Source organism: Arachis hypogaea, chromosome 10 (genome assembly GCF_003086295.3).
Source record: "Arachis hypogaea cultivar Tifrunner chromosome 10, arahy.Tifrunner.gnm2.J5K5, whole genome shotgun sequence".
Lineage (NCBI taxonomy): Eukaryota > Viridiplantae > Streptophyta > Magnoliopsida > Fabales > Fabaceae > Arachis > Arachis hypogaea.
Window position 1 is genome coordinate 72,442,257 of NC_092045.1, and position 144,179 is coordinate 72,586,435.

At 36.6% G+C, this 144,179-nt stretch overlaps 3 protein-coding genes and 1 non-coding gene across 4 annotated transcripts; 3 read left to right on the forward strand and 1 right to left on the reverse strand.

Moving 5' to 3' along the window:
* Positions 1 to 38,764: 38,764 nt before the first annotated feature.
* Positions 38,765 to 38,872, forward strand: LOC112719263 (small nucleolar RNA R71). Its single transcript, XR_003161572.1, has one exon. It is a non-coding gene; the product is annotated as a small nucleolar RNA R71 (small nucleolar RNA).
* Positions 38,873 to 64,604: 25,732 nt separating this feature from the next.
* LOC112717616 (uncharacterized) lies at positions 64,605 to 65,726 on the forward strand. The gene has a single exon (XM_025769598.1). The coding sequence runs from the start codon at positions 64,605 to 64,607 to the stop codon at positions 65,724 to 65,726; it is 1,122 nt and encodes a 373-aa protein (XP_025625383.1).
* Positions 65,727 to 65,991: 265 nt separating this feature from the next.
* On the forward strand, positions 65,992 to 67,244 carry LOC112717617 (uncharacterized). Its single transcript, XM_025769599.1, has 2 exons — positions 65,992 to 66,837; positions 67,161 to 67,244. Exons 1-2 carry the CDS (start codon positions 65,992 to 65,994, stop codon positions 67,242 to 67,244), a joined length of 930 nt encoding a protein of 309 aa, XP_025625384.1.
* Positions 67,245 to 101,393: 34,149 nt separating this feature from the next.
* Positions 101,394 to 101,795, reverse strand: LOC112715668 (auxin-responsive protein SAUR32). Its single transcript, XM_025767455.3, has one exon. It carries the CDS (start codon positions 101,793 to 101,795, stop codon positions 101,394 to 101,396), a length of 402 nt encoding a protein of 133 aa, XP_025623240.1.
* Positions 101,796 to 144,179: the final 42,384 nt, after the last annotated feature.

Sequence of the window (144,179 nt, forward strand, 5' to 3'; positions counted from 1 at the left end):
CCAATTCTAGTAGTCGGGTTACTTTTAGAAAGACATGGTCTCCCTCATTAAACTCTAAGGGTCTACATCTATTATCGGCATAGCTCTTTTGACGGCTTGGTGCTGTCTGGATCTTCTGATGAATACCCTTTATCTTCTCAGTAGTTTTTTTGCACTAAGTCTAGACCTAAGACACTAGCTTCTCCGTCGTCATTCCAACACAATGGTGTCTGACATCTTTTTCCATAGAGATCTTCATATGGTGCCATCTCGATACTTTGTTGGTAACTGTTGTTGTAGACGAACTTGATCAACGGCAAATATGTATCCTAACTGCCTTGGTTATCCATCACACAAAATCTTAGCATGTCTTCTAATGTCTGGATTGTTCGCTCTGATTGTCCGTCTGTCTGAGCATGGTATGCTGTACTCATATGCAGCTCTGTTCCCAACGCTTTCTGAAAAGCTCACCAGAATCTGGAAGTAAACCTCGGATCTCGATCTGAAATAATTGGCGAAGGTATTCTGTGCAACAGTACGATTTCTTGAATATATATCTGTGCTAGCCTTTCTAGAGTATAGTCAACCCGAATCAGAAGAAAGTGCACTGACTTTGTCAATCTGTCTACAATCACCCAAACGGCATCATGTCCTATTGAGGTCCTTGGCAATCCCATGACAAAATCTAGAGTGATCTGCTCCTATTTCCATTGTGGTATTTCCAAGGGTTGCAAGGTTCCTGATGGCTTCTGATGTTCCACCTTCACCTTCTGGCAGGTTGTACATTTTGAAACACAATCAGCTACCTCTTTCTTTAAGTCTGACCACTAGAACATTTGTTTCAAATCTTGATACATCTTTGTCACTCCAGGATGCATAGAAAATCAACTTTGTTGAGCATCTGCAAGAATCCTTTGTCGCAATTCTCCAGAGTTAGGCACACAAATTCTGTTCTTGTACCTCCATGGACCACTACCATCTTGTCTCACAGCTTCTAGTTCTTCGGCCCCCCATATGTCTCAGCATCGTCATCATTTCTGAATCTTGAACACAGTCTTTAGTATATCTAGCTCGCTTACTCGAATTTGGTGATGACTGACGATTGGATTTTCTATCAGTAAAGAAATTCACAAGAATATAATCGCGTTGTAAGTATAGTTTCTAAACCAACAGAGAATCCTTTCGTAAAAAAGTTTGGTTGTCACAAGTAACAAAACCCAATAAAATTTATAACCGAAGTATTCAAACCTCGGGTCGTCTTCTCAAGGAATTGCAAGGAAGTATGATTTATTATTGGTTATGGAAAACAATATTTTTGGATTTTTGAAAGGTTGAATAGGGAAAATAAATTGCAGGAAAAATAAATTAATGACTAGAAAAAACTCTTGGCAATGTATGAAAATTAGAAGTCCTATCCTAGTTATCCTTATCAATTGTGATGAGAATTGCTCGTTCCTCCCACTTAGTCAACCTCTAACTATGAAGGTAAGTCAAGTGGATAAATCAATATGAATCCTCAAGTCCTAGTCAATTCCGAAAGAAAGACTAGAGTTAGTGGAATTCAAGTCAATTAGCAACTTCCAATTATCAATCAACAAAAGAGTTTGATAAATCAAGAGTCTCTAATTACTCAACCAAAGCCAAGAATATAGAAAGCTAAATAAAAATCATATATCTGAAATACCTCAAGTTATATTAAATAGAAAATCAAATTAAACATAGGAATCCATAAATCAAAGTAATAGAATAAATAAAAATAGAAATTAAATTAAAGGAACATTGAACCTGGAATTGGAGAAGAAGTAAACCTAACCTAAGAGAAATCCTAATCCTAAAACCTAAGAGAGAAGAGAGAGCCTCTCTCTCTCTAAAAACTACATCTAATCCTAAAATTGTGAATTTGAATGTTGTATTCTTGTTGAATGAATGGATGGATTCTTCCACTTTATAACCTCTAATCTGTGTTTTCTGGGCCAAAAAATAGGTCAAAAACAGCCCAGAAATTGCCCCCAGCGGTTTATGGTACGTACAGGTCGCTGCAAAGTCATGCGGAAGCGTCGTCCACGCGTTAGCGTGGATTGGGTTTTCGCCAAGTCACGCATCCGCATGATCCACACGTTCCCATCACCTGGATTCAAAGAAGCTATGGCAAATTATATATTATTGTGAAGCCCCAGACGTTAGCTTTTCAACGCAACTAGAACCGTATCATTTTGACCTCTGTAGCTCAAGTTATGGTCGATTTAGTACCAGAAGGTCAGGCTGGACATCTTTAGCAGTTTCTTCAGTTTCTTGTATTCCTTCCACTTTTGCATGCTTCCTTTCCATCCTCTAAGCCATTCCTGCCCTGTAATCCCTGAAATCACTTAACGCACATATCACGACATCTAATAGTAATAAGAGAGGATTAATATTAGCAAATATAAGGCCAAAGAAGCATATTTTCAATCATAGCATAAAATTAGGAAGGAGAATGTAAAGCCATGCATTTTGTATGAACAAGTGTATGAAAGATTGATAAAATCCACTCAATTAAGCACAAGATAAACCGTAAAATAGCGGTTTCTCAATGACTCGATCGCAAGTCAATCTTTGAGAACACAGTTGCACCTTTCAGTTGATCCATCAAATCATCAATTGGAAGTGGATACTTATCCTTGATAGTAACTTTATTTAGCTGTCTATAATCTACGCAAAGCCTCATTCCATCGTCTTTCTTCTTTACCAGTAATACAGAAGCTCCCCAAGGTGATGCACTGGGACGAATAACCTTCTTTCCAAGTAGCTCATCCAACTGCTTCTTCAACTCCGCAAGTTCTAGTGGTGACATCCAGTACGGTGCTATAGAAATCAGTCCGGTTTCAGGTACTAGATCAATGCTGAATTCTATCTCTCGCTGAGGAGGAAACTTAGGTATGTTGTCTGAGAAAACATCAGGAAATTCCTTCACCACTCGGATTCGTTCTAGGCTTAATTCACTATCATTCAAGATAGCCGCTAACAGAATGTACCCTTCACAATCACTCCCGTCTAAGGTAACTCTTACAGAACTTAGATATAAGGTATGAGACAGAAATGGTTTAGTATGTGGACTATCAAATGGAATAACAACAGTTCTTTCAAAGCAATCATGGAAAACATGATATTTAGATAACCAATCTAACCCTAGAACGACTTCTAAACCACATAGAGGCAAACAGATTAAATCATGTATGAAAATCCTGTTCCTAATAGTAAATGGTACTTGCAGGCACACTAAACTGGTCAAAGCATTTTGGGATTCAGGTGTATGGACAATTAAATCAAAATTTAACTCAAAGAAATCTAGTCCCAACTCACGAGCAACAGTTAAAGAGATAAAGGAATGCGATGCACCCTGATAAACCCCTATTTTATGATTCATCTTGTGCTTAAATTGAGTGCTTTAATCAAATCTTCACCCATTTATTCATGTAAATTGCATGGTTTTACTATTCCTTCCTTGTTTTAAGATATATGAGAAAACATGTTTCCTATGCTTTAAAAATATTAAATTTAATTATCCTTTATTACCATTCGATGCCGTGATTTGTATGTTAAGTATTTTCAGGTTTCATAGGGCAGGAATGACTTAGAGAATAGAAAGAAAACACGCAAAAATGGAAAGAAAGCACAAAAATGGATTTTTGAAGAAAAAGCAGCAACGCGAACGCGTGGACGACGTGGACGCGTGCTTAGCGCAAAAAGTAGCGACGCGAACGCATGAATGATGCGAACGCATGCCTTGAGCAGAACGCAATTGACGCGGACGCGTGGAAGATCAAAACTCCAGATGACGTGGATGGGTGATCCACGCGAACTCGTGACGGACCCCACGTGCAGAAAATTACAGAAGTCGGCCCCAGCGACTTCTGGACCCTTTTTTTGGTCCAGATCCAAGCCCAGAGAACATAGATTAAAGGCTATAAATTGGGGAATCCATCCATTCATCAATATACTTCATACAACATTCGTAATTCACTTTTCATAATTTAGATGTAGTTTTTTAGGATTATTTCTTCTTCAATCACAGGTTCAATGTTCCTTTAATTTATGTTTCTCTTCTATTTTTAGATACTTGGTAGCGCGAAATTGTGAACAATACTTTTCACAACTCTCATAATCCCCGGTCATGAACCCCAAAAACTTGGTGTTCAATACCATGGCATTAACACAACTTCGCACAACTAACCAGCAAGTGCACTGGGTCGTCCAAGTAATAAACCTTACGCGAGTAAGGGTCGATCCCACGGAGATTGTTAGTATGAAGCAAGCTATGGTCATCTTGTAAATCTTAGTCAGGCAAACTCAAATGGATATGGTGATGAACGCATAAAAACATAATGATAAAGATAGAGATACTTATGTAATTCATTGGTAGGAACTTCAGATAAGCGCATGAAGATGCCTTCCCTTCCGTCTCTCTGCTTTCCTACTGTCTTCATCCAATCCTTCTTACTCCTTTCCATGGCAAGCTTATGCAAGGGTTTCACCGTTGTCAGTGGCTACCTCCCATCCTCTCAGTGAAAATGTTCCTATGCTCTGTCACAGCATGGCTAATCATCTGTCGGTTCTCGGTCAGGCCGGAATAGAATCCAGTGATTCTTTTGCGTCTATCACTAACGCCCCGCCTGCTAGGAGTTTGAAGCACGTCACAGTCATTCAATCATTGAATCCTACTCAGAATACCACAGACAAGGTTAGACCTTCCGGATTCTCTTGAATGCCGCCATCAGTTCTAGCCTATACCACGAAGACTCTGATCTCACGGAATGGTTGGCTCGGTTGTCAGGCGAGCACTCGGTTGTTAGGCGATCAACCATGCATCCTGCAATCAGGAATCCAAGAGATATTCACCCAATCGAAGGTAGAACGGAGGTGGTTGTCAGTCACACGTTCATAGGTGAGAATTATGATGAGTGTCACGGATCATCACATTCATCAAGTTGAAGAACAAGTGATATCTTAGAACAAGAACAAGCAGAATTGAATGGAAGAACAATAGTAATTGCATTAATACTCGAGGTACAGCAGAGCTCCACACCTTAATCTATGGTGTGTAGAAACTCCACCGTTGAAAATACATAAGAACATGGTCTAGGCATGGCCGTGAGGCCAGCCTCCCAATAATCTAAGATAGCATAACAATGAAGATAGCTACCCTCCGATATCTCAATACAATAGTAAAAGGTCCTACTTATAGAAAACTAGTAGCCTAAGGTTTACAGAAATGAGTAAATGACATAAAAATCTACTTCCGGGCCCACTTGGTGTGTGCTTGGGCTGAGCAATGAAGCATTTTCGTGCAAAGACTTCTCTTGGAGTTAAACGCCAGCTTTTATGCCAGTTTGGGCGTTTAACTCCCATTTTGGTGCCAGTTCCAGCGTTTAACGCTGGGATTTCTGAGAGTGACTTTGAACGCCGGTTTGGGCCATCAAATCTTGGGCAAAGTATGGACTATCATATATTTCTGGAAAGCCCAGGATGTCTACTTTCCAACGCTGTTGAGAGCGCGCCAATTGGGCTTCTGTAGCTCCAGAAAATCCACTTCGAGTGCAGGGAGGTCAGAATCCAACAGCATCTGCAGTCCTTTTTAGTCTCTGAATCAGATTTTTGCTCAGGTCCCTCAATTTCAGCCAGAAAATACCTGAAATCACAGAAAAACACACAAACTCATAGTAAAGTCCAGAAAAGTGAATTTTAACTAAAAACTAATAAAAATATACTAAAAACTAACTAGATCATACTAAAAACATACTAAAAACAATGCCAAAAAGCGTACAAATTATCCGCTCATCACAACACCAAACTTAAATTGTTGCTTGTCCTCAAGCAACTGAAAATCAAATAAGATAAAAAGAAGAGAATATGCAATGAATTCCAAAAACATCTATGAAGATCAGTGTTAATTAGATGAGCGGGGCTTTTAGCTTTTTGCCTCTGAATAGTTTTGGCATCTCACTCTATCCTTTGAAATTCAGAATGATTGGCTTCTTTAGGAACTTAGAATCCAGATAGTGTTATTGATTCTCCTAGTAGAGTATGATGATTCTTGAACAACGCTACTTATTGAGTCTTGGTCGTGACCCAAAGCACTCTGTCTTCCAGTATTACCACCGGATACATACATGCCACAGACACATAATTGGGTGAACCTTTTCAGATTGTGACTCAGCTTTGCTAGAGTCCCCAATTAGAGGTGTCCAGGGTTCTTAAGCACACTCTTATTGCCTTGGATCACAACTTTATTATTATTTTTTTTTCTTTTCTCTCCTTTTTTTTCGAATTTTTTTTTTTGCTTTTTTCTTGCTTCAAGAATCATTTATGATTTTTCAGATCCTCAGTAACATGTCTCCTTTTTCATCATTCTTTCAAGAGCCAACATTCATGAACCACAAATTCAAAAGACATATGCACTGTTTAAGCATACAATCAGAAGACAAAAGTAATGCCACCACATCAAAATAATTAAACTGTTATAAAATTCAAAATTCATGCAATTCTTCTCTTTTTCAATTAAGCACGTTTTTTATTCAAGAAAGGTGATGGATTCATAGGACATTCTTAACTTTAAGGCATAGACACTAAGACACTAATGATCACAAGACACAAGCATAGATAAACATGAGCATAAAATTCGAAAAACAGAAGAATAAAGAACAAGGAAATCAAAGAACGGGTCCACCTTAGTGATGGCGGCTCTTTCTTCCTCTTGAAGATCCTATGGAGTGCTTGAGCTCCTCAATGTCTCTTCCTTGTCTTTGTTGCTCCTCCCTCATGATTCTTTGATCTTCTCTAATTTCATGGAGGATGATGGAGTGTTCTTGATGCTCCATCCTTAGTTGTCCCATGTTGGAACTCAATTCTCCTAGGGAGGTGTTTAGTTGCTCCCAATAGTTTTGTGGAGGAAAGTGCATCCCTTGAGGAATCTCAGGGATCTCATGATGAGTGGGGTCTCTTGTGTGCTCCATCCTCTTCTTAGTGATGGGCTTGTCCTCATTAATGGGGATGTCTCCCTCTATGTCAACTCCAACTGAATAACAGAGGTGACAAATGAGATGAGGAAAGGCTAACCTTGCCAAGGTAGAGGACTTGTCCGCCACCTTATAGAGTTCTTGGGCTATAACCTCATGAACTTCTATTTCTTCTCCAATCATGATGCTATGAATCATGATAGCCCGGTCTATGGTAACTTCGGACCGGTTGCTAGTGGGAATGATTGAGCGTTGTATAAACTCTAACCATCCTCTAGCCACGGGTTTGAGGTCATGCCTTCTCAATTGAACCGGCTTCCCTCTTGAATCTCTCTTCCATTGGGCACCCTCTTCACATATGATTGTGAGGACTTGGTCCAACCTTTGATCAAAGTTGACCCTTCTAGTGTAAGGGTGCTCATCTCCTTGCATCATGGGCAAATTGAATGCCAACCTTACACTTTCCGGACTAAAATCCAAGTATTTCCCCCGAACCATAGTAAGATAATTCTTTGGATCCGGGTTCACACTTTGATCATGGTTCTTGGTGATCCATGCATTGGCATAGAACTCTTGAACCATCAAGATTCCGACTTGTTGAATGGGGTTGGTAAGAACTTCCCAACCTCTTCTTCGGATCTCATGTTGGATCTCCGGATATTCACCCTTTTTGAGTGAAAAAGGGACCTTGGGGATCACCTTCTTCAAGGCCACAACTTCATAGAAGTGGTCTTGATGCACCCTTGAGATGAATCTCTCCATCTCCCATGACTCGGAGGTGGAAGCTTTTGCCTTCCCTTTTCTCTTTCTAGAGGTTTCTCCGGCCTTGGGTGCCATAAATGGTTATGGAAAAACAAAAAGCAATGCTTTTACCACACCAAACTTAAAATGTTTGCTCGTCCTCGAGCAAAAGAAGAAAGAAGAGAGTAGAAGAGGAAGAAATGAGGGGAAAGGGAATGGCTTTTGTTTTCAGCCAAGAAGGGGAGAAGTGGTGTGTATGTTGTGTGAAGATGAAGGAGTGAAGGAGGGTTTATATAGGAGAGGGGGAAGGGAGGGTTCGGTCATGTGAGGGTGGGTTTGGGTGGGAAAGTGGTTTGAATTTGAATGGTGAGGTAGGTGGGGTTTTATGAAGGATGGATGTGAGTGGTGAAGAGAAAGATGGGATTTGATAGGTGAAGGGTTTTTGGGGAAGAGGTGTTGAGGTGATTGGTGAATGGGAGAAGAAGAAGAGAGAGAGTGGTGGGGTAGGTGGGGATCCTGTGGGGTCCACAGATCCTGAGGTGTCAAGAAAAAGTCATTCCTGCACCAAATGGCAAGCAAAATCTCATTTTGTGCCAATTCTAGCGTTAAACGCCAGGCTGGTGTCCATTTCTGGCGTTTAACGCCAGCTTCTTGCCCTTTTCTGGCGTTTAACGCCAATCTGGTGCCCCTTTCTGGCGTTAAACGCCCAGAATGGTGCCAGACTGGGTGTTAAACGCCCAACAGCTAGCCTCACTGGCGTTTAAACGCCAGTAGGTGCGTCCTCCAGGGTGTGCTGTTTTTCTTCCTGTTTTTCATTCTGTTTTTGCTTTTTTCATTGATTTTGTGACTTCTTATGATCATCAACCTACAAAAAAAGATAAAATAACAAAAGAAGATAGATAAAATATAACATTGGGTTGCCTCCCAACAAGCGCTTCTTTAATGTCAGTAGCTTGACAGAGGACTCTCATGGAGCCTCAGAAATACTCAGAGCTATGTTGGGACCTCCCAACACCAAACTTAGAGTTTGAATGTGGGGGTTCAACACCAAACTTAGAGTTTGGTTGTGGCCTCCCAACACCAAACTTAGAGTTTGACTGTGGGGGCTCTGTTTGGCTCTGTTTTGAGAGAAGCTCTTCATGCTTCCTCTCCATGATGACAGAGGGATATCCTTGAGCCTTAAACACCAAGGATTCTTCATTCACTTGAATGATCAACTTTCCTTTATCAACATCAATCACAGCCCTTACTGTGGCTAGGAAGGGTCTGCCAAGGATGATGGATTCATCCATGCACTTCCCAGTCTCTAGGACTATGAAATCAGTAGGGATGTAATGGTCTTCAACTTTAACCAGAACATCCTCTACAAGTCCATGGGCTTGTTTTCTTGAATTGTCTGCCATCTCCAGTGAGATTTTTGCAGCTTGCACCTCAGAGATCCCTAACTTCTCCATTACAGAGAGAGGCATGAGGTTTACACTTGACCCTAAGTCACACAAGGCCTTCTTGAAGGTCATGGTGCCTATGGTGCAAGGTATTGAAAACTTCCTAGGATCCTGTCTCTTTTGAGGCAGTTTCTACCTAGACAAGTCATCCAGTTCCTTGGTGAGCAAAGGAGGTTCATCCTCCCAAGTCTCATTTCCAAATAACTTGTCATTCAGCTTCATGATTGCTCCAAGGTATTTAGCAACTTGCTCTTCAGTGACATACTCGTCCTCTTCAGAGGAAGAATACTCATCAGAGCTCATGAATGGCAGATGTAAGTCCAATGGAATCTCTATGGTCTCATTTTGAGCCTCAGATTCCCATGGTTCCTCATTGGGGAACTCATTGGAGGCTAGTGGACGTCCATTGAGGTCTTCCTCAGTGGCGTTCACTGCCTTTCCTTCCTCCCAAAATTTGGCCATGTTGATGGCCTTGCACTCTCCTTTTGGATTTTCTTCTGTATTGCTTGGAAGAGTACTAGGAGGGAGTTCAGTAATTTTCTTGCTCAGCTGACCCACTTGTCCTTCCTAATTTCTAATGGAGGACCTTGTTTCAGTCATGAAACTTTGAGTGGTTTTGATCATATCAGAGACCATGGTTGCTAAGTCAGCGGTATTCTGCTTAGAACTCTCTGTCTGTTGCTGAGAAGATGATGGAAAAGGCTTGCTATTGCTAAACCTGTTTCTTCCACCATTATTGTTGTTGAAACCTTGTTGAGGTCTCTGTTGATCCTTCCATGAAAAATTTGGATGATTTCTCCATGAAGGATTATAGGTGTTTCCATAGGGTTCTCCCATGTAATTCACCTCTTCCATTGAAGGGTTCTCAGGATCATAGGTTTCTTCCTCAGATGAAGCCTCCTTAGTACTGCTTGGTGCATTTTGCATTCCAGACAGACTTTGAGAAATCATATTGACTTGTTGAGTCAATATTTTATTCTGGGCCAATATGGCATTCAGAGTGTCAATCTCAAGAACTCCTTTCTTCTGACTAGTCCCATTGTTCACAGGATTTCTTTCAGAAGTGTACATGAATTGGTTATTTGCAACCATTTCAATCAGTTCTTGAGCTTCAGTAGGCGTCTTCTTCAGATGAAGAGATCCTCCTGCAGAGCTATCCAAAGACATCTTGGACAGTTCAGAGAGACCATCATAGAAAATACCTATGATGCTCCATTCAGAAAGCATGTCAGAGGGACACTTTCTGATTAATTGTTTGTATCTTTCCCAAGCTTCATAGAGGGATTCTCCTTCCTTCTGTCTGAAGGTTTGGACTTCCACTCTAAGCTTACTCAATTTTTGAGGTGGAAAGAATTTTGCCAAGAAGGCATTGACTAGCTTTTCCCAAGAGTCCAGGCTTTCTTTAGGTTGAGAGTCCAACCATGTTCTAGCTCTGTCTCTTACAGCAAAAGGGAATAGCATAAGCCTGTAGACCTCAGGGTCAACCCTATTAGTCTTGACAGTGTCACAGATTTGCAAGAACTCAGCTAAGAACTGATGAGGATCTTCCAATGGAAGTCCATGGAACTTGCAATTCTGTTGCATTAGAGAAACTAATTGAGGCTTAAGCTCAAAGTTGTTTGCTCCAATGGCAGGGATAGAGATGCTTCTCCCATAGAAATCAGGAGTAGGTGCAATAAAGTCACCCAGCACCTTCCTTGCATTGTTGGCATTGTTGTTTTCGGCTGCCATGTGTTCTTCTTCTTTGAAGAATTCGGTCAGGTCCTCTAAAGAGAGTTGTGCTTTGGCTTCTCTTAGCTTTCTCTTCAAGGTCCTTTCAGGTTCAGGATCAGCCTCAACAAGAATGCCTTTGTCTTTGCTCCTGCTCATATGAAAGAGAAGAGAACAAGAAAATGTGGAATCCTCTATGTCACAGTATAGAGATTCCTTTAGGTGTCAGAGGAAAAGAAAAGTAGAAGACAGAAGTAGAAAATTCGAACTTATCAAAGAAGATGGAGTTCAAATTTTGCATTAAGGGATAGTGTTAGTCCATAAATAGAAGGATGTGAGAAGGAGGGAAGTAATTTTCGAAAATTAAGTAAGAGATTTTGAAAACATTTTTTAAAATACTACTTGATTTTCGAAAATGAAAGTGGAAAAGAAATCAAATGATTTTTTAAAAAGATTTTGAAATTAGAAATCAAAGAGATTTGATTGAAAATTATTTTGAAAAAGATGTGGTTAAGAAGATATGATTAGTTTTAAAAAGATGTGATTGGGAAGTCATGATTTGAAAAACATTTTAAAAAGATTTGATTTTGAAAAATTAAAAACTTGACTAACAAGAAAAGATATGATTCACACATTAAACCTTTCTCAACAGAAAAGGGAACATACTTGAAATGTTGAATCAAATCATTAATTGATAGTAAGTATCTTTGAAAATAGAAAGAAATTGATTATGAAAAAGATTTGATTGAAAAATTGATTTGAAAAAAGATTTGATTTTGAAAAACTTTGAAAACTTGAAAAAAATTTGATTTGAAAACAAAATCTTCCCCCTTTAGCCATCCTGGCGTTAAACGCCCAGAATGGTGCACATTCTGGCGGTTAACGCCCAAAACTATACCCTTTTGGGCGTTAAACGCCCAACCATGTACCCTGGCTGGCGTTTAAACGCCAGTCTGTCCTTCTTCATTGGGCGTTTTGAACGCCCAGCTTTTTCTGTGCAATTTCTCTGCTGAATGTTCTGAATCTTCAATTCTCTGTATTATTGACTTGAGAAGACACAAAAAAAATTTGGATTTTTAATAATAAGGAAAAATCAAAATGCAACAAGAATCAAATAACAATGCATGCAAGACACCAAACTTAGCAGTTTGTATACCACTGACACTAACAAAATGAGAATGCATATGAGACACACAAAACACTCAAGTCAATTGAATCTAAAGATCAGAGCACGAAAATCATCAAGAATTACTTGAAGATCCTTAAGACACATGAATGAATGCATGCAATTAACACCAAACTTAAAATGAGACTAGTGTCTCAACAAGAAACATAGAATAATTTTTTTTGTTTTTATGATTTTGTAAATTTTTTTGTGCTTTTTCAAAAATTAAGTGGAAAAAGATATCAAAATTCTTAATGAGAATTCCAGGAATCAGTGCAATGCTAGTCTAAGACTCCGGTCCAGGAATTAGACATGGCTTCACAGCCAGCCAAGCTTTCAAAGAAAGCTTCGGTCCAAAACACTAGACATGGCCAATGGCCAGCCAAGCCTTAGCAGATCACTGCTCCAAGAGCAAGATTGATAAAAATCAACAAGCTCTTGAGATGATAAGTTGAAACCTCGGTCCAATGAGATTAGACATGGCTTCTCAGCTAGCCAGACTTCAACAAATCATCATGAAACTCTAGAATTCATCTTTAAGAATTTCGAAAAAAAATAAATACCTAATCTAAGCAACAAGATGAACCGTCAGTTGTCCAAACTCAACAATCCCCGGCAACGGCGCCAAAAACTTGGTAGCGCGAAATTGTGAACAATACTTTTCACAACTCTCATAATCCCCGGTCATGAACCCCAAAAACTTGGTGTTCAATACCATGGCATTAACACAACTTCGCACAACTAACCAGCAAGTGCACTGGGTCGTCCAAGTAATAAACCTTACGCGAGTAAGGGTCGATCCCACGGAGATTGTTAGTATGAAGCAAGCTATGGTCATCTTGTAAATCTTAGTCAGGCAAACTCAAATGGATATGGTGATGAACGCATAAAAACATAATGATAAAGATAGAGATACTTATGTAATTCATTGGTAGGAACTTCAGATAAGCGCATGAAGATGCCTTCCCTTCCGTCTCTCTGCTTTCCTACTGTCTTCATCCAATCCTTCTTACTCCTTTCCATGGCAAGCTTATGCAAGGGTTTCACCGTTGTCAGTGGCTACCTCCCATCCTCTCAGTGAAAATGTTCCTATGCTCTGTCACAGCATGGCTAATCATCTGTCGGTTCTCGGTCAGGCCGGAATAGAATCCAGTGATTCTTTTGCGTCTGTCACTAACGCCCCGCCTGCTAGGAGTTTGAAGCACGTCACAGTCATTCAATCATTGAATCCTACTCAGGATACCACAGACAAGGTTAGACCTTCCGGATTCTCTTGAATGCCGCCATCAGTTCTAGCCTATACCACGAAGACTCTGATCTCACGGAATGGTTGGCTCGGTTGTCAGGCGAGCACTCGGTTGTCAGGCGATCAACCATGCATCGTGCAATCAGGAATCCAAGAGATATTCACCCAATCGAAGGTAGAACGGAGGTGGTTGTCAGTCACACGTTTATAGGTGAGAATGATGATGAGTGTCACGGATCATCACATTCATCAAGTTGAAGAACAAGTGATATCTTAGAACAAGAACAAGCGGAATTGAATGGAAGAACAATAGTAATTGCATTAATACTCGAGGTACAGCAGAGCTCCACACCTTAATCTATGGTGTGTAGAAACTCCACCGTTGAAAATACATAAGAACAAGGTCTAGGCATGGCCGTTAGGCCAGCCTCCCAATGATCTAAGATAGCATAACAATGAAGATAGCTACCCTCCGATATCTCAATACAATAGTAAAAGGTCCTACTTATAGAAAACTAGTAGCCTAAGGTTTACAGAAATGAGTAAATGACATAAAAATCCACTTCTGGGCCCACTTGGTGTGTGCTTGGGCTGAGCAATGAAGCATTTTCGTGCAGAGACTTCTCTTTGAGTTAAACGCCAGCTTTTATGCCAGTTTGGGCGTTTAACTCCCATTTTGGTGCCAGTTCCAGCGTTTAACGCTGGGATTTCTGAGAGTGACTTTGAACGCCGGTTTGGGCCATCAAATCTTGGGCAAAGTATGGACTATCATATATTGCTGGAAAGCCCAGGATGTCTACTTTCCAACGCCGTAGAGAGCGCGCCAATTGGGTATCTGTAGCTCCAGAAAATCCACTTCGAGTGCAGGGAGGTCAGAATCCAACAGCATCTGCAGTCCTTTTTAGTCTCTGAATCAGATTTTTGCTCAGGTCCCTCAATTTCAGCCAGAAAATACCTGAAATCACAGAAAAACACACAAACTCATAGTAAAGTCCAGAAAAGTGAATTTTAACTAAAAACTAATAAAAATATACTAAAAACTAACTAGATCATACTAAAAACATACTAAAAATAATGCCAAAAAGCGTACAAATTATCCGCTCATCAATACTCTAATGCTTTTATTTGATTTATGTTGCCAAATTGGCTTATGAACTTTTCATGTTAGGATTTTCTTAACTAATGCAATTTGAGGTATTTTCAGATATATGATTTTTATTTAGCTTTCCACATTCTTGGCTTTGGTTGATTAATTGGTAACGCTTGAGTTGTCAAACTCATTATGATTGATAATTAATATCTTTGCTAATTGATTTAGATTCCTGTAACTCTAGTCATTCCTCAGGAGTTGACTAGGACTTTAGGTGTTAAATTGATTTATCCACTTGACTTACCTTCATAGTTAGAGGTTGACTTAGTGGGAGCAAAATGTAATTCTCATCACCATTGATAAGGATAACTAGGATAAGACTTCCAGTTTTCATACTTTGCCAAGAGTTTTTCTTTGCTATTGATTTAATTCCCTGCAATTTATTTCTCGTGTTCAAAACCTTTCAAAAATCCAAAAATACTGTTTTCCATAACCAATAATAAATCATACTTCCCTGCAATTCCTTGAGAAGACGACCCGAGGTTTGAATACTTCGGTTATGATTTTTATTGGGTTTGCTTTAGTGACAAACAAGTGTTTGTACGAAAGGATTTTCTGTTGGTTTAGAAGCTATACTTATAACGCGATTATATATTTTTATATTTCTTTACCGATAGAAAATCCAATCGTCACACCCGAATCATACAGTACAGTTAGAAATCGATTCTTGACATAACACTGACCTTGGATCAGGGTGTCTGATTGCATAGCATCATCAGCAGTCATGGAAAACACTCGACCTTGTTACTGGGTTCATACTGGATTCCAAACAAACTTTCTTGGGTAGATCCTAGCTATGTGTCCAGATTCCTCACAAGTAAAACAAGCGTTCGTTCCTTATAGCACCCAAATCTAACAAAGTCATAGCCATGGAGATCATAATAGCTATGAGGATAGCTATGCCTCACATCGATTCGTCATTTGGAGCTCGATTAAACTATGCCTATTTTCAGTCATTAAGGTCCTATCCGCACCAAACAATCAACATTAAGGTGATCAGTCTTAATATTTCAAGCAAGGCACGAACATTTTCAAAATGAGCACTCATAGACATTCATGCATAATGTATCTTGAAGATACCCTAAAAGCATGAGACACAAGCAGAGTATGCAATGAAGCATAGTCAGTCTACTCCCCAGGCTCTATTGGGAACGAACTGCTCTGATACCAAATTGTAATGACCCAACTCCCGGTATGACATGGTCATACAAGAAGCTGAGTGTTACTAACTTGTCCTTCCTGAAATATTAACTATTATTTAATATATGAGCTTGTTCCTTATTAGAACGTTGCCAATTTTACGAGTAACTTTTTTTTATATCGTTGCAGTGATAAAGTAATATAAGCAAACATACACTGAGAAAGATAGAAATGAAGCATAAGAAACATAGAAACACAGCTGATAATATACATCATGTACACTATAATAAAACATGTAGCGTTTACACAAGATCAAGTCAGTTTACATCCTTGTCAACCTACGTAGCTAATATATACACGACATTCCCAGGGCCTGGCCCATACAAAAAGCCGCTAAGCTGGCGCCCAGGCTAGCCTAACCACTCTACAACTTCTAGCTCTCGGGTGTACTAACACAAATGAGAGACTACCTACAGATAATGTCAGACTAGAGTGTCATCAAAAGAATGCTGCCACTACTGTCAGACTATATCTACACATGGCCATTCAGAAAACCATCATGAGGCTAGCCCATCTCCTCACCCTACTCTATCTCTATCTCAGGATCCTCCTCCTCCCCGTCGTCTACAGCTACAGGTATACCCTCAGAACCACCAGAAGAACTACTGTCACTATGTACAAAACCATTTGCGAGCATAGGTCCGTTTGCATATATAGGAGCTACCCCATCATCCAGTAGTGCCGGCTCATCAGGCTGTGGAAAGTCAGAAATGGGCTCAGGGGGAAAGTCACACTCTGGTGGAATCACAGATACGTAGTCACCAGCTAACTCGGACTCATTAGGAATGATAGGCTCAGGTGCCGCCTCGTTCAAAGGTTGAGCTGGTATAGGGTGTCTGAGACCATCAGGAAAAGGATGTCTAGGTGCGTTAGGGTGTAGCCAGGATAAGGGAAAGTCGTAGGGAGCGTCAGCATCAAAAAGCAGACTATACAAAGGATGTTGGAAGGGACAATTTTGTAACATGTAACTTCTCATACGATGTTCCGCACTCAAAATGTAGTAACCATAGTACACTAGATCCTCCAAAATGTATAGGTCTTCGACTTCATAGAATATCACGCCCGTCTCCATCTGGAGGGGAAGAGAGAGAAGGGGGTAAGAACTGGGGAGTTCTTAGTAGGGCTAGGGTTATTAGTTACATTCATTTATTCGGTGACAATTAGCAGACGATAACAGGATATAACAAAGTAGTAAGCAGAAAATAAAGATAGATAGAGAAATAGGGAAAATAGAAAAAAAACACGAACAGAAGAATACAAGAAAATAAAACACAAACACAGAAAATAGAATACAAACAAAGAAAGCATACATTCTTACAACATTCATAACAGAGAAAATGCACAACCAAGTATGATGCATGTCTAGCCTTAGTGCAGGTAATGAGCTCATTTGTCGGTTTCTACCCACTCCCGACGTAACCCGAAGCAGCTGAAACAGGTATGGTTTTCCAGTCAGCATAGGTACAGTTCTCACTAACCGACGTATGCGTCATATCCTCTATAAGCAGACTCTGCCTTATAGGTGGCGGCATTCTAGCCGTGTATGAAATCGTATCCTCTGTAAGCAATCCTTGCCTTACAGGTGCGGCATTCTAGACGTGTATGAATTAATATCCTCTGCAATTGATCCCAGGTTATTAGTTGCAGGTACAGCTCTCAATAGTTGTGTAGCACTAGAAAACATTATGTGGTCGTCCCACTATTTATCTGACTGCCTCAATGCAGCAAGTGAACATACAAATAAATCTGGAGTTTCCTTAATACAACCAATGAATAAACAAACATCTCTTGGGTTGCCTCAAGCAATAAATGATCTTTCAACAGGTACTCTGCTTTTTATCATACTTCTTTGTTTCTCTTTATTTTTTTCTAGTTTCTCTTTTTTCTGTATCTCTTTACTCTGCTCTGGTTACTCTGTTCTCTGTGTTTCTCTACTCTGCTCTAATTTCTCTGTTTAACGTATGTATTTAAAGCTTATGTAAATTTCGGTATGAATAGTTAGCCTGCCCCAAGTATAGGTTCATTAAGTCTATACTAAAACAGTTTAACTTTTTATATAATACCTAACCCTAGTCGCAACTCAATAACTAACTATGTTGCCCTAATTCGTTCACTAATCTCTGTCTATTTTTCTGTCATTAAAACTTTACAGACTTTTCTTTGGTTTTTATCTTTTCTTTAACTTTTTATCTTTCATTTATCTTTGCCTCACTAATATGTTATTACCACTCCCTAAGTGTTTTATGAAGGTAATTATGAGATTCTGCGCTTAAAGTTGTCTTTCTAAAACTTTTACAGAAAACTGCCTTTTTCACATTATTTTATTATTTTTATTAAAATATTATTTTTAATTAAATATTATTATTTAATATTTTATTATTACTTATTATTTTATCATTAAATTTTTTAAAATTACCCCATTTTAACTTTTAACCTTTTAAATTCACTTTTTACCACCCGTAACTTTTAATATTTCTACTTTAACCACCCTAACTTTCAAAAATTACCAAATAACCCCTTAAACACCAAAAATTTTACTTCCTTGCCCTTTTAAAGATCTAAAGCCTGTACTTCATTGTTTTTCATCACACTCAAAGTGTTCTTCGTAAATTCTTCAGATTCTTTCTCTATTTTTACCCGTTTTTCAGTCTTTTCAGCAACCAATTTTTACCATAATTCATAATAAATTAGCAGTCACTAAAACCCCATCTTTTCTACATGATTTTAACACAAATTGAACCCCAATTTAGGGCCTAGGGTTTTGTTTTCCAGCAGCTTCGAGAACATGAACTCAAAGCTTGAATTTCATCAAATTTCACCCAAATTTCACCAAATTTTCACCAAGAATCAATCATATATGCAACCAATTTTTAGCACAGACAAATCATACAACATTCACACAACTCAAACACAAATAATCAAGATTAATTTTGTCACACCCTACCTGGTTTTGTGGCTCCTAATTCGGTTATACTTTCAGGTGGTCCTTAAGCACTTTTTCCTCCTAAATCACATCAAGAACAACTTTAAATCCAAAAACCCTCATCATGTTAGGAAGTGATTTCTCACCTTATACTTGCTGGAAATTCACGTTTCTTGGCTCTCAAGTCAAGTTAGGCATGATTCCTAAGGAAGAACATCAAGAAAACACATGTTTAAGCATGTTTCCTTGAAACCGAATCAAAAGGGAGATGGTGCAGTCAACTCACCTTGATTCCAGCCTTTATAAGTCATATGATCATGTTGAGAAAGAAGAGAGGATCATTTTGGTCAGATTGGAATTTTGATTTGAGTTTTAGTTCAACAGAAATCAAGCCTTGAAGATTTGGAACTAAAAACTTTTCTCTCCTTTTCTCTCTTGATAATTTCGGCCATAAAGTGAAAATGAACCAGCCTTGGAAGTTTTGGGGGTGTAGGATGAGTTGTGATTGGTTGGCTTAGAGGTGGATTAAAATAATATTAAAATATCTCAGGTGTATAACTACTAAAACTAGATGTATCGAAACACTTGTAAAAATATCTCTATAAATTATTTTCTAAGATACTAGCATAAATGACACTAGTAACATATTTATTATGAGAATAGAACATGTATGATGAGACCTTAGCATTGCTAAAGTCATCAGAGAGTGCTGGTGCTAAGCTGCACTAGTAAACTGTGAACCCGGTCAAACCGATTTTCTGTTTTTAACTAAAACTGACCAGGTAACCTTATAATATCATTCAAGAAGCTTCTAATACTCATATAATGATGATATTATACTATTATCTCTCTTCTCTCATGAATCAAGTCTGGTTCATCAAACTAAGACTATTTACAGAAAACAGAATCAAAACCCCTAACCGATACGGTTCAAAAACTAGGTTCTTCGTGATTGCATTATCGAGCTTGCCTCAGAAAAGGTTCTAGGTTAAAGATGACATAATGACAATGAGGATTGAGATACTTGATGATATATCAAAGGTGTTCCCTTTACTGATCTTCCGGAGAAATCCGTACTTTCAAAAAAGATCTCCCGTACTCGAAAATCAGGGTTGTTACACTTACACCTATTTTTCCATGACCTGTGTCCTTTTGGGCCCGAGTTTTTGACACTTTTGCTGAATAGGTCTAGAACCTGGGTAGAAAGAGAGCTTATGAGACATCAAGTCGGGATCTATACCAGGCATGTTGGAGGCTTTCCAAGGGAAGAGGCCAGAGTTTCTTCGTAGGACATCAACGAGTTGTGCTTTTAGACCTCCTTCTAAGTTAGCCCCTATATTCGTTGTCTTTTAGCATGATCTCTGATTTTCATTTCTTCTACCTTTCCTCCAGGTTGGGGGCATAGTTCTTCCCGAGTTCAAACACCACTGAATACGATATTGTTGACTTCTTTTTCGCATGGGCTGCCTTTTAGATTAAGGCTTTCATTGTAACACTTTTGTGCCAACTTTTGATCTCCCTTTATGGTGGCAATTCTTTCTATAATGGAAAATTTTATGCACAAATGAGGTGTAGAGACAACTGCTGCTAGTCGGTTTAAAGTAGTCCGACCTATTAGGGCATATATACTGACATGATGTCAACCACAATACAGTTAACGCTTAACGTCCCTGACTTTATGCCCTTTCCAAAGGTGGTGTATATGGAGATAAATCCAAGAGGTTGGATCGGTGTGTCTCTGGTAGCGCGAAATTGTGATCAATACTTTTCAAAACTCTAATAATCCCTAGTAATGGCCCCAAAGACTTGGTTCTCACTACCATGGCATAAACACAACTTCGCACAACTAACCAGCAAGTGTACTGGGTCGTCCAAGTAATAAACCTTACGCGAGTAAGGGTCGATCCCACAGAGATTGTTGGTATGAAGCAAGCTATGGTCACTGGTGCACGAATTTGTGATTCGCACAACTAACCAGCAAGTGCACTGGGTCGTCCAAGTAATACCTCACGTGAGTAAGGGTCGATCCCACGGAGATTATTGGTTTGAAGCAATCAATGTTTATTTTATTAATCTTAGTCAGGAGGCCAATAAAGTTATTTGGATTTGGTTGTAAGAAGTCAAAGTATTTAAAATTGTAAGTTGGAATAATAGAGAACACTAGCGTTACTTGTTGTGCAGTAATGGGGAATATGTTGGAGTTTTGGAGATGCTTTGTCCTTTGACTTTCAACTCTTCCTTGAAATCCTTCAACACACGCAAGGCTCCTTCCATGGCAAGCTCTATGTAGGGTGTCACCATTGTCAGTGGCTACTTCCCATCCTCTCAGTGAAAACGTTCCTATGCTCTGTCACAGCACGGCTAATCATCTGTCGGTTCTCAATCAAGTTGGAATAGAATCCATTGATTCTTTTGCGTCTGTCACTAACGCCCAGCCCTCAGGAGTTTGAAGCACGTCACAGTCATTCAATCCCGGAATCCTACTCGGAATACCACAGACAAGGTTTAGACTTTCCGGATTCTCATGAATGCCGCCATCGATCCGGCTTATACCACGAAGATTCTGATTATGGAATCTAAGAGATATTCATTCAATCTGATATAGAACGGAGGTGGTTGTCAGGCACACGTTCATGGATTGAGGAAGGTGATGAGTGTCACGGATCATCACCTTCTTCACAATTAAGCGCGAATAAACATCTTAGATAAGAACAAGCGTGTTTGAATGGAAAACAAAGGAATTGTATTAAATCATCGAGACGCTGCAGAGCTCCTCACCCCCAACAATGGAGTTTAGAGACTCATGCCGTCACAAAGTATGTAATTCAGATCTGAAAATGTCATAAGGTACAAGATAAGTCTCTAAAAGTTGTTTAAATAGTAAACTAGTAACCTAGGTTTACAGAAAATGAGTAAACAAAGATAATTGGTGCAGAAATCCACTTCTGGGGCCCACTTGGTGTGTGTTGGGACTGAGACTAAAGCTATCCACGAGTAGAGGCCTTTCTTGGCGTTAAACTCCAGGTTATGACGTGTTTTGGGCGTTCAACTCCGGATCATGACGTTTTTCTGGCGTTTAACTCCAGACAGCAGCATGAACTTGGCGTTCAACGCCAAGTTACGTCGTCTATCTTCGCGCAAAGTATGGACTATTATATATTGCTGGAAAGCCCTGGATGTCTACTTTCCAACGCCGTTGAGAGCGCGCCAATTGGACTTCTGTAGCTCCAGAAAATCCATTTCGAGTGCAGGGAGGTCAGGATCCAACAACATCAGCAGTCCTTTTTCAGCCTAACTCAGATTTTTGCTCAGCTCCCTCAATTTCAGCCAGAAAATACCTGAAATCACAGAAAAACACACAAACTCATAGTAAAGTCCAGGAATATGATTTTTGCCTAAAAACTAATATTATTCTACTGAAAACTAACTGAAACATGCTAAAATCTACATGAAATTACTTCCAAAAAGCGTATAAAATATCCGCTCATCACAACACCAAACTTAAACTGTTGCTTGTCCTCAAGAAACTAGATAAATAAAATAGGTTTTAACAGAAATTAAGAAGTAATAATATTTTAGAGTTTTAAATGAAGCTCAGATTCTTATTAGATGACCGGGGCTTGTAGCTTTTTGTCTCTGAACAGTTTTGGCATCTCCCTGTATCTTTTGAATTTCAGAATGATTGGCATCCTTAGGAACTCAGAATTCAGATAGTATTATTGACTATCCTAGTGTAGTATGTTGATTCTTGAATACAGTTATTTTATGAGTCTTGGCTGTGGCCCTAAGCACTTTGTTTTCCAATATTACCACCAGATACATAAATGCCACAGACACATGACTAGGTGAACCTTTTCAGATTGTGACTTAGCTTTGCTAAAGTCCCCAGTCAGAGGTATCCAGAGCTCTTAAGCACACTCTATTTGCCTTGGATCACGACTTTAACCACTCAGTCTCAAGTTTGTAATTTGAACCTGCATGCCACAAGCACATGGTTAGGGACAGCTTGGTTTAGCCGCTTAGGCCTGGATTTTATTTCCTTGGGCCCTCCTATCCATTGATGCTCAAAGCCTTGGATCCTTTTTACCCTTGCCTAGGGCTCATGGCTTTTTTTTTTTTTGACTGCTTTTTCTTGCTTCAAGAATCAATTTCATGATTTTTCAGATCATCAATAATATTTTTCGTGTTCCTCATCCTTTCAGGAGCCAATATTCATCAAATTCAAAGTACATATTATGCACTGTTCAAGCATTCATTCAGAGAACAAAAAGTATTGCCACCACATATAATTAATTATAATTTTTATTATTAAGAACTCGAAAAATATAGATTACTTCTTTATTCTAAAAAAAAAAATCTACTACTTTATTCATGCCTGATGATGATGAGAAAAATAAATTATAGCTTAATTGGAAATAAAATCAAAATAGACATACTAATTACTACTAAAAATCTCCTAAGGTGAATTTCTATAATAATACTATCACTAAGCTAAAGCAGAAAAATTGGAACTCAGCAACCTGTTGTTTTGAGGAGTAGATGTTCCTCTAATCTGTGGGGTGCTGTTCAAGGATTAATTTTTGGCGCTTCAGCTCCCTTAGATCACGCCCTTGCTCCTCTTGTTCCTTGAGCAGTTTGCAAATCATGCTACTTTGATTATTCTGTTCTTCCTTTATTTGATCCATAGCTTCTTGCAATCTGGAAATAGAAGCCTCAAGACGTTCCCAATATTCGAATTGGGGCAGTTCTGGGAGGGCTTCTTGTGCTCTCCTCTTGGTTGAATATCTTGTTGCTGTTGTCTGACCATTGATATTCCAGTAATGGGCTTTTCAATTAGGATATATTCAGTTATTCCCATCTTTACTCCAGCATCTTTGCAAAGCATAGAAATTAAGCTTGGATAAGCCAATCTGGCGTCCTTAGAATTCCTGTTTGGTATTTTATATAGCTCACATGAGATCAGCTGATGGACTTCCACTTCTTTTCCCAACATGATGCAGTGAATCATTACTGCTCTTTTAATAGTGACTTCAGAACGGTTGCTGGTGGGCAATATGGAACGTCCTATGAAATCCAACCAACCTCTGGCTACTGGTTTCAGATCTTCCCTCTTGAGTTGAACTGGGATGCTAGTCGTGCTGGTGGTCCACTTGGCTCCAGGGATGCATATGTCCTCTAGAACCTTGTCCAGCCCTTTATTGACCCTCATCATTCTCCTATTAAAGGAGTCTGGGTCATCTTTCAGTTGGGGAAGCTTAAATATCTCCCTGATCTTGTCAGAATTGGTATGAATGATCTTTCCTCTGACTACAGTCCGATGGTCAAAGAGAGCAGCTCCAATTATTCTTTGCCTTTCTGTCTGCCATAGATTAGCAAAGAATTCCTGAACCATGTTCTTTCCCACTTTCGTTTCAGGATTGGCCAGAATTTCCCAATTCCTGTTTCGAATTCGCTCTTGGATCTCCGGATATTCATCTTCTTTCAGATCAAATCTAACTTCCGGGATCACTGATCTGTGACTCATTATCTTGTAGTAATGGTCTGAATGTTCTTTAGTTAAGAACTTCCCTTGATTCCAAAGTGGCTTTGGAGTGCTTTCTTTCTTGCCTCTTGGGTTGGGTTGTTTTCCTTTAGGAGCCATGATCTTTAGTGGGTATGTTTTTGTGATCACGGGTAAAACACACCAAACTTAGAGCTTTGCTTGTCCTCAAGCAAAAGAGAAGAAAGAAGAGGGATAGAAGGAGAGCAACAGTTGGATGGTGATGATGAGGAGGGCGCCGAATACAATATATAGGGGGGTGGGAAATTTTCGAAAAAGAAGGGGATAGGGTAGAAGATATGATTTATAAAAGATAGATATGATAAGAAAAAGATATAGTTTAAAAAAGATATGAATCATAATTTAAAAGATAAATTTGAAATTTTTAATTTTGAAAAAGATTTTAAAAAGATAATTGAGTTTTGAAAATAAACTTAAAAGAGTTGGATTGGATTGGAAAACCATTTGGCTTTATGGATTAAGATATATTTAATATTTTTAAAACGTGGATTTTTAGAAATCAGGGTTTTTAGAAATTAGGATAAAAACTTTTGGAATTGAAGATGATATTTTGAAACATGTTTATGCAAGAAATCATGAATTGAAACATAAAATTTTGAAAAAATATAAAGAAAAACGAATTTGTACCTCCTCCCACCATCCTGGCGTTAAACGCCCACATGGTGCATGTTTTGGGCGTTTAACGCCCAAATGTTGCTTCTCCTGGGCGTTCAACGCCCATCTGGTGCTTCTTTCTGGCGTTGAACGCCAGGAAGTCCTTTGTTACTGGGCGTTTTTCTGAACGCCCAGGATGCTAGCAGACTGGCGTTAAACGCCCAGAAGGTGCATCTCTCTGGCGTTTAACGCCCAGAAGATGCTCCTTTCTGGCGTTTAACGCCCAGATGGCTACCCTTACTGGCGTTGAACGCCCAGTGGGTGCTTCTTTTGGGCGTTCAACGCCCAAAGTATTTCTTATTGGCTTTTTCGCGCCAGTGAGCTTCCAAATTTCCCTGTAACTCTGTGACTTCAACCAATTGCTATTTCACCTTTGAAGATACTTGGACTCAAACCTGTAAAGAAAAGAAAATTTATTTAATTAGTAATTAAACTTTGTAAATGGCTGGGTTGCCTCCCAGCAAGCGCTTCTTTAATGTCATTAGCTGGACTATCACTGATCTTCAATTAAGTCTCAGTCTTGAGCATTCTTGCTCGAAATTACCTTCAAGATAGTGTTTAACTCTTTGTCCATTAACAATGAACTTTTTGTTAGAGTCACTATCCTGAAGTTCTATGTATCCATATGGTGATACGCTTGTGATTACATATGGACCTCTCCACTGGGATTTTAATTTCCCAGGGAATAATTTGAGCCTTGAATTAAATAGCAGAACTTTCTGTCCTGGCTCAAAGACTCTGGATGACAATTTCTTATCATGCCATCTTTTTGCTTTCTCTTTGTAAATTTTTGCATTCTCGAAAGCATTGAGTCTAAATTCCTCTAGCTCATTCAACTGGAGCAATCGTCTTTCTCCAGCTAACTTGGCATCAAGGTTCAGGAATCTGGTTGCCCAGTAGGCCTTGTGTTCCAGTTTCACTGGCAAGTGACACGCCTTTCCATACACAAGCTGATATGGAGAGGTCCCTATGGGGGTCTTGAATGCTGTTCTGTATGCCCACAGAGCATCATCCAAGCTTCTTGCCCAATCCTTTCTACGGTTAATTACAGTCCGTTCCAGGATTCTTTTAAGTTCTCTATTTGAGACTTCAGCTTGCCCATTAGTTTGTGGGTGATATGGAGTAGCTACCCTGTGGCTGACTCCAAAACGTACCAGAGCAGAGTAAAGCTGTTTATTACAGAAATGAGTGCCCCCATCACTGATTAACACTCTAGGGATACCAAATCTGCTGAAAATATGTTTCTGGAGGAATTTTAACACTGTTTTAGTGTCATTAGTGGGTGTTGCAATAGCCTCCACCCATTTGGATACATAATCCACTGCCACTAGAATATAAGTGTTTGAGTATGATGGTAGGAAAGGTCCCATGAAGTCAATGCCCCATACATCAAACAACTCAATCTCCAAGATTCCTTGTTGAGGCATGGCATAACTGTGAGGTAGGTTGCCTGATCTTTGGCAACTGTCACAATTAAGCACAAACGCTCGGGAATCTTTATAGAGAGTAGGCCAGTAGAAGCCACTTTGGAGGACTCTTGTGGCTGTTCGCTCACTTCCAAAATGTCCTCCATACTGTGATCCATGGCAATGCCAAAGGATCTTCTGTGCTTCCTCTTTAGGCACACATCTACGGATTACTCCGTCTGCACATCTCTTGAAGAGATATGGTTCATCCCAAAGGTAGTACTTTGCATCTGTGATTAATTTCTTTGATTGCACCCTACTGTACTCTTTGGGTATGAATCTCACTGCCTTGTAGTTTGCAATGTCTGCAAACCATGGCACTTCCTGGATGGCAAAGAGTTGCTCATCCGGAAAGGTTTCAGAGATCTCAGTGAGAGGGAGGGACGCCCCTTCTACTGGTTCTATTCGGGACAGGTGATCTGCTACTTGATTCTCTGTCCCTTTTCTGTCTCTTATTTCTATATCAAACTCTTGTAGAAGCAACACCCATCTTATAAGTCTGGGCTTTGAATCCTGCTTTGTGAGTAGATATTTAAGAGCAGCATGATCAGTATACACAATCACTTTTGATCCTACTAAATAGGATCTGAATTTGTCAATGGCGTAAACCACTGCAAGTAGCTCTTTCTCTGTGGTTGTGTAATTCTTCTGTGCGTCATTTAAAACACGGCTGGCATAGTAAATAACGTGCAGAAGCTTGTCATGCCTTTGTCCCAACACTGCACCAATGGCATGGTCACTGGCATCACACATCAATTCAAATGGTAATGTCCAGTCTGGTGCAGAGATGATTGGTACTGTGACCAATTTAGCTTTCAGAGTCTCAAATGCTTGCAGACACTCTTGATCAAATATAAATGGCGTGTCAGCAGCTAGCAGGTTGCTCAGAGGTTTGGCAATTTTTGAAAAATCCTTTATAAACCTCCTATAGAATCCTGCATGCCCCAGAAAGCTTCTGATTGCCTTAACATTGGCAGGTGGTGGTAATTTTTCAATTACTTCTACCTTAGCTTGATCCACCTCTATTCCCTTGTTCGAAATTTTGTGCCCAAGGACAATTCCTTCAGTCACCATAAAGTGACATTTTTCCCAGTTTAAAACCAGGTTAGTCTCTTGGCATCTTTTCAGAACAAGTGCTAAATGGTTAAGGCAGGAGCTGAATGAGTCTCCAAATACTGAGAAGTCATCCATGAAGACTTCCAGGAATTTTTCCACCATATCAGAGAAAATTGAGAGCATGCACCTCTGAAATGTTGCAGGTGCATTGCACAGGCCAAATGGCATCCTTCTGTAAGCAAATACTCCAGATGGACATGTGAATGCCGTTTTCTCTTGATCCTGGGGATCTACTGCAATTTGATTATAACCTGAATATCCATCCAGGAAGCAGTAGTATTCATGACCTGCTAGTCTTTCTAGCATCTGGTCTATGAATGGTAAAGGAAAATGATCCTTTCTGGTGGCTGTATTGAGCCTTCTATAATCAATGCACATACGCCACCCTGTAACTGTCCTTGTAGGAACCAGTTCATTTTTTTCATTATGAACCACTGTCATGCCTCCTTTCTTAGGGACAACTTGGACAGGGCTCACCCAGGGGATGTCAGAAATAGGATAAATAATCCTAGCCTCTAGTAATTTAGTGACCTCTTTCTGCACCACTTCTTTCATAGCTGGATTCAGCCGCCTTTGTGGTTGAACCACTGGCTTGGCGTCATCCTCCAGCAAGATTTTGTGCATGCATCTGGCTGGGCTAATGGCCTTAAGATCACTAATGGACCACCCAAGAGCTGTCTTGTGCGTCCTTAGCACTTGAATTAGTGCTTCCTCTTCCTGTGGCTCTAAGGTAGAGCTTATAATTACAGGAAAGGTATCACCTTCTCCCAGAAATGCATATTTCAGGGATGGTGGTAATGGTTTGAATTCGGGTTTTGGAGGTTTCTCCTCTTCTTGAGGGATTTTCAGAGGTTCTATTATCTTCTCTAATTCCTCCAAATCAGGCTGAACATCTTTAAAGATGTCCCCTAGCTCTGATTCGAGACTCTCAGCCATATTGACCTCTCTTACCAGAGAGTCAATAATATCAACACTCATGCAGTCATTTGGGGTGTCTGGATGTTGCATGGCTTTGACAACATTCAACTTAAACTCCTCCTCATTGACTCTCAAGGTTACTTCCCCTTTTTGGACATCAATGAGGGTTCGGCCAGTGGCTAGGAAAGGTCTTCCTAGAATGAGAGTTGCACTCTTGTGCTCCTCCATTTCCAGCACCACAAAGTCAGTAGGAAAGGCGAATGGCCCGACCTTGACAATCATGTCTTCAATCACTCCTGATGGGTATTTAATGGAGCCATCAGCAAGTTGAAGACATATCCTGGTTGGTTTGATTTCTTCAGTCAAACCAAGCTTTCTGATAATAGATGCAGGTATTAGATTGATACTTGCCCCAAGATCACATAAAGCTTGCTTGGTACAAGTACCTTCTAATGTGCATGGTATCATAAAGCTTCTAGGATCTTTAAGCTTCTCAGGTAAGCTCTTCAGAATGACTGCACTGCATTCTTCAGTGAGGTAAACTTTTTCAGTCTCCCTCCAATCCTTCTTATGACTTAAGATCTCTTTCATGAACTTAACATAAGAGGGTATTTGCTCAAGTGCTTCTGCAAACGGAATCTTTATTTCAAGAGTCCTGAGATAGTCTGCAAAGCGGGCAAATTGCTTATCCTGTTCCGCTTGGTGGAGTTTTTGAGGATAAGGCATTTTGGCTTTGTATTCCTCAACCTTAGTTGCTGCAGGTTTATTACTTACAGAAGTGGGTTGGGAAGCCTTTTTAGAAGGGTTGTTATCAGCACTTGTATGTGACTGATCACCCACTGACATTTGAATGCCAGGGGTGGAAGCTGGAGTGGCGTTAGACGCGACCTCCTTATTGGTTACTGGCGTTTGAACGCCAGAACCATGTTCCCTTTGGGCGTTCAACGCCGGATTCATGCTTGTTTCTGGCGTTGAACGCCAGGAATGAGCATGGTCTGGGCGTTCAGCGCCAGCATCATTCCTCTCTGGGCTCTGATAGTCCTCAGAGGGATTTTGAGTAGACATCTGTTCATTTCTTGGCTTCCTGCTGCTTTGAAGTGAGGTATTTAATGTTTTCCCACTTCTTAATTGAACTGCTTGGCATTCTTCTGCTATTTGTTTTGACAGTTGCTTTTCTGTCTGCTTTAATTGCACTTCCATATTCCTATTAGCCATTCTTGTTTCCTGTAATATTTCCTTGAATTCGGCTAGCTGCTGAGTTAGAAAGTCCAATTGCTGATTAATTTCATTAGCCTGATCCATCGGACTGAGTTCTGCAGTTACTGTTTTAGCTTCTTCTTTCATGGAAGATTCACTGCTTAGGTACAGATGCTGATTTCTAGCAACTGTATCAATAAGCTCTTGAGCTTCTTCAATTGTTTTTCTCATATGTATAGATCCACCAGCTGAGTGGTCTAGAGAAATCTGAGCTTTTTCTGTAAGCCCATAGTAGAAGATGTCTAATTGCACCCACTCTGAAAACATTTCAGAGGGGCATTTTCTTAGCATCTCTCTGTATCTTTCCCAGGCATCATAAAGGGATTCATTATCTCCTTGTTTGAAGCCTTGGATGCTCAGCCTTAGCTGTGTCATCCGTTTTGGAGGGAAATAGTGATTCAGGAATTTTTCTAACAGCTGTTTCCATGTTTTTATGCTGTTCTTAGGCTGGTTATTTAACCACCTCTTAGCTTGATCTTTTACAGCAAATGGAAACAGTAATAATCTGTAGACATCCTGATCCACTTCTTTATCATGTACTGTGTCAGCAAATTGTAAAAATTGTGCCAGAAACTCTGTAGGTTCTTCATGTGGAAGACCAGAATACTGGCAGTTTTGCTGCACCATGATAATGAGCTGAGGATTCAACGCAAAGCTACTAACTCCAATGGAGGGTATACAGATACTACCCCCATATGAAGCAGTAGTGGGGTTAGCATATGACCCCAGAGTCCTCCTGAACTGATCATTCCCATTTAATTCCATAATGGAATAAAAGAGATGATATGTATGTTGCTATTATTTATTTTATAATAGTGGAATAAATAAAAATGGAATATATAAGAAAAATTTGAAAATATTCTATGAAAATTTTTTTCGAAAAAATTTGAAATTGAAATCTGAGATTTATATAAAAAAAATTTCGAAAATGTAGTTTTAAAATTAGTTAGAAAAGATTTTTTTTTTTGAATTTTATGATGAAAGAGAAAAACACACAAAAGGCACAAGACTTAAAATTTTTAGATCTAATGCTCCTTATTTTCGAAAATTTTTGGAGGGAAAATACCAAGGAACACCAAACTTAAAAATTTTAAGATTAAGACACAAGAAAAACTCAAGAACACTTTGAAGCTTCACAAGAACACCAAGAACAAAAGAAAGAACACCAAACTTAAAATTTTTAGAAAACTTTAATAAAATTTTCGAAAATTATAAAAAGATTAACAAGAAAACACCAAACTTAAAGTTTGGTACAAGATTTAATCCAAGAAAAATTATTTTTGAAAAAGGTTCCAAAGGGTATACCCAATTATCAAGAACAACTACTAAAGCTCCAGCAAAATGGGCAGCAACTTCAGAGTTAATTCTAAAAATGGATATAAGTAAAAATTTTGAAAGTTACTGTTTGAAAAAGCACAAGAGAAACAAGAAAAGATACAAAACAAGAAAAACTAAAGATCAATCAAGAAAAATGGACAAGAACAATTTGAAGATCAAGGAAGAACCAAGAACACTAACACGAAAATTTTAAAGAAAATATAAAATATGCAATTAACACCAAACTTAAAATAAGACACTAAACTCACGAAAAATTAACAACTAATTAAAAAATAATACTTTTGAAAAGAAAATTTTTTTTTGAAAAGAGACTATCCTATCAAAATTTAATGACTCTGTAACAACAAAAATAAATTATTCCTGATCTAAGAAATAAAATATGCCTTCAATTGTTCAAACTCAATAATCCCCGGCAACGGCGCCAAAAACTTGGTGCACGAATTTGTGATTCGCACAACTAACCAGCAAGTGCACTGGGTCGTCCAAGTAATACCTCACGTGAGTAAGGGTTGATCCCACGGAGATTATTGGTTTGAAGCAATCAATGTTTATTTTATTAATCTTAGTCAGGAGGCCAATAAAGTTATTTGGATTTGGTTGTAAGAAGTCAAAGTATTTAAAATTGTAAGTTGGAATAATAGAGAACACTAGCGTTACTTGTTGTGCAGTAATGGGGAATATGTTGGAGTTTTGGAGATGCTTTGTCCTTTGACTTTCAACTCTTCCTTGAAATCCTTCAACACACGCAAGGCTCCTTCCATGGCAAGCTCTATGTAGGGTGTCACCATTGTCAGTGGCTACTTCCCATCCTCTCAGTGAAAACGTTCCTATGCTCTGTCACAGCACGGCTAATCATCTGTCGGTTCTCAATCAGGTTGGAATAGAATCCATTGATTCTTTTGCGTCTGTCACTAACGCCCAGCCCTCAGGAGTTTGAAGCACGTCACAGTCATTCAATCCCGGAATCCTACTCGGAATACCACAGACAAGGTTTAGACTTTCCGGATTCTCATGAATGCCGCCATCGATCCGGCTTATACCACGAAGATTCTGATTATGGAATCTAAGAGATATTCATTCAATCTGATATAGAACGGAGGTGGTTGTCAGGCACACGTTCATGGATTGAGGAAGGTGATGAGTGTCACGGATCATCACCTTCTTCACAATTAAGCGCGAATAAACATCTTAGATAAGAACAAGCGTGTTTGAATGGAAAACAAAGGAATTGTATTAAATCATCGAGACGCTGCAGAGCTCCTCACCCCCAACAATGGAGTTTAGAGACTCATGCCGTCACAAAGTATGTAATTCAGATCTGAAAATGTCATAAGGTACAAGATAAGTCTCTAAAAGTTGTTTAAATAGTAAACTAGTAACCTAGGTTTACAAAAAATGAGTAAACAAAGATAATTGGTGCAGAAATCCACTTCTGGGGCCCACTTGGTGTGTGCTGGGACTGAGACTAAAGCTATCCACGAGTAGAGGTCTTTCTTGGCGTTAAACTCCAGGTTATGACGTGTTTTGGGCGTTCAACTCCGGATCATGACGTTTTTCTGGCGTTTAACTCCAGACAGCAGCATGAACTTGGCGTTCAACGCCAAGTTACGTCGTCTATCTTCGCGCAAAGTATGGACTATTATATATTGCTGGAAAGCCCTGGATGTCTACTTTCCAACGCCGTTGAGAGCGCGCCAATTGGATTTCTGTAGCTCCAGAAAATCTATTTCGAGCGCAGGGAGGTCAGGATCCAACAGCATCAGCAGTCCTTTTCCAACAGGATCCTTAGTCAGGCAAACTCAAATGGGTATGGTGATAAACGCATAAAACATAAAGATAAAGATAGAGATACTTATGTAATTCATTGGTAGAAACTTCAGATAAGAGTATGAAGATGCCTTCCCTTCCGTCTCTCTACTTTCCTACTGTCTTCATCCAATCCTTCTTCCTCCTTTCCATGGCAAGCTCAAGCAAGGGTTTCACCGTTGTCAGTGGCTACCTCCCATCCTCTCAGTGGAAATGTTCAACGCACCCTGTCACGGCACGGCTATCCATCTGTCGGTTCTCGATCAGGCCGGAATAGAATCCAGTGATTCTTTTGCGTCTGTCCCTAACGCCCCGCCCTCAGGAGTTTGAAGTACGTCACAGTCATTCAATCATTGAATCCTACTCAGAATACCACAGACAAGGTTAGACCTTCCGGTTTCTCTTGAATGCTGCCATCAGTTCTAGCCTATACCACGAAGACTCTGATCTCACGGAATGGCTGGCTCGTTTGTCAGGCGAGCACTCGGTTGTCAGGCGATCAACCATGCATCGTGTATCAGGAATCCAAGAGATATTCACCCAATCGAAGGTAGAACGGAGGTGGTTGTCAGTCACACGTTCATAGGTGAGAATGATGATGAGTGTCACGGATTATCACATTCATCAAGTTGAAGAACAAGTGATATCTTAGAACAAGAACAAGCGGAATTGAATAGAAGAACAATAGTAATTGCATTAATACTCGAGGTACAGCAGAGCTCCACACCTTAATCTATGGTGTGTAAAAACTCCACCGTTGAAAATACATAAGTACAGGGTCTAGGCATGGCCGAATGGCCAGCCTCCCAATGATCTAAGATAGCCTAAAAATGAAGATAGCTACCCAGATGAAAATACAATAGTATAATGTCTTACTTATAGAAAACTAGTAGCCTAGGGTTTACAGAGATGAGTAAATGACATAAAAGTCCACTTCCGGGCCCACTTGGTGTGTGCTTGGGCTAAGCAATGAAGCAATTTCGTGTAGAGACTCTTCTTGGAGTTAAACGCCAGCTTTTATGCCAGTTTGGGCGTTTAACTCCCATTTTGGTGCTAGTTCCGGCGTTTAACGCTGGGATTTCTGAGGGTGACTTTGTACGCCGGTTTGGGCCATCAAATCTTGGGCAAAGTATGGACTATTATATATTGCTGGAAAGCCCAGGATGTCTACTTTCCAACGCCGTTGAGAGCGCACCAATTGGGCTTCCGTAGCTCCAGAAAATCCGCTTTGAGTGTAGGGAGGTCAGAATCCAACAGCATCTGCAGTCCTTTTTAGTCTCTGAATCAGATTTTTGCTCAGGTCCCTCAATTTCAGCCAGAAAATACCTGAAATCACAGAAAAACACACAAACTCATAGTAAAGTCCAGAAAAGTGAATTTTAACTAAAAACTAATAAAAATATACTAAAAACTAACTAGATCATACTAAAAACATACTAAAAACAATGCCAAAAAGCGTACAAATTATCCGCTCATCACAACACCAAACTTAAATTGTTGCTTGTCCTCAAGCAATTGAAAATCAAATAAGATAAAAAGAAGAGAATATGCAATGAATTCCAAAAACATCTATGAAGATCAGTATCAATTAGATGAGCGGGGCTTTTAGCTTTTTGCCTCTGAATAGTTTTGGCATCTCACTCTATCCTTTGAAATTCAGAATGGTTGGCTTCTTTAGGAACTTAGAATCCAGATAGTGTTATTGATTCTCCTAGTTGAGTATGATGATTCTTGAACATAGCTACTTTATTGAGTCTTGGCCGTGGCCCAAAGCACTCTGTCTTCCAGTATTACCACCGGATACATACATGCCACAGACACATAATTGGGTGAACCTTTTCAGATTGTGACTCAGCTTTGCTAGAGTCCCCAATTAGAGGTGTCCAGGGTTCTTAAGCACACTCTTTTTGCCTTGGATCACAAATTTATTTCTTTCTTTTTCTTTCTTTTTTTTTCGTTTTCTTTTTCTCTCTTTTTTTTCGAAATTTTTCTCTTTTTTTTTTCATTGCTTTTTCTTGCTTCAAGAATCATTTTTATGATTTTTCAGATCCTCAGTAACATGTCTCCTTTTTCATCATTCTTTCAAGTGCCAACATTCATGAACCACAAATTCAAAAGACATATACACTGTTTAAGCAAACATTCAGAAGACAAAAGTAATGCCACCACATCAAAATAATTAAACTTGTTATAAAATTCAAAATTCATGCAATTCTTCTCTTTTTCAATTAAGAACATTTTTCATTTAAGAAAGGTGATGGATTCATAGGACATTCATAACTTTAAGGCATAGATACTAAGACACTAATGATCACAAGACACAAACATAGATAATCATAAGCACTAAATTTTCGAAAAACAGGGAAATAAAGAACAAGGAAGTTAAAGAACGGGTCCACCTTAGTGATGGCGGCTCTTTCTTCCTCTTGAAGATCCTATGGAGTGCTTGAGCTCCTCAATGTCTCTTCCTTGTCTTTGTTGCTCCTCTCTCATGATTCTTTGATCTTCTCTAATTTCATGGAGGATGATGGAGTGTTCTTGATGCTCCACCCTTAGTTGTCCCATATTGGAACTCAATTCTCCTAGGGAGGTGTTTAGTTGCTCCCAATAGTTTTGTGGAGGAAGGTGCATCCCTTGAGGAATCTCAGGGATCTCATGATGAGTGGGGTCTCTTGTGTGCTCTATCCTCTTCTTAGTGATGGGCTTGTCCTCATCAATAGGGATGTCTCCCTCTATGTCAACTCCAACTGAATAACAGAGGTGACAAATGAGATGAGGAAAGGCTAACCTTGCCAAGGTAGAGGACTTGTCCGCCACCTTATAAAGCTCTTGAGCTATAACCTCATGAACTTCTATTTCTTCTCCAATCATGATGCTATGAATCATGATAGCCCGGTCTATGGTAACTTCGGACCGGTTGCTAGTGGGGATGATTGAGTGTTAGATAAACTCCAACCATCCTCTAGCCACGGGTTTGAGGTCATGCCTTCTTAATTGAACCGGCTTCCCTCTTGAATCTCTCTTCCATTGGGCGCCCTCTTCACATATGACTGTGAGGACTTGGTCCAACCTTTGATCAAAGTTGACCCTTCTAGTGTAAGGGTGTTCATCTCCTTGTATCATGGGCAAATTGAATGCCAACCTTACACTTTCCGGACTAAAATCCAAGTATTTCCCCCGAACCATAGTAAGATAGTTCTTCGGATCCGGGTTCACACTTTGATCATGGTTCTTAGTGATCCATGCATTGGCATAGAACTCTTGAACCATCAAGATTCCAACTTGTTGAATGGGGTTGGTAAGAACTTCCCAACCTCTTCTTCGGATCTCATGTCGGATCTCTGGATATTCACTCTTTTTGAGTGAAAAAGGGACCTCGGGGATCACCTTCTTCAAGGCCACAACTTTATAGAAGTGGTCTTGATGCACCCTTGAGATGAATCTCTCCATCTCCCACGACTCGGAGGTGGAAGCTTTTGCCTTCCCTTTCCTCTTTCTAAAGGTTTCTCCGGCCTTGGATGCCATAAATGGTTATGGAGAAACAAAAAGCAATGCTTTTACCACACCAAACTTAAAATGTTTGCTCGTCCTCGAGCAAAAGAAGAAAGAAGAGAGTAGAAGAAGAAGAAATGAGGGGAAAGGGAATGGCTTTTATTTTCGGCCAAGAAGGGGAGAAGTGGTGTGTATGTTGTGTGAAAATGAAGGAGTGAAGGAGGGTATATATAGGAGAGGGGGAAGGGAGGGTTCGGTCATGTATGGGTGGGTTTGGGTGGTGGGAAAGTGGTTTGAATTTGAATGGTGTGGTAGGTGGGGTTTTATGAAGGATGGATGTGAGTGGTGAAGAGAAAGATGGGATTTGATAGGTGAAGGGTTTTTGGGGAAGAGGTGTTGAGGTGATTGGTGAATTGGTGAAGAAGAAGAGAGAGAGTGGTGGGGTAGGTGGGGATCCTGTGGGGTCCACAGATCCTGAGGTGTCAAGGAAAAGTCATCCCTGCACCAAATGGCAAGCAAAATCTCGTTTTGTGCCAATTCTGGCGTTAAACGCCGGGCTGGTGCCCATTTCTGGCGTTTAACGCCAGCTCCTTGCCCTTTTCTGGCGTTTAACGCCAGTCTGGTGCCCCTTTCTGGCGTTAAACGCCCAGAATGGTGCCAGACTGGGCGTTAAACGCCCAACAGCTAGCCTCACTGGCGTTTAAACGTCAGTGGGTTCTTCCTCCAGGGTGTGCTGTTTTTCCTTCTGTTTTTCATTCTGTTTTTGCTTTTTTCATTGATTTTGTGACTTCTTATGATCATCAACCTACAAAAAATATAAAATAACAAAAGAAAATAGTTAATTATAAAACATTGGGTTGCCTCCCAACAAGCGCTTCTTTAATGTCATTAGCTTGACCGAGGACTCTCATGGAGCCTCAGAAATGCTCAGAGCTATGTTGGGACCTCCCAACACCAAACTTAGAGTTTGAATGTGGGGGTTCAATACCAAACTTAGAGTTTGGTTGTGGCCTCCCAACACCAAACTTAGAGTTTGACTGTGGGGGCTCTGTTTGGCTCTGTTTTGAGAGAAGCTCTTCATGCTTCCTCTCCATGATGACAGAGGGATATCCTTGAGCCTTCAACATCAAGGATTCTTCACTCACTTGAATGATCAACTCTCCTCTATCAACATCAATCACAGCCCTTGCTGTGGCTAGGAAGGGTCTGCCAAGGATGATGGATTCATCCATGCACTTCCCAGTCTCTAGGACTATGAAATCAGTAGGGATGTAATGATCTTCAACTTTAACCAGAACATCCTCTACAAGTCCATGGGCTTGTTTTCTTGAATTGTCTGCCATCTCTAGTGAGATTTTTGCAGCTTGCACCTCAGAGATCCCTAACTTCTCCATTACAGAGAGAGGCATGAGGTTTACACTTGACCCTAAGTCACACAAGGCCTTTTTGAAGGTCATGGTGCCTATGGTACAAGGTATTGAAAACTTCCCAGGATCCTGTCTCTTTTGAGGCAGTTTCTGCCTAGACAAGTCATCCAGTTCTTTGGTGAGCAAAGGGGGTTCATCCTCCCAAGTCTCATTTCCAAATAACTTGTCATTTAGCTTCATGATTGCTCCAAGGTATTTGGAAACTTGCTCTTCAGTGACATATTCATCCTCTTCAGAGGAAGAATACTCATCAGAGCTCATGAATGGCAGAAGTAAGTCTAATGGAATCTCTATGGTCTCATTTTGAGCCTCAGATTCCCATGGTTCCTTATTGGGGAACTCATTGGAGGCCAGTGGACGTCCATTGAGGTCTTCCTCAGTGGCGTTCACTGCCTCTTCTTCCTCCCAAAATTCGGCCATGTTGATGGCCTTGCACTCTCCTTTTGGATTTTCTTCTGTATTGCTTGGGAGAGTACTAGGAGGGAGTTCAGTAATTTTCTTGCTCAGCTGACCCACTTGTGCCTCTAAGTTTCTAATGGAGGACCTTGTTTCAGTCATGAAACTTTGAGTGGTTTTGATTAGATCAGAGACCATGGTTGCTAAGTCAGAGTTATTCTGCTTAGAATTCTCTGTCTGTTGCTGAGAAGATGATGGAAAAGGTTTGCTATTGCTAAACCTGTTTCTTCCACCATTATTATTGTTGAAACCTTGTTGGGGTCTATGTTGATCCTTCCATGAAAAATTTGGATGATTTCTCCATGAAAGATTATAGGTGTTTCCATAGGATTCTCCCACGTAGTTCACCTCTTCCATTGAAGGGTTCTCAGGATCATAGGCTTCTTCCTCAGATGAAGCCTCCTTAGTACTGCTTGGTGCATTTTGCATTCCAGACAGACTTTGAGAAATTATATTGACTTGTTGGGTCAATATTTTGTTCTGTGCCAATATGGCATTCAGAGTGTCAATCTCAAGAACTCCTTTCTTCTGAATAGTCCCATTGTTCACAGGATTCCTTTCAGAAGTGTACATGAATTGGTTGTTTGCAACCATTTCAATCAGCTCTTGAGCTTCTGTAGGTGCCTTCTTTAGATGAAGAGAGCCTCCAGCAGAGCTATCCAAAGACATCTTGGATAGTTCAGAGAGACCATCATAGAAAATACCTATGATGCTCCATTCAGAAAGCATATCAGAAGGACACTTTCTGATTAATTGTTTGTATCTTTCCCAAGCTTCATAGAGGGATTCTCCTTCCTTCTGTCTGAAGGTTTGGACTTCCACTCTAAGCTTACTCAATTTTTGAGGTGGAAAGAACTTTACCAAGAAGGCATTGACTAGCTTTTCCCAAGAGTCCAGGCTTTCTTTAGGTTGTGAGTCCAACCATGTCCTAGCTCTGTCTCTTACAGCAAAAGGGAATAGCATAAGTCTGTAGACCTCAGGGTCAACCCCATTAGTCTTGACAGTGTCACAGATTTGCAAGAACTCAGCCAAAAACTGATGAGGATCTTCCAGTGGAAGTCCATGGAACTTGCAATTCTGTTGCATTAGAGAAACTAATTGAGGCTTAAGCTCAAAGTTGTTTGCTCCAATGGCAGGGATAGAGATGCTTCTCCCATAGAAATCGGGAGTAGGTGCAGTGAAGTCACCCAGCACCTTCCTTGCATTGTTGGCATTGTTGTTGTTTTCGGCTGCCATGTGTTCTTCTTCTTTGAAGAATTCGGTTATGTCCTCTACAGAGAGTTGTGCCTTGGCTTCTCTTAGCTTTCACTTCAAGGTCCTTTCGGGTTCAGGATCAGCCTCAACAAGAATGCTTTTGTCCTTGCTCCTGCTCGTAAGAAAGAGAAGGGAACAAGAAAATGTGGAATCCTCTATGTCACAGTATAGAGATTCTTTGAGGTGTCAGAGCAAAAGAAAAATGGAAGGCAGAAGTGGAAAATTCGAACTTATCAAAGAAGATGGAGTTCGAATTTTGCATTAAGGAATAGTGTTAGTCCATAAATAGAAGGATGTGAGAAGAAGGGAAGTGGTTTTCGAAAATTAAGTAAAAGATTTTGAAAACATTTTGAAAGACACTAATTGATTTTCGAAAATAAAAGTGGGAAAGAAATCAAGTGATTTTTGAAAAAGAATTTGAAATTAGAAATCAAAAAGATTTGATTGAAAGTTATTTTGAAAAAGATGTGGTTAAGAAGATATGATTGGTTTTAAAAAGATGTGATTGAAAAGATATGATTTGAAAAACATTTTAAAAAAATTTGATTTTGAAAATTAATGACTTGGCTGTCAAGAAAAGATATGATTCAAACATTAAACCTTTCTCAACAGAAAAGGTAACATACTTGAAATGTTGAATCAAATCATTAATTGATAGCAAGTATCTTTGAAAAAGGAAAGAAATTGATTTTGAAAAAGATTTGATTGAAAAGATATGATTTGAAAAAGATTTGATTTTGAAAAACTTTGAAAACCTGAAAAAAAAAATTGCATTGAAAAACAGAATCTTCCCTCTTGTGCCATCCTGGCGTTAAACGCCCAGAATGGTGCACATTTTGGCATTTAACGCCCAAAACTATACCTTTTTGGGCGTTAAACGCCCAACCAGGTACCCTGGCTGGCGTTTAAACGCCAGTCTGTCCTTCTTCACTGGGCGTTTTGAACGCCCAGCTTTTTCTGTACAATTCCTCTGCAGCATGTTCTGAATCTTCAATTCTCTGTGTTATTGACTTGAGAAGACACAAACAAAAAATAAAAAAAAATATTTTTGGATTTTTAATAATAAGGAAAAATCAAAATGCAACAAGAATCAAATAACAATGTATGCAAGACACCAAACTTAGCAGTTTGTATACTACTGACACTAATGAGAATGCATATGAGACACACAAAACACTCAAGTCAAGAGAATTTAAAGATTAGAGTAAGAAATCATCAAGAACATCTTGAAGATCACTAAGACATATGAATGAATGCATGCAATTAACACCAAACTTAACATGAGACACTAGACTCAAACAAGAAATTTTTGGATTTTATGATTTTGTAATTTTTTTGTGTTTTTCGAAAATTAAGTGGAAAAAAGTATCAAAATTCTTAATGAGAATTCCAGGAATCAGTGCAATGCTAGTCTAAGACTCCGGTCCAGGAATTAGACATGGCTTCACAGCCAGCCAAGCTTTCAAAGAAAGCTTCGGTCCAAAACACTAGACATGGCCAATGGCCAGCCAAGCCTTAGCAGATCACTGCTCCAAAAGCAAGGTTGATAGAGATCAACAAGCTTTTGTGATGATAAGTTGAAACCTCGGTCCAATGAAATTAGACATGGCTTCACAGCCAGCCAGATTTCAACAGATCATCTTGAAACTCTAGAATTCATTCTCAAGAACTCTGAAGAAAAAATACCTAATCTAAGCAACAAGATGAACCGTCAGTTGTCCATACTCGAACAATTCCCGGCAACGGCGCCAAAAACTTGGTAGCGCGAAATTGTGATCAATACTTTTCAAAACTCTAATAATCCCTAGTAATGGCCCCAAAGACTTGGTGCTCACTACCATGGCATAAACACAACTTCGCACAACTAACCAGCAAGTGTACTGGGTCGTCCAAGTAATAAACCTTACGCGAGTAAGGGTCGATCCCACAGAGATTGTTGGTATGAAGCAAGCTATGGTCACCTTGTAAATCTTAGTCAGGCAAACTCAAATGGGTATGGTGATAAACGCATAAAACATAAAGATAAAGATAGAGATACTTATGTAATTCATTGGTAGGAACTTCAGATAAGCGTATGAAGATGCCTTCCCTTCCGTCTCTCTACTTTCCTACTGTCTTCATCCAATCCTTCTTCCTCCTTTCCATGGCAAGCTCAAGCAAGGGTTTCACCGTTGTCAGTGGCTACCTCCCATCCTCTCAGTGGAAATGTTCAACGCACCCTGTCACGGCACGGGTATCCATCTGTCGGTTCTCGATCAGGCCGGAATAGAATCCAGTGATTCTTTTGCGTCTGTCACTAACGCCCCGCCCTCAGGAGTTTGAAGCACGTCACAGTCATTCAATCATTGAATCCTACTCAGAATACCACAGACAAGGTTAGACCTTCCGGATTCTCTTGAATGCCGCCATCAGTTCTAGCCTATACCACGAAGACTCTGATCTCACGGAATGGCTAGCTCGTTTGTCAGGCGAGCACTCGGTTGTCAGGCGATCAACCATGCATCGTGTATCAGGAATCCAAGAGATATTCACCCAATCGAAGATAGAACGGAGGTGGTTGTCAGTCACACGTTCATAGGTGAGAATGATGATGAGTGTCACGGATCATCACATTCATCAAGTTGAAGAACAAGTGATATCTTAGAACAAGAACAAGCGGAATTGAATAGAAGAACAATAGTAATTGCATTAATACTCGAGGTACAGCAGAGCTCCACACCTTAATCTATGGTGTGTAGAAACTCCACCGTTGAAAATACATAAGTACAGGGTCTAGGCATGGCCGAATGGCCAGCCTCCCAATGATCTAAGATAGCCTAAAAATGAAGATAGCTACCCAGATGAAAATACAATAGTATAATGTCTTACTTATAGAAAACTAGTAGCCTAGGGTTTACAGAGATGAGTAAATGACATAAAAATCCACTTTCGGGCCCACTTGGTGTGTGCTTGGGCTGAGCAATGAAGCAATTTCGTGTAGAGACTCTTCTTGGAGTTAAACGCCAGCTTTTATGCCAGTTTGGGCGTTTAACTCCCATTTTGGTGCCAGTTCCGGCGTTTAACGCTGGGATTTCTGAGGGTGACTTTGTACGCCGGTTTGGGCCATCAAATCTTGGGCAAAGTATGGACTATCATATATTGATGGAAAGTCCAGGATGTCTACTTTCCAACGCCGTTGAGAGCGCGCCAATTGGGCTCTGTAGCTCCAGAAAATCCGCTTCGAGTGCAGGGAGGTCAGAATCCAACAGCATCTGCAGTCCTTTTTAGTCTCTGAATCAGATTTTTGCTCAGGTCCCTCAATTTCAGACAGAAAATACCTGAAATCACAGAAAAACACACAAACTCATAGTAAAGTCCAGAAAAGTGAATTTTAACTAAAAACTAATAAAAATATACTAAAAACTAACTAGATCATACTAAAAACATACTAAAAACAATGCCAAAAAGCGTACAAATTATCCGCTCATCAGTCTCCCAGCCCGAAGACGTTGTTTGGGTACACCTTTAGATCCTTTTATTCTAATCCGAGTTTGTCAAAAGTGGGTTTAAACAATATATTCACCAAACTCCCCTTGATCCACTAGAGTTCTATAAAGATTTACATTGGCAAGGATTATTGTTATTACTACTGGGTCGTCGTGGCCAGGCATTACTCCTTGATTATCTTCTTTGGTGAACGACATGGTTGGTAAATCAGGAGTTTGTTATCTTTTCCGACTTGGTATACCTCTTTAAGATGCCTTTTTCGTGAGGATTTTGAGATTCTTCCTCCAGCAAGCCCTCTATTATTCATGTGTATGTATCATTCAAGTTTGTGGGGGTGTTCTTGTCGACCCCGTCTTCATCTCTCTTCCTTTTTCTTTGGTCGTCTGACTTCTCAGCCAAGTATCTGTCTAGCCAACCTTCTTTAGCCAACTTTTCTATGACATTCTTTAAATCACAGCAATCATTGGTAAAATATCAATAAAGCTTGTGGTACTCACAATTTCTATATGACTTCCTACCTTTTATGTTTAATTAGGCAAGGAGGAGAAAGTTTCTCAGTGTAGCATATCTCCCTATAGACATCTACAAGAGAGACTCGAAGTGGGATATAATTATAATACCATCGAGGTTTTTCCAAGTTGTACTCCTCCTTTTTCTTAGCTTCTTTCTCCTTTTCCCGAGTTGGGTAGGACAGGTTGGGCCTTGGGAGAGGCTCTCTAAGTCAAAAATTTTCTTCTATGTTGACATATTTTTTGGCCCACTCGTGTACTTCGTACAAGAAAGTCGAGTGTCGCTTGGATATGGATTGAGAGAACAACCCTTCTTCAAGGCAATTAACTAGTCACATTATCACTACTTCAGTAGGAAAGTTTTGTATTTTCAAGCAAGCTTTGTTGAATCTCTCCATGTAGTCTCAGAGTGTCTCTCCGACTTCCTGTTTAACCCTAGCAAGCCTGGAGCATGCTTCACTTTCTCTTTCTGAATTGAAAATCTAGTAAAGAACTTCCTAGCTAGGTCATCAAAGCAAGTTACTGATTTGGGAGGTAAGTTATCAAACCACTTCATCATTGTTTTGGTCAAAGTTGTCTGAAAGGCTTTGCAACAAGTCGCATTAGAGGAATTAGCTAGCTACATCTGACTCTTGAAATTGCTGGGTGATTTGTGCACGAAAATTACACTCACACTATGTAACTCCGCACAACTAATCAGCAAGTGCACTGGGTCTTCCAGGTAATACCTTACGTGAGTAAGGGTCGAATCCTACGGAGATTGTTGGCTTGAAGCAAGCTATGGTTATCTTATTATTCTTAGTCAGGATACCAACAGGGTTCTTTAGCTTCAATTGTAAAAAGTAAAAGGGCATAAGATAAGTACTTGTTACGCAATAATGGAGAATATGTTGGAATTTTGGAGATGCTTTGTCTTCTGAATCCCTATAACATAATGCTTTCTCACTTTCATAAATGCAAGGTTCCTTCCATGGCAAGCTGTATGTAGGGTGTCACCATTGTCAATGACTACTTCCCATCCTCTCAGTGAAAATGGTTCAAATGCTCTGTGACAGCACGGCTAATCATTTGTCGGTTCTCGATCATGTCGGAATAGGATCCATTGATCCTTTTGCGTCTGTTACTACGCCCAACACTCATGAGTTTGAAACTCATCACAGTCATCCAATCCCTAAATCCTACTCAGAATACCACAGACAAGGTATAGACCTTCCGGATTCTCAAGGATGCTGCCAATGAATTCTAGCTTATACCACGAAGATTCTGATTAAGAAATCTAAGAGATACTCATTCAATCTAATGTAGAATGGAGGTGGTTGTCAGGCAGACGTCCATGGGTTGAGAATGGTGATGAGTGTCACGGATCATCACCTTCCTCATATTGAAGTGCAAATGAACATCTTAGATAGAAACAAGCATGTTTGAAGGGAAAACAGAAATAATTGCATTAATTCATCGAGATGCTACAGAGCTCCTCACCCCCAACAATGGAGTTTAGAGACTCATGCCATCAAAGAGTATAAAGTTCAGATCTAAAATGTCATGAGATCCAAAATAAGTCTCTAAAAGTTGTTTAAATACTAAACTAGTAACCTAGGTTTACAGAAAATGAGTAAACTAAGATGGATAGTGCAGAAATCCACTTCTGGGGCCCACTTGGTGTGTGCTGGGGCTGAGACTTAAGCTTCTCATGTTCCTGGGCTATTTCTGTAGTTAAACACCAGGTTGTAACCTATTTCTGGCGTTTAACTCCAACTTGCAACCTGTTTCTAGCGCTGAATGCCAGAATGCAACATGGAAATACGTCATTTATCTTCATGCAAAGTATGGACTATTATATATTGATGGAAAGCCCTGGATGTCTAATTTCCAACCCAATTGAGAGCGCGCCAATTGGACTCTTCTAGCTCCAAAAAATCCATTCCAAGTGCAGGGAGGTCAGAATCCAACAGCATCAGCAATCCTTTTTCAGCCTGAGTTAGATTTTTGTTCAGCTCCCTCAATTTCAGCCAGAAAATACCTGAAATCACAGGAAAATACACAAACTCATAGTAAAGTCCAGAAATATGATTTTTGCCTAAAAACTAATAAAAATATACTAAAAGCTAACTAAAACATACTAAAAATTACATGAAATTACCCCCAAAAAGCGTATAAAATATCCACTCATCACAACACCAAACTTAAACTGTTGTTTGTCCTCAAGCAACTAGATAAATAAAATAGGATAAAAATAAATCAAGAAGCAATAGTATCTCAGAGTTTTAAGTGAAGCTCAGATTCTAACTAGATGAGCAGGACTAGTAGCTTTTTGCTTCTGAACAGTTTTGGCATCTCACTTTATCCTTTGAAATTCAGAATGATTGGCATCCATAGAAACTCAGAATTCAGATAGTATTATTGATTCTCCTAGTTTAGTATGTTGATTCTTGAACACAGCTACTTGATGAGTCTTGGCCGTGGCCCTAAGAACTTTGTTTTCCAGTATTACCACCGAATACATAAATGCCACAAACACATAACTGGGTGAACCTTTTCAGATTGTGACATAGCTTTGCTCAAGTTCCCAATTAGAGGTGTCCAGAGTTCTTAAGAACACTCTTTTGTTTTGGATCATGACTTTAATCACTCAGTCTTAAGCTTTTCATTTGGACCTGCATGCCACAAGCACATGGTTAGGGACAGCTTGATCTAGCCGCTTAGGCCTGGATTTACTTCCTTGGGCCCTCCTATCCATTGATGCTCAAAGCCTTGGATCCTTTTCACCCTTGCCTTTTGGTTTAAAGGGCTATTGGCTTTTTCTACCTCTTTTGCTTTTCTCTTTTTTTTTTTATTTTTTTCACTGCTTTTTCTTGCTTCAAGAATCAATTTCATGATTTTTCAGATCAGCAATAATATTTCTCTTGTTCATCATTCTATCAGGAGCCAACAATTTTAACATTCATAAAATTCAATATCAAAAATATACACTGTTCAAGCATTCATTCATAAGACAAAAAGTATTGCCACCACATATAAATAATTAGAATTTTCCTTATTAAGAACTCAAAAAAATGTTGCCTCTTTATTCTAAAAATCTACTATTTTATTCATGTTTGATGATGATGAGAAAAATAAATTATAGCTTAATTGGAGATAAAATCAAAATAGAGATACTAATTACTACTACTCATATATAACTTCTAAGGTAAATTCCTAATAAGAACAATTATCACAGAGTTAAGGCTAAGATTAGGACTCAACAACCTTTAGTTTAGGAGATGATGGGTGCTCCTTCAACATGTGGGGTGTCTGGTCCTTCAAGAGACAGCTTCTGGCGCTTCAGCTCCTGTATCTCCGGCTATTCGTCTTCTTTCTGATCGAATTGAACTTTCGGGATCACTGATCTCAGACCCATTATTTTGTGGTAATGGTCTGCATGTTTTTTTTTGTTAAGAACTTCTCTTGATTCCAAAGTGGTTTTGGAATATTCTCTTTCTTGCCTCTTGAAGTGGTTTGTTTTCCCTTAGGTTCCATGATCTTGATGAGTTTTAGCTCAGTGATCACAAAAAAATACACCAAACTTAGAGGTTTGCTTGTCCTCAAGCAAAAGAAAGGAAAGGAGAGGAATAGAAGGAGAGGCAATTTCGAAAGTTCAAAAGATATGATGAGATTTTGAAAAACATTTGAAAAGAGATTGAAGAAGAATGAAGAAATATTTTTAGGATTAAGATTTTTTTGCATTTTTTTTTTTGCATTTTGAAGTTGAAAGATGAGAATTTGTAACATGTTCATGCAAGAAATCATGAATTGAAACATGAAAAATGGAAAAAATGTGAACTGAAAACGAATTTACCTCCTCCCTACAATCCTGGCATTAAACGCCCAAACGCTGCATGTTTTGGGCATTTAACGCCCATCTGTAGCTTCTCTTGTGCGTTTAACGCCCAGCTGTTGCTTCTGGCTGGCATTAAATGCCAGGAATTCCTTTGTCACTGGGCATTTTTCTAAACGCCCAAGACGCTGTAAATCTGGCGTTCAACACCCAGAGAGTGCTTTTTCTGGCGTTTAATGCCTAGATGGCTATCTCTACTGGCGTTGAACGCCCAGTAGATGCTTCTTTTGGGCGTTCAACGCCCAAAATAGCTCTTACTGGCTTTTTTCGCACCAGTGAGCTTCCTTTTTGCTGTTTCATCTCCTTAATCCTTCTGTAACTCTGTGAACTCAAGCAATTGCTATTTTACCTTGAAGATAATGGACATAAACCTGTAAAAATCAATTAATTAACAATTAAGCCTTGTTAATGGCTGGGTTGCCTCCCAGCAAGTGCTTCTTTATTGTCTTTAGCTGGACTATTACTGAGCTTTAATCAAGTCTCAGTTTTGAGCATTCTTGCTCAAAATTGCTTTCAAGATAACGTTTGACTCTCTGTCCATTAACAATGAACTTTTTGTTAGAATCATTATCCTGAAGCTCCACGTATCCAAATGGTGACACACTTGTAATCACATATGGACCTCTCCACCGGGATTTCAATTTTCCGGGGAATAATCTGAGCCTAAAATTAAACAGCAAAACTTTTTGCCCTGGCTCAAAGACTCTGGATGATAGCTTCTTGTCATGCCATCTTTTTGCTTTCTCTTTGTAAATTTTTGCATTTTTGAAAGCATTGAGTCTAAATTCCTCAAGCTCATTTAACTTGAGCAATTGTTTTTCTCCAGCTAACTTGGCATCAAGGTTTAGGAATCTGGTTGCCCAATAGGCCTTATGCTCCAGTTCCACTGGCAAGTGACAGGCTTTTCCATACACAAGCTGGAATGGAGAAGTTCCTATAGGAGTCTTGAATGCTGTTCTATATGCCCACAGAGCATCATCCAAGCTTCTTGCCCAATCCCTTCTACGGTTAATCACAGTCCGTTCCAAGATTCTTTTAAGTTCTCTATTAGAGACTTCAGCTTGCCCATTTGTCTATGGATGATATGGAGTGGCCACCCTATGGCTAACTCCATACCAAACCAAAGCAGAGTAAAGCTGTTTATTGCAGAAATGAGTGCCCCCATCACTGATTAGTACTCTAGGGATACCAAATCTGCTGAAAATGTGTTTCTGGAAGAATTTCAGCACTGTCTTAGTATCATAGTGGGTGTTGCAACAGCTTCAACCCATTTGGATACATAATCCACTGCCACCAGAATATAAGTGTTTGAGTATGATGGTGGGAAAGGCCCCATAAAGTCAATACCCCATACATCAAACAACTCAATCTCCAAGATCCCTTGTTGAGGCATGGCATAACTGTGAGGCAGATTGCCAGATCTTTGGCAACTGTCACAATTAAGTACAAACACTTGGGAGTCTTTATAGAGAGTAGGCCACTAGAAGCCACATTGGAGGACTCTTGTGGCTGTTCGCTCACTTCCAAAATGTCCTCCATATTATGATCCATGGCAGTGCCAGAGGATCTTCTGTGTTTCTTCTTTAGGCCCACATATATGGATTACTCCATCTGCACATCTCTTGAAGAGATATGGTTCATCCCAAAGATAGTACTTTGCATCTGTGATCAATTTCTTTGATTGCTGCCTACTGTACTCTTTGGGTATGAATCTTACTGCCTTGTAGTTTGCAATGTCTGCAAACCATGGCACTTCCTGGATGGCAAAGAGTTGCTCATCCAGAAATTTTTCAGAGATCTCAGTAAGAGGGAGGGATGCCCCTTCTACTGGTTCTATTCGGGACAGGTGATCTATTACTTAGTTTTCTCTCCATTTTCTGTCTCTTATTTCTATATCAAACTCTTGCAGAAGCAACACCCATCTGATGAGTCTGGGTTTTGAATCCTGCTTTGTGAGTAGATATTTAAGAACAACATGGTCAGTGTACACAATCACTTTTGATCCTACTAAATAAGATCTGAACTTGTCAATGGCGTAAACCACTACAAGTAACTCTTTTCTATGGTTGTGTAGTTCTTCTGTGCGTCATTTAAAACACGACTGGCATAGTAAATGACGTGTAGAAGCTTGTCATGCCTTTGTCCCAACACTGCACCAATGGCATGGTCACTGGCATCACACATTAGTTCAAATGGTAATGTCCAATCTGGTGCAGAGATGACTGGTGCTGTGACCAGCTTATCTTTCAGAGTCTCAAACGCCTACAGACACTCCTTATCAAAGATAACTGACGTGTCAGCAGCTAGCAGATTACTCAGAGGTTTGGCAATTTTTGAAAAAATCTTTTATAAACTTCCTATAGAATCCTGCATGCCCCAGAAAGCTTCTGATTGCCGTAACATTGGCAGGTGGTGGTAATTTTTCAATTACCTCTACCTTAGCTTGATCTACCTCTATTCCCTTGTTCAAAATTTTGTGCCCAAGGACAATTCCTTCAGTTACCATAAAGTGACATTTTTCCAGTTTAAAACCTGGTTAGTCTCTTGGCACCTCTTTAGAACAAGTGCAAGATGGTCAAGACAGGAGCTGAATGAGTCTCCAAATACTAAAAAGTCATCCGTGAAGACTTCCAGAAATTTTTCCACCATATCAGAGAAAATAGAGAGCATGCACCTTTGAAAGGTTGCAAGTGCATTGCACAGGCCAAATGGCATCCTTCTGTATGCAAATACGCCGGATGGACATGTGAATGCTGTTTCCTTTTGATCTTGGGGATCTACTGCAATTTGATTATAGCTTGAATATCCATCCAGGAAGCAGTCGTATTCATGACCTGCTAGTCTTTCTAGCATTTGGTCTATGAATGGTAAAGGGAAATGATCCTTTCTGGTAGCTGTATTGAGCCTTCTATAATCAATACACATACGCCACCCTGTAACTGTTTTTGTAGGAACCAGTTCATTTTTTTTATTATGAACCACTGTCATACCACCCTTCTTAGGGACGACTTGGACAGTGCTTACCCAGGGGCTATTAGAAGTGGGATAAATAATCCCAGCCTCTAGTAATTTAGTGACCTCTTTCTGCACCACCTCCTTCATGGCTGGATTCAGCCACCTTTGTGGTTGAACCATTAGCTTAGCGTCACCCTCCAATAGGATCTTGTGCATACATCTGGCTGGGCTAATGCCCTTAAGATCACTGATAGACCACCCAAGAGCTGTCCTGTATGTCCTTAGCACTTGAATTAGTGCTTCCTCTTCCTGTGGTTCTAAGGTAGAACTTATGATGACAGGAAAAGTATCACCTTCTCCTAGAAATGCATATTTCAGGAATGGTGGTAATGGTTTGAGCTCGGGTTTAGGAGGTTTCTCCCCTTCCTGAGGAATTTTTAGAGGTTCTATTATTCTCTCTGGTTCCTCCAGATCAGGCTGAGCATCTTTAAAGATATCCTCTAGCTCTGATTCGAGACTTGAAGAACTGAAGATTGATGGTTTAGAAGTTATAGTAAACTCTCGTTGTAAGTATAATTACTAAACCAAGCAATCAACCTTTCTTACAAATATTTTGGTTGTCACAAGTAACAAACCCCTAAATAAATTGATAACCGAAGTATTTAAACCTCGGGGCGTCTTCTCAAGGAATTTCAGGGAGGTATGACTTATTATTGGCTATGAAAAAGGTAAAATTTTGGGAGTTTTGAGAATGAAGAACAAGTATGATAAATGATAAGCGAAAAAAATAAATAACTATAAAATAAACTCTTGGTAAGATATGAAAATTTAGAAGTCCTATCCTAGTTACTCCTATGAGAATGGAAGTTAATCCCACTTAGTTAACCTTTGCATAAGCAAGGGAAAGTCAAGTGAATCAATTGGTTAGAATTTCCAAGTCCTAGCCAACTCCTAAGGAAAGACCAGAGTTAGTGGAATTCAAATTAATTAGCCGACATAACAATCAATCATGAATAGTTGATAACTCAAGAGCTTCCAGTTAATCAATTAAAGCCAAGAATATAAAAAGATAGATAAAAATCATAGATCTAAAAATATCTCAAATAATATTATTTAAGAAAATCCTAACATGAATGGGCATAAGCCAAATAGGCAACATAAGTAATACAAGCATCAAAGTATCTGAAAGTAAAGGAGACATACAAAGTAAAAGGAATATTGAACTTGATGAAGAGTTGAAATCCTAAATCCTTTAAGAGGAATCCTAACCTAAAATCCTAAGAAAGAGGAGAGAGCCTCTCTCTCTAGAAACTACATCTAAAACTATGGAAAGTGAATTATGAAAGCATGTTTTTGAATGGATGCATTTCCCCACTTTATAGCCTCTAATCTGTGTTCTCTGGGCCGAAAACTGGGTCAGAAACAGCCCAGAAATCGCTGATTGTGAAATCTGGTCTGTACAGGTCGCGGCAAAGTGACGCGGAGGTGTCATCCACGCCTCCGCGCGGATTGGAGTTCGCAAATGCGACGCGTCCGCGTGGAGCGCATGTTCGCGTCGCCTATCTATACGGCCATTATGGTGAATTATATATCAAATCGAAGCCCCGGTTGTTAGCTTTCCAACACAAGTAGAACCGCATCATTTGGACCTCTGTAGCTCAAGTTATGATCGTTTTAGTGCGAGTGGGTCAGGCTGACAGCTTTGCAGTTCCTTCCACTTTTGCATGCTTCCTTTCCATCCTCTGAGCCATTCTTGCCCTGTAATCTCTAAAATCACTTAACACACATATCAAGGCATCTAATGGTAATAAGAGAGGATTAAAATAAAAGGAAATAAAAGCCAAAGAAGCATGTTTTCAATCATAGCACAGAATCAGGAAGGAAAATATAAAACATGCAAATCATATGAATACATGGGTAAAGAGTTGATAAAATCCACTCAATTAAGCACAAGATAAACCATAAAATAGTGGTTTATCAACCTCCCCACACTTAAACATTAGCATGTCCTCATGCTAAGCTCAAGAGAACTAAAAGAGTGAAGAGGAATGGTACAATGTATGAAATGCAACATATCTATATGAATGCAACTACATGCAGAATGTTTCTACCTACTTGGTTAAAAGTAAATAAGCTTTTTCAAGACAAACATGAATCAAATTCCACTAATTCAAATTACACAATAAACGACAGGTAAACTTGTAAGAAGATAGCTCATGAAAGTAGGGAACATAGAATCAATCATTGAACCCTCACAGGACGTGTATATGCACTCTAATCTCTCAAGTGTATAGGGTAATTCACTCTACTCTTATCTAATCATGCTTTCTAAACTTTGTTCTTCATCTAACCAATCAACAAATATTTAATGTACTAATGCAAACATCATGAGGTCTTTTCAAGGTTGTAATGGGGCCAAGGCAAGGGTGAGGGTATATGTATGGCTAAGTGAGCTATAAATTGAATCTTTGAATAACCTGGGCTATCACCTAACATACATACATTCTATATAACTTCTAAAATCATGCCTAGCTACCCATAATTCCCACTTTTGTATCACATACTCATGTATCAATTTTTCTTTTAATTTGTGTCACATATGCATTGATCTTTTATTAACTTAACATTGGGGTAAATTTGTCCCCTTATTTATTTATTTATATTATATTATATTATATATATATATATATATATATATATATATTCTTTTCTCTTTTTTTTCTTTTTTTTTGAGACATAAAAACTAAAATAGCATATCAATGCATATGGAATTTTTAATTTTCTGTTTTACATGAGTAGATACCCAAATTTCCCAATATTTAGAATTAGAAACATGATACATTCCCTTATTAACCCATGTTCCCACAGTTTTCCCACGCTTAGTTGATGCACAACCTCTATCTTAAGCTAACCAAAGATTCAATTGGGATATTTAATTTGTTTTCCTGCTTAAGGCTAGTGATGTGGTTATAAAACAGAAGGGGATTAAAAGCTCAAAGTGGCTAATAGGCTTTATTTGGGATAAGTGAGTTAATAATCAAATATGGCCTCAATCATATGCAAGCGTGTAAATACACTAAATAATGGACATATAGAATGGAACAAAGCAAAGATTTGCAATCATAGAGAAGAAAACACACAAGAATAAAATAATATGGTTAAATAATGTAACCATACAATTAAGCTCAAATCTTACAGGTTGTGTGTTCTAGCTTTTACCTATGTTCCAAATAAAACTTCCAAACAAGTTTTTCAAACAGTTTAATTCAAATTAGTGAAATGTTATAAAAATTTTCTTGAAAAAGAAAATATTACTTCAACCAAGTGGTAAAATATGCACAAAATCAAATAGATATGCAATCAAACATGCAAATGCAACAATAAAAAACAAAAATTGGTGTTGAGAAGGGACTAACTGACCCGTGGAGATTGGTATCGACCTCCCCACACTTAAAGATTACACCGTCCTCGGTGCATGCAAAGATGTGCAGGTGGATGGGGGTTGTGGTTCCTCAACTGGTGCGCTTTTTTTGTTCCTTTCCTTGTCGGTGGTTTGGGAGTAGCTTTCTCTCCACCCTTCTTAGTGGCCATCCTGAAAAAGGGAAGAGAAAGTAAATTAAATCTAAAGAGATAGAGCAAGGAAGAGGATTGAATGAGTGATAATCAGTGCACGGTAAAGATGAATGAAGTGAGCACATGGTCATGACAACATGTGAAAAGTTCATCAAAGGGAATAGAATAAGTGCACGATAGGGTAAGTAGATGCAAGATGTTTATTGGCATGCTGGCAAGGGCATGAGTAGCATAGATCAAGCATCACCTCGTAACAAACGATCACGTTTGTATTGACAATTAAATTCAATTAATACAATAGTAAAGGAAATTTGTGAAAAGCAGGCATTGAATAGTAGAATAGAATAATGTAGAAAAGTGCATGATGCCATATGGACTTTTTCACAAACACATAGCATGCATGGTAAATAATCCAATGAAAATAATAAATTGAACATGCAAGCAACCTTTGAAAAATATAATTGCCAAACAATTTTGCAACAATCCACAATGACCAAATAAATTTCCAACACCGACATAAAAATGCATGAAAATAAAAAAAAGGAAGGAGAAAGAAGGAAGAAGGAGGAAGGGAGAAAATAAGAAAGGAAAAGAAAAAGTAGGATTTGGGGAAGAAAAAGATAAGATATTTTGGCAGAGTAAGATAAGCTGTGCGCCGCTGGTGACGCGGACGCGTGCATGACGCGGTCGCATGGGGCGCGGTGTTCTCAAGTGACGCGGACGCGTGTAGCACGCGGACGCGTGACTCGATTTTTGTGCTAGGGCGCGAGTGCAGCTCCGCGTTCGCACAACTCTCTGTTTAAATGCATTTTTGCCAAAACTTTGGATGACGCAGTCGCGTGGGTGACACGATCGCGTGGATGGCCTATTTTAAAAATGACGCGGACGCGTGGGGCACGCGTTCGCGTGGTAGGGCTTGTGCTTCTAACACGAATCCAGCCCAATTCTAGCTCAACTTTCGGCTATACACCCTTTTTACGTCGAATTTGAGGCACGCGTTCGCGTGGGTGACGCAGACACGTGGGAGGCGTTTTTCCTCACGTGACTCTCTGTTCAATTATCCTTTCTTCAAAACGCACTGGTGACGCGGACGCGTCAGCGACGCGCTCGCATCGCATGCAAATTTTTTCTATGCAGTATGCAGAATGAAAAATGCAATGAATGATATGCAAAAATTCCAGGTTCAATCAAAATTCAAAAATAGACAAAAATTCAAACTGAAGAAGAAACGATCATACCATGGTGGGTTGTCTCCCACCTAGCACTTTTAGTTAAAGTCCTTAAGTTGGATATTTGGTGAGCTCCCTGTTATGGTGGCTTGTGCTTGAATTCATCCAGGAATCTCCACCAATGTTTGCAAATCCAATATCCTCCGGGATCCCAAATCTTGTTTCTACACCCGTCTTCAAGTTGATTATCATGATTCCATCTGGGTGGTTCAACTTTAGAATTCTCACTGAAGCGTCCAAACAACTTCCTAGACCCATTCAGTTGAGCTTTACACCAACCTTTGCGTTTAAATTTTGAGCTTCCAACCATAATGAACCTTGCAGGACAGATCTTACCACTAATCATCTTCTCCTTACTCTTAATGCCACAAAGAGATTTAAGTTGACCATCCGTCTCCAATAGCCCATATTCAAGTGGAATTAGAAAGCTAAGGGATATGAATTTTACCCACTTGAATGTTATGAAGGATGATGGCAACTTCAGGGGAGGTGTTTCTAATGAACGTGCAAGCTCCACTCCCTTGTGCTCCTCTTCGACATCTGCCACCTCTTTGTAATCTTCAATATCAACCTCTTCCTTTTGGTGAATTTCTTCCAATTTAATCTCTTCCTCATTGTTCACCAAGGGCATGGGATGTTATGCTTCTTCTTCTTTAATTTCCAAGTCAAGTCCAATGGGAGAGGATTCAAATGTAGATAAGAATTCATTAATGATTGAATCCATCTCTTGATCGTCTCCTTCAAAGTCTTTAACTATGATATGCTTTGGAGGTTGTACACCCTCCTCAACATCAGCTTCAAACGTCTTTGAAGGATGCTCTATAACTTGACTTTCCCATGGAGGTTCAGCATCTCCTAAGTCTTCAACCATTGCCTCCTCTTCTTCTTAAATAATTCCAGCTTCCTCCACTTGTTCCAGTACAAATTCATGCTCCTTACTGTCCACCGGAGTTTCTAATGTCTCCTTCATGCTACGTTCTTCATTAGATTGTCCACATGAAGCCATGGGGGTTCCTTGAGTATCCGAACATCGGGAAGCTAATTGATTTATCGCTTGCTCCAGTTGATGAAGGGTTGCATGAAATTGATCTACTAATTCCTTGAGGCGAGCCTGTGATTCTTGGGTCGATCCAAAAATTGGCAGTGGTGGTTCTTGGGAGTAATTGGGGTGGAATTGGTGTGGTTCTACATATGGTTCATACGGTTCATAGCGTGGTTGGTATGGTGGATATGGGTTAGGGTCATATGGAGGTGAGTGGCGGAAAGGGGGTTGTGAGTGTGGTGGTTCAAAGTTATGTTGTGAGGATGGTCTCTGAGCATATGGTGGGGTTTGTTTGTAGCTACTAGGCGGTCCACCATATCTATCAGCTTGGTATGCATTGTAGAATGGTCTTTGTTTGTGATATCTAGGAGGGTGTTGTTGCCTAAAGGGTTGATCAGATCCTCTAGGCTCCGTCGATCTTTGATTGCTTTGACCCTGATGCATATTCCTATTATAGCTTCCTCTTCCTGCAACATAGTTCTAACCAGACTCATAGCTAAAGGGGTGAGAGTTCATAGTAGTGAGAGAAAATAAAAACAAAAACTAACAAAAGGAAAATATTTTGGGAAAGATTTGAAATATTTTTTTAAAAAATATTTACAATAACCAATAATAAGGCACATGTTTGAAATTTCCCGGCAACGGCGCCATTTTGAAGAACTGAAGATTGATGGTTTAGAAGTTATAGTAAACTCTCGTTGTAAGTATAGTTACTAAACCAAGCAATCAACCTTTCTTACAAACGTTTTGGTTGTCACAAGTAACAAACCCCTAAATAAATTGATAACCAAAGTATTTAAACCTCGGGTCATCTTCTCAAGGAATTGCAGGGAGGTATGACTTATTATTGGCTATGAAAAAGGTAAAATTTTGGGGGTTTTGAGAATGAGGAACAAGTATGATAAATGATAAGCGAAATAAATAAATAACTATAAAATAAACTCTTGGTAAGATATGAAAATTCGGAAGTCCTATCCTAGTTACTCCTATGAGAATGGAAGTTAATCCCACTTAGTTAACCTTTGCGTAAGCAAGGGAAAGTCAAGTGAATCAATTGGTTAGAATTCCCAAGTCCTAGCCAACTCCTAAGGAAAGACTAGAGTTGGTGGAATTCAAATTAATTAGCCGACATAACAATCAATCATGAATAATTGATAACTCAAGAGCTTCCAGTTAATCAATTAAAAGCCAAGAATATAAAAATCTAGATAAAAAATCATAGATCTAAAAATACCTCAAATAATATTATTTAAGAAAATCCTAACATGAATGGGCATAAGCCAAATAGGCAACATAAGTAATACAAGCATCAAAGTATCTGAAAGTAAAGGAGAAATACAAAGTAAAAGGAATATTGAACCTGATGAAGAGTTGAAATCCTAAATCCTTTAAGAGGAATCCTAACCTAAAATCCTAAGAGAGAGGAGAGAGCCTCTCTCTCTAAAAACTACATCTAAAACTATGGAAAGTGAATTATGAAAGCATGTTTTTGAATGGATGCATTCCCCCACTTTATAGCCTCTAATCTGCGTTCTCTGGGCCAAAAACTGGGTCAAAAACAACCTAGAAATCGCTGATTGTGAAATCTGGTCCGTATAGGTCGCGGCAAAGTGACGCGGAGGCGTCATCCACGCGTCCGCGCGGATTGAAGTTCGCAGATGCGACGCGTCCGCGCGAAGCGCACGTTCGTGTCACCTATCTGTACGGCCATTATGGCGAATTATATATCAAATCGAAGTCCCAGACGTTAGCTTTCCAACGCAAGTAGAACCGCATCATTTGGACCTCTGTAGCTCAAGTTATGATCATTTTAGTGCGAGAGAGTCAGGTTGGCAGCTTTGCAGTTCCTTCAACTTCTTGTATTCCTTCTACTTTTGCATGCTTCCTTTCCATCCTCTGAGCAATTCCTGCCCTGTAATCTCTGAAATCACTTAACGCACATATCAAGGCATCTAATGGTAATAAGAGAGGATTAAAATAAAAGGAAATAAAAGTCAAAGACGCATGTTTTCAATCATAGCACAGAATCAGGAAGGAAAATATAAAACATGCAAATCATATGAATAAGTGGGTAAAGAGTTGATAAAATCCACTCAATTAAGTACAAGATAAACCATAAAATAGTGGTTTATCAAGACTCTCAGTCATATTGACCTCTTTTACCAGAGAGTCAATAATATCAATGCTCATGCAATCGTTTGGGGTGTGTGGATGCTGCATAGCTTTGACAACATTCAACTTAAACTCGTCCTCATTGACTCTCAGGGTCACTTTCCCTTTTTGGATGTCAATGAGGGTTTGTCCAGTTGCTAGGAAAGGTCTTCCTAGAATGAGAGTTGCACTCTTGTGCTCCTCCATTTCCAGCACCACAAAGTCAGTGGGAAAGGTAAATGGCCCAACCTTGACAATCATGTCTTCAATCACGCCTGATGGGTATTTAATGGAGCCATCAGCAAGTTAGAGACATATCCGGGTTGGTTTGACTTCTTCAGTCAAACCAAGCTTTTTGATAGTGGATGCAGGTATTAGGTTGATATTTGCCCCGAGGTCACATAGAGCTTGCTTGGTACTGTGCATGGTATCATAAAGCTTTTGGGATCTTTAAGCTTTTCTGGTAAGCTTTTCAGAATGACTGCACTACATTCTTCAGTGAGGTAAACTTTTTCAGTTTCTCTCCAATCCTTCTTATGACTTAAGATCTCTTTCATGAACTTAGCATAAGAGGGTATTTGCTCAAGTGTCTCTGCAAACGGAATCTTTATTTCAAGAGTCCTGAGATAGTCTTCAAAGCGGGCAAATTGCTTATCCTGTTCCGCTTGGCGGAGTTTCTGAGGATAAGGCATTTTGGCTTTGTATTCCTCAACCTAAGTTGCTGCAGGTTTATTACCTACAGATGTGGGTTGAGAAGCCTTTTTAGAGGGGTTGCTATCAGCACTTGTATGTGTCTGATCTCCCACTGGCGTTTGAATGCCAAGGGTGGAAGCTGGAGTGGCGTTAGACGCCAACTCCTTACCTGTTTCTGGCGTCTGAATGCCAGAACTGTGCTTCCTTTGGGCATTCAACGCCAATTCCTTGCCTGTTTCTGGCGTTGAACGCCAGGACTGAGCATGGGTTGGGCGTTCAACGCCAGCTCTCCACTCCTTTTCTGGCGTTTGAGCGCCAGAATTATTCCTCTCTGGGTTCTGACTATCCTCGGAGGGATTTTGGGTAGCAGTTTGTTCATTTCTTGGCTTCTTGCTGCTTGAAGTGAGGTATTTAATGTTTTTCCACTTCTTAATTGAACTGCTTGGCACTCTTCTGTTATTTTGTTTTGATAACTGCTGTTCTGTTCACTTTAGCTGCACTTCCATATTCATATTAGCCATTCTTATCTCTTGTAGTATCTCCTTGAATTCGGCTAGCTGTTTTGTTAGAAAATCTAATTGCTGATTGAATTCAGTAACTTGTTCTGCAGGACTTAGTTCAGCAGTTACTGTTTTAGCCTCTTCTTTCATGGAAGGTTCACTGCTTAGGTACAGATGCTGATTTTTGGCAACTGTATCAATGAGCTCTTGAGCTTCTTCAATTGTCTTTCTCATGTGTATAGATCCACCAGATGAGTGGTCTAGAGAAATTTGAGCTTTCTCTGTAAGCCCATAATAAAAAATGTCTAACTGCATCCACTCTAAAAACATTTCAGAGGGGCATTTTTTAGCATCTCTCTGTATCTCTCCCAGGCATCATAAAGGGATTCATTGTCTCCTTGTTTGAAGCCTTCGATGCTCAGCCTTAGCTGTGTCATCCGTTTTGGAGGAAAATAGTGATTCAGGAATTTTTTTTGACAGCTGTTTCCATGTCTTTATGCTGTCCTTAGGTTGGTTATTTGAGCACCTCTTAGCTTGGTCTTTTACAGCAAATGGAAACAGTAACAATCTGTAGACATCCTGATCTACTTCCTTATCATGTACTGTGTCAGCAATTTGTAAAAACTGTGTCAAAAACTATGTAGGTTCTTCCTGTGGAAGACCGGAATACTGGCAACTTTGCTGCACCATGATAATGAGCTGAGGGTTCAACTCAAAGCTACTGACTCCGATGAAGGGTATACAGATACTACTCCCGTATGAAGCAGTAGTGGGGTTAGCATATGACCCCGGAGTCCTTCTAGACTGTTCATTTCTATTTAGGTCCATGATGGAAAAAGGGAGATGATGTGGATTTATTTTATTTATTTTATTATATAAAAAAAATTATTTTCGAGATAATAAAGTAGAATAAAATAAAAACAAAAAAAACAAAAAATAAAAAATAAAATAAAATAAAATTTGAAAATATTTAATGAGATTTTCGAAAAAGTGAGGAGAGAGAAAGTGGTTAGGATATTTTTGAAAAAGATATGATTTGAAAAATTTTGACCAAGTCAACCCAAGTAATTCGAAAATTATGAGAAATTAAAGGAAAAGATTTTTTTATTTTTGAATTTTATGATGAAAGAGAAAAACACACAAAAGACACAAGACTTAAAATTTTTAAATCTAATGCTCCTTGTTTTTCGAAAATTTTGAAGGGAAAATACCAAGGGACACCAAACTTAAAAATTTTAAGATCAAAATACAAAGAAGACTCAAGAACACCTTGAAGTCTCACAAGAACAATAAGAACAAAAGAAAGAACACCAAACTTAAAATTTTTGGGAAAACTAAAATAAATTTTTGAAAATTAAAGAAAAATTAACAAGAAAACACCAAACTTAAAGTTTGGTACAAGATTTAATCAAAGAAAAATTATTTTTGAAAAAGTTTTAAAAAGAAGATACCCAATTGCCAAGAACATAAACCAATGCTCTAGCCAATTGAGCTATAAATTTAACGTGTTTTAATATTGTATAAAAATTAATATTTTTGAAAACTGATATTTTGAAAAAGCACAAGGAAAACACGAAAACACACAAAACAGGAAAAACCAAAGATCAAACAAGAAAAATTGAGAAGAACAATTTGAAGATCAAGAAAAAATAAAGAACATGCAATTCGAAAATTGAGAGACAAAGAAAAGCATGCAATTGACACCAAACTTAGAACATGACACTAAACTCATAAAAAAAATGAAAATTCAATTAAGGAAAAATAATATTTTTGAAAAATTTTTAAAAGGAATAATAGAAGATGCAATCCTAGTGACTCTAAACCAAAAAGACAAATTTTTCCTAATCTAAGTAACAAGAATCACCGTCAGTTGTTCAAACTCAAACAATCCCCGGCAACGGCGCCAAAAACTTGGTGCATGAAAATTACACTCACACTATGTAACTCCGCACAACTAACCAGCAAGTGCACTAGGTCGTTCAAGTAATACCTTACGTGAGTAAGGGTCGAATCCCACGGAGATTGTTGGCTTGAAGCAAGCTATGGTTATCTTATTATTCTTACTCAGGATACCAATAGGGTTCTTTAGTTTTAATTGTAAAAAGTAAAAGGGCATAAGATAAGTACTTGTTACGCAATAATGGAGAATATGTTGGAGTTTTGGAGATGCTTTGTCTTATGAATCCCTATAACATAATGCTTTCTCACTTTCATAAATGCAAGGCTCCTTCCATGGCAAGCTGTATATAGGGTGTCACTGTTGTCAATGACTACTTCCCATCCTCTCAGTGAAAATGGTCCAAATGCTCTGTCACAACACGGCTAATCATCTGTCGGTTCTCGATCATGGGGGAATAGGATCCATTGATCCTTTTGCGTCTGTCACTACACCCAACATTCGCGAGTTTGAAGCTCCTCACAGTCATCCAATCCCTGAATCCTACTCAGAATACCACAGACAAGGTTTAGACCTTCCGGATTCTCAAGGATGCTGCCAATGGATTCTAGCTTATACCTCGAAGATTCTGATTAAGGAATCTAAGAGATACTCATTCAATCTAATGTAGAACGGAGGTGGTTGTCAGGCACACGTCCATGATTTGAGAATGGTGATGAGTGTCATGGATCATCACCTTCCTCATATTGAAGTGCGAATGAACATCTTAGATAAAAACAAGCATGTTTGAAAGGAAAACAGAAATAATTGCATTAATTCATCGAGACGCTGCAGAGCTCCTCACCCCCAATAATGGAGTTTAGAGACTCATGCCGTCAAAGAGTACAAAGTTCAGATCTAAAATGTCATGAGATCCAAAATAAGTCTCTAAAAGTTGTTTAACTACTAAACTAGTAACCTAGGTTTACAGAAAATGAGTAAACTAAGATGGATAGTGCAGAAATCAACTTCTGGGGTCCACTTGGTGTGTGCTGGGGTTGAGACTTAAGCTTATCACGTTCTTGGGCTGTTTCTGGAGTTAAACGCCAGGTTGTAACCTGTTTCTGGGGTTTAACTCCAACTTGCAACCTGTTTCTGGCACTGAACGCCAGAATGCAACATGGAAATGGCATTAAACGCCAATTTACATCATTTATCTTTGCGCAAAGTATGGACTATTATATATTTTTGGAAATCCCTGGATGTCTACTTTCCAACCCAATTAAGAACGCACCAATTGGACTCCTGTAGCTCCAAAAAATCCATTTCGAGTGCAGGGACGTCAGAATCCAACAGCATCAGCAGTCCTTTTTCAGCCTGAGTCAGATTTTTGCTCAACTCCCTCAATTTCAGCCAGAAAATACCTAAAATCACAGAAAAATACACAAACTCATAGTAAAGTCCAGAAATATAATTTTTGCCTAAAAACTAATAAAAATACACTAAAAACTAACTAAAACATACTAAAAATTACATGAAATTACCCCCGAAAAGCGTATAAAATATCCGCTCATCAGTGATTCCTCAAGTCAGTTGTTCCATCATAGAAATCCATATCGAGAGTTTTGAAATTTTTAGGAACCCTAGCTTGCATGATCTCTTCAACAAACGAATCTTTTCCTTCCAGAGAACTTTTCTCCCGATCTGTCCGATTGCTCCGTCTCTAGAGGTCGGCCTCCAACCTTAAGAACTTTTTCTTCAGCTTTTTTCTTCATCGTACCTCCCTTCGCAATACCTGTTCTGCTTCTCGTTATCGTTCAGCTTCCAGTTCAAGTTGTTCTAGTCGCCCACGTGCACGTGAACTAACCCATGATTTCTGTTGGATGGGGTGGCTCTTCATCCTCTGATGGATGTTATGAATGGATCTGCCGCGGTTGAGGGTTTCTCGACGTTCCTTCCCCATGGGGTGCTTTCGTTCTTTCTTGGGGTGGAGGTAATGCTAGCGTCAGGTCGTCAGGGTGGTGTTCCGGTTCTGATTCAGACGCCGTATAACCGTCTTCGTATTGATTGTCCACCATTTATCAAGGGTTGAGCTCTAGGTCCCCGACAATGGCGCCAATGTTCCGAGGGTTACCTGAAATTAGGTTGCTTTTTAGGCCTGAACGTGAGGAGGTGGGGATGGTACCTACAAGAGACTCCGATACTTAAGTTAGCAAGGACTTTAAGTAGGTTTTTGGTAGATAGGGACTTGAATATACCTGAGGGGTATCAATGTATTTATAATAGAATAGATAACTACATTTTAGAGTGGTTTCACCTTTGATGGTAGATGACCGTTCTCTTTATCTTGGGAATTTGTTGAGATCTCTCTTTTAGATAAAGTAAAAAATAATAAAAAAATGAAAAAATAATTATTTATTTAGATAAGTAAAATTGGACTTTTTATCGAATAAGTAGAAGCCTTTTTAATAATCTTTATTCTTATTAGACTTGATTTTATTTTAGGACAGAGTCTCAACAAAAACCAAAACACATAAAACAAGATAACAAATTTGTTACCTCTGCAAAAATTTTCGTTAAAAAAATTAAATGCATATGACAAATGGTATTCATGCACCACAGGGGTGCAGGTACATATAAGTAAAGGGGAGCAATGTCCCCCCAAAATTTTAGTTTTTATTTAAAAAAAAATTAGTTTGGTCCCCCCCTTTTTTCTTTATTTCCCAGCCCCCTGCCCCCTCTCTTTTTGTTCTATCTTTTCCAACTCCCCCCTTTTAATTCCTACAAAAAAAAACCCAGCCCAATAGCCCATTCCCTATCCTTTTTTTATTTCCCAATCCCTATCCCTTTTTTATTTTCCAACGTCAGTTTCCCATCCCCTTTTTTATTTTCCAATTTCCAGCATACAACTGGTCTCTCCCTCTCCCCCTTCTCGCTTTGGCTTTCCAAAATTGTAGGTAACAACTTTTTCTATTTTTTTTCTTTATCTCTTTAATCTTCTTATCTTTTACAGTTTTACCTCTTTGACTCTTATTTTTTTTGTTTTTTTGCAGATTAAAAAAAAAGATAATAGTTTAACAAGTGATTTTTCACTCTTCTTTCTCAAAAAAGGTTCTATTTTTATTCTTTTTTATATATTTAGTTATTTACTTAATTAGTTAATTTATTATTATTTGTTAATTAAGTTTATATTATTATGTTAGTTTGTATATTTAGTTTTTTTTATTAGTTAACTATTTAAATTTAATTACAATTTTATATTATTTATAATTATACTAGGATGTTAGTATTATTGTTCTGAATTTTAATATTTTATTTTAAATTGAAATATAATTTTTATATATATAAAGATTTAGACTGTAATTTACACTTTTTGCTAAATATATTTTTAATTATAGGAACTTATTTGGCCATTTGAATTATGAGTAAGTTCAAAACCATTGATACATTTTTTAAAAGAAAAGATCAAGAGAATGAAGATGCTTCTACTATTACTACTCCAATACTTGAGGGGTCATCAAATTTCATTACTTCAAGTTCTTCATTGAATAGCTCAAAGCGTCCACGACTTCTTCCAAATCAACTGGATGTTTTTCGTTTGGAAAGAGATCCTGGAATGCGACCAATGATTTGGAAGTTTCCTCCAAATAAAAGAGATGAAATCCGTCGGGCTTATATTAAAGTTGGGCCAAATCAACCAATTCTTGATAATTATCCATTTTCTGGTGATAAAAGTCATCGTCGCTTTCAAGCTTCATGGTTTAAATTGTTCCCATCTTGGTTAGAATATTCTATAGAAGATGATGCTATATATTGTTTTCCGTACTTTATTTTTGCTAAGGAACCTTCAATCAATACGGGTTCAAATGCTTTTATTGAGAATGGTTTCAGGAATTGGAAGAAAGTAAATAGTGGAAAAGAATGTGCTCTTTTGAATCACATTGGCAAAGGTCCTAACTCATTCCATCATAAAGCGCTGAAATCATGTGATGATTTGATGAAACAATCACAACATATTGACAGACTTCTTCATAAGCAAACATTAGAAGAGATTGAAAAGAATCGAATTCGAGTAGGAGCATCTATAGATTTCATTAGATGGTTGACATTTCAAGGTTGTGCATACAGAGGACATGATGAAAGCCAAAGTTCAAGCAACAGAGGTAACTTTTTGGAAATGTTGAAATTTTTTGGATTTTACAATGAAAGAGTGAAAAAGAATGTTTTGAAAAATGCTCCAAAAAATGCTAAGTATACTTCAAATGATGTCCAAAAAGAAATTCTACATATTCTTGCTACTAAGGTGAGAAATTCAATTAGAGAAGAGATTGGAGATGCCAAATTTTGTATTATTGTTGATGAAACTAGAGATGAATCTAAAAAGGAGCAAATGGCCATTGTTTTGAGATTTGTTACTCTAGATGGTTTTGTTAAAGAGAGATTCTTTGATATTGTGCATGTCACTGATACTTGTGCAACAACTTTAAAGAAAGAATTGATTTTTGTCCTTTCTCATTATACTTGTGCATTGTTTTGCTCATAGGTTACAATTAGCATTGGTAGCAGCTTCAATAGAGGTACTTCAAATTCATGACTTTTTTACTCAATTAAACTCTATTGTCACTATTGTTAGTGATTCTTCAAAAAGATATGATCAATTACAAGAAGTTCAAGCAATTGAAAATGCAAACTTGGTTGCTCAAAATGAATTAGAAACAGGCAAAGGTGCGAATCAAATAAGCACTTTACAAAGAGTTGGGGATACTCGATGGAGCTCTCACTTTAATTTTATTTGCAGTTTGATAAAAATGTTTACTGATACCAATATTGTTCTCAATAATATCATTGAAGACGGGACAACTTATGCACAAAGAGGTGAGGTTTATGTTGTTAGTAAAATATTATTGTCATTTGAATTTGTTTTCACTTTGCACTTGATGAAAGAAATTAGGGGAATCACTAATGTTCTTTGCCAAGCACTGCAACAACAATCTCAAGATATTCTTAATGCAATGCATATTGTTTCTACATCAAAGTTACTTCTTCAACAATTAAGAGATGGTGGATGGTGCAATTTTCTTGCAAATGTTAAAGATTTTTGTGAAAAACATGAAATTGAAGTCCCTAATATGAGTGCACAATATGTTTTTGGAAGAGGTCGATCTCGTCAACCAAGTGTGACAGTTGAGCATCATTATCGAATAGATGTATTCTTGGCAACAATTGACTCTCAAATACAAGAGTTGAATAGTAGATTTAATGAGCAAACAATAGAGCTTTTGACTTTGAGTTGTGCTTTGGATCCTAAGGACAATTTCAAATCATTTAATATTGAAGAAATTAGCAAGTTAGTAGAGAAATTTTATCCCCTTGACTTTCCTTCTAATGACCTAAATATTTTGAAATCTCAGTTGCAACATTATCAGCATGATATACCAAATCATTTGAAAGGCATTGGTACACTTTTTGAATTGTGCAACAAGTTGCAAGAAACGGGAAAATCAAGAACTTATCACATGGTTGATAGATTAATACGTCTTGTTTTGACTCTACCAATGTCTATAGCAACAACAGAAAGAGCTTTTTCAGCAATGAAAATTGTTAAGACAAGACTCCGAAATAAGATGGCTGATGAATTTCTTACAGACAATTTGGTCATCTATATAGAAAAAGAATTAGCAGCTATTTTCGACACAAATTCAATTATAGATGATTTTAAAAATAGAAAAAAACGTCGAATAGCCTTTTCATGATATAAAACTATAAGTAGTAATTTTTATATATTATTGTCTTACTTTAGTTGAGATTATATATATATTTTTTTAATTTTATCAATAGAAATAGTTATATAAAATATAACACCATCCCCTAAATAGTTAGCCTAGCTCCGCGCCTGATGCACCAAGTCCATAGTACAAGATGAATCTGCAACGGCACATATAGTTAGTTTTATACTCTATTAACTCTTGTTTTTTAGTTTTTGTTCATTCTTAATCACCCAGAGTTCATACTCATCCACTTACACCGTTGTGTAACTGACACAACACCTCTCTTAGCTTAAGACTCGACAAAACTTAATTCACGTACACAGCAACGATAAAAATATGAACAAAAGATTTCTCATTTTTATTTCAAAAACAAACTATACAACATAAACACTTGTCTCTGTATCTTTAAATTATTTTATTATTATTTTTTTGCATTTTCATTTTTTATTAATAAATAAATAAAAAAATATATTGTATGTTGGTCAGTTAAGACATACCTTCTATATGATTAATACTAAATATGTCTACTCTCCTTCAACTCAATTTATTCTTTTTCTTTTCTTTTTTTTTTTTCTTGTTGGATACTAATTATCTGAAGGCGTTTTTTTTTTCATTATAAGATCTAACACTGATATTATTTCAGTACTTTTTTTTTAAACCACAGAATTATTTTTCATTGTACTTTAAATAAAAATGTAAATTTTCATGGAACTTGTCCATAATTATACATGTTATAAGAATAAAATAAATCTTACAAAGATAATAACTTATTTATTCCAAATGTACAGAAAAATTTTGTCTATTAAAACCTTTGAAATATAGTGCCAACAATGATGATTTTCCAACTTTTTTTTTATTTTGACAATAATATTTCTCTCAAACAATGTAAAAATAGTGACTTTCGCCCCAGTCCCCTTCTAACTTTCTGATTTTCCCTATTTATTGAGGAAAAAAAGCAAATGCATTCTTGCACACTACCACTATTTAGCTCCCTTGCGGTTTATTATCTTTTTTTTTACAGGATTAAGTGGCATGTATATTATTGCCGACTTGCCGTCGGTAAAAATAAATGTCGATAATAATAAGGTGCGCCATTTGATACACAGTTAGCGTCAACTAGTATCGATGATTATTGACAGTTTGGTCATCTGGTCATCGATAAAAAGAAAATGCGTAATAAAATATAAAGCGTATGCTTTTATTAGCATCGATTTATTTTATTACTGGTTGAATTAATTGATTCGATTTTACGTAAATAAAAATATAAAATAATCAACGACTTAAAACTAAAATTTAAAATATATATATTCACTAGTATTTTAAAAATAATCAAATTATTCTAAAATAATATGAAACAAGAATAATAAATATTTTATTATTTTTACTCTATCATAAGTATTTTTATTTTATTTTTATATTAAAATAATTATTATTTTTAAATTTTAATAATTTATTAATTAGTTTATTCTATTATACTATTATACATTATAAATATTTATTGAAGAATAATATTAATAGATATTATATAATTATAAAAAGAAAAAATAAGTGAATTTATAACTAAGATAATAATAAAATATAGATTTAGAATATCATGTATATTAATTAAAATATCATTTGAAAATGAAATACAAACTTTAAAAAGCATCAAAAATAACCAAAACGAGATTAGCTTAGTGATTGTTAGGTTGGTTCTTATGTTAGAAGACTCAATTTCAACTTCCCTTCATTGCAATATTTTTAAAAAATTTTCAAACCCAACGCATTGACCGTGCATTAACCGTGCAGGTTGACTTATTGGCTAGTTTGGATGAATGTTGATTTTGATCGATTTGTGCTAGTTTATTTTTTTAAATGGTTAGAATATTAAATCGGACTGAATTAATATTCGGTTTACCAATTTTTGGATTAAATTGGTCGGTTTAATCTAATTCTGACAATTATAAATTAAATCATCAGTAAATTCTATTTTATTACAGACTGTCAAAAACGTCGTCAGTAATTAATATAAGATAGTAGTGACTTCATAATGTTAGTAGGTCCAGATAAAAAATTAATTTTTTAATTTAAATAGAATATGAAAGAAGCCTTTGTTTGGTCGTCCTGAGCATTGGATTGGGTTGATGAATAATTTTTTTTTAATAATTAATTCAACATTTCTTTTGAAATTTTATATTTTTTTTTACTAAATATATAAAAATAAAGATATATAATTTGATAAAACACTAAAGCTAAATTGACAAATTTAAGTATCAACAATAATAATGGTCTTAGCATCATCATATAATTTGGATTTGAGAAGTCATTAATTATAAGCATTTTATCTTAACCAATGTCATGTATTTTAACACAAACTCAAACTGAAACAAAATTTGTCATGAGAACTAGTTTGATGCCAACACAATTATAATCAAAAATCAAAAGATAAAAATTAATTCAAACTATTAATTATCAAAATTAGATGAGATAATTTAAAATTAACTAAAATTACATGAAATTGAAAAAACTTTATTCAAATCTAAGTAAATATAAACATTTTTTATTCAATAAATTAGGTTTTATCAAGGGGTGCTAGTAAAGATGTTAAATGGTGTGAGAAGAGAGATGATGGTGGAGGTAGAGGTGAGGGATAAAAGGTGTTGGTAAGGAGAACGAAAAAAGGGTAGAAATCATTGGTGAGGAGGTGAGAGAAGAAGGATATTTTTGTCCGAAAATTAAGAAAGAATGATTTTTTAAAAAAATTCAATGTTAGAAACGTTTTTGAAAATAATAGAAAAATCTTAAGCGTGATTTGATTATCAGTCAAAACAATAGAGATCAAAATCAAACTTAACCCTAAGTTTAAAATAGATGAAGGAGCTATTATTTTATTTTATTTTATTACTAATTTGCACAGTTATGCTTCTATTGGACAGCTGCCAATTATATTAAAAAGGGATTAATGTTAGTTCCCATATATTTGAGATTGAATTTTGATGATTAACAAAATCAAATATAATTTAATAATTTCATTAATATCATATCTAGCATTTGTTCAAAATTAACAATGTACTAAGAAATTTTTCTTAAATAATATAAGCAAATTAGACAACTTCAAAATTTGAGTAAATCCAAGGCTAAATGAAAACAACCTCAGAAGATAAAGTAAGTAATTTGGTCAGAAACTACTTGACTATGTTGTCTCATCTTATGTTAAAAAAAAGAGAGAAGATGTGAAAACTTTCTAACTCAAAATTACTTTTTATGAAATGATGCATTTTGACTCCAACTTTTGAATTCAAACTTGTTCAGCAACAAAATAATTTCTAAGAAGTTTTCTATCCCATTTACTGTAAAGTACATCATAAACCTTCTAAATGTGAATAAAAGCTAACACAAGCAAAAATTACATCACTCTTCACATAACTCAATAAAAATACAAAGATAATGGATAAAAGGAATTTTCAATAACTCGTGTTTGTCTCAAGACTATATAAGCAAACCCTTGGAGTCTCCATATAATAGAGATTTTTTAGAAAAACATAACTAAAAAAATTTTCCATGAGTTTCAGACTTATAAAAAATTAGTAAACACAATGTAATCTAAAATTGTATCATACATTTGCTATAGATTATTCTTGTATGAGTTTGAAAAAGCCTTGTTGTATACAGATAATTTGTTAGGTTATAAATCAAAGTAGGATCGGATTAGTATCTGAAGTTGTTAAGTTGAGATTTTTACAACACTCCTATATTACTGTGAATTCTAATACTCACTAGTGTTTGGAAACATGTGAGATATATTGGTATTCCATAGACATAATTTTACAATACAGTTGTAGAAGTTGAGAACGTCTTTCTGTTAGTTCATCTTGTGAATCTTTGAATTTCATACACTTAATCATTCTATAATTTCTAATTTTGAGAAGGCTTAAGGAGAGAATATCTAAGGTTCTTAGGTCTAGTTGTGGCATAATTTAAGTCTTAACTAAGAAGGTTAAGAGAATATTTAAGACTCTTGGTTGATATTTGTTAGTGTTGCAAGTGTGAGGAGTGTTGAAATTAGTCCTACATCAAAGAAAATAAGGAAGAGTGATGAGTTTATAAGAAGAGAGATCAATGACATTTTAAGGTTTTGAGTTGGATGTGGTGTTTTCTCATCTTATGTTCTCTCACTTGATTCCTCCCGAAATTTCCCTGGTGATCAAGAGCTTATTTCTTAGCCTGAGAAAGTTTGAGAAAATAATATCCAAAGTTTTTAGATCAAAATGTGGTTTAGTCTAAATCTTGCTTGAGAAGATTAGAAGACTATCCAAGATTCTTGAAAAAACTTGAGAAAATAATATATAAGATACATAGATTGTGTTGTAGTATAATCTAAGTCAAAACAGTAATTTAAGAAAGCTCAATGTAAATAATATCATTTGTAAATTTATTTTAATAATAAAATTCTAATATATTCTTAAAAGTTAGATTTAAGATTTTAACCAAATCAATATAAATTATTGTGTATTTCTTCTTAACTCTTATCCCTCTATATTTCATGCCTTAAATTTATTTCAGTTAAGATATATTTGATTATGTTATATCTTATTCCGTTGATACCTTAAATTCTTCTCTAATTGGATATAAATTCCTTTATGGACTTCAGAAATAATTTGACAATCTGAAGTATCCCATATAGCACTTTCAATATAAATATATCTTCATGCTATTTCAAACAACTGCTTGTTAGCTGTTAAACTTAGTAAGTTATTTTAGAACAATGCGTCATAAGATTTCTACACCTAATAAGTTCAAACATTTTTATCTTGTTAGATGAATTGAACAAATTCTAACGCTAGACATTATAACATCACAATTCCGCTTACTACATACTCATACAGATAACACTTAAAGATTCAAATCCATTACTTGGCTTTACCATATTTCGAACTCCAGCATATTAACATGCTCGGTGATTTAGCACCTGAACTAAAACTTTAACTGTAAGTCAAATAATTCGATAGGAATTGATAGTTAACTTGTTTCAGAAAACATTGAGCCAACACAATTCAATTTCCCTCTCCAGCCCCTGCAGCCGTCACTGACTCTTCACATCGTCTCTGTCCGACGCCGGCTCTCCTCTCTGATTTCTGCGTGCTTTGCTACATTGGCTGTGCTGCTACTCCAACTCCATTGCCTTGGCCTCTCCATGTCGCTGCCGCATTCGCCTCACCTCCTCCTGTCTCTGCTTGTGCTTCTACTTGTGCTTCTGTTATGCATTCTCTCTTTTCTGCTCTGCCTCTTTGCCTCTGCTATTTTTTGTGATCAAATTTGTTGTTGTTGTTGTCGCAGTTAATCAGAGAAATTTTGCTATTTTTTAAAGAAACAGTAGTATACTTCTTCCTTCAATGGGGAAGGTTATGTTAATTAGTAATTAACTCTTCTTCAGTTAATAAGCGCAGCCGTGTTTTCTTTTCTCTCTTTAGTGTTCTTTGTGAAGTAAAGCATGACATTTGTGTTCTAAGATTACCGTAGGAAGGTTGTAGCCTTATACGTGATGCTGGCTGTATTCATACGTGTTTGTTTCTGTGTTAGCATCGGTATGATGTGTGGAAAGTGAGATTGGCTAAAAAAACCACAGGCATGAACTGGGTTTTAGGCTATTTCTAATTTGAAAATGAATTTTTTTAATTGTTGGTTTATGAGTCTAAAGTCAATGTTAACTGTTAGGGAACTTGTTGCGTAATGTTAGAATATTTGAGAGTATTGTTTTTGCCTTATTTAAATAAAAGAGAAGCTCTGGTCCCTTCTATAAACTCAGTCGCTATTAGTTCTTCATCAGATTCAAAATTGTGCCCTCCCATTCATATCTCAATGTCGATTTGCGGGGAAAGTCATGAATGTGTATAAGTATATACATCTGTTTAAATAAATGGCAAACAAATTAAGGGTAAACTACCAACCCGGTCTCTGTCTATTTTCTAAAATGACAAGACGATCCTTAACTAAAAACCCCTTTCATTACGGTCCCTAACTCTATACTTTATCTGCCAACCCGATCTTTCTGTCAGTTTTACGGCGAAAACTCGTCGGAAATTGCTGACGTATCAGGTGCAAAAATAGACAAGTACTTAGTTGTCTCTAAATTTAAATTTGTTAGGGGTTTATTTGTCCTTATTATTGTATAAAACAATATTTTTTAATTATTTTTTTATTCATTGTATTAATATTCTTTTTTTAATAAATAAATATAAACTAATTAATAAATTATTCAAATTTTTTTTATAAATAAATACAAATTAATTAATAAATTATTCAAATTTAAAAATATCATGTATTATGAAACCAAATAAATAATTTTTAAATATATAAATAATAAACATTAAAATTCAGTTAATACATTAATAATAATAACCCTATGATATACTATTAGTATTATGATCTAGCTAATTTTCACAATAAAGTGAAAAATAATGAACACAATATTTGATATATAGTAAACTTTTTTTTGACTAATAATAAATTTATTTTTTTATCTCTTTAAACTAAATTAATAATTCTATTATGTTTTATTTCATTTAGTATTAGTAGCCTACTTATAGTGTATTTTAGTGCAAAGATATCAAATAGAATTATTAATTTAGTTTAAAGAGATAAAAAATTAAATTTGTTATTAGTCGAAAAAAGTTTACTATATATCAAATATTGTGTTCATTAGTTTTCACTTAATAGAATTATTAATTTAGTTTAAAGAGATAAAAAATTAAATTTGTTATAAGTCAAAAAAAATTTACTATATATCAAATATTGTGTTTATTAGTTTTTACTTTATTGTGAAAATTAGCTAGATCATAATACTAATAGTATATTATAGGATTATTATTATTAATGTATTAACTGAATTTTAATGTTTATTATTTGTATATTTAAAAATTATTTATTTAGTTTCATAATAAATGATATTTTTAAATTTGAATAATTTATTAATTAGTTTGTATTTATTTATTAAAAAAGAATTTGAATAATTTATTAATTAGTTTATATTTATTTATTAAAAAAAGAATATTAATACAATGAATAAAAAAATTATTAAAAATATTGCTTAAAGAATAATAAGGACAAATAAACCTCTAACCAATTTAAATTTAGAGACAACTAGGTCCCTGTCCATTTTTGCACCTGACACATCAGCAATTTTCGATGAGTTTTCGCCGTGAAACTGACAGAAGGATCGCGTTGGCAGACGGAGTACAGGGTCAGGGACTGTAATGGAAGGGGTTTTTGGTTAAGGATCGTCTTGTCATTTTGGGAAATAGACAGGGACCGAGTTGGTAGTTTACTCCACAGATGATATCCATCGATGGTGATGACGGTGACCTCCCTACACTTAAGATGAAGCATCATCCTCGATGCTACTGCTCGAGCTCAGAATGGGTGTCAATAGTTGTGTCTGGCTACTAGGACTCAGGCTGTGGCTGTGGCTGTGGCTCCTCCGAAGGCTGCTGAGCCTCCTGAGTGGTCTGTGTCTGTGGTGGTGCCTTCGGCTGAGCTGGCTCCTCCTCGTCAGATGCGGAAGAGTCAGGAAAAGGGGGCAGCTCAACGCCTATTTCTGCAAACGCCTGATCTACTCTGTTCAGGCGTTGCATGACGCGGCGCTCAACACGCTCTATGAAGCGGAACAGATGCTGTACTACCAGATATGTTGGCTGTGGTGCTGGTGGTGATACAAGATGTGCTGGGGCAGATGGTGCTGATGGACCTGTTGGAGCTAAGGAAGAAGAAGGTCCAGCTCCTCTACTACTGCTCGTGCTCTAGATGCACGCTGGGATGGGGGCTTTTCGTGCACCCACGTACCCCACGGAATAACATCCTCCTTGTCGTCGTCGTCTGGGGGTGGTGGTGTCACGTCGTCGTCCCTCCAAGGGGCACCAGCTAACTCAACCATCCTAGTGACCAGCGTGGGAAATGGAAGTAGGCCACGGATGTGTGCTTGCCACATGTACCTCCTGATCAACCAAGGAAAATATACCTCATTCCCCTCTGTAACACAGCCGATCAGGACGAGCATGTCCACCGGAATCTCAGAAAAGTGGGTAGTAGGCATGACATAGTGGGCGAATATCTGCTGCCAAGCCCTAGCCTCTCTAGATAGATAAGCAAATAGCATCCCCTTGGGCTTCTTGTTGTTCGAATCCATCACCCAAGGAGCATCCGGTGTGGCAATTACCTCCCTCAAAGCATCATAATCAAAGGTCATACACTACATTGCCACCTCCGCCTGCTTATAAGCATCTGTGGCACCAGTCTTAGGTAGGCAATGTAATGTATCCTCAATAGCAGCCTCAGTAACTAGGATATGGCCGCCTCGTAGATGAATTGAATCAAGAGTCACTCTGAAGAAGTTACAGTAGAATTCATTGACCCATGATGTGTTTATCCTTCCCAAATCACTATCAATAAAGCCCAGGCCTTGTCCCTCAATGCGGGCCATCATAGGGCGCCTCAGGTCATCGAGAAGGGCCAATTTCTTCTCAATGTTCAGGTTTTTCTTCCGATAGGTAGGGAAGCATAGCTCACAGTACAAGTTAGGAAGCTTGTGTGCGTCATTAGGCGGGAGTTGCTGATTCTCCTTATCCACTTCATTAAGTGAATTTTTGGCATAGTGGGCATAAGGAGAAAGAGTAGGCGCTTGAGGTGTCTTCCTCTTTCTAGAGGTAACCTTTGCTTTTCCTTTATCAGCCATCCTGAAAAACAGAAATAACAGGATATAAACACTTAAACACATAGAGGAAAGAAAGCAAGGAATGACACATTCAGAAAACAAGAGGATTGACATATAATCATGAAGTGGGTTAAGAAATCAGAATTCTTGGAACGCGAGAAATATGATTCAGAAATTAAACAAAGCCACAAACCAAGAATCCAAGCCATATTTTCCCAATGCTTGTTCACTAAGCCTAATAAGCATCATACCAAAAGAATGGTAAAAGGGTCAATTTGAAAGTGAAAAGAAAAGTTAATTGGTTAATGAAATTAGAGGTTAGAGAACCGGTTCAAAAATTAGTAGTATGATGGTTATCAGCTCAATTAAGAGAAATGCACAAAATATGTGAAATAATCATGTTCACATTTATGAGGAAGATGCAGTCATTGATGATAAAATATGAAATTGCAACACGAGCAATTAAGTGAAAGCAAGTCATCAATCAATGTCATGGTCACTAGATATGCAATAAGTGGTGTAAGGATGTGAGATATGCACTAGGTGTAACAAAAGTAGCTTGAAACAAAATTGAGGTGAAAGTGTTACACTAGTGGAGGATACAAAGTATTGCAAATAAATGAACCATCTTCAAGAAAATGCAAGTTAAAGTCAAATTGCACCCTATTGTAAGTCAAAAAGGCATTTGATTCAACTTGACAAGTGAGAGCACATGAAGGTTCGAATAGATGAATATTACGAGAAACATGACAAAAGTGGTGATGCCAACCCAAGTAACTTAAGAGTTGAACTTGGTGAACTCAATCGAGTCTCAATTTGAAAAGTACCAAGTTCAATCCTAAGTAACTAGTTGAAGAACAATACAATTCTCAGAAATTTGGGCAGCATTCCCGCAGTAATTTGGACTTTCTCGGATAGCAAAAAGTAGTAGAATACAAGTAGGTGAATCCAAATTTGCACCAAACATGATAAGGGCAAGGATTTCATATGTACACAAGCAGCAACAACTTAATTCCACAAATATAGTGCAGAATCAAGGCACATGAAACAGAAACAGCACATAAGTGAACACACCAACACCACTCATCAAACATGCATGCAACATTCAAACAAATAAACACAAACGGAGCATTTATCAGACCTAGAATCCTCTAACCACATCCTAACTACCTAACCGCATACATTTCTATCTAATCCTAGCAAACAGAATAATTAACTAAACTAAATAGAATTAACAAGCTAAAACCAATTGAAACAAAGAAAAACAGAACAGCATGCAGCATGGAACCTTGGAACAGAGCAGAAGCAGAACTGGGGAAAGAAGAAAATGGGAGGAAGAAGCAGCGAAGTAGTGCTGCCAGTAGTGGCGCTCCGCAGCGGCGCAGGTGGTCGTGGGATGGCAGAGAGTAGTGCGGAACAGGGCAGAGTGGCGTGGGTTCCGGCAAAGCTAAGTGGTGGTGAGCAGCGAGGGGGGAGTATGGTTGAGGAAGAAGAAGAGGTTTGGCGATGGTTGTTGGTTCTCCGGTGGCAAAGGAGGTGGCCGCGGCGACAAACAGAGAGGGAGAGTGAGAGAGGGTTGGCGAAGAGAGAGAGAAGGAGAAGAGACGGCGGCACGGCGGGGGTCGCCGGACGGTGGCGGAGATGGGTGGTTGAGAGTTTGAAGGCGGTGGTTATGAAGGGAGGGGAGCATAGGAGATGTTGTGAAAGAGAAAGAGTTAGGAGACATGGAATGGCCAGGGTTCTCGCGTCCCTGGAGTAAGTGGATTTTTGAATCCACGCGTCTGCGTAGGTAGGCGGAATGACGAGTAGACGCGGAAGCGCCAAGTGCGCCTACGTGCGATGTACACGTCTGTGTGGGTGAGATCTGGGCTAGGGGCACAAAACTGGCCCAGAGTTGGCACAACTCTCGGGTCTGAAGTAAGAATGCTGCAGCAGCGCTCCGACACGTACGCGCGCGTGCATCAAACACTTTTTTTTTAAACACTATAAACAGCCTAAAAACACTCATAACCTTCTCTATGACTCAAAAACAACCAAAATGCAAAATTAAATATATTTTTGAATTTTTGAAGATTTTTCAATAATTTGAGGAAACTTGCAACCCAAGCAAAAACTCAAATTAAAAGAATCATCCTTATTCAATGTATAAAATGTATTAACAATTCAGCAACCAAAACAACTTGCAAGGAAGTAAAGAACTACCTATAATGGCAACTCAATTCATTTATTATATCTACAAGAGAATGGAAAGAGTTTACCATGGTGGGGTGTCTCTCACCAAGCACTTTTAGTTTAAGTCCTTAAGTTGGACATTTGGGAGGCTCCTTGTCATGGTGGCTTATGTTATGCTCATCCTTGAACCTCCAAGAATGCTTACTCCTCGATCGGTTGTCAGAATTTTCAACCACCTCTACCAAGCTTGGGTGAGGTTCTTCCCAAGATATGAGCTCCCAAAATTGGTCTTCATATTGTGATCCGGGATCTCATACCTTATCTTTACACCCATCTTCTAATTGATTAGCATGATTCAACTTGGGTGGTAGGCACATAGAATTCTCCTTAGAGCACTGAATCCTCTTCATAGACCCACACAATTTGGTTCTATGCCAACCATTAGTATTCCACTTTGAGCATACAATCATCATGAACTTAGAGTGATGTTTCCTACCACTACACAACTATCTCTTGCTCTTAACTCCATAAAGAGCTCTAAGTTGACCATCATTTTTAATCAAGCCATATTCAAGTGAAAAGGTAAAGTTTAGGGGTAAGAATTTTACCCACTTGAATGTTGTAATGAGCGATGGTGACTTAGGAAGAGTGACATCCCCATACTTAGCCAATGCGAGATCCGTTCCCTTGTGCTCTTCCTTTACAACCCTCACCTCTTTTTTAGTCTCCACATCAAGCTCCATGGAAGAAGATTCAATTGTAGAGAGGAAGTCATCAATGATTGAATCTCCCTCTTGGTCAATCTTCCCAAAACCTTCAACCATGATTTGCTTCGGATGTTGCATATCCTTCTCAATATTGATATGAAAGGGATTGGTCAAGGTGGACAAAAAATCGCTAACAATGGAATCCACTTCTTGATCAATTTCCTTTAACTCGTTATCCACTTCTTTAATATTGATAACCTCAACTTCCTCCTCTTGATGCAAATCTTGCTTCAACTTCTCTCCTTCACCTTGGAGCTTTGAGTTCACTCCCTCACTAAGCTCTTCGATTACTTCTCCACTTTCAACAATGGGAGTGCCTTGATCGCATAGGCTTAGGCGGAAAGAGACTATGTTGTGAACGGCTTCCACCAAGGTGGCTATCTTGGCTTCTAGCTCCTTGAACTCCTTTTGGTTCCCTTCTTGCCTTTGGATGCAAGAGCGAATATATCCTTGGGGAGAATCATCCATAAAAGGTGGTGGGGGAAAAGAAGGTTCATTATTTGGGATGGAAGTTGGTTCATCTTGATAAGGGTATAGAGGTGGTGTATATTGAGGTGGTTCTTGAGAGTAATTGTGTTGGAATAGTGGTGGTTCCATGTATGGTTCATATGGTTTATAAGGTGGTTGGTATGGTGGATAAGAATTAGGGTCATAATGAGGTGTTTGATGGTAGGGGGCTTGTGAATAAGGTGGTTCAAAATTAGGTTGAGGAGGTGGTTCATAGGCATGTGGTGGTGGTTATTGACAACTACAATAAGGGTCACCACATCTATTGGATTGATATGCATTAGGATTGAAATTATACCCATAAGAAACCGGAGAGTAGTCATGTTGGGGTGGTGCTTGAACAGCTTGGATGGAATAAAATGCCTTTTGGTCCTTGCGCGTCTCCGTGAGGAGAGTAGTCATATCTCCAAGCACTTTTGTCAAACTTGATTCGGAAGGGGGTTGTTGCCAAGAAGGTTGTCCATAAGCTTGGGGCTCCTCCCACCTTCGATCTCCAAATCCTTGATGCAATTCCTTATTAAAGCTTCTATTTCCTACAACATAGTTTGAACTAAACTCATAGCAAAAGGGGTGAGAATTCATAGTGACGAGAGAAAATAAAAACAAAAGCTAACAAGAAACAAAGAGAACAAAAATCCTACAACTAGCAAAAACTAACAAACAAGCCAAAAATCAAACTATTCACAATATATACAATAGCCAACAGCATAGCACCATTGCAATCACAGGCAACGGCACCATTAATTTGACAATGAAAGTTGCGTTGGTTAGGAATTTCTCTTATAGAAAGAAGAATTTCATTGTAAGCATAGCTCCAAACCAACAAACAATTCTCACATCAAATTAAAGTTGGTTTTGTCACAAGTATAAACCCCAATGAAAATTAACCGAAGTAATTAAACTCCGGGTCGTCTCACGAGGAATTGCAATGAAGTGTTCTATTATTGGCTATGAAGATGCAAGGGGGTTTGATTTGGAAATTGACAAGAAAAAATAAATGACAAGAAAAGTAAATGAACAATTAACTAATAAAAGAAAGGGAAAAAATACTCTTGGCTAGACATAGGTAATTGAGATCACCATCCTTGTCTACAAACCATATATTGATAATTATGAGAGGCCAACCTATTAAGTCTACTTTCAAAAGCCTTAAGTACATAATATCTACTCCTAGGCTTGAAGTACTTCAAATAGGCTTGATCACATCAACCCATAAGTCCCAACCTATCTACTAATTAGATTAGTAGTGGGTTGGTGTCAATGAGTATCAAATTGATCACCAAGGGTTCTCAAATCACCAATTCATTGAGACCCAATGACTCAAGGTTACTCAATTCCCTTAGTCTAGGCCAAGAGTAAAGGAAACTACTCTAAAACTAAGGGAAGCATTCTATCAAACAACTAGAGTGCAAGAAAATTAAACATCACTAATTGTAAGAATTGACAAGATTCACAACCATCATGAGCAAGAGATTGACAATATCAATGAAAATAAACATCAAAGAGAGCATAGAAACATAAAATTACATTAGAAGAAAAGGAAATCCAACAAGGGTTCATCAACATAAAAGAGGGCAAAACAAAAAATTAACGAGAGAAACTAGAGAATTAAGACATTAGAATAAGAAATTGTGAAGGAAACAAGATGGAATCAAGAAATTACACTTAGATCTAAGAGAATTTAACCTAATCCTAACCTAATTCTAAAGATAAGAGGGAGCTTCTCTCTCTAGAAAACAAACTAAAGGCTCATCATGACTAACTAAGTGCTTTCCCCTTTGCTCTAGCTTGAATTCTGCATGAAATAGCTTCAGGAATGGGTTCGAATTGGGCCTGGGCAGCTCAGAAATCGCCCCTAGTGTTTTACCTTTAAGTGAGTCACGTGCGAGCATCGACGCGTATGCGTCATGTACACGTCCGCGCCATTTGGCAATTTTCCTATCCACGCGTACGCGTCATGTACGCGTACGCGTCGCCATGCGACGTCACTTCTGTGCGCGCGCGTCCATTGATGCACTCCCAATCCTTGTTTTCTCATGCATTCTCCACTTTGCATGTTTCTCTCTTCAGTTCTTCCATCCAATACTTGCCTTATGGACCTGAAATCACTAACAAACACATCAAGGCATCAAATGGAATTAAGGTGAATCAACATCACTAATTTAAGGGCCTAAAAAGCATGTTTTTACACTTAAACACAAATTGAAGAGAGAATTACAAAATCCTGCTATTTCATTGAATAAATGTGAGAAAATGTGATAAAATCTCCCAAAATAAGTACAAGATAAACAACGAAATTGGAATTTATCAAACACTATGAGAGTGGTCTCCTATGATGAACTCTTGTGGATAGTTCTTCAAGAATCTCCATTCACGTGGTCTTGAGAATTTAGGAACAGATTCAGCTTGAGGTGGTTCATTGGTGCTGGTATTTCCTGGAATTTCTGTTGTTTTAGGAGATAAAATGGATTTGTCTCCTGCAGAATCATCTGCATCATCTGGGTTAAGAACATTGAGCATAGATTCAGATTTATCTTGATTAAGGGCTTCACTCTTGTTATTTTCACTTGGTTGCCTGCATCATTGTCTTTCAACATGCTTGGAACGATGTTCGAATCATAAAATGTGACATGTATGGACTGCTCAATGATCCTAGTATCTTGATGGTAAATACTATATGCTTTGCTTGTTGTAGAGTAACCAACGAAAATACATTCATAGGCCTTTGGATCAAATTTTTTTAAATTTTCTTCTGTATTTAAAACAAAATATTTGCATCTAAAGATATGAAAGTAATTCAAATTTGATGGTTTTCCCTTCCAAATCTCATAAGGAATTTTCTTCAAAAATTTCTTTATGATTGTTCTATTTAAAATATAACAAACCGTGTTCACGGTCTCAGTCCAAAGAAACTTAGGAACATTACTTTCACATAACATGGCCCTAGCCATTTCTTGAATACTTCTATTTCTTCTTTTCATAACACCATTTTATTGTGGTGTTCTTGGATAAGAGAAGTTATGTGAAGTTCCAAGTTCATCACAAAAGGATTCAAATATTTGATTTTCAAACCATTTACCATGATCACTTCTTATTGAAGCAATCTTTAAATAATTTTCATTTTGAATTCTTTTGCAAAATACCTCAAAAGCTGAAAATGCATCATTTTTATATACAAGAAATAAAACCCAACTGAATTTTGTGTAAACCATAATGTTTACCACCCAAATTTTGAGTTTTAGTTGGACCAAAAGAGATCAATATCTAGCAATTCAAGTGGCATTTTAGTAGAAATATCTTTCTTTTGTTTAAAAGAACTCTTTGTTTGCTTTTTCATTTGACAAGCTTGTTTATTTAAAATATACTAGCATGGCCTAATCTTTATGCCATAGCCATTTTTTAGTTTTTTTTTATGAAAACAAGCTACATTTTGATTCTTAAGTTCATCTAAAGTGAGGCCATAAACATTGTTACAACGGTTTGTCACAAAAACACTTTATTAGAATTCTCATTCACAACAAGGCATTCTAATCTTTTGAAAATTACCAAGTAACCCAAATCACATAATTGGCTAATATTCAAAAGGTTGTGCTTCAAACCATCAACTAAGAAAACATCATCAATAAAAGTAGAGAGATCTTTACCTACTTTTTCAATTGCAATGATTTTACCTTTACCGTCATCACCAAAAGTCACAAATCATCCATCATACTTCTTGAGTTTGACGAAAAATGTTGACTTTTTCATCATGTGCCTAGAGCATCCGCTATCCAAGTACCACATATCTTTCTTCTTGGATGCTAGGCAAATCTGCACACACACTCTTATGTAACCTTAGGTATCCAAACTAATTTGGATCCTTTGAAGTTAATCCATCTTAGTTTCCCAAGTACATTGAAATCGCAAACAACCTTGTATATTTTGTTTTTCACTCTTCTTTTGTCAATAAAGCATTAATAAGAAGAATGACCAGATTTATTGCAATTAAAGCAATGATTTTTGTTTGCATGTTACTGAAAATGATTGAAGTTATGGTGTTGATGGTGATTGAAAGTTTGAAATTTTTGGTTTTTGAGAAAGGTGTATTTCTTTTGAAAAAACTATTTCTAGCATTGGCACCACTTTTGCAACATAACTTAAACCATAATTTTTTGACATAGGTTTGGTTTTTGATGATGGTGAATTTTTATCAAAATATGGCTTTTCAAAAGCAGCATATTGTTAGATAAATATCCAAGACCAAATTTATCAAATGAGAGTTTTTGTTCTTAAAGATGATTCCATGAATTTAGCAAATGATTTTTAAAAAACTGCATCATTTTTAGTTACATAACGCAAACCTAATTTTTCAAACAATAGTCTTAGATTAGCAAGTAATTTGTCCAAGTTGCTTGAATTATATGAAAATTTTGTTGAATCATTATTCAAACTTTTGATCGTTTCATTCAGTCTTTCATTTTCAGCAACAAGTTCTTGAGAAGGATCAATAATGTGCTTTTCTTTGAACTTTTTAATTTTTGATTTCAAAAATCTATTTTCTTCAACAAGATCAATAGCACATTCGGTTTTCTTCACTTTTCTTTCAAAAACTCATTTTCATCTTTCAAAACTTTATTTTCAGATTTGTATTTATTGTACTTATTCAGCAATTTTTCAGAATGGTGAGTGATATCATCAGCAATAACATATAAGTCTTCAATAGACAAATCATAGTAATTTAACTCTTCTAATTGATCATCACCGGCCATGAAACAGATTTGTGCTTTATATTTGGAGTCTTCTTCCTCATCCAAATCATTCTTGAGATCCTCCTAAGAAGCCATGAGCACTTTCTTATTTTCTTTCTTCGCCATGTTCTCTTTCTTGAGCTTTAGACAGTTGAACTTGAAGTGCCCTACCTCCTTGCAAATGTGACAGGTTACTTTTCTCAAATCCTTCTTGTACTCCTTTGAACTTGAGCCCTTGTTCCAGCTTTTGTTCCTTATCAGCCTCCTTTGTCTCCTAGCAAAAAAGACAAGTTCATCATCTGAAAAACTGTCACTTGAATCACTCTCCAAAGACTCAACTTTTGATTTTAGGGCCACTCCGTTTTTCTTAGTGTCTTGGTTTGTGTGTATGATTCATATGATAGAAGTTTCCCTCTCAACTCATCATAGGTTAATGAACTCAGGTTTTTAATCTCGACTAGGACAATATCTTTAGTTTTGCACTCTTTTGTAAGGCTTTTAAGGACCTTCCTCACTAGAGTTTGTTCATTGTGGGTCATGCCCATAGCATCTAGGCTATTTATGATGATTGAGAATCTCTCAAACATCTCATTAATGCTTTCTCCATTCTTCATGGTAAATATTTCATACTCTTTTCGTAGCATATCAATCATTGTTTCTTTGACTTGTTTGGTGCCTTTGTGTGTGACTTGGAGTTTCTCCCAAATTTCTTTTACCATGTTGTATCTAGATATCTTTCTGTACTCCTAGAAGTTGATAGCACAGTGCATCAAGTTAATGGCTTTTGCATTCAGCTCCACTTTCTTTATGTAATCATCATTTCATTCAGCTTCTTCCTTTGGAGTCATCACTCCATTAGCACTTGTATTTGTAGAAATTTTAGGACCATTCATAACTATCTTTCATATGTTGTCATCGATTGATTGAATGAAGATTTGCATCCTTTCTTTCCAATAGGCATTATTTTTCCCATTGAAGAAAGGATGCTTGTTGTTTGACTGACCCTCTGTTAGAGTGTAGGTCACAGTGTTTGCTCCTATGTTGTTAGCTATTGGACCTTTACTCCAAGCTGGTAAAACTTGATTCTTGAGGCCTAGCTCTTGATACCAATTGAAGGTTTTTGATAGCCTAGAGAAGGGGGTTGAATCTATGGCCTTCTTTTAACTTGATTAATAAAGTCTCAACATAATCATATTAGGGACACACCTAGCTTCAGCATAAACTAGACTTGGTATCAAGACTTCAATTTCTTTATCTTTGTGGAGTGCTCCCTTTAGTGTAGATGCAATGCTTCTAATACTTCAAACTCTGTTTGTGAGGTTTTCAGTTCGCTCTCTTTTTTAGGTTCTTTCACCTTGTCTTCAAATGAGAATCCTTTTTCTTTTTGTATCATCCTTGAGCCACGGCTAGGGTTTTCTCTCCAAATTCAACTTCTTGGTCCTTGAAAACGTTGTAACCCCTTTTTCCTTTTCTTCATTCAGACCCCAAAATTAGGGATTTAAAATCTAATTTAGGCTTAACCGAGGAGATAGGTGCAGCAGCAACTTTCTTGCTCAGTGAGGTTCCCAAATTCGAACCCTTAAATTTGTACTTTGGCTCCAAGAAATAATTTCAACTATTGATTCACAGTAAAAAAAACTTAGCCACCACTTTCTTTATTTTGCACAAAATGATGGTGTAGAGAGAAAGGTGATCAACAAGGCAATTTGACTTGCATGTTAAAGGAAATAAATTACATTTTTCTTCTCTAACATTGCTTAGCTTTCCTTTGCTTCAATTGATTTGACATTAACTTCCTTGATTAGCTTTTCCTTTCTTCTAACTTTGGTGTTTGAACAGAAAAATAAAACTCCCTTTCTTTTCTAATCTTTACTCAAAGTGAACTAATTAGCTGAAGCTTAGGGTTTCTTTCCATTTGACTTGATTGGCATTGGGCTTAGTTGATGATTCAATTTCCATTCAGCAGCCTTGGAATCTCTTTGTTTTTGTATTCAGGCTACACTAATGATTTTGACTGGGCCTGCACACTAAACAACATCATTAAACCCACTTAGGTTATTTACCCAAATTCAACATGTTTGTCATTCTTCATTTTTGTTTATTTACTAAACTCAAAATAGTCGATTTAAAAATTCATGTGAAAGAGTTCTTTAGCAGAATTTGAATATCAGTTCTGTCGAATCAGTAAACAAATCCAAAACGGGATTAGCACACCTGTCGATGCTACTAATTCTTTAGTGATAAAGAACGAAATACTCAATTATGAAACAGATTAATGCAAAGCTTTAAAAAAATAAAAGTTAAATTAATAAACTATTGAAATATGAACAGAGCTCCTAACCCTTTGATAAAGGTTTTGGTGACTCATGGTGTGTGCAAAATCAATAATAAACTGTTATGAAAAAACTTGGTTGCAGTTGTAAATGTAATTCACTTATTTATACTTAGGTTTTCTCTAATTTAAATCATAAAACCTAATCTTATCTTAATTAGAATAAATAAGATAAGCTTTAATTAATTCAAATCCTATAAATCAAAACAGAATTAAATTAAATTCAAAACTAATTAACTACAAAATCTTCTTCAATCTTCATTTGAAGTTAACTTTTGGACAGGGCATGGCATGCCTTCTTCATAGTGTGGCACGCCCTCTTGAGTTGAACCAGGCTATGGAACGCCCTGTATCTCACGTGGCATGCCAACCCTTCGTTTGGCTAGGGCGTGGCATGTCGCCACGCCCCATTCTAAGCGTGGCACACCTCTGTTAGGCTTGCTCCCAGGGACTTGCTCCTCCTCATGTGTGGCACGCCTTGTATTGCTTGTGGCACGTCTTGCTTCTTTTCCATAGGGCGTGGCATGCCCTTGCCTAGGCATGGCACGCCTATGTCCCAACATTCAGGGTGTGGCATGCCCCTGCTTGGTCTTCTAGGGAATGTCACGCCTCACCCTCTCTTCTCATACATGGCTTTGCATGGCTTGATCTTACGTGCTTGGCTTTTGATTCATCATGAAATATTTTGCCTTTTGATTAACCTTTCCTTACTACTTGGTTTGCCTTCCTTTTAACTATATTTACTTGGAAATACTTAGCAAATACCTTAGTAGTAAAAGGTAACTAAAAGTAGAAATTAGAAACTGAAACTATAATTAAACATAAGAAAATAAGAATTAAAAGCAAGAAAAATAGCACAAGATGCGAACGCATCAACGACTAGGTATCTTTAAATTTATCCTTGTAATAGCCTTTTATTATACTAATTTTAAAAAAATTAAAACAAACACATCCAAATAGATTTAATATTTTTAATTTAAAATTCAAATTCAAAAAAAGTTTAAGTAAAATTGAAATTCTACAATTCAATTTAAACATTTTAAACCCTAGCATATTCCAAAATATCCCCTTAAATATCTCAAAACATAGCTGTCACTCCATTAAACCTTTCACCCACTCGTAAAATCTAGATCCGCAGGACCTCACACTCCTCCTCCGTTGCCGCGTTCTTCTCCAGCGCCGCTGATGGAGGAAAAAACATTGGTAAAGATTTTTCACAAAAATATTGCGTTGCATGTATAGTTTTAAACCGACAATTAAACCTCAATCAATATTTAAATTGTTTGTCACTTAAACAAACCCAATAAAATTAACCGAAGTATTTAAATCTTGAATCGTTTCTCAAGGAATTGTAGAAAAGTGTGTTTATTATTGATTAAGAAAAAGTATTTTTGGGGTTTTTAAATGTTGAACAAGAAATGTAATGACAAGAAAATAAACCAATAACTAAGTAAGCTCTTAGCAAGGAAAGAGGATTAGAAGTCTTATCCTTATTATCATTGCCAATTATGATGGTAAATGTGAATTACCTTCACTTAGTTAACCCCTAACCAATGGAGGAATGTCAAGTGCATACAATTAACTTGAGTTCACAACTCCTAGTCAACTCATAGTGAGAGACTAGATTTAGTGAAGTTCAAGCTAACTGGCAATCTTCAATTACCATTCAACAAAATATTTTTGATAACTCAAGAGTCTCTAATTGATCAATCCAAGTTAAGAACATAAAAATCTAAACTAAAATCTACCCAAGCATTTTATCAAACACTTGGAAGGCACAAAATAAAAGCATAGAAAAGTAATAAGAGAATGTAAAATCTAAGATCAACAATTGCAAGGAATCAATAATAACAAATGAAGAAAGAAGCAATAAACATGAAATACCTCAAATTGCATTAAAAGGAAATTGAATCTAACATGAAGAGTTCATAAATTAAATTGGAAAAATTAAGAAATCAACAAGAGAAGATAAACTAAGATGTTAGAATAGTAGAATGTAGAAGAGAAACTAAATTAAAGCAAGATAAAAATATGAATTCTAGAAAAAAATAAAACTAAAAGAAACCCTAAAACCTAGAGAGAGGAGAGAGCCTCTCTCTCTAGAAACCTACATCTAAAACCTAAAATTGTGTGAATGAATGAATGACCCTTTCCAACTTCACTCTGTAGCCTCTAATCAATATTTTTGAGCCAGAAACTGGGTCAAAAGCAGCCCAAAAATTGCCCCCAGTATTTTCTGTAATTGTAGCACGTGACGCTCTGTCACGCATATGCATCAGCCACGCGTATGCGTCGCTGAACAATTTTCTGGTCACGCGTACGCGTCATCCACGCGTATGCGTCGCTTGCCTAGTGCACTGGTCACGCGTACGTATGGGCTCAAAACTTCAATTTCTTGTGTTCCTTCCACTTTTGCATGCTTCTTTTTCATCCTTTAAGTCATTCCTGCCCTATAAAATCTGAAAACACTTAACACACATATCACGGAATTGAATGGTAATAAGAAAGGATTAAAATTAACAAATTTAAGGCCAAAGAGACATGTTTTCAATCATAGCACAAAATTAGAAAGGAAAATGTAAAATATGAGAATTATACGAATAAGTGTGAGAATAATAGATAAAATCCACTCAAATCAATACAAAATAAACCATAAAATAGTGGTTTACCAGCCGCGCTCCTTCTCTGCACTGCGCTCCTCACCCACCCCACGCTCTTCTCTCGCCACACTCCTCCCTCGAGCTATACTCCTCTGTCGCACCGCACTCTTTCCATGTCCCCCTCCCATCTTAGCCGTGCTCTGATCCTCTGCCGAAATTTAGATGTATGACGTGCTCTTCGTCTTTTCCGCTGCCTCTAGTAAAAGATTCTATCTTTCTAATATATGTTTTTGTTTGTATCTGAGGGAGAAAGCTTCATTCTTGTAAGAATAGCTTTCAAGCTATCATAGCTAACTAAACGTAATAATTGCTATTTTCACATCTATCTTTTTATGATTTTTAATAATTTTAGATGTGTTTACAAAATATTTGATTTGTTATTTGTTATTTTAGATGTTTTACTTAATTTTACCAAAGAAATTCATATTATATGTATTTTTGGATGTGTTTCAAAAATATTTTATTTATTATTTATTATTTATTATTTTAGATGTGTCTTGAATATAATTAAAAAATATACCATAAATCAAATCGTCTTTTTTAAAGACACTACTAAAAAACTATATATAACCTATGAAGCACGAACACTTCGCTGATTGCCATGTCTGCGTGTCGGACGTATTTTGGATATGACACTCACCCTCATTCGACACGCGTCTGCTGTGTCCAACCGTATCTTAATAAAAAATAAAACATTCTTCTCCGAACACGCATGTACACATCTAAATACCATCATGTGTTAGCATGTCTAGTCTTATTCTTAACATATATTCTTAAAATAAATTTAGATGTAGTATATATTATTATTTATCAAAATAAAAAATATTTTAAATACTTGATATAATTAAAATAAGACATTAAAAATAATTAAGAAATTTAATTTATATTTTAATATCAATAAAATATCAAAATATTATTACGATTTATCTAAAAATATTTTATATTTTATATGTATGTGTGTCCCCGTGTCATATAAAATTTTAAAATTCGCGTGTCAACGTGTCCCATGTCGTATCGTATCACGTGTCCATATCAGTGTCGGTGTATCATAGTATATAACGCTTTTCCACCTCTTGTGGTAAAAGATTCTATCTTTTTAAATTTATATTTTTATTTATACCTGGAGAAGAAAGCCTCATTCTTATAAGAATGATTTTGAAGATATCATAGTTAAATAAACATATAGTAATTGTTATCTTTACACTTCGTATTATCCATCTTTTTATGATTTTTGATAATTTTAATCGTGTTTATAAAATATTTAGTTTGTTATTTGTTATTTTAGATGTGTTTACTTAATTTTACCAAAAAAGTTATATTATATATTTTTGGATATGTTTTAAAAATACTTTATTTATTATTTATTATTTTGGTTGTGTATCTAACAATATTAAAGAAAAAAATAAAAAGAGAATTCTATAAAGGCAAGTGCATATAAGAAGATAATGGTCTATGTTTAATTAGTTTGGAGTGTTTTTTTTTTTTAAAATGTGTTTTTCACATTCTAAGATAAAATAACTAATAGAGATTTAATAATGTAAAAAGTTTTAAAATAGAAAAGAATTAAGAGATATAAAACTAAACAAAATCTCATTAGATACAATTTTTTAAAAAATCAAAAAATTAATAATTAAAAAATTATTATAATTAAATAATTAAATTTAAAAATTATTTAAAAGATAATATTTTAAAAGATAAACAGCATCTCTCTTAGATTTGTGGTAAATAATATTTCGATTAATCTAGCTTAATTAATATCACAAGAAAACTCTAGATATTATGAATATTCGTTGTCCAAATTAAGTTGAAATATCAGATATATTTTATTTTGGTAATGAAATGTTTGGTTATTTAGTCAAAACAATTTCTTTTTATTTTGGTAATTTACTAACGAACGAGTAGTTCAAGCACTGAACCTATCTCAATATTATTAGAGATGGCAAAGTCGAATCTGGGACTACTTATCCTACTTCTACTCGTTCGAAATTTTTTAGTGGGGCGGATGTTTGGGAAGGGCGGGACGAGATCGGATTTAGGTAATACTCGTCCTTACCCGTTTCGTTATATATATAAAATAATTAGTAAATAATTAATAATATTGTATCCTATTTAAATTTTTACTTTAATTTATGTTATGTATGTAATAATGGTTATATAAATTTTGAAATTTAATTTTATTTATTAAATTTTAATAATTATAGGGACGGGTAGGGGCGGAACGAGTACCCGCAAAAGCTGGTTAGGGTTTAACATTTTACTACCTATAGATAAAAGCGGAACGAATTCTATATAGATTGTTGTACGGCAGGATGGGTTAGGTAGAGCAAAAACCTGCCCCTACCCGCTCCATTGCCACCTCTAAATATTATAAAAAATTAGGCATATAAGTCAACAAAAATTAAAAAAAAATTGCATTATTTATATTTATTTTTATTTTAAAATAATATTATACATTTAAACTTTTTTATTAACTAAATCTAATAAAATTAGTCTAATATAACGAAAACTACTTATAACTAATATTATTTAAAATTTTATTATTTAATTTATTTAAATTTAATTTATAAAAAAATTTAGATACATAACATTACTTTTTATTTTATATTTAAAATTGACATGCCCTAAAGAAAGAACGTATATATCACCAACTCATAAACAAAATAAAATTAACAAATAAAATATTATTAAGGATATAAGGAAAATAATTTCTTTTGATAAAAAGCATAATCGAATGATTTTTATTAGGATTTACTTATTTTATATTTTTAAGGTATATATTAAAATTATAAAATTAAAATTTTTATTAAAAATATAAAAAATTAAATTTTTAATATATTTATTAAATAAATATATTTAAATTTTTTTACTAATAATAAATTGATTTTATGTTTTTAGAGTATATATTATTTAAATTCTTATTAAATATCTAAACAAAAACAATCTTCACTGTTTATTGAAAATCCTAGCATTCTTCTATAAGAAAACGGTTCCTTCTCCATACCAATGGGTGTGAACGGTTGGCGATCTAATTTAATTAAATAAGACAAGTTACATCATCAATATTCAAGTCAATACATACACATACATGGGAATAATTTAAAAAAGGAAACAGTCGGCAGAACATGGCAGCAGGTAATGACTTGTGATGATGGGAGACGATTCATATTGAAATTTGTCTGTTGAGGATTTTTAATTTGCTGAGTCCGAAAGCTTCTAACTTCAGTAGTAATAATAAAATAAAGGAAATTCACACAATCCAAGATTTTTCATTTAGATTCAAATTATTTGGATGAATTGGCCAACAAAGATTGACGCGCACCGCTTTCATTCCATAAATGTATATGTTCACCAACTAATATTAATATGCACTCCCCAGTCATAAATGCTGCTATACCAACACCTTTTCAATCTAAATATGTATTTATTTTAGGATTTAATTTTAATATATTGTTAATATAAAATAATTTTATATGTATATTTTATTATGTAATATTATATTAATAAAAATAATTATTTTTTATATTAATTATGTAAATAATTATTCAAAAAAATATAATTACATAATTTTATAAAATATTGTTAGTATATCGAAATTAAACTGTTTATTTTATCATAAAAAAATTATATATTTATTTTATCATAACAAAAATTATGTACCTTATATATTTGCAAGTGGGAACGCGATATAAGGGGAAAAATTTTCTTAGGAAACGCCATGAAGCATGTGTCATGATTACAAAGTAATATGAAGGTGATAAAAATGTTGAGAGACGGGTATAGTTTATGAAAATAAAGTAGTCATTTCTTTTAATATTTATAACAACATCCCTATACTAGTAGTACAAACATGATAACATTCTAAATCTCTTCAATTAGGAGAGAAAAACTTAATTAAAATATTCATCGTGAAGTTTTCTTTTTAATTTGTGAGTGCCCACAAACACTAACACTTAGTAGGGATCGCAAAATTTTTCAAAATGCGAAATTTTTGCGGGGGACCATTTTAAATAAGATCCGAAAATAATTTTTTTTTTAAAATGTTGGTTAAAAATAATAATAATAATTTGATGATAAATAAATCAAAGGCATTTGTTTGGACTATGTTGAGAAAGTGTTTAAAGATAGTCAAAATAAATCATTAATAAGCAAGCTAAATTGATCAAAAGTGCAAATTGAAAATAAAGGCCTATGATCGAAGTAATAGAGAGGCTAGTTTAAAACAGTTAAAGACGGTTATTATACTTGTTATAGTAGGAACAGTTATGTTTAATTTCCTTATATAAAAAGTACGTGAGGAAATCTGATTGGTTGAAGATGGCTATAAATAGACGTAGTTTAGAAGTAACTGAGGTTGAAATTCGGTTTCAGAAAACACTCTCGCACACTCACATCCCTAACGATTTTTTGAGACTGTAAAGAAATTTCTTTTTTGCATGTAGGATTCCTTTCGTATCTTTTAAATTTCTTGTAATCTTTTCCTTTCTGCAAATTTACTTTCTTGCAAAGTCTTTTTTTTTTCATCTTTAACATTTTGGCATTGTCTTTTGAATTCAAAGTCCTTTGACTTTTGTTGAAAGCATTTTATTACTTTGATTTAATTTCAAGTCATTTATTTTGTTCTATAATTTCAATGTCAAGTCATTTGAATTTCATTTACATTTCGAATTTTTTCTTCTCTTCTTTATTCTTCCAATATTGGGATCTTTTGATGCACAACTCGAAACTGGTACTCATAAGAGGAGTATGTTTCGCTCCCAAATCACTAGATATCAAACTAACAAACTTCAGTAGAATTAACATCACATATGAAAGGTAGTATATTGGGGGAAAATGCGATGGCTAGTAATCCCACTGCTGGAATAGTGGGTGTAATCCACGCCCACGAATACAACCGCCAGTAACTGCAGGTTGCCCTTCTTTCAGCCTCCCTCCAAGTTATACTCCACCAATGGATAGTTACGGGACTCCAATTCGATTTGGAAGTACATCAGGAGCAGTTAATAATCAACTACCTTTACAACATCTTGAGTTTGCTCATGATTATCAAGTAGGTTCAATATTGAATAGCATGGGTTTGATGGCGGCGTTTCGACAGCATGTCAATGAAAGTCATCCTGATTTTGTTAATTTATTGACTCAACAGATGACTACTATCTTGAATCCCATGATGGCTAATCACAAGACAAAGTTTGAACGTCTTGTTAGACAAGTCGGGCGGATTTCTCGAATTGTTGACTATGACAAAGGTGATCGACAAAATGTTGAAGTAAACCCAGAGAATTTAGAGAACATGCTTAGAAATATTTGGGTGAAGAGATCCCTCGAGTAGTTCGACGCGATCAGAATGCAAATGAATTATTGGCTCAAATGCGAGTTAATTAACAAGGTGAATGTTATCAAGTTACGAGAATTATCGAAGATGTCCTAAATAGGGCCGGATTCAATGTGAGTTTTATGAATCAACCATACTTTGTTTCTACATTTTCTGCTATGGTACAAATGACAGAAGTACCTACGGGTGTAAAAACCCTAAGATAATAACAAAGTTTGCAGGAGAGGTTGGTGAATTGACTACTGAGCATATCGTTTGATATATGGTCGAATTAGGCAATTAAGCAAATCATGAAAATTTAAAAATGAACTTTTTTTTCTTCTTCTTTAACGAAGAATGCTTTTACTTAGTTTTCAAATCTCTGGCCTAATTCGATTGCAACTTGAGCACAGTTGGAGAGTGCTTTTCATTCTCAACTTTATAAAGAGAAATTGAATGTAACAATCACTGATTTAGTGACTTTGAAACGCGATGATGGAGAGTCAATTGATGACTTCATGATTCGTTCTAAGAATGTTCGAAGTCGATGTTACATGTCACTTCCCAAAAGTGAAGTAGTGAAAAGAGCAAATATGGATTAGGTTTTTATATGCATCGAAAGTTGCTTGATGTGCATATACCTAATTTGGCTCATTTGGCTAAAAGGGTTCAACAGGTAAAAGTTCTTCAAAAAGAAAAAGAAAAGATTAAAAGTGAGAAAAAGTTGAAAAGTAAAACCTTTGCTTGAAAGAAAAGGTCTCATATGTTGAAATAGAGTCCTCGAGTGAAGAGTATGATGTTGAATTTCTTGAAGTCAATTTGGCTGAGTTGAAAAAAGATCCACCTTATATTTGTTCTTTACTCAAGAAAATTACAAGTGTTGATAAAACTAATGATATGAAGTATAAGAGTGAAAAAAATTATAGTTTTGGTCTTTCGAAATTAGATCAAATATTTGATGTGTTACTTAGGGATAAACAATTGGTTTTACCGGAAGGCAAGACATTGCTTTCAATAAAAGATTTAAAAGAAAAATCTTATTATAAAGTTCATTAAGCAACTAGATATTCGACTATAATTGTATCCATTTCAGGGACCTGATTCAAGAAGCAATTATGAAAGGGAGATTGAAGTTCGATGATGACAAAAGGGATATGAAAGTTGAGATTGATCCTTTCGATGATGGAGCAAATTTTACTGAGCCTATTTTCTTAGAGATCAACATGGTTAGATTCACCTATGAATTTGACACTACTTTGGGAGATTTTGAAACCAATGTTTGATCAATATACTCTGGAGTTGGTGAGACACTGTTGGAATTTCTGATGCAACAGAAACTAAAGGATCGTGACGTGTCTTTGTGACCTCAATGTAGTGTTGTGTTTGATGCTGAGGTTGCAGTAATCTTTGAAAAGGAAATAATGAAAAAGGAGCTAGCTCATAAGGAGGAACAGATTCATCTGACACATCTCCCTCAACGACAAGATGGACAAAGTTCCCAAAGCTCTTAGGAAAATTTTGTTCCTCCACTTGATCGTTCACAAGCTTTAGGAGTCTAATGAATAAAGAACTGTCAAGAGTTTCACAATCGAGATGCACAATATAGGCGTAATCCTCAAAGGGGCCATCGAGGTTATAATCAAGGACGTTACCCATATCCTCGAGGAAAAATTAGAGAAAATCGAGGTGAAAGGTTTGTGCGTCAAACAAAGCCAAAAAGGCTATCGATTTCAGTAGATGAGGAGGCAAATCCTTCTGCTCATACTCGAATAGTTTTTCTGTTTGATGGAAAAAGCTTATTCAAAAGGAATTTCTTCCCTAACAAAAGGGGAGAAGGGCAATGCTATTGCAGTAATCCTTGTCGATGATAAAGAAAAAGATGATGATTTGGATGAGGAATACTTCGATGAAGGAAATGAGAAAATGGTAGGCACTATTTCTATTATACCATTGAGTACTTAGGAGAATATGAAGAAAACTTGAGTGAAGACTATGATATCAAAGATGAAGAGATATTTACTTTTGTAAGTGAAGATGAAGAGTTGGAATGCTTCAAAAAGCCAATTGAGAAGTAAAAATCACACCTTTAACCTCTACACATCACTGCTTGTATGAGTGGTATTTGCATCAATAAAATGTTGGTCGATGGAGGAACGACAATTAGCTTGTTGCAGGAAAGGATGCTAATCAAGGTGAGAAAACATTTCGATGACTTGATACCCACAAACATTTCAGTTACCGATTATAGTGGAGTATCAACACCTGCAAAAGGCTTGATAACTCTCCAAGTGCATGTAGGGTGGCAAGTTATAATCCCTTACTCGATTGAGATTGGATTCATGGTGTTGAGGTTGTGCCTTCGACTGTGCATCAAAGTATCCTTCTTTGAACTGATGAAGGAAAGTCTGAAGTAATAAAGGCGGATTCAAGCCTTTGTGTTGGCAAATTCATGTCGATTTCAAGGTGTACAATGATAAACTGAAACCTCTTGATGTTGACAGGATGCTCAATTATTATAATTGTGAAGGCTGCTTTTTAACTTTAGAAGGACTTAGCGTGAAGCTTTGACACCCAATACTTGATTATACTCCTACTGGCTAGGAGTGATCTAGCACAGTGTGAGAGTTTGATTTCATATTGTCATGGCTAATGAACGAAATGTGTCGACTATTTAGGTTCTTTAAATAATTATCTAAGTATTTTTGATTCTGTTAAAAATGTTTCATAATGTTCTAGAAATTATTCTTCTAATGAAGTTGAGTCGAATAAGGATTTCAATTCAGTATTTTCAATTCCTAGTGTAGCTTCGATTCCTAAAATTGAGTATAATTGTGTGTTAGATACTTCATGTATTTTTATTCCTAGGATTAATATTATTGATCAGTCCAACATTGAAATGTCTAAAGATCTTAGTGCTATAAATGGTTTGACTGCTGATTCAGTCAATAATAAAGTTTGATTTGCTTCAGATAATTCAGTTGATTTTACTTTCGATTGCATTTATGATTTGAAGCCTTTAGGTTTCGAAAAAGCTTCAGTTGATGATGCTCATATTGAAAAAGGGTTCGAATTCCAAGATCTACCTGAAAAAATTAATTTAGGATCAATTGGTAATTATAGACCTACTTATATTTGTAATGATCTTAATGAGCAATTTTGAATGAAGTTGATTAATTTATTGATCGAATACAAATATTATTTTGCTTGGAATTATGATGAAATACTTGGTCTTGATCGTTTGTTGGTAGAACATAGATTGGCATTGAAGCTATTTTCTCGACTAGTGAAACAGGCACCTAGACGAATTGCCTTTGAAATCAATCTCAAAATCAAAGAAGAAATCGAAAGAATAATCAAAGAAAAGTAGTTTATTCGAACTGCTCGTTATGTCAATTGAATATCGAATATTATACCAGTAATGAAAAAGAAGGGGAAGCTTTGTGTTTGTATTGATTTCTATAATTTGAATAATGCTACTTTTAAAGATGAGTATTTTATGCCTGTGGCAGACATGCTAATTGATTCAATGGCAGGTAATAAAATTTTAAGTTTTATGAATTGTTATTCTAGTTATAATCAAATCTTCATAAATGAAGATGTCTCGAAACCAACTTTTCGATGTCTTGGAGCATTGGGAACTTATTAATGGATAATGATACCCTTTGGATTAAAGAATGCTGGGACAACATATCAACGTGCTATGAATACTATTTTTCACGATTACATAGGAAAATTTATGAAAGTATATATCGATGATGTAATGGTGAAATCAAATTTGATGGATCAACATCTCAATTATTTAAGCCAAGCATTTCAAACTATGAGAAAAAAAGGTTTAAAAATGAATCCTTTGAAATGTGCGTATAGAGTTTCGGTAAGAAATTTTTTAGGATTTATGGTACAAAAGAAAGGGATTGCTATTGATCAAAACTAAGCGAAAGCAATTCTAGAATTGCTACCTCCTAAATCGAAAAAAAAGAGCTTCAATTGATTTTAGGAAAAGTTAATTTTTTTGTTGATTTATTTCTAATTTATCTGGTCGAATGCGCATCTTTTCGACTTTGGTAAAGCTTAAAAATGATTCCCAATATTGGTTGACAGAAGAACATCAATAGGAATTTGATTCAATTAAGAATTATTTATCGAAAATACCTATAATGACAATAGTCTGACCTTTTGATGAACCATTAAAATTGTATGTTGCGGCTTCAACAAATACAATTGGTTGTATGCTAGCTTAAAACAATGAGGAAGGGCATGAAAGGGTAATTTATTACCTAAGAAAAATTGTGCCTTTTCCTTTACTATGCTTGTACAAAATTAAAAAGTTATATGATTACAAAAACTATTCGAGTTATTGCACAAACAATTTTTACTAAGTATATGTTGTCTTTCTGAAAAATTGGTGTCAGTTGGGATCCTAAACGTTTTTGGGATAAACTTTGTTTTCTGTTTTAAATAACAAAGGGAAGGTTTTATTGAATCGACACATTCTTTGTGAAAGGAATCATAGGAGGCAATTTGTTGGCTAAAAATAATAATTTGATGACAAACAAATCGAAGACATTTGCTTAGACTTTGTCGAGAAAGAAATGGTCGAAAGAAATCATCGATGAGCGAGCTAAATTGATCGATAGTGCAAATCGAAAGTGAAGGCCCGTGATCGAAGCAACGGAAAGGCCAGTGATTGAAACAGTTGAAGACAGTTATCATACTTGTTATAGCGAAAACAGTTATGTTTGATTTCCTTGTATAAGGAGCACGTGAAGGAAATCTGATTGGTTGAAGATGGCTATAAATAGACGTAGTTTAGAAGTAATAGAGGTTGAAATTCGATTTCAGAAACCACTCTCATACACTCACATCTCCAACGATTTTCTGAGTCTGTAAAGAGCTTTTTTTTAAGATTCTTTCATGTCTTTTAAATCTCTTGTAATTTTTTCTTTTCTGCAAATTTACTTTTTTGCAAAGTCTTTGTTTTTTCTCTTTAACAGTTCTGCATTATCTTTTGAATTCAAAGTCCTTTAACTTTTGTTGAAGGCATTTTATTGCTTTGATTTAGTTCCAAGTCCTTTTTTTATTCTATAATTTCGATTTCAAGTCATTTAAATTCTATTTACATTTTAAATTTTTTTTCTTCTCTTCTTTATTCAACCAAGTATTCCTAAGAAAAGTAGGTTTTGCTCTCAAATCATTAGATATCGAACCAACTCAAATTTGCTAAAAATATGCATAAGAACAAAAATGGAAATGAGATAAAATTCCCTTAAAACAGACGCAGAAATTTGAGCAGGAATCTCCGTCCCATCCCCAGTACTAATTCCAAATTATTAAATTTATTTAAATATTTTTAATAATTTATTTTTAATATAGACATTATATATTGAAAAACTTAATCTTAATTTAAAAATTTCTTTCTTTCTTTTTATATCACTAATATTATGTCGTTCTACATTTTTAATTTCTTCTCTCTATATGACTATAATGTGTTATTTTATATTTTTAGACTTGTAATTTTGAACAATATTCTATTTATATATTGTAAAAATATTTTGTAATTCTTTTAAATTTTTAATTTTTTATTAAAATTTTTATATAAATTATCAATATAAAAAAATGCAAAATGGGTGTCCACAGAAAATGAAACTCTACAAAAAAAATTAAAAAAATAATATTTTTCTATGATAAAAATCGAAATAGAAATAAAAAACAAATTTAAAGACAAAAACGGCGAATAGGAAGGCATTCCCCGCCCCATTCTCATCCCTAACACCTAACTATATTTTTGAATTGGTAGCTACTAGCTATAGGCCTAGGACATTTTTCGAGCACGAGGGAAATATGTTAAGAAATCCTATGTATTCAAAGTCAATATTCTCACACCACATTCGGCGAAATTTTGATCTTTAATTGGTTCGTTGGCCTCAATCTCCTGCTGAATTATTATTGTTTGTGATATGTTTATGACATTTTAACAAGATGATACAATCTGCGTGAAACCGCACGAATGAACTTATACTTAAATTAATTTGAATTGATTTGATAATTAGTTTACTAGTTTATTTGAATAAATATCAGAGATTGAGATTTCATCTTATATATATAAATTTTTAAATGAAATTCGTTTATAATAAATTAATTTTTAATTTATCAAATTGAAAGATACAGGTGAAAAAAAAATCGATTTCATTAATAAAGTGCATGGTATTAGTAAGACTTATTAAGAGAGTTTTCCCTAATCATATTTGTTATCTTTATTTGATTCAATATTCTTGGAGCATATATAAAGGAAGGAAGACACAAAATGTGTTGAACCAATGGGAAGCGGACACGCCAAGTCTCTTTGGTCCACAACCACCATTATCTCATCAAACTTCCTATGAATTTCCTAATCATAAGTTCATAACCATAACCCACGAAAAAAAAGACGAAAAGAAAAAAAAAGGAAACGAGGCAAACGGCTAAAAAAGCAAATGCCAAAGAACATTTTCACTGGGACCCCCTCCCATCAATGTTATCTTTATTTAGCCACAAGAATATGAAGAGCTTATCAAATCTCAGATTTTCTAAGCCCATCTTGGCTTTCTCCTGTGTAAATGAAGCCAAAAACGAATTAAAGAAAGAGAAAGAGAACACTGGGATTCTCAATTCTGCAAATAAAATGACTTAGTTTATAGTCTTAATTTCGAATTTGGAATATTGAGAACTAAAACTTTTGCTACAGACTTACATATGAACTCCATAAGTTGTTGAGGTGAATCAAAGTTGTTAGACCTAACGACTCCTATCTAGTAATAGTGAGTTTGGGAAAATTAGCTTGTAAAAGGAGAATTAAAAAACATAAATAAGTAAAGTGTACTCTTTCCCTTGTTCCAAATTCGATTGAGTCGTGTCTTTAACGTTTGTATCATTTATCTGCTTTTTCTTTCTTTCTTTTAAGAATTATAAAATTCGTACACATTATTCATAAGGATCAAGAGAGCCAAGAAAGGGTAAACCAAGAAGGCAAGAATAAACTCATTCGATAACATCACGGCACGGTTCTCATTTCTTTAACTTTTTTTTTCCCTGTCAATTATGACAATTGTACCGAAACAAAACATACAAATCAATCAACAATATATATTTTTTTCATCATTATCGTAGTCATCATCATCATCAACCACCCATTTCCGGGTACTGAGAAAAAAGAAAAGAAACATAAAATGGTACATGTGTAAATATAATATAATATGATGTTTGAGTTGTTGTCATAATTAGAAGCAGTAATAATAAGGGAATCAAACTTTGAAGCACCAGGCATGATGATGATTATGGTGGTGGTGGTGATGGAAGTGGTGAGATTTGTCCCTATGAATGATATCCTGGACGGTGCGAAAGTGTTGGACGTGGCAGGGTATGGTGATAGGTCCTTTCTGATCGAAACCGTACTCGTCTTCAGCTTCTTTGAGGAGCTGCAAGAAGAGTGGGTGGTTGAAGTATATAACAGGAATAACAAACCTCTGTTGCTCTTCTCCTTGGCCCACCATGATCGCCAAGCACCCCTTCGGTATGTCCTTCAGATCCTCCTTCTTCTCGTGGTGGTTGAAATGGAGATGCGGTATGTGAAGGTGAAAACTCATCATATTGTTGTCCTGATGCTGATGCTTCTGCTGGTTATCGCCTCCAATCACAAACCCCATAAAATCAATAAGCTAAAATAAGAATACTTGCTAGCTAGCTGTGTAGATCTGTGAATATTATAAGAAGACGGAAGAGAAAGGCCAGGGATCAGAGGCTGATATGGCGAGGTTAAAGAGAGTTAGAGAAGAATCGGTGAGAGATCTTGGGATGTTGCTCATGTTATATGAAGAACAACCAAACAGCACCTACATAACACGATAAAGAAACAACGAACAATGAACAAGAATGAATGAGGATTTGCAAAGCCTGAGGTTGGGATCTTTATATAGTAGTGTGAATGTGAATGATATTGTTGTTTTCTTTTTGGTGAGTCGTCACGATGCTTCTAGGGTTTCCTTAATTTGTACACAATACACAGAATTATTATATTTAATTAACCCAAAAAAATCAGGAGAGAGATAGAGCCTAAAGTTTTGGAGGAGTCATAGCTTCATTTTCATTGGATGGTCGTCTAGGGTGGGATATATTCTGTGCGTAAATAAAAGTAAATTTAAAGCGCTTTTTATTTTTTTTTTTATGTGGACAGTTGGGAATTTGGGTTTCGCATGAGGAAGGCAGGCCACATGAAATGTAAATGTAATTTGCAGGGTAAATGCGTAGAAGAATCGTTAAAATTGAATTAATAAATAAATTACGTCCAATTGTCCAAATATCATAGCCAGAATGTTCCAATATTATATATATATATATATATATATATATTGACTTTGTTTTTAAGGGTAAGACTTTTGAATAAATAAAGAGGGATATTGTGGGTTACGCCACGCTCAATATACACGTCACAATTATTCTCATTCTCCTTTCATTGCTGTTCTGTAATTGTGACGCAGTCTCTCGTAGGGACAAAGAAAAAGATATCCACCTTCCTTTTTTTTTCTTTTTAATTTAAAACATTTTACTATATTGAAATACTAATACCCAAAATAGTTCTTGTAAAATCACTTATAAATTAACGAATTGATTTTTTAAGGATATAAACGTGAATGATATAACTTTCGGCTAACATAAATTTTGTCAATACTAATCGCATTTTTCAGTGTTATTGTTATGAGGCTTGCTACACGTATAAATTTTTTTGGTTTACAAGTCTTACAAATCCAATAAAATACACACATTACACTTAATTAACGTATTACACATTTTTACATTCAAGAGTAAATAAAACGCACGTTATTTAACAATTTCCTATTTCCAAAGCGCGCTACTCACCATGCATTATGAACGATTCTTCTTCTTCTTCCTCCATGAAAACAATTTTCTTGCCAAATTTGAAGATAATGGAACTTCAGAAATACATCCAAACGATTACAAAAATACACTCAAAGGATTACAGAAATTCACCCAAACGATTATAGAAATACACCCAAAGAATTATAGAAATACACCCAAAGGATTACAAAAATACACCCAAATGGTAATTTATTCACTAAAATTTTTTTCTCTTTTCTCTCTTCTTTTTCTTTATCTCTTTCATTTCTTCACTCATTCTATCTTTCTTATATATCATTATCAATGAGTAATTACAAATTTGACAATCGAAATATATAATATAGCATTCTCTATTGCATTCAAATTAAATTAAAATAATAAAATTAAAATATAATTATATTATATATATTTATATATTACTAACTAATTTAATAACTAAAATGAGTCACATAACACTCATTAAAATTTAGAGAAAATATTTTTCTCCAAAATTAGTAAACCTCCTTTTTACATTCTCTTATCTACCTTTCTCTTTTTTTCTATTTCTTTCTATCCTTCACACTCTATATATAATTTATAATTATATTTTATATTAGTAATTTGACAAATCAAAATATATCACCAGATATTTTTTATTATAATTAAAATAAAATTTTTCTTTAACTTTCAAAATTAACAAACTCTCTCTCTTATTATTCTTTATTATTTTTCTCTCTGTTTTCTCTCATTCTCTATTTTTCTCTATTTTTTCTACAAAAAATAAAATTAACAACATAATATAATTTTAAAAAATTTATTATATGCATATTTTTTATTTAATTTAAAATTTTTACTGTTATCTCTTTAATCTATATTTTCACTTCTTTTTTTTCAAATATTTATTACATATAATTTAGAGAAAATACTAATATTGTGATTAAAAATTAGAATCAAGATTCAAATATAATTTGAGTTAATTTCATAACTATCAATATAATTTTTTATGCTAATATTTAATTATATTTTTATATATATAGAAAAAAATATTTTTTTTAAATAATAAGCATAAAAATTAATTATTTTTATTTATGTAATAAACTTAACATCTAATTAAATATAAAAATATACACCTTAAATTCTTTTAAATTTTAGATAACGAATATTAAAATTAATTATTAGTAAAAAATTAAATTTTTTTATATAAATATATTAACTAAAAATTTTATTATTTAATTTTTTATCTATAAAAATTCTGATCTTCTTAGTCGATGAAGATTTTTATTTTTTATAATTTTTTTATAAAAATAGTTTAATATTATAAATTTTTGTGCCATAATCTAGAATAACAAAATTGATATAATTTTAAAAAAATTTATATTTTTATAATATCATTACGAGTAAAATACCAGTTAATTTCTTATGAATCACCCAGTCCAACTTATCCATGTTAGCATCAATCTAATGTCAAGTTACTTTCATAATATTTTAATTAATTAATTTTGTTACTATAATTCAATTAGCTTAACTTTCGGTGGAATGGTGATTGCATCGGTAATAAAAGAGAATAAAATGATTCATGTTTTAAAAAAATAACATCATACTATTTTTGTATATATTTTTTATGGTGTAAAAAATAAAATTATTACAAAAAAAAGTAGTATTTATAATAAAAAAATATTACAAAAAATTTAAATTTTGAAATAAAAAAATGTATAACAAAAAAAAGAATATTGTAATATGTCTTGTTACAAAAAATTTTGTAACAAAAAATGAATCTGTTACAATATAAAATAATATTTTATCACCAAATTTTTTAATATAAAAATTAAAATTTATTATAAAAATAGTAACAATTTTAATGTTTTTTTTAATAATATATTTTTTCTATCATAAAATTTTGTTACAAAATATAATTTTTTTTTAGTTACAAAAGCACTATATTTATTTTGTAACAAATTTTTTTAATACAAATTACATACATAATTTATTAAATTATTTTTTTAATTAACCGATATATTAACTACTTTATTAAACAAGTCAATATTTATACAATATGTAATAACATAGATAATTCAAACACACTTTATTTAATTAAAATTGTTTTAAAAAAAATAACATTAGTGTTTACATTGATTAGTTTTACAAGCAGTAATTAACCATTTTTGACCATCAAAGATTGAGACGCTGACAATCCTGACCATGACTAATTTAAATTAACTTTATAACCACGAAATATTTTCTTTGTTTGACATTTATAACCAAACATCAATTTTTTAAATTTGCCGTTAGTAAAGCTTCCTACCTGGCTGTTTATTATCCAATGTGTCTTTATTTTATTTTAATTTAATAATAAAATAATATGTTACTAAACTAATCACCGAATCAGTCATCAGAGTCTCTTGGAGTCATGGTACCAAATAGAAACACCAGGAGTTTCGCACGTAGATGTCCCAGTTCTTCATCAATGGTGATATCGACTCTCTTCTAACCCAGCGGATGTCGTCGCTTTTCACCGGCTTTCATCGTCTGTGAGCGTTGCAAGTGTACTCGCCATCGTGGAGGTCCTCTGTGTTGTGCATTCAGAGCTTGTACGTTCTCATCTCAGTATTCGTTATCGCATTAAAGTGCCCTCAAAGTAATCGCCGTCGCATTCCCGTCATCACCCTCGTTGCCTATGTTCCGGTTGGTGTCTGCTTCTACTCTTTCTTTTTTTATTATTGTTTTCGATTTAGATTAGGGCAAATGTTGCTATTGCAGAATTTCCAATTTACTAATGATTTTCTTTGAAAATGTTACAAAGATTTTACTAATTAGGTTATTGATTGTTGGTGATTGCTAATTAAGTAGTTAATTTCAATACTTTATTCATTGTTAATTTAGTAATTTTTATTTGTTGTTAATTCCTAATTTGAATGTTCTTGATTGATTGTTATTAGTTTAAGAAGAAGCACTGCACTTTGTATTTCTCTATACGTAATAGTGGCCAGTAAAATCTGAAGGTAGGGCAATTTTAGTTGCTTGGCATAGCTACGAATACAATGGGACCAAATTATTTTGAAATGTTTGGTTTCTAGTGATCTTTATTAGAAGGGTAGAATATTTAGTATTTGTAGTGTGATACAGTCAGGAGCATGTGTATAATTTAGTTTTAGGCATCTTCACAAGACTCTAGGAAAAACATGAAAGGAAGGAAAGGGGACCTAAACATGTGCACGATAAAGAGAGAGTTATTGTTTAAAGAGAAAAATATAGCAGACTATAGCACTATTACAGGAATGTGTTCAAAATGGGGAATATGATATATTTTGGGGTGATTCTATAATACAATGTGCTTCCTTCATCTTTCTTGTCAAAAGTATGAACTGATCCAGTGATTCTATAATACAATGTGCTTCCTTCATCTATCTGCCTATTAGTTTTCTTTTAAGTTTAATATTCTGTTAATATATTGAATTAATTTGACTTCCTGAACTATTTATTACTTCATTTATAAGCTATCATATCATTTGAGGATTAAAATCCATTAAGGGATTGGTGGATTTTCAACTAGTCCCCTGCCGCAGCTTAGAGCCTGCACAATTAAATTATTAATCACATTTTCAAATATGCATGTCAGTATGTAAGTTTGGAACTTATGTTCACTTGACATAAATCATTAGCAACATGATCAAAATAAAAGGTGAAATATCATAATTTAACAGTTAACTTACATTGTTAACTTGAATATATTGATAATATAGCAGATTGTAATATATTTTGCATGTTAATTATTTTATTTTAATTAAATATTTGGTTTAAAATTTTTAGCAATTAATCATGTTAATTCTAGTATGAGTTTTAATATTGTGTCAAATTTAGTTAGATGGCAACAACAACTCATATAACTCTATTCATACATCACGGCGGAAAGTTTGTAAGATACAATGATGGAAATGTGGAATATGTTGGAGGTGATGTTAACGAAGTTAGAAGTGTTAACGTTGACACACTAAACAACTTCTTCATCAAGGGTCTCGTAAGGGATATTAGATATACTTTTGTGAATGAGTGCTATTGGCTGAAACCCGATAAGGAGCTTAAAATGGGTTGAAGTTACCGAGGACCGACACTGATATAGTTGAGATGTATGAAGCTACCATAAAGCATAATAGGTGGATGGATGTATTTACTGAGCATCCAATTAGTCTTTCTGTGCTAGCCGAAGATGATGAAGAGCATTTAAGTGAAGATGATGTTGTTGTGGAGGTTAGGAATGTCACTGCAGAGGAGATGAATAGCAAAGTGGAAGAAAAAACTAAGCCCATTAAATCTCACTCCCAGCCCACTAAATCTCACTCCCAGCCCACTAAATCTTACTCCTAGCCTACTGAAAATTACTCCCAGCCCATTAGATCCTTCTCTCACCCTAATCCAAACTCTGAAGAATCTACTACAACACACACCCAAGTAAAATCTCCACTAGATGGCAAAACTCCCTCGCTTCATATACCTCCTAGTAGTGAACCAAGCTCAAGCAAAACTCCTGACCCAAAAACTCAGCAAGAGACAAATACATCCAGTGGGACGAATGAGCTACTCACGCAGTATGTGCCTGAACCAATAGTTGAACAGTAAAACCAAGAAGGATCCGCATCAGGTTCAGCCTCAGTTCCTCAACCTCAACCCCAGACTAAAACAGAAAGAACTCCAACTGAAGAAGTAGGTAAGAGCAAGAGAAAGGTTAGAAATGTTAGAAGGCATGTGCCTACAGGCCAAACATTCATTCAAAATCCAGATCCAACAAAAGCTTCACGCATTTTCTTGCCTGTTGATGAAGAAGAATATTTATCAGATGATCCTGGATATCATTACTATGAATCTGAATGTTGCGACAGCATATGTAGTGATGAAGAAGATGCACACCCAGCATCATACCCACAAGAAAATGCAGAAGCTCCGGTTCAACAAGTGCGTTTTGATGTCAGAATGGAGTTTGAAAGCATGGCATTATTCAAGAAAGCAGCAAGAAAGTACAACATCGCCATTGGACGGAGGATTTTATTCCCCAGAGTTGATCCGATGCGATCAAAAGCCATATGTTATGACGAAAATTATCCATGGCAGATTTATTGTGCACGAAGAACTCATCCCCTAAGCTATCAAGTGAAGACCTTTGTTGATCAACACACGTGTGCAAGAGATAACAAGTGAAAATCAGCTGATGGAAAGTGGGTAGTGGATGAATTAGAGGAGAAGATGAGAACTCATCTAGCATTGACGGTGAAAGAGGCTGCACAATTCTTCAGAGAAGAGTGTGATGTAAATGTAAATGAAATAATGATCTACCGGTGTATAGTCAAAGCTAGAGAGAGAATTGAGGGGTCGGAGAAGGCACAATATTCATTGCTTCGGGACTACGGAGATGAGATTTTAAGGTATAATCCTGGTTCAACTGTCATTATTGAGACAACGCCGATGCCTGATTCAGATAACCTTTTTAAGAGAATATATATTTGTCTTGATGCTTGCAAGAAGGGTTTCTTGGGTGGATATCGACCATTTATCTGCTTGGATGGGATGTTTCTTAAAGGGTATTATGGGGGGCAGTTGTTGGCAGCAATCGGACAAGATGTTAACAACCACATCTACCCAATAGCATATGCAATTGTTACTGCAGAAACAAAAGACAGCTGGAAATGGTTTCTTCAGCTGTTATGAGAGGATCTTGGTAATGGTACGTCACATGGATTTAGTTTTATGAGTGTTCAACAAAAGGTAACATGTGCATTTATTAGCTGTTGAGAGTGGTTATCCAATTTCACTAAACTTAAAATGAATTAATGATTTTCTAGCTTCTAAAGGTGTTGCGTTTTGTAACTATGATTAGCCTCTTTGGCATTAACATGATTATAATGAAGTGCTTTCTATTTATTAGAAAACATGTATCCATAAGATATTTATATGCTTTATAAGATTGTATAATTTTTTGGTGTTGTGTAGCTGCAATATTTATATGATTGTATTGTATGTTGGTATTATAATGTATGGCTGTAAGATATTTGAGTTGTGTTGGGTATTGTAGGGTCGTATTCCTACTCTGCAGGAAGTTATGCCAGAATCACATCATAGATTTTGTTCTAGGCATATATGGCAGAATTTTGCTGAAAAATGGAATGGTTTTGACTTCAAAGGAGCATTGTTCAGCTGTGCAAAAAGTCATGACACCCCAGGAATTTGATGCTGCCATGGACAGAGTTAAGAGGATGAAACCCTCACGCATGTGAATATCTTAGGCGAATTGAATCTTGTCAATAGAGTCGATCACATTTTAGCAAGTGGCCAAAGAGCGATAACATCACAAACAACAATGCCGAGGTATTCAACAGTTGCATAAAAAAGATGAGGAAAAAGCCAATTATCACCATGCTAGAAGAGATTAGATGTTACATTATGTGCATCTTGGCCAGGAACAAGAAGGCACTGGTAGGGTATATGGGCAGGATTACTCCAGTTCAACAGAGTCGATTGGAAGTCGAAAAGAGGTATAGTAATCATTGGAGGCCTTTCCCAACGGGTGATTTAGCTGGTAACATATTTGAGATTCAATGCTTGCCGATTAAGGTCAGCGTAGACTTGGGCAAGAAAACTTGTAGTTGCAGATTTTGGCAATTAAATGGTCTCCCCTGTCGACATGCTTGTGCTGCTCTAGCATATCAGAATAGAAGACCCGAGGAATATGCAAACAATTGGCTCACTGTTGGAGCATACAACAAAACATATGAGTTCCTAGTTCAACCTGTTCCTAGCAAGGAATTTTGGGAAAAGCATGGGTATGCAAACATTTTTCCTCCATTATACAAGAGGCCGAGCGGAAGACCAACAGTGAAGAGAAACAAAAGGAATGATGCACCAGAGCCACAACCAGATCCTCATAGAGTCAAGCAAAAATATGGACAAATAGTTTGCCAATATTGTCTTATTGTATGATTTTTTACAATTAGTGTCATTTTGATACCATGTTATATTTGTATCCTCACTTGTTTAATTTTTTGCTTCTTTAGGCCGGACATAATAGTAGAACATGTCAAAAAAAGAAGGACGACATGGCTGCACCCGAAGAAGCAGGACCAGCAGCAATCCCAGATGCAGGACCAGCAACAATCCCAGATGCGGCACCGACAACAGTTCTAGATGCAGCACCGGCAGCACCAGCTGCACCTGTAACATCGTCATCTATGGTGATTTCGACAATAAAATAGTTATATTTGTTAATGTAATTATTTTCTCATAGTTTTTAATTGTTAATGCAATTATTTCCTCTCTAAGCAGGTGATACCAAACCCTGATACACTTATTCCACCTCAAGCCAACCAACCTCCAATTCAACTGGCACCTATAAGACCACCACCAATCAGACCTTCAATGCAGAATATTCCCTTCGATAGCAAGAGGCCAGCCAAAAGGAAGAATACCAAGAGGCCTCCTCCAACTCTGTTCAACAACATGAGACCTCCTTCAATAAGCAACCCCTCAAGTAGGCCTATTGTTAGCCAAGAAATCATGCATGGTGCTAGTGCTAGAACATCTACCAGATTCATGCAATTTATGCCGACTCCAAGACTTAGAGCACCAACAGCTGAACTCTCTAGTGGCAGTAGTAATTTCACACCTAGTTAGGGCCTAAGATTGATTGGATTAAGGAACTTTTTTTTGTAGTGTTTAGATATGCCTGTTACATAGATGATGAGCGGATAATTTATACGCTTTTTGGCATTGTTTTCATATAATTTTTAGTAAGTTTAAGCTACTTTTAGGGATGTTTTCATTAGTTTTTATGTTAAATTCACATTTCTGGACTTTACTATGAGTTTGTGTGTTTTTCTGTGATTTCAGGTAAATTCTGACTGAAATTGAGGGATTTGAGCAAAACTCTGAAGAAGGCTGACAAAAGGACTGCTGATGCTGTTGGATTCTGACATCCCTGCACTCGAAATAGATTTTCTGGAGCTACAGAACTCCAATTGGCGCGCTCTCAATGGCGTTGGAAAGTAGACATCCAGGGCTTTCCAGCAATATATAATAGTCCATACTTTATTCGAAGAATGACGACGTAACTTGGCGTTAAACGCCAAGTTCATGCTGCTGTCTGGAGTTAAACGCCAGAAAAACGTCATGATCCGGAGTTAAACGCCCAAAACACGTCATAACTCAAAGTTTAACGCCAAGAAATGCCTCTACTCGTGGATTGATCGAGCTCAGCCCAAGCATACACCAAGTGGGCCCCGGAAGTGGATTTATGCATCAATTACTTACTCATGTAAACCCTAGTAGCTAGTCTAGTATATATAGGACATTTATCTATTGTATTAGACATCTTTGATCTCAGTTTTGTTTTATTCTTCATCTGAGGGGATCATTGATCACGTTAGGAGAGGGCTGGCCATTCGGCCATGCCTGAACCCTTTGCTTATGTATTTTCAACGGTGGAGTTTCTGCACACCATAGATTAAGGGTGTGGAGCTCTGCTGTACCTCAAGTATTAATGAAGTTCTATTATCTTTTATTCAAATCTCTCTTATTCTTATTCCAAGATATTCATTCGTACCCAAGAACATGATGAATGTTATGAGTCAAAATTACCCTCATTATCATTCTCACTTATGAACGCGCGTGATTGACAACCACTTCCGTTCTACATGCAACAGAGCTTGAATGCGTATCTCTTAGATTCCCCAACAGAATCTTCGTGGTATAAGCTAGATAGATGGCGGCATTTATGAGGGTCCGGAAAGTCTCACCTTGTCTGTGGTATTCCGAGTAGGATCCTGGGAATCCGGAAAGTCCAACCTTGTCTGTGGTGTTCCGAGTAGGATTCCGGTAATGAATGACCGTGACGTGCTTCAAACTTTAACCTGCTGGGCGTTAGTGACAGATGAAAAAGAGGGATTCTATTCCAGTAGGAGCGGGAACCAACCGGTGATTAGCCGTACTGTGACAGAGTGCGTTAGCATAGTTTTCACTGCGAGGATGGGATGTAGCCATCAGCCATGGGTGATGCCTCCAGACTGGTTAGCTGTGCGAGTGACAGCCGCACAGGATATTTCCCCGTGAGGAATGAAAGTAGCCACAGTTGATGGTAAACCCCTATACAAAGCTTGCCATGGAAGGGAGTAAGAAGGACTGAGTAGAAGCAGTAGAAGAGCAGGCGTCCAAGAGCTCTACAGCATCTCCATCCGCTTATCTGAAATTCCCACCAATGAATCTGCATAAGTGTTCTATCCCTTTATTTTACATATAATCTATTTTCTTATTTTTATTTTCTAAATTCATAAACCATTTTAATCTGCCTAACTGAGATTTGCAAGGTGACCATAGCTTGCTTCACACCAACAATCTCTGTGGATTCGACCCTTACTCACGTAAGGTTTATTACTTGGACGACCCAGTACACTTGCTGGTTAGTTGAACGGAGTTGTGAAAATAAACAATGTCATCAGGGTATACAAAAAGAATAGTGATCACAATTTCGTCCACCAAGTTTTTGGCGCCGTTGCCGGGGATTGTTCGAGTATGGACAACTGACGGTTCATCTTGTTGCTCAGATTAGGTAACTTTCTTTTCAAAAACTTTTTCAAAAATTTTTCTTTTATTTTTCGTTTTTCCAAAAATGTTTTTCGAAAAAAAAAATAATAAAAATACAAAAAAATTAGAAAATCATAAAAATCAAAAATATTTTGTGTTTCTTGTTTGAGTCTTGTGTCAATTTTTAAGTTTGGTGTCAATTGCATGCGTTTAAAATTTTTCTTGCATTTTTTCGAAATTCTCATGCATTCATAGTGTTCTTCATGATCTTCAAGTTGTTCTTGACAAGTCTTCTTGTTTGATCTTGATGATTTCTTGTTTTGTGTCTTTTCTTGTTTTTCTTGTGCACTTTTGCATTCATATTTTCCATGCATTAAAAATTTCTAAGTTTGGTGTCTTGCATGTTCTCTTTGCATCAAAAATTTTTCAAAATTATGTTCTTGATGTTCATCATGATCTTCATAGTGTTCTTGGTGTTCATCTTGACATTCATAGCATTCTTGCATGCATCTTGTGTCTTGATCCAAAATTTTCATGTTTTGGGTCATTTTTGTGTTTTTCTTTAAAATTTTAAAAATCAAAAATATCTTTTCCTTATTTTCCTCCAAATTTTCGAAATTTTGGGTTGACTTGGTCAAAAATTTTTAAAATTAGTTGTTTCTTACAAGTCAAGTCAAAATTTCAATTTTAAAAATCTTATCTTTTCAAAATCTTTTTCTTAAATCATATCTTTTTCATTTTTTTTTATAATTTTCGAAAATTTCAAAATTATTTTTCAAAATATTTTCAAAAATCTTTTTCTTATCTTTATATCAAATTTTCGAAAATTAACTAACAAGTAATGTGATTGGTTCAAAAATTTGAAGTTTGTTACTTTCTTGTTAAGAAAGGTTCAATCTCTAAGTTCTAGAATCTTATCTTGTAGTTTCTTGTTAGTTAAGTAATTTTAAAATTAAATCTTTTTCAAAATATTTTTTTTCAAATATATCTTTTTATCTTTTATCTTATCTTTTTCAAAATTTTATCTTTTTCAAATTTGATTTCAAAACATCTTATCTAACCCCTTATCTTCTCATCTTTTTCAAAATTTGATTTCAAATCTTTTTCAATCAACTAACTAACTTTTTGTTTGTTTCTTATCTTTTTCAAAACCACCTAACTACTTTTCCCTCTCTAATTTTCGAAAATTCTCCCTCTCTTTTTCAAAAATTCTTTTTGTTTTAAATTTTAATTTTAATTATATTTTATCTCTAATTTTCGAAAATACTAACCCCTTTTTCAAAAATTATTTTCGAATTTTTTCTCCCTCTCTTCTCTTCTTCTATTTAATTAATTAATTATTAACACTTCTCTTCACCCCCTATCCTTACTCTTTATACAGACTATTCATTCTTTTTCATTCTTCTCCCCTTTCTCTTTCTACTAACATAAAGGAATCTCTATACTGTGACATAGAGGATTCCTTTTTCTTTTCTTGTTTTCTTCTCTTTCATATGAGCAGGAACAGGGAAAAAGGCACTCTTGTTGAAGTTGATCCAGAACCTGAAAGGACTCTGAAGAGAAAAGTAAGAGAAGCTAAATTACAACAATCCAGAAATAACCTTTCAGAAATTTTCGAACAGGAGAAAGACATGGCAGCTGCAAATAATAATGATAATAATGCAAGGAGAATGCTTGGTGACTTCACAAAGCCAACATCCAAGTTTGATGGAAGAAGCATCTCCATTCCTGCCATTGGAGCCAATAACTTTGAGCTTAAGCCTCAACTAGTTGCATTAATGCAACAAAACTGCAAGTTTTATGGGCTTCCATCTGAAGATCCCTATCAGTTTTTAACTGAGTTCTTGCAAGTCTGTGATACTGTAAAGACAAATGGAGTTAATCCTGAAGTCTACAGACTCATGCTTTTCCCTTTTGCTGTAAGAGACAGAGCTAGAATATGGTTGGATTCACAACCTAAGGATAGCCTGGACGCCTGGGATAAGCTGGTCACTACCTTCTTAGATAAATTCTTTCCTCCTCAAAAGCTGAGCAAGCTGAGAGTGGATGTTCAAACCTTCAAACAAAAAGATGGTGAATCCCTCTATGAAGCTTGGGAAAGATACAAGCAGCTGACCAAGAGATGTCCATCTGACATGTTCTCAGAATGGACCCTATTAGATATATTCTATTATGGTCTCTCTGAATTTTCGAAAATGTCACTGGACCATTCTGCAGGTGGATCTATTCACCTGAAGAAAACGCCTGAAGAGGCTCAAGAACTCATTGACATGGTTGCAAACAACCAGTTCATGTATACCTCTGAGAGGAATTCCGTGAATAATGGGGTCCCTCAGAAGAAAGGAGTTCTTGAAATTGATGCTCTGAATGCCATACTGGCTCAGAACAAAGTGTTGACTCAACAGGTCAACATGATCTCTCAAAATCTGAATGGATTGCAACATGCATCCAACAGTACTAGAGAGGTAGCTTCTGAAGAAGCTTATGATCCTGAGAACCCTGCCATGGCAGAGGTTAATTACTTAGGTGAACCTTATGGAAAAACCTATAACTCATCATGGAGAAATCATCCAAATTTCTCATGGAAGGATCAACAAAAACCTCAACAAGGTTTTAACAATGGTGGACGCAATAGACTGAATAATAGTAAGCCATATCCATCATCTTCTCAGCAACAGACAGAGAACTCTGAACAAAATAATTCTAATTTAGCCAATATAGTCTCTGATCTGCCAAAGGCCACTTTCAGTTTCATGAATGAAACAAGATCCTCCATTAGGAATTTGGAGGCACAAGTAGGCCAGCTGAGTAAGAAAGTTATTGAAACTCCTCCCAGTATTCTCCCAAGTAATACAGAAGAGAATCCAAAAGGAGAGTGCAAGGCCATTGATTTAATCAAAGTGGCCGAATGCATAGGGGAGGAGGAGGACGAAAATCCTAGTGAGGAAGACCTCCTGGGACGTCTTTCAAGCAAGAAGGAGTTTCCTATTAAGGATCCTGAGGAATCTGAGGCTCATACAAAGACCATAGAGATTCCATTAAACCTCCTTCTGCCATTCATGAGCTCTGAAGACTATTCATCCTCTGAAGAGGATGAAGATGTGACTGGAGAGCAAGTTACCCAATACTTAGGAGCTATCATGGAGCTGAATGCCAAGCTGTTTGGTAATGAGGCTTGGGAAAGTGAACCTCCCTTGCTCATTAGTGAACTAGATACTTGGATTCAGAAAACTCTACCTCAAAAGAAACAAGATCCTGGCAAGTTCTTAATACCTTGCACCATTGGCACCATGAGCTTTGAAAAAGCTCTATGTGATCTGGGGTCAGGGATAAATCTGATGCCACTCTCTATAATGGAGAAGCTAGGGATCATTGAGGTACAACCTGCCTTGTTCTCATTACAATTGGCAGACAAGTCAGTGAGACAAGCTTATGGAATAGTAGAGGACGTGCTAGTAAAGGTTGAAGGCCTTTACATCCCTGCTGATTTCATAATCCTAGACACTAGGAAGGAAGATAATGAATGCATCATCCTAGGAAGACCTTTCCTAGCCACAGCAGAAGCTGTGATAGATGTTAACAGAGGTGAGTTAGTCCTTCAATTGAATGGGGACTACCTTGTGTTTAAGGCACATGACCATCCCTCTGTGACAAAAGAGAGTAAGCATGAAGAGCTTCTCTCAGTTCAGAGTCAAGAAGAGCCCACACAGTCAAACTCTAAGTTTGGTATTGTGAGGCCACAACCAAACTCTAAGTTTGGTGTTCAAACCCCATATCCAAACTCTAAGTTTGGTGTTGGCAACTATACAACATTGACCTGATCACCTTGTGGCTCCATGAGAGCCACTGTCAAGCTATTGACATTAAAGAAGCGCTTGTTGGGAGGCAACCCAATTTTATTTATCTAATCTTATTTTATTTTGTTTTAGTGTTATTTTTGTGTTTAATTAGGTACATGATCATGAGGAGTCACGAAAAAATCAAAAAAATTAAAAACAGAGTCAAAAACAGAAGAAAAAAATTTTTCACCCTGGAGGACGCACGGGCTGGCGTTCAACGCCCAGAAGATGCATCTGGCGGGCGTTCAACGCCAGAACAGAGCATCTTCCTGGCGCTGAACGCCCAAAACAAGCTACATCCTGGCGTTTAACGCCAGGATGCGCACGCAGAGGACAATCTGGCGCTGAACGCCAGAAACAAGCTTGAAACTGGCGTTCAACGCCAGAAACAAGCATCACATGGGCGTTTAACGCCCAGAACATGCACCAATGGGCGTTTGAACGCCAGAATGATGCATGAAGGCAATTTACACGCCTATAGGGTGAAGGAATGGTATTTCTTTTCACCTCAGGATCTGTGGACCCCACAGGATCCCCACCTCAGGATCTGTGGACCCCACAGGATCCCCACCTACCTTTTCTTTTAATCCTAATCACACTCTCCTAATCCAAATCTCATTTTCAATGTCACCACTCCCAATATTCTTCACCAATCACATCAATTCCTCTTCCCAATTACCCCATTCACCATTCACATCAACCTCCTCTTCCCCATAAACCCCACCTACCTCCATTACATTCAAATTCAATTTCCCACCCTTTCCCACCCAAAATGGCCGAAACCCAACCCCCCTCTCCCTATAAATACTCTCCTTTCTTCTTCATTTTCACACAACACAAACCCCTTCTTCTCTCCTATAGCCGAACCCCTCTTCTCCCTCTCTACTCAAATTCTCTTCTTCTTCTTCTACTCTTCTTTTCTTTTTTGCTCGAGGACGAGCAAATTTTAAGTTTGGTGTGGTAAAAAGCCTAAGCTTTTTATTTTTCATTCACCATCAATGGCACCCAAGACCGGAGTTTCTTCAAGAAAAGGAAAAGGGAAGGCAAAAGCTTCCACTTCCGAGTCATGGGAGAAGGAGAGATTCATCTCCAAGAGCCACCAAGACCACTTCTATGATGTTGTGGCAAGGAAGAAGGTGATCCCCGAGGTCCCTTTCAAGCTCAAAATGAATGAGTATCCGGAAATCCGACATGAAATTCAAAGAAGAGGGTGGGAAGTCATAACCAACCCCATGCAACAAGTCGGAATATTGATGGTTCAAGAGTTCTATGCTAATGCATGGATCACTAGGAACCATGATCAAAGTATGAACCCGAATCCAAAGAACTATATCACAATGGTTCGGGGGAAATACTTAGATTTCAGTCCGGAAAATGTGAGGTTGGCGTTTCATCTACCCATGATGCAAGGTGATGAACGCCCCTATACAAGAAGGGTCAACTTCAATCAAAGGTTGGACCAAGTCCTAATGGACATTTGTGTGGAAGGCGCCCAATGGAGAGTAGACTCCAAAGGCAAACCGGTCCAACTAAGAAGACTGGACCTCAAGCCTGTAGCTAGAGGATGGTTGGAGTTCATCCAAAGATCCATAATCCCTACAAGCAACCGATCTGAAGTTACTGTGGATCGGGCCATCATGATTCATAGCATCATGATTGGAGAGGAAGTGGAAGTTCATGAAGTCATATCCAATGAACTCTACAAAATAGCCGACAAGCCTTCATACATGGCACGGCTAGCCTTCCCCCACCTCATATGCCATCTATGTTATTCAGCCGGAGTCATCATAGATGGAGATGTCTCCATTGAAGAAGACAAGCCCATCACCAAGAAAAGGATGGAGCAAACAAGAGAAGTTCCTCACGGCCCTCAAGAAGAACATGAGGAAGTTCATCATCAACAAATGCCTCAAGGAATGCACTTTCCTCCCAACAACTATTGGGAGCAACTTAGTACCTCCTTAGAAGACTTGAGCCATAATGTGGAACAACTAAGGGTGGAACACCATGAACACGCCCTCACTCTCCAAGAAATAAGAGAAGATCAAAGAGCTATGAGGGAGGAGCAACAAAGGCAAGGAAGGGACATAGAAGAGTTGAAGAACATCATTGGTCCTTCAAGAAGAAGACGCCACTAGAGGTGGATTCATTCCTTGTTCTTTATTTTCTTTCTGTTTTCGGTTTTTAAGTGTTATGTTTATCTATGTTTTTGTGTCTCTACTTCATGATCATTAGTGTGTAACCATGCCTTAAAGCTATGAATAAAATCCATTAGTCTTTCACCTCTCTTAAAAGAAAAATGTTTTAATTCAAAAGAACAAGAAGTACATAATTTTCGAAATTATTAGTGAATTTAATTTAATTATATTGATGTGGTGGCAACAATTTTTGTTTTCTGAATGAATGAATGAACAGTGCATATTTTTGATCTTGTTGTCTATGAGTGTTAAAATTGTTGGCTCTTGAAAGAATGATGAACAAAGAGAAATGTTATTGATGATCTGAAAAACATCATGAATTTGATTCTTGAAGCAAGAAAAAGCAGTCAAAAAAAAATGGCGAAAATTTTAGCAAGGATCCAAGGCTTTGAGCATTAATGGATAGGAGGGCCCAAGGAAATTAAAAAATCCAGGCCTAAGCGGCTAAATCAAGCTGTCCCTAACCATATGCTTGTGTCATGAAGGTCCAAGTGAAAAGCTTGAGACTGAATGGTTAAAGTCGTGATCCAAAGCTAAAGAGTGTGCTTAAGAGCTCTGGACACCACTAACTGGGGACTTTAGCAAAGCTAAGTCACAATCTGAAAAGGTTCACCCAGTTATGTGTCTGTGGCATTTGTGTATCCGGTGGTAATACTGGAAGACAAAGTGCTTAGGGCCACAGCCAAGACTCATAAAGTAGCTGTGTTCAAGAATCAACATGCCTAACTAGGAATGTCAATAACACTATCTGAAATTCTAAGTTCCTAGAGAAGCCAATCACTCTAAACTTCAAAGGAAAAAGTGAGATGCCAAAACTGTTCAGAAGCAAAAAGCTACAAGTCCCGCTCATGTAATTAAATTAATATTCATTGATATTTTGGAATTTATAGTATATTCTCTTCTTTTTATCCTATTTGATTTTCAGTTGCTTGGGGACAAGCAACAATTTAAGTTTGGTGTTGTGATGAGCGGATAATTTATACGCTTTTTGGCATTGTTTTCATATAGTTTTTAGTAAGTTTAAGCTACTTTTAGGGATGTTTTCATTAGTTTTTATGTTAAATTCACATTTCTGGACTTTACTATGATTTTGTGTGTTTTTCTGTGATTTCAGGTAAATTCTGACTGAAATTGAGGGATTTGAGCAAAACTCTGAAGAAGGCTGACAAAAGGACTGCTGATGCTGTTGGATTCTGACCTCCCTGCACTCGAAATAGATTTTCTGGAGCTACAGAACTCCAATTGGCGCGCTCTCAATGGCGTTGGAAAGTAGACATCCAGGGCTTTCCAGCAATATATAATAGTCCATACTTTATTCGAATAATGACGACGTAACTTGGCGTTAAACGCCAAGTTCATGCTGCTGTCTGGAGTTAAACGCCAGAAAAACGTCATGATCCGGAGTTAAACGCCCAAAACACGTCATAACTCAAAGTTTAACGCCACGAAATGCCTCTACTCGTGGATTGATCGAGCTCAGCCCAAGCATACACCAAGTGGGCCCCGGAAGTGGATTTATGCATCAATTACTTACTCATGTAAACCCTAGTAGCTAGTCTAGTATATATAGGACATTTATCTATTGTATTAGACATCTTTGATCTCAGTTTTGTTTTATTCTTCATCTGAGGGGATCATTGATCACGTTAGGAGAGGGCTGGCCATTCGGCCATGCCTGAACCCTTTGCTTATGTATTTTCAACGGTGGAGTTTCTGCACACCATAGATTAAGGGTGTGGAGCTCTGCTGTACCTCAAGTATTAATGAAGTTCTATTATCTTTTATTCAAATCTCTCTAATTCTTATTCCAAGATATTCATTCGTACCCAAGAACATGATGAATGTTATGAGTCAAAATTACCCTCATTATCATTCTCACTTATGAACGCGCGTGATTGACAACCACTTCCGTTCTACATGCAACAGAGCTTGAATGCGTATCTCTTAGATTCCCCAACAGAATCTTCGTGGTATAAGCTAGATAGATGGCGGCATTTATGAGGGTCCAGAAAGTCTCACCTTGTCTGTGGTATTCCGAGTAGGATCCTGGGAATCCGGAAAGTCCAACCTTGTCTGTGGTGTTCCGAGTAGGATTCCGGTAATGAATGACCGTGACGTGCTTCAAACTTTAACCTGCTGGGCGTTAGTGACAGACGCAAAAGAGGGATTCTATTCCAGTAGGAGCGGGAACCAACCGGTGATTAGCCGTACTGTGACAGAGTGCGTTAGCATAGTTTTCACTGCGAGGATGGGATGTAGCCATCAGCCATGGGTGATGCCTCCAGACTGGTTAGCTGTGCGAGTGACAGCCGCACAGGATATTTCCCCGTGAGGAATGAAAGTAGCCACAGTTGATGGTGAACCCCTATACAAAGCTTGCCATGGAAGGGAGTAAGAAGGACTGAGTAGAAGCAGTAGAAGAGCAGGCGTCCAAGAGCTCTACAGCATCTCCATCCGCTTATCTGAAATTCCCACCAATGAATCTGCATAAGTGTTCTATCCCTTTATTTTACATATAATCTATTTTCTTATTTTTATTTTCTAAATTCATAAACCATTTTAATCTGCCTAACTGAGATTTGCAAGGTGACCATAGCTTGCTTCATACCAACAATCTCTGTGGATTCGACCCTTACTCACGTAAGGTTTATTACTTGGACGACCCAGTACACTTGCTGGTTAGTTGAACGGAGTTGTGAAAATAAACAATGTCATCAGGGTATACAAAAAGAATAGTGATCACAATTTCGTCCACCAATAGACTATGTTCACTTCAATCTTTTTAGGAACTTAGTTATAGTATTTTGGTTTAGAGTTACATTGACCATGGTTTGTTTTGTTACTTAATTCTCATCAAACAACTATGATGAATTAGCATGAACTTATTTGTCTACTATGTTAATGGGAGATGATTACATATTTGGCATTGTCCCACATTGATTTGGTACAAGAATTTTCATTTAGTAATTGTCACCATTCATATATATTACTATGTGAAGGTTAAATTAGAGTTTCTAATTTGAAATATAAGAAGCTATGTCAAATTTCAAATATCTAAAGGTTATTTTTGTCAAATTTTCATTCATTCAGTTCACAAATTTTTATTAACTGTTAATTGTCACAACTTATAACTGTTATATCAAAGTTAAATCAGTGTTTGTGATATGAAATATAACTAATTATGTTAAATTTTGAACTTTTTTAGTGGTTATTTTTGTCAAATTCTTAAATTTTTCGTGGTTAAATATGTCAACAAATATATAATTATCAGGTTACTTTTGTCAAAAAAAATTTTAACAAACCAAAAACCGATTCAACGCCACATTCCCCTTCCAATTCCAATTCATATCAACCCAGGAAAAGAATATAATCAAGTCAAACCTCAATTCTACATTTTAAACATGAGAAACATAATTGAAAGGAAACACAACACAAGTCCTGTAACAATTGACAAAATTAATATCCTAATTTCTATAATATCTCCCTTAATCTTTCCTATTTTCATAACTACTTTCATAATAAACATAAAAGAAGAAGCATGATAAACACAGTCTTGTCATAATCGCAGAAGAAGCATGATAAACGCAGAAGAAGAAGCATGATTGCTATCATAATAAATCCATATTATACTTTCATAACTACATTCTCAACCTTTCATAATTAGGGTTATTATGGTAAAATTAGGCAGTAATGCCACGTTGGAAAGCCAAGTTGGAAGAATACTTGCCACGTAGGAAGCCTTACTAATGGCAAATTTAAAAAATTGATGTTTGGTTAGAAATGTTAATCAGAGAAAATCTTTCATGGTTATAAAGTTAATTTAAATTAGTTATGGTCAGTATTGTCAGCGCTTCAATCTTTCATGGTTAGAAACGGTTAATTACTCTTCCACAAGTTATATTTTTTTCACAAGTTTAACCAAAAGTGAAAAGTCTAATATAGGCTAATGTCTCTATAAATTAAATTTTTTTGAGTCCTTTAGATAGTATGTTGTTGATAAACCCCTATTTCATGGTTTATTTTGTGCTTAATTGAGTGGTTTTTATCAAGTCCTTGCCCACTTATTCATATGATTTGCATGGTTTTACATTCTCCTTCCTGATTTTGTGCTATGATTGAAAACATGCTTCTTTGGCTTTTATTTTCTTTTATTTAAATCCTCTCTTATTATCATTCGATGCCTTGATATGTGCGTTAAGTGATTTCAGGGATTACAGGGCAAGAATGGCTTAGAGGATGGAAAGGAAGCATGCAAAAGTGGAAGGAATACAAGAAGTTGAAGAAATTGCTAAGCTGTCCAGCCTGACCTCTTTGCACTCAAACGGTCATAACTTGAGCTACAAAGGTCCAAATGACGCAGTTCAGTTGCGTTGGAAAGATAACGTCTGAGGCTTCGATTTGATATATAATTTGTCATAGTGGCCATACAACTAGACAACGCGAACACGTGCTTCACGCGGACGTGTCGCAATGACGAAAAACCAGCGTGGCAGATTTCACAATCAGCGATTTCTGGGCTGTTTCTGACCCAGTTTTTGGCCCAGAAGACACAGATTAGAGGCTATAAAGTGGGGGAGTCCATCCATACAACTTTTCATACACATAATTTTAGTTTTTAGATATAGTTTTAGAGAGAGAGAGAGGCTCTCTCCTCTCTCTTAGGTTTTAGGATTTAGGATTTCATTTAGGAATATTTCTTCTTCTCAATTACAGGTTCAATGTTCCTTTTCTCAACTTGGTTTATGAACTCTTTATGTTTAGATTGATTTTCTATTTAATACAATTTGAGGTATTTCATATTTATGATTTTAATTTAGCTTTTTACACTCTTAGCTTTGGTTCAGTAATTGGTAACGCTTGAGTTGTCGAAATAAAGTAGTGATTGAAGTTGGAAGTTGCTAATTAATTTGGATACCTCTAAAGCTAGTCTCTCCACAGGAGTTGACTAGGACTTGAGATTCATATTGATTTATCCACTTGACTTACCTTCATAGTTAGAGGTTGACTAAGTGGGAGCAATAAACAATTCTCATCGCGCCTAATAAGGATAACTAGGAAAGGATTTCCAGTTCTCATACATTGCCAAGAGATTTTATTATTATTAATTTATTTTTCTTGTCATTCAAACTACTTGCTCCTTATTTCAAAAACCCAAAAATATTATTTTCCATAACCAATAATAAATCATACTCTCCTGCAATTCCTTGAGAAGACGACCTGAGGTTTGAATACTTCGGTTAATTATTTTTATTGGATTTGTTACTTGTGACAACCAAATGTTTTGTACGAAAGGATTTTCTGTTGGTTTAGAAGCTATACTTACAACGCGATTATATTTGTGAATTTCTTTATCGGCAGGAAATCCGATCGTCAAATGACGCCGTTGCCGGAGAATTGCAAACGTGTGCCTTATTATTGGTTATTGTAAATATTTTTCAAAAATATCTTTTCTTTTTATTTTAATTGATTTTTTTCGAAAGTTACAAAAAAAATTAAGATTTTTATTTTAAAATTTTTTATCTTATCTTCGTTTTAAATTTCAAAAATCAAATTTTTTTTTCAAAAATCATATCTTTTTCAAAATCTTATCTTATCTTTTTCAAAATCTTATCCTTTTTAAAAAAAAATCATATCTTTTTCAAAATCTTATCTTATCTTTTTTTCAAAAATCATATCTTTTTCAAAATATTTTTTTTGTTAGTTTTTATTTTTATTTTTTTCCTATTACTATGAACTCTCACCCCTTTGGCTGTGAGTCTGGTTACAATTATGTTGCAGGAAGAGGAGATTACAATGAGAACATGCATCAAGGTTGGGACAATCAAAGATGGGAGGAGCCACAAGGATTTGATCAACCCTCATGGCAACAGCCACCTCCAATGGACTATCAACAACCGTTCTATGATGCATATCAAGGCAATGGCTATGGTGAGTGCTCTTTTGATTATCAACAACCACCACCATATGCCTATGAACTCCCTCCTCAACATGATTTTGGACCACCATACTCACAAGCCCCTTACCACCAAACACCCTCATATGATCCTAACCCTTATCCACCACACCAACCACCTTATGAGCCATATAAACCATATATAGAACCACCCCAATTTCAACCCAATTACTCTCAGGAACCACCACCTCCATATACACCATGTCCATATCCATCTACCCAAGAGCCATATGATCCTAATCATGCAATCCAAGTGGAACAATAATCAAGGGATCATTTCAAGGAATCAGTGGATCAATTTCATGCAACTCTATATCAACTAAATCAAGCGATAAGTTGATTAGCTTCCCAACGCTCAGACACTCAAAGTGCTCCCATGGCTACATGTGGAGAATCAATAAAAGAGCGTAGCATAAAGGAGACACTAGAAACTCCAATGGACAATGAGGAACATACCTTTGTATTGGAACAAGTGGAGGAAACCGTAATAGCTGAAGAAGAGGAAGTGGTTGAAGATTTAGGAGATGTGGAACCTCCATGGGAAAGTCAGGTTATAGAGCCTCCTTCCAAGGCGATTGAAATTGATGCTGAGGAGGGTGTACAACCTCCAAGGCATATCATAGTTGAAGACTTGGAAGAGGTTGATCAAGAGATGGAGATTCAAGAAGAAGAAGCACAACCTCCCATGCCCTTGGTGCACAATGAAGAAGAGATTGAATTGGAAGAAAGCTACCAAGAGGAAGAGGTTGAAAGTGAAGAAGCTTGCAAAGAAGTGGAAGTTGTCAGAGAAGAGCACAAGGGAGTGGAGCTTGCAAATTCATTAGAAATACCTCTCCCAAGGCCATTACCATCCAACACAACGTTCAAGTTGGTAAAATTCTTATCCTTGAGCTTTACCTTCCCACTTGAATACGGGCTACTAGAGATGGATTGTCAACTTATAAATCTTTGTGGCATTAAGAGTAAGAGGAAGATGGTTAGTGGTGGGCAACACAATCCTAGGTTCATTATGGTTGAAAGCTCAAAGTTTAAATGAAAAAGTTGGTGTCGAACTCAATTGAATGGGTCTAGGAAGATGTTTGGATGCTTACGTGAGAATTCTAAAGCTGAACCACCTGGATGGAATCATGATAATCAACTTGAAGAAGGGTGTAGAAACAAGATTTGGGATCCAAGAATATATGAGGATCAACTTTGGGAGCTCAAAGCTTGTGGAGAACTTTATCAACGCTTGGTGAATTTATTTGGAGATGTTGAAGCTTATTGGAAGTCCAAGCGTTGGTGGTCGTTTCAAGATGAGTTCAAGCACAAGCCGCCATGACAAGGAGCTCACCAAATGTCCAACTTAAGGATTTTAACTAAAAGTGCTAGGTGGGAGACAACCCACCATGGTATGATCGTTCCTTTTTCAATTATAATTTTATTTAGTTTTGTTTGTTTTTGATTTTTATTTTATTTTATTGAACCTGGAATTATTCATAACATTTGCATCAGCATCTGCATACTGCATTCTGCATTTTGCATAAAAAAAACGCACGCGACGCATAAGCGTCGTTGATGCGTCCGCGTCATCTGTGCCTTAGGAAGAAAAGAAATTTTACAGAAAGTCACGCGAAAGCGTGGATGGAGGCGTGCCTTTGGCACAAATCAACCAACGCGACCGCGTGACCCACGCGTTCGCGTCATTAGCGAAATAGCCTCCCCACGCGTCCGCGTCACCCACGCGAACGCGTGGCTTTGTAAAATCAAAGTCAAAAGGTGTATGGCAGAGAGTTGTGATGGAGTGGGGCTCGACTCGTGCTAGAAGCACAAGCCCTACCACGCGAACGCGTGCCTCACGCATCCGCGCCGTTTTTCAAAACAAGGCCAACCACACGATCGCGTCCCCCACGCGACCGCGTCACCCTAAAATTTGGCAATATGAGTTTCAAACAGAGAGTTGTGTGACCGCGAGGCTGCCCTCGCGCTAATAGTACAAATCGATCCACGCGACCGTGTGGATGACGCGACCGTGTCATTTCATAGAAACACTATCCGCTCGAACGCGTCACTCACGTTGCATTGGTGTTAAAATTCTTATCTTCAACTATTGCATTTTTTTTGCATTATTCTGGTGCTTCATGACTTGTTTTATTCTGATTGGGTATTATTATTCATAAGTCAATGCTAATTTTTATAATACTGATATTCCTTTTGCATTGATATGCACTTATACTATCTTGCATTACCCACACTCTCTTCCCTATTATTGCAACTTTTGCACTATTGATATGCCATTTGCTTCCACTATTTTCTCACTTGCATGTTGTAGCTGCCATGTAATTGAGACCCTTATTATTTGGCATTAACACCCATATTTTATTTATGTTCTTATCTTTATTTCTGGGTTACTTCTCTTATTTTTTCTCTTCTTTCAGGATGGCCACCGAGAGGGGAAAGGAAGAACTTCTATATGGAGAGATAAACAAGTCAATCTGCACAATCTATAGAGAAAGGCATCAGTTGGAGTAGCTCGTCCACTTATACATCTTAGCATGCACCGAGGACGGTGCAATCTTTAAGTGTGGGGAGGTTGATACCGATCTCCATGGGTTAGTTATTCTCTTCTCAACACCAATGTCTTATTTTCTTTATTAGTTCATTGTTGCATTGCATAATAGATTGCATGTGTAGTTTATTGTTTGCATTTAAGTACTACTTGGTTGAAAAATAATAAGTTTCTTTCTAGGATCCTATTTTTGAAAAATTTTACTAATTTAAATTAAAAATTAAAATTTTCTATGTGTTAAATTTGTTTGAAGTTGTATTTGGAACATGATTTTTGAGCCAAAGAACACACGACCTGTGAGATTTTAAGCTTATTTCCATGGTTACATTATTTAACCATAAATTTTTATTCTTGTGTGTTTCCTTCTCTATGATTGTAATCTATATTTTATTCCATTCTATATGTCCATTATTTAGTGTATTTACATGCTTGCATATGATTGAGGCCATTACTTGTTTTTGCTCACTTATCCCAAATAAGCCCACCCTTTTATGTCACCCTTGTTAGCACTTTGAGCTTTTTAATCCCCTTCTGTTTTATAACCACATTACTAGCCTTAAACAGAAAAACAAATTAAAAATTCCAAGTTGAATCCTTGGTTAGCTTAAGATAGATATTGTGTATAATTTAAGTATGGAGACTTTTATGGGAACATGGGATGATAGGAAAAAAGGGAATTAAATTGAATAAGTTATTTCAAAATTTGGGAAGCATGCTCATGTGAAATCAAAATAATTAAATTACCATGTGCATTGAGATAAAAAAAATTTAAATAAGGGGATACAAAAATTACCCCAATGCAAAATAAAAAGAACCAATGCACATGGGACAAAATTCAAAAATAAATTTGGTGCATGAGCATGTAATACAAAAGTGGGAAAATTTGGGTAGCTAGGTAAAGAACTTTGAAATTATATAAAGTGTGTATGTTAGGTGAGATCTTAGACTAATCAAGGATTCACTTTGTTAGCTCACTTAGCCTTATATATACATCCTTACCTTTACCTCAGCCCCATTACAACCCTGAAAAGACCTCATGATGTTTGCATTGATATGCTAAATATTTGTTGATTGGTTAGATGAAGAACAAAGTTTACAAAGTATGATTAGAGAAGAGTAGAGTGAATTACCCTATACACTTGAGAGACTAGAGTGATATACACTACCAGTGAGGGTTCAATACTTGATTCTATGTTCCTTGCTTTCATGAGCTATCTTCTTACAAGTTTACTTGTTTTCACTATATGATTTGAATTAGTGAAATTTGATTCATATTTGTCTTGGAGAACTTATTTACTTTTAACCAAGTAGGTAGAAACATTTTGCATGTAGTTGCATTCACATAGATAAGTTGCATTTCATACTCTCTATCATTCCTCTTCACTCCTTTATAGCTTCTCTTGAGCTTAGCATGAAGACATGCTAATGTTTAAGTGTGGGGAGGTTGATAAACCCCTATTTCATGGTTTATCTTGTGCTCAATTGAGTGGTTTTTATCAAGTCCTTGCCCACTTATTCATATGATTTGCATGGTTTTACATTCTCCTTCCTAATTTTGTGCCATGATTGAAAACATGCTTCTTTGGATTTTATTTTCTTTTATTTAAATCCTCTCTTATTATCATTCGATGCCTTGATATGTGTGTTAAGTGATTTTTGGGATTACAGGGCAAGAATGGCTTAGAGGATGAAAAGGAAGCATACAAAAATGGAAGGAATACAAGAAGTTGAAGAAATTGCTAAGCTGTCCAGCCTGACCTCTTCGCACTCAAATGGCCATAACTTGGGCTACAGAGATCCAAATGATGCGATTCTAGTTGCGTTAGAAAGCTACCATCCGGGGCTTCGATGTGATATATAATTTGCCATAGTGGTCGTATATCTAAGCAACACGAACGCGTGCTCCACGCGGACGCATCATAGTGACAAAAACCAACATGGTAGATTTCGCAATCAGTGATTTCTGGGCTATTTCTGACCCAATTTTCAGCCCAGAAGACACAAATTAGAGGCTATAAAGTGGGGGAGTCCATCCATATAACTTTTCATACACATAATTTTAGTTTTTAGATGTTGTTTTAGAGATAGACTCTCTCCTCTCTCTTAGGTTTTAGGATTTAGGATTTCATTTAGGAATATTTCTTCTTCTCAATTACAGGTTCAATGTTTCTTTTCTCAACTTGGTTTATGAACTCTTTATGTTTAGATTGATTTTCTATTTAATACAATTTGAGGTATTTCATATTTATGATTTTAATTTAGCTTTTTACACTCTTAGCTTTGGTTCAGTAATTGGTGACGCTTGAGTTGTCAAATTAATGCAGTGATTGAAATTGGGAGTTGTCAATTAATTTGGATACCTCTAAAGCTAGTCTCTCCACAGGAGTTGACTAGGACTTGAGATTCATATTGATTTATCCACTTGACTTACCTTCATAGTTAGAGGTTGACTAAGTGGGAGCAATAAATAATTTTCATCACGCCTAATAAGGATAACTAGGATAGGATTTCCAGTTCTCATACATTGCCAAGAGATGTTATTATTATTAATTTATTTTTCTTGTCATTTAAACTACTTGCTCCTTATTTCAAAAACCCAAAAATATTGTTTTCCATTACCAATAATAAATCATACTCCCCTGCAATTCCTTGAGAAGACGACCTAAGATATAACACTAATTACAATTTTTTTCATTTACTTTTATTCAAAATTTTCAGAAAAAGTTTGGCAAAACTTCCCTTAAAATTTGGATATTTCCATCGTCTACAATTCCTTCAAAATCAACTAATTCATCACTTTTTTTTTAGTCAATATACACCCAAATTTATCAAACCAAATAATAAGACACTTGTCATTTCTCAACCAAGACACAAGTAAAATGTAATAAACACTACAAGAAATACCGTTAAAAGTGATAGAAAAATCAACGGCCAAATTGAAAATCGACGACACATTACGTCGTTTTTAAGTCTGTCGATTTTTTAAAATTCTAATAAAATTGATAGCATATCAAACCGTCGATAAATTTTAAATAAAATCGACAATCTTTTCGTCGAGAATATGAAGTTAAGATTTTTACATATTTAGTAAAAGCGACACATACACTTGCCATAGATAATATTAAATAAAATTGACAAACCAACTGTGGATTTTGGATTTATTAAAATTGACAAGAAAGTTGATGATAATATGATTAAATATTGACAAGTTCTCCATCTATTTATTATTTTCTTTTGTCTATTTTGAATTTTAAAAGCGACAATGTCACTGTCGATTTTAATGGTTATATTTTTTATTAATTTGAAAAATTATAAACAATTAAATATTAGATAATTATACAAATAAAATTTTAAATATAAAAATAAAATTTATAATATATATTAGATCATGAATTTACATACTTATCAAAATAATAATAAATAATCTTCTAACTTAAAGATTTAAGACACGATGAATAACTAAAGTTCACTAAGAATACAAAATATTCAAAACAAAGTAAATAATCCTACTCGTACTTATTTAATTAATCCTTATCTGAGTCATCAAGATCGTCAGAATTATCTTCCATATGAGCACCATGTGGCTGTCCTGGTAGCTGTAAGATAGGTAGGAGTTTATACTTTTACCCCTTTAATAAAACTGGGTTTAAGACCTCCCCTTTGGTCATACGTTCTATCATACATTCAATTTCGGTTTTGATTTTTTATTATTAATTATTTTAATTTTCTACATATTAAAGAGATAATATTCACTTTTTAAAGTTTTTTTAACGAGAAATCACAACAAATAAAAGTCTTATCATGAATACAATAATGGTTTACACAAACAGGTATAAATAAGTAAGTATAAATAAGAATGCAAAGTAATTTAACAGAGATAATAAAGATGAAGATAAATTTAAATTCAATAGTTTAAAAAAATAATAAATAAATAAAAGAGTAGAAGGTTAAATTTTGAATCGCTTCTTTGTGAGTATTTGGTGCACGAAATTGTGATCTCTAATAATGGCATTCAACTTGGTATGCGCATCTACTAACTGAGCACTTTCTTCACAACTTCGCACAACTAACCAGCAAGTGCACTGGGTCGTCCAAGTAATAAACCTTACGTGAGTAAGGGTCGATCCCACGGAGATTGTTGGTATGAAGCAAGCTATGGTCATCTTGTAAATCTCAGTTAGACGGATAATAAATGGTTATGTAGTTTTCGAATAATAACAATAAATAGACAGAAAATAAAGATAGAAATACTTATGTAAATCATTGGTGAGAATTTCAGATAAGTGTATGGAGATGCTTTGTCCCTGTTGGATCTCTGCTTTCCTACTACCTTCCTTCAATCCTTCTTACTCCTTTCCATGGCAAGCTGTATGTAGGGCATCACCGTTGTCAATGGCTACATCCCATCCTCTCAGTGAAAATGGTCCAAATGCTCTGTCACAGCACGGCTAATCATCTATCGGTTCTCGATCATGTCGGAATAGAATCCATTGATTCTTTTGCGTTTGTCATCACGCCCAACAATCGCGAGTTTGAAGCTCGTCACAGTCATTCAATCCCTGAATCCTACTCAGAATACCACAGACAAGGTTTAGACTTTCTGGATTCTCATGAATACCGCCATCAATTCTAGCTTATACCACGAAGATTCTGATTAAGGAATTCAAGAGATATGCGCCCGGTCTAAGGTAGAACGGAAGTGGTTGTCAGTCACGCGTTCATAGGTGAGAATGATGATGAGTGTCACAGATAATCACATTCATCATGTTAAAGTGAAACGAGTATCTTAGAACAGGAATAAACTGAATTGAATAGAAAATAGTAGTAGTTGCATTAAAACTCGAGGTACAGCAAAGCTCTACATCCTTAATCTATGGTGTGTAGAAACTCTACCGTTGAAAATACATAAGTGATCAAGGTTCAGACATGGCCGAATGGCCAGCCTCCAAAGTCTAAGAACCAAACGTCCAAAGTTGGATCTAAGATAAAAGACGAAAACTAAGATGTCTCATACAATAATAAAAATGTCCTATTTATACGAGACTAGCTACTAGGGTTTACAGAAGTAAGTAATTGATGCGGAAATCCACTTCCGGGGCCCACTTGGTGTGTACTTGGGCTGAGCTTGAGCTTTACACGTGCAGAGGCTTTTTTTGGAGTTGAACGCCAGGTTGTAACGTGTTTTTGGCGTTCAACTCTGGTTCGTGACGTGTTTCTGGCGTTTGACTCTAGAATGCAGCATGGAACTGGCGTTAAGCGCTAGTTTGCGTCGTCTAATCTCGAATAAAGTATGGACTATTATATATTGCTGGAAAGCTCTAGATGTCTAATTTCCAACACCGTTGAGAGTGCGCTATATGAAGTTTTTTAGCTCCAAAAAATTTATTTCGAGTACAGGGAGGTCAGATTCCAACAGCATCAGCAGTCCTTTGTCAGCCCTCTATCAGAGTTTTGCTCAGGTCCTTTAATTTCAGCCAGAAAATACCTGAAATCACAGAAAAATACAAAAACTCATATTAAAGTCCAAAAATGTGAATTTAGCATAAAAAATAATGAAAACGTCCCTAAAAGTAGCTAGATCCTACTAAAAACTACCTAATAACAATGCCAAAAAGCGTATAAATTATCCGCTCATCACAACACCAAACTTAAATTGTTGCTTGTCCCCAAGCAACTGAAAATCAAATTGGATAAAAAGATGAGAATATACTATAAATCCCAAAATATCAATGAATATTAGTTCTAATTAGACGAGCGGGACTTGTAGCTTTTTGCTTCTGAATATTTTTGGCATCTCATTTTATCCTTTGAAGTTTAGAATGATTGGCATCTATGGGAACTTAGATTTTCAGATAGTGTTATTGATTCTCTTAGTTAAGTATGTTGATTCTTGAACACAGCTACTTTTATGAGTCTTGGCCGTGGCCCTAAGCATTTTGTTTTTCAGTATTACCACCGGATACATAAATGCCACAGACACATGACTGGGTGAACCTTTTCAGATTGTGACTCAACTTTGCTAAAGTCCTCAATTAGAGGTGTCCAGAGCTCTTAAGCACACTCTTTTTGCTTTGGATCACGACTTTAACCACTCAGTCTCAAACTTTTCACTTGGACCTGCATGCCACAAGCACATGGTTAGGGACAACTTGATTTAGCCGCTTAGGCCTGGATTTTAGTTCCTTGGGCCCTCCTATCCATTGATGCTCAAAGCCTTGGATCCTTTTTACCCCTGCCTTTTGGTTTTAAGGGCTATTGGCTTTTTCTGCTTGCTTTTTCTTTCTCTTTTTATTTTTTTCGCAAGCTTTTGCTATTCACTGCTTTTTCTTGCTTCAAGAATCAATTTTATGATTTTTCAGATTATCAGTAACATTTCTCTTTGTTCATCATTCCTTCAAGAGCCAACAATTTTAACATTCATAAACAACAAGATAAAAAATATGCACTGTTCAAGTATTCATTCAGAAAACAAAAAGTATTGTCACCACATCAATATAATTAAACTGAATTCAAGGATAAATTCGAAACTCATGTACTTCTTGTTCTTTTTGTATTAAAACTTTTTTCATTTAAGAGAGATGAAGGATTTATGGAATTATTCATAGCCTTAAGACATAGTTACTAAATACTAATGATCATGTAGGAAAGACACAAACATAGATAAACATTAAGCATAAAAATCAGAAAATAGAGAAATAAGAACAAGGAATGAGTCCACCTCAGTGATGGTGGCACTTTCTTCTTGAAGAACCAATGATGTCCTTGAGCTCTTCTATGTCTCTTCGTTGTCTTTGTTGCTCCTCCCTCATTGCTCTTTGATCTTCTCTAATTTCATGGAGACTGATGGAGTGCTCTTGATGTTCCACCCTTAATTGATCCATATTGTAACTCAAGTCTTCTAGAGAAGTGTTGAGTTGTTCCCAATAGTTGTTGGGAGGAAAGTGCATCCCTTGAGGCATCTCCGGGATTTCTTGGTGATGAGCTTCCTCATGCGTCTCTTGGGATCCATGAGTAGGCTCTCTTGTTTGCTCTATCCTTTTCTTAGTGATGGGATTATCCTCCTCAATGGGGATGTCTCCTTCTATGATAACTCCAGCTGAGTAATATAGTTGGCAAATAAGATGAGGAAAAGCTAGCCTTGCCATGGTGGAGGACTTTTCGGCTATTTTGTAGAATTCAAAGGAGATGACTTCATGAACTTCTACTTTCTCTCCATTCATGATGCTATGAATCATGATGGCCCGATCTACAGTAACTTCAGATCAGTTGCTAGCGGGGATGATGGAGCGTTGGATGAACTCCAACCATCCTCTAGCCACAGGTTTGAGTTCCAGTGTTCTTAATTGAACCGGCTTGCCTTTGGAGTCTCTTTTCCATTGAGCTCCTTCCACACATATGTCCATAAGGACTTGGTCCAACCTTTGATCAAAGTTGACCCTTCTAGTGTAGGCCATCTTCTTGCATTATGGGCAAGTTGAATGCCAACCTCACATTTTCCGGACTAAAATCTAAGTATTTCCCCCGAACCATTGTAAGATAATTCTTTGGATTCGGGTTCACACTTTGATCATGGTTCCTAGTGATCCATGCATTGGCATAGAACTCTTGAACTATTAAGATTCCGACTTGTTGAATGGGGTTGGTCAGAACTTTCCAGCCTCTTCTTTGGATCTCATGTCGGATCTCCGGGTACTCATTTTTCTTGAGATTGAAAGGGACCTCGGAGATCACCTTCTTCTTGGCCACAACTTCATAGAAGTGGTCTTGATGGGCTTTGGAGATGAATCTCTCCATCTCCCATGACTCGGAGGTGGAAGCTTTTGTCTTCCTTTTCCCTTTTCTAGAGGTTTCTCTGGCCTTAGGTGCCATAGGTGGTTATGGAAAAACAAAAAAGCTATGCTTTTACCATACCAAACTTAGAATATTTCTCGCCTTCAAGCAAAAGAAGAAAGAATATATGAAGAAGAAGAAAATATGGAGGAGAGAAAGAGAGGGTTGTGTTTCGGCCAACGAGGAGAAGAGAAAGTTGTGTTGTGTGAAAATGAATAAGAATGGAGGGGTTTATATAGTGGAGGGAGAGGGTTTAAGGTTCGGCTATATTAGGTGGTTTGGATGGGAAAAGGGATTTTAAATTTTGAAGGTAGGTGGGGTTTATGGCGAAGAGTGGATGGATGTGAGTGGTGAAGAGGTGATGGGGAAGAGAGATTGAGGTGATTGGTGAAGGATTTTTTTGGGGAAGAGTGTTATAGGATTGTGTGAAGAGCAGAGAAGGTGAGTTGAGGTAGGTGGGGATCTTGTGGGGTCCACAGATCCTGAGATGATCCTGTGGGGTCCACAGATCCTGAGGTGTCAAGGATTATCATCCCTGCACCAATGAGGTGTGTAAAACGCCCTCTGCATGCAATCCTGGCATTCAACGCCAGATTGATGCTTGTTTCTGGCGTTGAACGCCAGCTTCATGCTTGTTTTGGGCGTTCAATGCCCATTTGCAGCATGTTTCTGGCGTTGAACGCTAGTTCCATGCTTATTTCTGGCGTTCAGCGCCAGCGCTCCTCAGTGTGTATTTCTGGCATTTAAACGCCAGGATGCTACTTGTTTCTGGCGTTTAACACTAGATCCATGCTCTGTTCTGGCGTTGAACGCCAGCCAGATGCTCCTTACTGGCATTTAAATGCCAGTAAGCCCTTCCTCCAGAGTGTGCTTTTTCTTCTGCTATTTTTTATTCTATTTTTAATTTTAGTATTTATTTTGTGACTCCACATGATCATGAACCTAATAAAACATAAAGAAAAAATAAAATAAAAATAAGATTAGATAAATAAAAATTGGGTTGCCTCCCAATAAGCGCTCCTTTAATGTCACTAGCTTGACAGTGGACTCTCATGGAGCCTCACAGGTGATCAGGTCAATGTTGTAGACTCCCAACACCAAACATAGAGTTTGGATGTGGGGATTCAACACAAAACTTAGAGTTTAGTTGTGGCCTCCCAACACCAAACTTAGAGTTTGATTGTGGGAGCTTTGTTTGACTCTGTACTGAGAGAAGCTTTTCATGCTTCCTCTCCATGTATACAGAAGAACACCCTTGGGTCTTAAATACAAGGTAGTCCCCATTCAATTGAAGGACTAATTCTCCTCTGTTAACATCTATCACAGCTCCTGCTGTGACTAGGAAAGGTCTTCCAAGGATGATGCATTCATCCTCCTCCTTCCTAGTGTCTAAGATTATGAAATCAGCAGGGATGTAAAGGTCTTTAACCTTCACTAACACATCCTCTACTAATCCATAAGCTTGTCTTTGTGATTCGTCTGCCATCTGTAATGAGAATATGGTAGGTTGTACCTCAATTATCCCCAGCTTCTCCATTACAGAGAGTGGCATAAGATTTATCCCTGACCCCAGGTCACACGGAGCCTTCTCAAAGGTTATGGTGCCTATGGTGCAGCGTATTGAGAATTTACCAGGATCTTGTCTCTTTTGAGGTAAAGTTTGCTGAACCCATGTATCTAGTTCACTAATGAGCAAGGGAGGTTCACCTTCCCAAGTCTCATTACCAAACAATTTGGCATTCAGCTTCATGATGGCTCCTAGATATTTAGCAACTTGCTCTCCATTTACATCTTCATCCTCTTCAGAGGAAGAATAGTCTTTAGAGCTCATGAATGGCAGAAGGAGGTTTAAATGATAGGGAGCTCAATCTCTATGGTCTCTATATAACCTTCAGATCCTTTTGGGTCCTCAATAGGGAGCTCTTTCTTGCTTGAGAGACGTCCCATGAGGTCTTCCTCATTGGGATTCACGTCCTCTCCTTCCTCCCTAGGTTCGGCCATGTTGATTATGTCTATGGTCTTGCATTCTCTTTTTGGATTCTCTTTAGTATTGCTTGGAAGAGTACTAGGAGGAGTTTCAATGACTTTCTTACTCAGCTGGCCCACTTGTGCCTCTAAATTTCTGATGGAGGTCCTTGTTTCACTCATGAAACTTAAAGTGGTCTTAGACAGATCAGAGACTAAGTTTGCTAAATTAGGGGTGCTCTGCTCAGAATTCTCTGTCTGTTGCTGAGAAGATGATGGAAAAGGCTTGCTATTGCTGAACCTGTTTCTTCCACCATTATTAAAGCCTTGTTGAGGCTTTTGTTGATCCTTCCATGAGAAATTTGGATGATTTCTCCATAATGAATTATAGGTATTTCCGTAAGGTTCACCCATGTAATTTACCTCTGCCACTGCAGGGTTCTCAGGATCATAAGCTTCTTCTTCAGAAGATGCCTCTTTAGTACTGTTGGATGCATTTTGCCATCCATTCAGACTTTGAGAAATCATGTTGACTTGCTGAGTCAACATTTTGTTCTGAGCCAATATGGCATTCAGAGCATGATAAATCCCATTTGTAGGGTTTATCTTGTATTGATTTTAGGGGATTTTATAACCTTTTATCCACATTTATCCATTGAAATAGCATGGTTTTATAACTTCTCCTTTAATTGTGCTTAAGAGTGAAAACATGCTTTTTAGGTCTTAAAATAGTTAAATTTAATTCACCTTGATTCCATTAGATGCCTTGATATGTTTGTTAAGTGATTTAAGGTTTAGGAGGCAAAGATTGGATTAAGGGAATGAAGAAAGAAGCATGAAAAGTTGGAGAACTCATGAAGAAATGAAAGAACCGGAAAGCTGTCAAGCCAACCTCTTCGCACTTAAATGATCATAACTTGAGCTACAGAGGTCCAAATGATGCGGTTCCAGTTGGGTTGGAAAGCTAACATCCGGGGCTTCGAAACGATATAAGATTTGCCATAGTTGCATCGCGCATAGAGGCACGCACGCGCACGGTACGAGGACGCGCCGATGGTGGCACATGACCCACTTAATGCAACACGTGGCCAGCGATTTTAGAAGCCTTGTGGGCCCAATCCAACTCATTTCTGATGCTATTTAAGCCAAGGATTGAAGAGGAATCAACATACTTGTCATCATTAGTCATAGTTTAGTTTTAGAAGTAGTTAGAGTTAGAGAGAGAAGCTCTCTCTTCTCTTTAGAATTAGGATTAGGAATTAGGGTTAGATTAGGATCTTATAGTTCTAGGTTTAATTCAAGTCTCCTTCTACTTCTACCTTCAATTGATGATTGCTACACTTTGGTTCTTCTCTCTATCCCTATTCTCTTGTTGTAATTTCTCTTATTTTGTTTTTAGGTTTTGTAATTGAGATATTCTTGTTCTCTTTACTTTCTTTCAATAATGCAATTTGAGGTCATTCATGATAATTGTGATTTCCTTGATTGTTGTTGTTAATTATTTGTATTCAATTGTAGTTAGAATTCATTCTTGTTGTGATTTGCTATACTTTTCTTTTGTGCCTTCCAAGTGTTTGATTAAATGCTTGGAAGAATGTTAGACTAGAATTTCATGTTCTTGGTTTGAGAAGGTAACTTAGGATTTCTTGAGTCACTAGTGTCCAATTGATTGATAGTTGATAGCCATTAACTCTAGCCTTCATTAATCTAATTAGTGGGAAGCTAGGACTTATGGACTAGGATTGATATAACTCACTTGACTTTCCTTTGTTAATTGATTTAAGGATGACTAAGTGGGATTAATCCTTGCAACTACCATACTTGTGGCTAGTGATAATGATGAAGACCCTTGACAACCAAATCTTGCCAAGACCATTTTGTTAATAAAGTTTTCTTACCATTTACTATTCATATTTCTCATCTAAAACCCCAAAATAAACAAGTCCGTAACCAATAACAAGAACACTACCCTGCAAGTCCTTTGAGAGACGACCCGATGTTTAAATATTTCGGTTATTAATTTTAGGGGTTTGCACTTAGTGACAACCAAATTTTTGTATGAATGGATTTGTGTTGGTTTAGAAACTATACTTGCAACGAGATTTCAATTGTGAAATTCTAAACCGTCAAAAATCTAATCATCAAAATGGCGCCGTTGCTGGGGAATTGCAATGGTGTTATGTTATTGGTTATTGTATATATGTGAATATTGTGAATAGCTTGATTTTTTTTGGATTGCTTGCTAGTTAGGACTTTGTTTCATTATTTCTTAGTAGTTTTTGTTTTTATTTTCTCTTTTCACCATGAATTCTCATTTTGGCTATGAGTGTGATTACAACTATGTTGTAGGAAGTGGAGATTACAAAGAAGATGTGTATCAAGGATGGGACAATCAAAGGTGGGAGGAGCCATATGCATATGATCAATCTTCATGGCAACAATCTCCACCAATGCACTATGAAGAAGAGCCATTCTATGATGCATGTCAATCTAATGGCTATGGTGAATCTCCTTGTGACTTTCAAGAACTACCACCATATGCCTATGATCCATACCTTCAACATAACTCTCAACCATACTCACAAGCTCCTTCTTACCAACCACCTTCATATGACCCTAGCCCATATCCATCCTACCAACAACCATATGAGCCATATGAACCACACATAGAGCCACCACCACTCCAACACCAACATTTTCAAGAGCCACCCCCTCCATATTATTACTAAGATGAACCACCTCCAATAAATGAAAATTTTCAACCACAAGATGAATACTACTTTCCACCACAACCTCTCATGGAAGAATACTCATATCCATTGATCCAAGAGCCACATGATCCTAATCATATTATCCAAGAGGAACAAGAGTCAAGGGATCATCTCAAGGAAACATTGGATCAATTTCAAGCAACCATGGAGTGTGTTGTGCAACAAGTGGAAAGAATGGAAAATATTGAACCACCACAACTCTACCAAGAAGAACCACCTTCCTATTATGAACTCTTTTCCCAAAATGAGGAACCCTTCCACCCACCCCAACCTCTAATGGATGAAACCCTTGGTGTTCTTGTTCAAGGGCAAGAAGAGATGAAAAGGGATGTGCAAAATTTCATGGCCGCCTTGGATGCGGTAACAAGTCAATTAGCATCCCAATGCTTGAACACTCAAGAAACTCCCATGGCTACATGTGGAAAATTAAATGAAGAACATAGCATGAAGGAGAGATTGGAAATTCCGGTGGGAAATGAAGGAAGTTGCTTTGTATTGGAACAATTGGAGGAAGCTTTAATTGTTGAAGACAAGGAAGAAGTGGTAGAAGACTTAGGAGATGCGGAGCCTCCATGGGAACATAGAGTTGAAGAAAACCCCTCCAAGATGATTGAAATTGATGCTAGGGAGGAAAGTGCACACCTTCCAAGGCATATTTCATATGAAGACTTGAATGGGATAGAGAAAGAATTGAGTTCCCTGGGTGATGAAGATCAAGCATCAAGTCTTAGTGGTAAAGAATCCTTTGAGCATGAAAAACCTTCTCCAGTTGGATTTGAAAGCGTTGAGGAGGTAAATTTTTCTCACCCTCCCTATTATGATTTGAGTAAAGGAAAAGGTTTAGATAAAATTGTTGAACAAAGGATTGAGATCAAGAGATCTTGTGAAGAGGTGGAAGTCCCTAGAAATAGAAGAACGAGGGTTGGTTATGCTTTGTCAAGATCGTTGGAAGCATCTTTGCCTAGGTTGTCATCTACTCCTTCACTTGAGTGGGTAAAATTCATTTCTATTAGCTTTATTGTCCCACTTGAGTATGGCTTGCTTGAAACGGATGGTCAACTTAGGATGCTTTGTGGGATGAAGCGTAAGCGAAAGATGTTTCGTGGTTGGCGTTGCAAATCAAGGCTCATTTTGGTTGATACTTCAAAAGTTGAATACAAAGGTAGGAATAGTGCTCAAATGGATAGGTCTAGGAGGTTTGTTGGGCACTTCATAGAGAATTCATCTTGTTCACCACCCGGATGGACCAATAATGATGATCAACTTCAAGACGGGTGTGAAGATAAAGTGTGGGATCCCGGATTAGAAAAAGAGGACTAACTTTGGGAGCCCCAAGCTTGTAAAGAACTTCATCAACACTTGGCTCAATCCATGAAGAATCTTGGAGCACAATGGAGAACCAAGCATTGGTGGGAATTCCAAGATGAGTACAAGCATAAGCCACCTTGATGAGGAGCTCCCCATAAGTCCAACTTAAGGACAATAAACAAAAGTGCTAGGTGGGAGACACCCCACCATGGTAAAATCCTTTCATTTTTTTCTTTCTTTTGTACATATTGGTAGAACTAGTTTAATTTCATGTTTAGATTAGTTGGTTGAGTTTAATTCGTATTTTTTCATGTTAAATAAGGTTTTAGGGTGTTTTGGTAGTTGTTTGGAGGTTTGGAATGCTTGGATTGGTGCAAAAACATAGCAAAAATTTTTGAAAAAAAACAGAGCACCATCCACGCGTACGCACACTGCGTGCGTACGCGTGCATCAAGCGTTTTGGACCATCCACGCGGGCGCGCCATGCACGCGTACGTGTGGATTGAGAAGTTCCACCTTCCATACCTTGACCCGAGAGTTAGGCCTGCACTGTGCGAAAATTGTGCCTCTGGCACAAACACCACTTGTGCGCACGCGCACATGATGCGTACGCGCCACTCTCGAAATAAGCCATCGACGCGCGCGCGCTATGCGTGCGTACGCGTGGATGTCCTTTCTTCCATCTATTTCTCTTCTTCTCCTCTTTCCATTTCTTTCCTTCTCCTTTCTTCTTCCCTTCTTCTACCCCTCATTCAACACTTCCAAACACCATGGATAACCATTTATTTTAGTTAGTTAATTAGTTAGTTAGTTAGTTTGTTAGATAGCTTTAGTTTAGTTTTCATTTTATTTTCTCCATTTTCATTATAAGTGTTGGCTTATTGATCTTGTTTACTACACATTGTTGCCTCTTATTGCCTAAATGCTATTTTAGCATGAATGTTTTTCGATAATCTTTGTTGGACTATTTAATTGAGGTTATATTTTACTACTTGGTTTTGAATTTTTCATGCTTACCTTTTAAAAATACCAAGTGATGAGAATTGCATTTGAACTTGTAACTCTTTTGAATTGCATGTTGTAGCTAGCCATCATGTGATTTGAATCTTTTTCCTCGATTAGGCAACCTCTTGATGGATGATGTTGTGCATTTATCTTAATGCATTGTGTTTCATGATCATATGCATCCATATACTTTAGCTTGAATGCTTTCATGCTTCTTTAATGCTTGTCCTACCTTACAAGTTTACTTAGAGTATCTCAAGCACACTAGGATAAGTGAAGTGCATGCTTCTTTTGTGACATACCTTTTTATGCTAATGTGTGTTCTAAACCGCGTAATTTAGAATTCACACACCTAATATTTCTTAATGTCACACTAATTCACTCACTCAATCCTAGTGATTTACCTCACTCCAACAAAGTATGCTTCCTTGCTTTTATATCTTCTCATCTTATGGTGTTATATTTTTGTTTTTCATAAACAATGCACCACAAGCAAACATGGAAGCAAGACTGAGAACACACAGCAACTCGGAGAGTCGCCGTACCCCCTTACTCATCTTTGAGTGCACCGAGGACGGTGCAAACTTTTAAGTGTGGGGAGGTCATCCGACCGGTCGACGATTTTGGGTGACAAAATTCTAATCCCAACACTTTTGCATTTCATTTTAAGATTTTAGGATTTTTACTTGCATTTTCTTAATTTTGCATATGTATACACAATAAGCTTATCAAAATAATGAAATTTTTCAAGGATTTCTATCTATAGGGCACCAATTGATTTGAGTGAAAACTTTTTATTAAACTTGCTTGAATTATATATCTTGAGGATCATGTTTTTGAGCTAAGAACACAAGCAAGTGAGATTTGAGCCTAATGGTGTGGTTACATCTTATAACCACTTATTTTCCTTCTTGTGTGCATTATTCTCTTTCTATGATTGTAATCTTTGATTTATTTGATCCTTTATATCCATTATTTTGTGTATTTATGCATTTATATGATTGAGGCCATCATTTCATTTAACTCACTTACCCAATTAGCCTTACCTTTTATATTCCTTTGTTAGCCAATTTGAGCCTATGATTAACCCACTTCGTTCTTATTTTAGCACATTACAAGGCTAAAGCGAAAAACAATACAAGTCCTTAATTTGGATCTTTGATTAGCTTAGGCTAGTGTGTGTGAGTATCATTCAAGTGTGGGAATCTTAGAACATTGGGTGAATAAAAAGGTAGTTTTGTATTTTTATTGAAATTATTGGGAATTGGGTACATGCTCATGTATTGATCAAATGTAAAACCTTATGCATTGAAGTTCTTGTATATAGAAAGAAAAAATGAGAAAAACAAAAGAAAAAGAAAAGAAAAAAAAACAATATGGGAAAGAAAAAAAATATAGAAAAAGAAAGAAAAAGAAGAAAAAGAAGGAAATAAAAACGGAATAAAATGCCCCAAAGCAAAGTGTAGCTCAATAAAATCAATGCATAAATGTTGTGAAATGAAAAGGGATGCATGAGTATGTGAAAAAGTGAAAAATGGGTAGTTAGGTTAGAACTTAATTGTATAGGATGTCATAGGTTAGGTGGGAAGTTTAAGTTTATCAAAGATTCAAATTTCAAGCTCACTTAACCATATATGCATCATACCTTGACCCTAGCCCCATTACAACCTAAAGAAAAGACCTCATGATAGATGTATGCATGCATGAAATATATGTTGATTGTTAGAAGAAGAACAAATCTTGGAAAGCATGATTAGGGGAGAATTGAGTGAATCAACCCTAAACACTTGAGCGGATAGAGTGCAAACACTACCGGTGAGGGTTTGATGCTCAATTACATGTTTCCACCTATGATCATCTCTTCTCATGCAAGTTTGTAAAAATATTTAATAACTCAATTCAATTTTGGATTAGACTTGCTAGTCCTTAGCCCTAGTGCATATATGCTTCTTGGGAATTGATTTATTTTGACCAAGCAATTGCATTCATTTAGATAGTTGCATATAGGTAGATTGCATTTAGTTAGTTTCCATTGAATAAACACCATACCCTTACTTCATTCTTGGTTTAAGCATGAGGACATGCTTGGTTTAAGTGTGGGGAGGTTGATAAACCCCATTTGTAGGGTTTATCTTGTATTGATTTTAGGGGATTTTATAACCTTTTACCCACATTTATCCATTGAAATAGCATGGTTTTATAACTTCTCCTTTAATT

Bases quoted from the DNA above. Each gene is read 5' to 3' on its own strand.
- LOC112717616 (XM_025769598.1), top strand. From the start codon at position 64,605: ATGAGTAAGTTCAAAACCATTGATACATTTTTTAAAAGAAAAGATCAA.
- LOC112717617 (XM_025769599.1), top strand. From the start codon at position 65,992: ATGTTTACTGATACCAATATTGTTCTCAATAATATCATTGAAGACGGG. The intron at 66,838-67,160 runs GTCATCTATATA...CTTGTTTTTTAG, and splicing joins AATTTCTTACAGACAATTTG to TTTTTGTTCATTCTTAATCA.
- LOC112715668 (XM_025767455.3), bottom strand. From the start codon at position 101,795: ATGGGGTTTGTGATTGGAGGCGATAACCAGCAGAAGCATCAGCATCAG.